Here is a 144179-nt window from a genome sequence, read left to right as displayed (position 1 = left end):
TTGATAAAATTATTAGCCCTTAAACTTAGTACCTAGTATCAAAAGGATATTTTACGTGATAACTTAGTCTCAGAAGAAAATTTTACATTTTTTTGGCATTTTTTATACAATAGTTGCCGGACATATGACTATCACATAATTTTTTTCAGTAGTAATTTGGGACAAATCCGTCAAGGGTACTAAATGTGCTCAATAGTTGAAAATTGGATACTAGATTTGTTTTTGTCCAAAATTTGGGAATTAAAACTGCTCATGTGTTAAAGTTTGGGTACCAAAACTGCATTTTTCTCTTTATGCATAAACAGACTTCGTCCGGCAACGGTCTGCACAGTCATTCTACAAATGATCAATCATCCCTGCTCAAACCTTCGAGACTCAGAGAAGCAGAGCACGAATGCTTTATGAAGGCACTATGGGTTCACTTGTACAGAGCTTTCAACTTAGGATTCATTCAATGGGCATAAACACCATATAGCAAAAACACGAAAAATGGTACACACAAGTTCAGCTTTATATAAACAGCAAAACATGTCTTCGCTTTTACATATCCACAATTACTGGCCCAGTGGCATCACTCAATTGAGTTCAGGGAACATACATTACCTATTAATCTAACTCTTTAAGCTGACTCTAGATTACAATTTTTTTCCCGACTCGTTACAAATATTATTGTGCAGTATTTATGCTACAAATCACTAGAATAAAGCCTTCCTTTCTCCTTGTTTTCTTGAGATGTTAAGTATACTAGAATAGTTATTTCAACTATTTGTAGCATGCTTATTTTGGACACAATGCAGATTATGGCACTTGTTCACAACTCTCGACTGTGTGTGCTCTTTCTGGTCTAGTTGGTGAAGATTGGCAATACTTCATTTCAGTGGAAAAAAACCAGAGCGTTACGGTATGATGGTTGCTCTTCTTAGGGTCTGTTTGATAACATAAAAAAGTGGTGAATCTGAATTTTTTCAGACATTCAAATGTTTTGAGTGTTTGATAAATGAAAATCTATTTGCTGAACTTGTTAACAGTACTGAACCTGTGTGTATTTTTTTCAGCACAAGAATCCTAACTGAATGCTTAATTCTGATAACAATCAATAGAATTACTTCAACTATCTTATCTTATCTACCAAATCTACCCTTGTTTGTTAATTATGTTCAAAATTCTTATTTAATTAAACAACCTAATATTCTCTATCTAACGATTTTTAGTTTCTCTTTTCTCCCTTTTTAATGACTTTCACATCTTTTCCATACCCCTCATATAATATATTTCATCTTTTATATTAATTTGATTTAAAAATAAATATTGTTATTTTCATACCTTACAATTTTAAACTAATTAAATCATAGATTCTATTTCTTTTTTGAATGAAAGGATATAAGGGCAAAATTGTCAAATTAAACTTATTAAGCATTCAACTATAAATATTTATCAAACAGTATAAATAGGTTTAGCATTAAAATTCAGACATTCATATATTTTTTTCAATGTTTAAAATTCAGCAAATTAATTGTTTCAGTATTCAGATTTCAGAATTCAAACTTCAGAATTCAGATTCAGTTTTATCAAACGGAACCTTAGTCGTAGATCAGGCTTGCTGGTGAAAGAATATGAACTCGAGAAACAATTGCCCGTTAACCACCCAAAATATGCCTGGGAAATGTTACTCAAATCTTAGAGCTTCCTATGCTAATTCATTGAAGATGTTTAACCATATATGATTGGGGAAGGATACTATATTCTTTAAATTTATGTCTTGTACGTAAACTATAAATAAATGTACATGGTTATATTTCTTAGTTTGTGTTTAATGACAAATGTCATCCACTAAAAATGCATGACTTTTTGGAGGTTGACGTATAAATATAGATATCAATATTTAAAAAAAAAGCAGCCAATAATTATATGATTACCCTAATTTTTACAAAATATACGACATTACTCGCTCTTTTCATAATGTTATTATACACTAAATTACGTAATAAGTACAACGACCCTAGAGAACCGAATTAAAGTACAACCACACTGCCTCTGCCCAAGTTGTAGTTCTTTATTCCTAGTTGCCTTTAGGATACTCGAAGCCATGATAAAACTAATCCAATAGGAGATTATAATCTTATAATTAGATGAAGTAAGACACTGATTTAGATCCCGAAGGCCAAAATAAACCAAAAAAATAAAAAATAAAAAATAAAAAGCCACTATAAGATGTTAACGTATGACCATCACAGTGCGCATACTACAAAATTATCGGTTGCACCGATACAACTATAAAAGTTTTGCCAAACATGTTAGAACAACATATATTTTTCACTGTGTATTATGTCTGTGTGCGCGTAGGTTTGTGTGTACTAGAAAATTTTCATGGCTAGAAAATTTGTTGACGAATTTTAAAAGAGTCAAAACTCATCTGGTGCATGAGATTTTACCCCTTGGGGTTAAAAGGCAACTTCCTATTGAAAATAGAAATGAAGAAGAAATATATTCCTTTTAGTACTTAGTAGTGGAAAGTATACGAGAAGGAAGGAAATGATACTAGTTGAGTAGATGAAAGTAATTTCCTTTCATCTTGTCTAGATATAACAGCAAATAGGAAAGTAAAAGGTAAATGTAAAAGTTCTCTACATTTATAGAACTTTTACGTGTATTTTGTAGAGAACTTTTACATTTAAAATACCAAAAAAAAAAAAAACACTACGTGTATTACTAACTCTTGTTTTTGAGGGTTGTCAATTGCCTCGCTTGTGCATTAATTTTCATCCTCATGAGAAATCCTGTCTGGCCAGATGACGAGAACAATTTGTACCAATCAGCTTCGGAATTTTCTTGATCCTCTTCAATGTATGGTCTGCTCTAAATCTCGTTGCCATTTGCTAGCTGGCAATCGATAAAATATGTGAGTCCTGACGAAATATATCTCCTGAGGAAATTCATCCCCAACAGGACTTGGAAAATGGCGAAGTGCAAGATGCTGGTTCTTAAGGAGTAGCAACTTTTTGGTGAGGATGATTAAGCTTTGCTGCTGGCCTTATAGAGCAATAATTATGTGACATATATGTGGGAGAAATAACACAACCTGCATGCTTCATGCTTCAGTTTGACTTGAGGCTTCCTTTTTGAATTCTATGGTAGTATTTGTTCACGCAACAGGTTATTGATAGGGTGTTAATTGTTGGTATTTTTATTATTAATTTTCCCTTCTATCCCTGACAAATATTGTGTTAATTGCTGATATTTACTCATATTTGGTATTTGGAATCAATTTCAGGAATGAAGCAGAAAACTACCAAAAAGGAGGGACTTTGTGAAAAATATGGAGACTTCTAAGGGTTTCAATCCTTGGGCCCTTGAATTGGTGGGGGACCACAAGCTAGTGAAAGGCATTTGGTCATTTGGGCTTCAAAGAAAGCAACGTAGAGAGACTTGGAACAAGAAGTACTTGGGAGGCTTTGTCCACATGTGTGGGGACCACCTAGATAGCTTTTAGTCATCTTTCTTTTGTTGCTTTAAAAGGGGACAACGTACAGAAGCAAAAGATATCTAGGGCTTTAGTTTTAGTTTTTTAGTTTAGTTCTAGTTTTCTTTCTTTGGACTGGCCTCTGACACACGCCAGGTATTCGACAATATTCCCCAACGGGGAGATTTTCTCATGAGGCGTGGTTAAGCTTTTCTAGTCAAGGGGACAACTGACGATTTGGTTCGACAATTACTGTGAGATCGAATCTGTTTTAATTATTTTCTTCATTTATTGGTATTTATATGTTCCTTGATTTTAATTGCTATGGCCTTGTGTATGATTGATTAGTGCGCAATAATTAATTATTCATATAGGCTATTTTTGCTAAATATGGGTAATTGAATCCGTAATTGTTCGTTATCTCTACCTCAGTAGCAACTGGCGTAATTGGGTTTATGTCAGGGGAGCATATGATCTAATTTAAACAAACCCTCGTAGCGTGTTTGTTGGTTAGGATTGGGCCTTTCTAATTATTAATGCAATCTAGAAATTAAATCCTACGGTCGTACCTAGGGTTATTTTTGGGTTAGAGAAATAGCTAACGGTCGTACCTTAGCTATCGAGAAATTAAGGAAGGGTTGGTTGTTTATCGCGTGCATGACAACTATAACTAATCTATTGCTGAATGTTGGAATTATTTCTGCATCAATGATCAGTGCATGAACCATTTCTGATGTGTACCCTTGGCTAGAGTTTCCCCAATCATTTCTTTTAATTAATTATTTTCTACAGTTAATTTATTTAGTTAGCATTTAATCCAAAACCCCCCATACTTTGGACTCTAGAAGAAACAAATTATCTCCAGTCCCTGTGGATTCGACCCTACTCACCGCTATATATAAAATCTGTATTTTTCTCGAGTAGGTATTTATTATTGTACAGGTTCGGCACCTGTCAATTTTTGGCGCCGTTGCCGGGGACTGGTGCCAGATTAATTTGTTTCTTTTTGAGTTTATTTTGTTTTCATTTTTTTTTATGGCTGCTATCATTCCATATTTTGATGATAGACTGGACTTTGTTCCAGAATGGGGTTATGAGACTCATGTTTTTCCTAATGATCAATGGGCTGTTGCAAATTGTGGGACTTATTTTGACTCAGGTTATTCAACTGACACATGCCCCGTATTTCAAGATAATCTAAGTTCTCCACTTGATACTTTTGGAGATTTTTCACCCCAATATCAAACGCAGTATGACCCTTATTCAAACGGGTATGATCAAGAATGGTGGGATAATTCCAATTTTGATTATGCAACCGGGCCAATGGATTTTCAACAGCAAGAGTCTCAGCAATCATCCTCCGTGTCAGGTATGTCTCTTGAAGAAATGATGGAATTACTAATTGCTAATACAAATCGATATCATCAGGAGACACAAGCGAGCCTAGATCGATCTCATCAGGAGACACAAGCGAGCCTTCGCGACCTGGCAGATCAACTATGTCTATTGACATCCAGAATAAATCGATTGGCTCCTCAAATGGAAGAATTGCCCGCACAAACCAATATCAATCTTGAGGAAGATGAGAGTGCAATTATCCGGCCAAATGACATGGAACTGCAAGAGTTTCAAGAAAACGGATTTAAAGATGCAGTTGAAAAGGAAGCAGAAGTGCAAGAAATGAGACTCCAAGATCAACTCGTTCAAGTGAATGAATCCAGTGAACAATCTCCAAATGCGGTGACATCTTCTCCACTCCTTAATCAATATTTTCCTGACTCCTATTCTTCAACTCCTGTTACTGAAATTGATTTTATTATACCAGAAAATTTAAAATTTCATGACAGGAATAAGTTGAGAGTGGAGATGGCAAAATATCTTGAACCAATGAATGCAAGTGAGGGAGGAGTGAATGGAGAATGTAAATTATCATCGACTCGTTTGGCGCCATTCACTAGTCCATGGAAGCCCGTAGCTCGTATGCTCAAGGATTATTCTATTTACGAGGGTTATCAGGACTATATAGAGGATGAAGCAGTAAGACGAGCCACAAGATTTTATCCTCCATGAGCAAAACATGATAATGTCTAGCCAAAGACATTAAAGAAAGGCGCTCCTTGGGAGGCAACCCAATTGTTCCTTTTAATTGTTTGTTCATTTTCGTTTAGATGTATTCTCCTTGAATTCGACTGATTTTGGGTTTCAATTTTCGTTTTTGCTGATTTATAGGTGCCCTTCAGTCATGACACGCCCGCGTGGTGATGTGCAGGAAGCTCACGATCAGAAACTTCTGGGAGCTCTCTTGCCCTCATGACGTGCCCGCGTGGTGATGTGCAGGAAGCTCACGATCAGAAACATCATAAACTTCTGGGAGCTCTCTTGCTCTCATGACGCGCCCGCGTCACGTTCGCGGGAAAGGTAAAGATTCAAAAAAAAAAAAGAAAAAAAATAGAATAAACATTTCTTATCACCGTAGCTTTAGTTTCCAAAGTTCAAAAGAAAAAAAGAGAAAAAAAAAAGAGAAAAAAAAAGAAGAAAAAAATTTTATTTAAAAAGTCGAAATCAATTTTTCGAAAAAAAAAAAGAAAAAAAGAAGGGAAATTATTTCTGTGGCTCAAAGAGCCTCATAATTGGAAGAAAAGAAAAGAAACATTTTTGCCAAAAAAAAAAAAAAAACAGCAATTTCTCTCTTTTTCTTTTTCTTCTTTTCTTTTCTTTCTTTTCTTTCTTTCTTTCTTCTTCTTTCTTTCTCTTTTCTTTCTTTCTTCTCCTCTGCTTCCCTCTGCGCACGCCGCCTCCCATTCCAGCTCTTCCTCGCGCGACCGCTGCTCCCCTGCTCCCTGCGCGCGCCACAGCCGAATCCACTTACCGCCACACACGGACGCCGCCCTCTCTCTCAGCAAACCACTCGCGTAGCCGCGGATCTCCAAGCGCCGCCTCTGCCCACCTGTGCGTCGTAAGCTGCCAAGTCCCTTGCCGCACCTTCGCTCCATGTAGGCGTCAAGGTGGAGGCACAGGTTCACAACGTAGATGAGCGAATGACGAACATCACCCACCAAGTGGCAAGGATGTCTCAGAACTCGGCTTCCCTCCACTATTCCCTCCTATCCCTTAGCTGTTCAACAGGGAAGTTTCATTGTTCTCTTCGCTTTCATTACTTTATTACCTCCATTGAGGACAATGTAGGATTTAGGTGTGGGGGGAGCAGTTATGGTGCTAGTGTCTTTCGTTCATTTTCATTTTCTTTTTTTTTTTAGTGATTAGCTCGTATGGGATGCCAAGGTTTGATGTTGGATTATTGCCTCTATTTCTACTTTTGCCAAGTTTTAATAATAAAAGGGTACCAAGTTAATGTGGTCGAATCCAAAAACATCTCTTTGGTGAATATCAATGATTGTTTTACTCTTATAATTTTTGGTTAACTTTCCTAGGCATAGGGAATGATTATTGGCATTTTCATGTGAATTGGTCCGGTTATTAACTTTAGTTCTCCATGTTTGAAAATGAGGCTAGCTGATGCAAGTTTTCTTTTGGTTCTTGTGTTATATTGAGTTTTTGTGATTTTTAGCTATGAATAAACTTGACTGTACTCCGCTATTAGTTACTACTGAGTAACCGGGAATCTGCACCTAAAAGTGTTGATTTTCGCGTCAAAAAGTAGTAATTCATATGAGTACGTGGTCACGTGGCGATAGAAGCTGAGTAACCGGGCTCCTTCATCTGGCCAATGTTGGAGTTCGCGTCAAAAGACTCTAATGGATAGCGACTAAGTCTTTTGTTACTATTGAAAAAAAAAAGAATAAAAAAAAAAGAAAATAAAAAAAAAGAGAGAAAAGTAGAAAAAAAATGTGAAAAAAGTGAAGGTTGTGTTAGTGTGTAATAAAAGTCAGCTTGCCGAATTATGGATTTAATGTTGAGATTTTGGTTAATAGTTGGACCATTTGCTGATAAATGTTGTGTGTCATTCCTTTTTCTTAGATTAGTTAACCTGGAATTAGAGGAGTTTGTGGTTTAGAAGCTAACCGGAGTGATGTTTCTTGGACTTGACCATTGATGCTTGAATATTATTTTTCTTGGTATCTTGGCAATTTGTTGGATAGAGCAATAGCCACTATCAAATATTGGTGTTTGTTTCTTGTTCTCATGCTTGAGGACAAGCATGGTTTAGGTGTGGGGGGAATTGAAAGGGTGTTAATTGTTGGTATTTTTATTATTAATTTTCCCTTCTATCCCTGACAAATATTGTGTTAATTACTGATATTTACTCATATTTGGTATTTGGAATCAATTTCAGGAATGAAGCAGAAAACTACCAAAAAGGAGGGACTTTGTGAAAAATATGGAGACTTCTAAGGGTTTCAATCCTTGGGCCCTTGAATTGGTGGGGGACCACAAGCTAGTGAAAGGCATTTGGTCATTTGGGCTTCAAAGAAAGCAACGTAGAGAGACTTGGAACAAAAGTACTTGGGAGGCTTTGTCCACATGTGTGGGGACCACCTAGATAGCTTTTAGTCATCTTTCTTTTGTTGCTTTAGAAGGGGATAACGTACAGAAGCAAAAGATATCTAGGGCTTTAGTTTTAGTTTTTTAGTTTAGTTCTAGTTTTCTTTCTTTGGACTGGCCTCTGACACACGCCAGGTATTCGACAATATTCCCCAACGGGGAGATTTTCTCATGAGGCGTGGTTAAACTTTTCTAGTCAAGGGGACAACTGACGATTTGGTTCGACAATTACTGTGAGATCGAATCTGTTTTAATTATTTTCTTCATTTATTGGTATTTATATGTTCCTTGATTTTAATTGCTATGGCCTTGTGTATGATTGATTAGTGCGCAATAATTAATTATTCATATAGGCTATTTTTGCTAAATAGGGGTAATTGAATCCGTAATTGTTCGTTATCTCTACCTCAGTAGCAACTGGCGTAATTGGGTTTATGTCAGGGGAGCATATGATCTAATTTAAACAAACCCTCGTAGCGTGTTTGTTGGTTAGGATTGGGCCTTTCTAATTATTAATGCAATCTAGAAATTAAATCCTACGGTCGTACCTAGGGTTATTTTTGGGTTAGAGAAATAGCTAACGGTCGTACCTTAGCTATCGAGAAATTAAGGAAGGGTTGGTTGTTTATCGCGTGCATGACAACTATAACTAATCTATTGCTGAATGTTGGAATTATTTCTGCATCAATGATCAGTGCATGAACCATTTCTGATGTGTACCCTTGGCTAGAGTTTCCCCAATCATTTCTTTTAATTAATTATTTTCTGCAGTTAATTTATTTAGTTAGCATTTAATCCAAAACCCCCCATACTTTGGACTCTAGAAGAAACAAATTATCACCAGTCCCTGTGGATTCGACCCTACTCACCGCTATATACAAAATCTGTATTTTTCTCGAGTAGGTATTTATTATTGTACAGGTTCGGCACCTGTCAGTTATCACACGGGATCCTCAGTGCCACTTTTTCAGTGGCAATTCAGTGCCACTTCTATATTTATGCCAAGTGTTCTATTTATTTAATTTGTCATATGTTGTTTATTTAAATTTCTTCTACCATCACGTGATTAGTGGGATTGGCACTAGATTTACCACCGAATAGTGGCACAGAGAATCCCAACTGACATGTTATACCACAATTTACTCTTAAAAGTATTTCCAGTGCCACGGCTTAAGTTGATAACTTTGATATGGTATAAAATGAAAGGAAATGGCTCAGTGAAATAAAGCTAGCTGAGTGGATTAACAGAGCATCTATTTTATATTTTTCCATTTCTTTATCTATTTGTTTTGTTGTCATTGTTACTATTATTATAGTGGTGCAATTTGGTGAAAGTTTCTAGCCCATCCACCAGTGCCACAAATTTTACAGGGTAATTGCATTTTCACTTCAAAAAGGTCAAATATTCATCTGCATATATGGCTCTTTCTGCCCTGGTTTTCTGTGTTGAACTTGCATATTTATGCTTTGGCAATAATCAAAAGTACCTATACTCAAAGCACACAGCAAATAGGCTTCAAAAGGAACAGAGCTATTACTTTCCGCTGGATAATTTTTTTCAAAAAGAGAGCTAATACTTTCCAAACGTTGTATAGTAGACAGGGACTGAATCCACGAGTCATCTTCCAAACCAAATCTTTGAACAACTTTCGGCCATCTCTTTTCAAATCCATGACTATGAGTCATTTGCTCATCTGTCATTGACTTGAAGATGCACTCATTGAACTTGGTAACAAAATCTTCACACTGTCTTGTCATGTTGCTGAGCTTTTCTTGAATCTTACCCACTACATGCCACAAACAAAAACAGTGGCAAGAGTCTTTAAAGACGATACAGCTTCTTTCAACATCACATCTTGGTCAGTCAAAACAACTTTGGGAGCTTTTCCATGCATTGCTCGAAGCCACGCTCGCATCAGCCACACATAAGTAGATTTGCTTTCATCTCCAATCAATGCGCAGCCAACTCAAAGATAGAATTTGGAAGTGATGATTTACATCAATAAAAGGCAGAAACCACATCGTTGAAACTTTCATAGTCAAGCCTACCTTTGGCATCAACCCAAAATACATTTCTCAAGCACTGTTCTTGGTTCAAATCAAGTGCATAGAAGAAATTAATTAGGATTCTCATCTTGCATACACAGGAAATGTTCAAGCATTGCTTGTGCATCTCTGTCCTCTAACGCCAAACGTTGACCACTATAATCCTTGCTTCCATCATTTTTATTCTCAGGTTTTTTCCTATTACTAGATTGTCGGGACATTGCTACATACGTCAATTTTGTCCTGGCATGAACAGCATGCAACATATCAAGTTGCTGCTAGCCAGATGTATGTTTCTATAATCTAGAAAGTAGTATGCCTGGTTTGGAAATATCTCATGGTTATGTTCTTTTATGAAACTCTGAATAATCCAACGTCCATCTTGCCTTCTCTTCACATGCATGCATGCCTTGCAATCCGATTTTGTCGAGGGCCTATTTATTCTGCCTCTTTTTTCTCTTCACTGGAACGTTAAACATGCTATCTGCATTTGCAAGAGGTTCTGCAGTTTCTAATGTACTACATTCCCGCTTGTCGCCATATCTGGTACACACAAATTTTGCATCAACAAATTACCCGGATATTCTAGATTGTCGGCTAGCTGCAAATTCAATAGATTTTGCATATTGTTTATAACATGAAAAAGCTTCCTAGACTCAAACTTCCATGCCTTCATGAAGATCAAACTCTTTTGCACACTCATAGCCATCCCATCTGCATCAAACAGATGGTCTTTAATATTTGCTCTACCATTCAAATCAGAACCTGCACTTTCTTTGTTATGCCCCCATATTTACTACACATGCCAACAACAATATTATATCGTTTGTGCTTACGCGTGTATCTGGCCTATTCTCTCCCTTATCTGCGTCTTGTTTTCCAGACGGCTGCTCGAGGTCAAGTTCCCTTGAGGGATGGCTCTTCTTGCATTTTAACCTAATTATTTACTTTGACCTGTCAACCATAAATACAGCATGCAGTCATAACAGACAACCGAACACGTAAGAAAGTGCAGGAGAACAAACTATTACTCAAAAAGTCATAAAAAAATAATCAGATTCTACTATAATTATAGTTGGAAATTCATGCTACATGTTACTGCATTCAATAGATAATGAGGCCAAAGAATTTCAGAAACTTAGTTGTCTACCCCCCCCCCCCCCCCCCAAAAAAAAAGAAGGATAGACACGAAGAGTTTATGGATGAAGGAACCAACGCAACAGCTGGGATTTGAGGAGATGAAGTGAGCCACTCTCTCACACACACACACAGTCAATAAACTGGTGTATTAAGTTCTTTAGAAAACCACCAGCCTTGGGCTGGTGGCGTGAAAGGTCAAGATTTCAAATATTGCCTCCCATCAATTGCCACAACAAGTGGCTCTTCTAAAAAAATCCAGACGGGTGTGTAGAGCACCCATCTGGTCAGGAATGACAAAAAAAAAAAAAAAAAAAAAAAAAGTTCTTTAGAACTGCCATGTAACAGTTCTAGCAGGATTCATGCTGCATGTAAAAGATACTAAGAGGAAAAAGGAAAATTCACCACATGAAGCTGTAATAACCATCAAAGGCACAAATGAAACACTAAATGGAACAATTTTTGAGCAACCGAAATTGAGAAACTACAATTGGATTGCTTTAGATTAAAGAGTAATACTTTCTGAAAGAAGTAAGTGCACAATAATCACTTCTCAAAAGCCAATAATGAAAAAGTACCACACTAAGTAATCCGATGAAGCATTAAAAACAATGTTCTTCAAAAGCAATTTTGCATGTGAAAACTCAGTATTCTCGCTACTGCTAATGAATTCAGAAATTATGCAGCAACTTTTAGCAGAGAGTTCAGAAATTATGCAGCAACTTGTAGCAGAGAGCTAATAACACTTCTCTTGATACAAATAGGACATTTTACACGAGTAAAACACTGTAATGAAACACAAACAGTCCAGCGCGTTCAATATGACATGAGAAACAAATTTACATATAAACAAGTAATGTGATAAATAATTCTGAAACTTTTCCCCAGAAAGTGCTTCCACCTCCATAGTTCAAATACATTTACATTGGAAAACCATTCTCTTGTTATTACAAATAAGTTTTCCAGCATCCATGTTCAAAATCATCAAACACTCTTATTCTTTGTGGCAAACAGCAATACTAGAATCACTTCTTACCTTCCTATTCACTTATTTCACACATTTGTTGCTGCTCTTTCATAGGATGTGGCCTTACACAACTCTCCCACTTGTGAATTATCTGGCAACTAAGATTGCCCTGTTTTCTTCCCATTTTCTTACCCTTAATACCCCTTTTTCTTTAACCTCTTTATACTAGCATTCACTTTAGATGGTGAACCAAAAAAAGAAAAAGAAAAATATATAAGCTTTTTTTTCTTCTTCATTACAAACTCTTTTGAGCTATTCCTACCATAAAAATATTGTTGATTAGGATTCAAACAAATTCTTCTTCTTTGTAGTCATTTACAATTTGTCCCCTCTTTTATATTCTAGTGATCATATCAAATTATGAACCACAATTACAACAAAAAGTGACCTCATATTCAGAAGAGATAAGTTGGTACCTACATCTTATTGTAATTATTTTTTGCAATTGATTGAATTAATATGTCTTTTTTTTTTGTGCGGATGGAGCTTTGCATTGTGACAAGTTCCACGGAGAGCATTAAAAGCTAATCTTTTTGAGGAAAAGAAAAAAGAAAAAAAAAACTTTGTTTCCTATACTATTCAAAACTTCCCCTAGACTAAATCTAAAAAAATAAATAAATAAAATAAATTCCCCAAGACTAAAGAGTGCATCACTTTTGCTTTCTAAATTGTCTTTTTTCTTTCCCCACTTCATTGTGTCTCCACCTTGCAAAATTAATAAGCTAGCAAAAATTAATCCATTTGTCACATTTTCAAAAGCTTTGCAGTTTGCATATACACCTCTAAATCATTTTCTTACTACTTATCAGTGGACTAACAACAGCAACATATCGTCAAAATAAGAAAAGCCGAAGAAAAATTTTGCTTTTCTAATATTTACAGAAAAGAGAAAACTAGTAAAATATGAGAGGATACTCGTAGCCAGCCCTTAATTTGTTATGCAAATCTACTTAAGGGTACTTTTTGCCAAATCAATGGGATAAATCATAAATAACAATCTCGGTTCACAAAAATCAGTATCTTTTTCCTTACCAACCAAAATTCTTAAAAACAAAAGAAAAGAATATTTTTTTGCTGCACCCACCCGTTTTTGTTCTATTTACTATATGCATTGAAATTGAGCAAGTCCCAAAACGATATGCTACATGATAAACTGTGTAGTAGACAATCTACCACTTAAAAGATTGAAATGAAAGCATGATGTTTAATTAAGCCTTCAAAAAATTAGTTTAACTATGGAGATTAGAGTAAGAAAATAATGTTCAATTCTTCATCTATACATGCATTTTCAGCACACCAACTTACTTAACCATATAAAAACAATTAGAAGACTACTGGAGAAAATCCATTTAAACTAGTTATACTTGTTAGTTACAACTTCAAGAAGGGATATAAGTAGTGGCTCTCTAAGTACGCAAAATGGATGAGTCTAACTTGTATAATGTGGTACAACTAATTTAGCCACTCTCTTGATAGAATGGCAATTGTAAAATAATAAATAATTTATGTTAGTCCTAATATTTCGTAATTAATCCGTATTTTAGGCTCATAAAGTAGTAAACAACATTTAAAAAAAAAAAAAAGACCTTGTGAATGCACCATACCTATGTTTCCTAATGAGTAACCATCACTCTTCCACGCAACAATTGCATTGCAGTTTAGTTGTTGTCATGTTTGTATTATTCCTATACCTATGCCTAACATTCAGTTGTCAAGCTCCATAAACAAAGACTACTTGGTTCATGAATCTTCTAACATCGTGAACAGAAGTTTATTTATTAAGCTTTGGATTAGTGGTAATTTAATTATACCTATGCCCTAAGCTTCTGCATGCCTCAAGCACCACCCAGCCGGCCTAATGTGCCTGGTTTTCCCAACTTAATCATACCTCTTTGTTGCTCGATGTCTCAAATTTTGTAGCCTTCCTCATCATGATACACACAATTCGTACCTTAGTGAAGTTTATTAGTAATTCTCTAACCTTGTGACATATATTGGGTCAATAACACTTTGCCTTCTTGTACTAGGGGAGTAATTGCACTTTGCTTCCACCCCTCCCCCGGCCCTTCAACCAAAATAATATACATTTGAAAGAAAATTCTTTTACTGTTCTGAGAGTTGAGGCTCTAAAAACATATATAGCTTTCTTTAGGTTGGAAGGACAAAATGTATATTATTTTAGTTGATGGGACAAAGTGTTACTAATCCTAGATCTTACTTGGAAGTAAGAACCCACTATGCACGATAACAAATATCGACTAAAATATTGAAAAGAATTAAACAATATGAACACTATTATCCTCAATCGGTTCATCAACATTTTGATCACAGTGGAAGATGTTAAAAGTCGAGAGAATGGTAATAAAACTTGTAAGTTCTAACTCATGTAAATAATTAAAATCCCACTCGATGATATAAAATCACCTCAAAATCTAGTCCAGAAATTGTAGTACAATTGCAATTTGTTTGTTCATAGGACCATTCTCAGCATCTATCTACCCATCTATTTGTCAAGCCCGTGGGACACAAGAAATATGAGGTTCATGGCTTTTATGTTTGTCATTTTATCAGTTTGTCTACATCTTTTGAATCATGAAATTGATGAAACTGGTTCTTGGAGTCGAACCAAATTTGTTGCATCTCTATCGACAAAACAAGAGACATTAATGCATCTCTGTTGGCTGAATTAATTCCTCCCTATGGTGAGGGGTACATCATACATGCATGAAAATGAATGATTGTGCCAAGTGTTTGTTGGAGGAATTGTCCGCCCGGCCGTTTTGGCGCTTACCTGCTTTTTCACAAGTCAATAGACCGAGTGCCATGAACCTAGTAGGAGTGACAAAGATCTAATATCTTTACGATTAAAGCAGTTATTCTATTGTAAAAATTGACGTAAGCTCTTTGGGTTTCGAAAGAAAGCAGTTATTCTATGAACCTAATGTGCATTTGGAGATGGACGGGGTCAATAATATAATGGTTTTTGTTTTTCACCAGAATTTGATTCTTAATCTTTCTTCCAAGATATAGGTAATCCGAGTGTTCAGGTTCATTTTCAACTTGTTTAGATGACGAATCGAAGTTAAACAAGCTGTTGTTGAACTGAATTTGGTTTGAATTTTGAGTAGTTTAATTTGTTTTGCAATCCCTACTAATAATAGCAACAAAGTATCATAGAGACGAAGTATTCCAAATACGAATCTAAACATTCGTGAATATCATTATGTATTTTAAATTTTTTTTCTCTTTCAATCTTTCCGACACTCTTCATCTCTTTTCATCCCAGGTGTTCGATGCAAGATTCAAACTCTAAATCTGACAACGAAAAAGTTTCTAAAAACCCTCTCCTGACTACTGCACCACCTTCTACGCATATCTAAAGACGAGAGGAATACAAGATAAGTCCGAAACAGTAATTAAAAGTACTCTAATCTGACAACCAGAGGAATCCTAAGAGATTAAAGATATAATATATGATCTTATCTCCATAAGTAATGACAATTAGTAGTAAATTTCTATTGTAATGGTATCTTAATTTGGATAGCTTTCAATTTAATTCAGATGACCAGCGCGTAGAGATTATACCTATTTATACTGGAGGCATGTTCAAATCTCCAAATTCGTTCAGGACTTGCCTAAAATATTCAGAGCCGCACATCGGAGAAGAATACAAGGCACATGACCCCCTAGACAAAGTGTTAAAACTTTCACCCAATTTCAAATTTGGTCAATGCAGATTCCTATGCATCACATAATAAAAAAAGGGAAGACACGAGCAGCTTCAATTCTTGACAAACAGGCCTGTTCTGCTGTAACATCTCAAATTAGTGTAATCTGGCAATTAATCATTAAAGTAAAGCCATAAGCTATTTCTATCTTATATATTTTCATATAGAATAATTCTTGAATTTTTTTTCCCCAAAGGAAGAGCATATTTGGAAAAAGCAGTTAATTTTTTTTGGTGATTTAAAAAATTTTACTGTAACACCGTTAAAACTAAATGTGGTTGTGAAATATTTAGCTAGTTGAGATACATGCTTAAAATTTTTTAATGGCATGTTGTGAAAAAGTTGGCCATTGAAACGTAAAATTTAAGCAGTCAAAATAAGAAGAATATGTTTTACGATAATGCTAAAACATAAAAAAGAATTTTTTTTTTTTTTTAAAGAAGTGAACAAACGATAAGAAATGAAAGAACCTCGAACATAAGAAGAAGGAGGGGGGCTTAAGCAATATAAATATAATTGCTCCTGTAAACTGAAAAGAGTTTAATTTTGTTATTCCAATTAATTCCTTTTTCATTTGAAACTGAGAACACGGGAGAGGACTTAGTACGATTGTATTTTGTGGGATTTCGTCCAGTTTTCATACATATTTAAATTTTTGGTGTACAAATACATCATATATTCATAATATTGTACTAAATATATGTCAAATATTTTATTCATATATATCACTTTTACCTTGAATACAATAATATAATGTAATTGTACATCAAATAATGTAAATAGTATAACAATCGGGCAGAATCGTACCAGACCCCAACTGTACTGGCCCTTGTCTCCAAACGGTCTAAATCTTAACCTCTAGAAGATAATAATACTACATAAGACTTTAGGTTGCATAGGTTTATAATCATCAAACTTATACTAGGGGACATTGCGACTGTTTGTAACCTTAATTAAACACGAAACTAGATACGAGTGACTGCAAATATGCACACAATCTGCTCGAAAACAATTAAGCAGGATAGGAATACAACCAACTTGCTACTGTATTTTTAAAGTTTCACTTCTGCATAACCTTGGAATAAAACATTTAAACTGCTTCGAGGTTTTGGAGAGGGGAAAATTGGAGACTGGCAAGGGGATGGAAAGTTTATGGTGAAATTGCAATTTATAGATGACTGCTAATGAAATATGAATCCATTTTGCAATGTAGTTGATTAATTTCGAAGAGAATATGAATCACAAAAATATAAGTTTGAGTCGAAATTCATAAAATTGAGCTCCCATGTTTGAAATTTGACCCAAAAAAATGTTTGGCTTGTCGAAAATCCCTATTGCTTAGACTAATTTTTTTTTTAATTTATGAAGAAATTAATGGTAAACCTAAACATTATCAGCATAATCAGTATCGTTGTAGGATCTGTATCAATGAAAAATAATTAAGAAAGTAAAGTCGATGGATTAGTATTTGATAAATATAAGAAATTAAATGAGAAAATTTAATCAAGAAAAATAAGTACAATCCGAAACAAATTTGCAATCCCTTCTGTGCTATTCCCTCGCACGTTGTGGCACATGAGCAAATTGTATTTTATCGTTCAGAGCTTTACGATCTTCTTAATATACAATGGTCTGAGTTTGACCAAGAAGCACAAGAACAAAAATACCAACATAGATTGCTCCAAATTCATTGCATAGTAGCAGAAATGACTGAATAAGATTCCCATGGAAAAATGTGTATCTAAGACTAACAACTTGGAGAGATGCACAAAAACTAGAAATAAAAAGAAAAAAAGGCCAGTTCAATTGCAAATTTCCATGAAGAAACAGTCCCCAATGTAATGAGTATAAATGTAAGAGGATTATTTAAACTTTTTATTTTTGGATGTAAAGATAAAATGAGAAATTTCAACAGCTAGTTGTTATATAAGTTCAAAGAATGTACAGGACTGAAAATTGTTTTTTTTCTTTTTTCTGTTATACGACCCAAATTAAAATTTTGAAGCTCTTTAAAATGTCTAGATAATTATATTGGATACGAGAAAAAAATGGAAATGAGTGCATGACAATCTTGCATACAGAAGGAACTGTTTTCAAATAGGTATTCTTAGCATTTTTTTTAAAGTTATTCTTAGCATTTTTTTTAAAGTTATTCTTAGCAAAATTTTATAGGCTTATTAACTTAAACCCTACAGGCTACATCTAAGAATAAATAAATAAATAATGACGTGCCTACAACTATATGACTAATGTGTAAAAAGATAAGACAAGATAATGGTTTTACTTCTTATTCTCCTATATTTCTTTCAGCATTAATATATCAAAAAATCACCCCACCCACCCCCCGAACAAAAAAAAAACCCTCCTATCCCTCTCAATTTGTAGTAAAGAAATGTATTCTCTCCGTCCCAATCATTTTATCATGTTTTGATAATCTAACTTTTTAAAAACAGTGGTCTAATTGTGATAGTTGAGCTTCTCTTTTAAAAATTTGAATTTAAATAATAATATGCATATGATTACAGGGAAGAACTATATTGGAAGGAGAAACTAAAAAATGTTTTGACTTTCTCAATATGACAAATATTTTAAAATATTTCAAAATGAAAAATATAGCATTTTCATTGAGACGGAGAAAGTAGTAAATTTCACTTGGGATGCTTAGCAATTCTAGCCTCTAAAATCCTACAAGGTAACACCTTGGAAAATGTATTTTAGTACTTTCCTTTATAAAGGTGCTTTGAACCAAACTTTACTTTGTTTGACTTTAAACAACTTGCACCGTCCTCAAATCCTTGTTAAACTAGAACTTTTCTTCTGATGAAACCTTTCTTCTTTTTTATCCTAAGTCTCAATTTTCATACAAGTCTATTTAAAAAAAAAAAACAAGTCGAGGAAATGGTAACGGATTTATGGTGAACATATATATTTTTTTAATACAGGGAGTATTATAATTTTATCAGACTAATCTCTTTATACCTGTGCACCCCGCCTCTCAAAGATACACAAACGATAAAGAGGTCATTCAAACACATGACTTCCCGCCCTTCAAGTATACACAAACGATAAAGAGGTCATTCAAATACATGATTTCGGGATCTAATTAGACTATTTCGATACCATCCGAACCAATCCCAAGGCTACGGTGAACAATATGTTGCTACTGGTTTTTTTTTCCTTTTCTTTTCTTGAAATTTGTCGGATAACACAATTAATATTTGTCTGAAAATGCTACGCGGATTTGTCAGAATCACAGACATTTGTCAAAGTTTTATGGACCCACTCCGACTCACATCCCCAAAAATCAACGTCAGCATATCTAATTTAATCCATCACTTAAAAAACTTTTTCTTAACGGAAAAAGCTCAATTAAGATGACGAAATTTGTCAGTCATTACAGAAATCAATCATAAGCAGTCTGATTAGAAAGCTAAAGTATGAAGATCTTAGATCAATGGAATATTGACCAACTTTTATTGAGCATCTTTCTTGCTAAAGTAATGAGAAATAATTTAACTGTAATCCATTTGTCTAGTTGTAATTGTCATTTTTTTTTTACTTTTCAGTTCAAATGAATATCTTTAAATTCATGCCTTACTATAATTTATTTAGTGGTCCATAAAGTTTTTTTTTTTTGGAAATATTAGTGGTCCATAAAGATAAGCAGGTGCAAAATTAATTTCAAAGAAGAAGTTACAATATGATAACTTCATATTAATCAAATCAAGGTCATGTTTGGATTGCATTTTTTTGGATTTTTGTAGAAAAATTACTGTAACGATTTGATATATGTGAGATAAAAAGGTGATTGAAAAATGTATTCAGGGAAACGTAGAAAAATTACTTTCCAAACAAGGCCTGCGTATGAAAACAAGGGACCATGGTCAATTTTCCTTCAATAGGTTCAGGATTCGTACCTAAACATGTCCTTTTCAATTTAATCAAGATATCAATACAAGATGACAATTAACCTAAGATTTAGAATAAATACAGACAATTATACAAGAAAAAAATAGTACAATTAATCTACACAAATATTAAGAACAATAACTTACGTGTATACTGAGAGAAATTTTAGACAAATACACTACTCTACCTACTGAATCCAACAATCCCTAATCTATACTCATACAGGGAACTAGAAAATTTTATCAAGAGGGGACGAGTTTGAACATATCTAAAGTTATGCATATACCATATAGTATTTTCGAATTTTTATAGGGGCAAAATTTTAAATTTTTAAAGAATCCATTTAAAAAAAAATCTTAAATTTTTAAAGAAGGAAAATCTAATTTTTAAGAACTTTGGGGCGGTGGCCTTTCCTTGTCCCTCGCTATTTCCGTCCCTGACCATACCTATCAAGGTTGGCAGCAAGTGTAATTTAAAGGTCACACCCTTGATTAGTTTGGTTAACCAAACTTGTGATAATTGAAGGACTTTTTTAACATTAGATTCTCAAAAAAAATACACAAAATGACAGATAATTTCTGGATTATTGGATTTTAAGTTTCAAAGTTGTAAACGTTAATATGCACTCTATTCTCTTAAAAATTTTATGAAAAATACATCAAACCTATATAATATTTTATCAATAAATATAACGCATCCTGAATACACGTTACAGATAAAAATAACAGGCACAACAAAATTTATAAGTAACTTCTCGACTTTCAAAAAAAAAAAAAAAAAAGAAGGCATAAAATTCACTGCATAACCTATCAATCATAATTAACCAAGACAAAGACATGATTCCGTTAGGCTGCATGGAAATTGGAGGTCAACAGTCTCAATCAAGTGGGACTCCAATGTTTGTTGTCTTTGAAGAAGACGAGGAGTAGCTAATTCAATAGACACAGTACACTGTACAGTAGGAGACCGGAGATTGAGAATAGCCTGAGGCCGTCACGTGATGGACAGAAGCTGGATGTACAGCATTTGTAGCACAAATTAAAGCACATGGAGAGGCCAAATGATCAATTTTGTGTGTCCTTGTCGTTCCAATGTTCAGGTTAAATTGACATGAAGCATTTGCGAAAAAAAAAAAATCCAACTAGAACGATGGTAACCAACGTAACAAACTAATAAAGACTTTGAATGTGCTCACGAAAAAAATATAAATTTAAATGAAAAGTGTTTCAAATCAAAATTTAGAAAAATCGATATATCAATCGTGCCTCGGAGTTTGTGTTTATTTTTTTTTGTTCCTTATATTTAAAATGAATCTTTTTGGTCTCTCAAAATTTTTTTTTTTTAAAAAGATACTTTTTTAATTTCTCAATAATATTTTGAGCTACATTTTGGCTGGAACAAGCCATTGATGCGCCACACGTTTGAAATAATAAGGGCAAAATAGACAACTCAACTGACTTTTAGCAAATTTCGCACTGGCTTTTCACATTAATAAAATCATCTATTGAGTTAGAAGTGTACAACGAATCCGATTGAACCCAATTAAGAAAATTAGGGCTCATATCGATTTAGATTGAGTTTAAGAAAGATTAACTAAAAGTTTTTTTTTCCAATCGCCATAGCCAACTGTCTTACGGATCACTGCTGCAAATACAATGGTGAAGACTTTCAAATTCTATAATTGCTCCTGCTATGAGATAGATTTTATTGGAAATGAAGTGCATTCATGTTAAATGTAGTGAATTCAAGTGCAAATGGGTAAAAAGTAGGTGAATTACCCTTTTTGCCCTTACTACTTCGGGCACGTGACACTTTGATTTTATTTTTATTTTTGCTAAAATGTGGTTACAAATAAATCGCAGATCCAAAATAGCGCGTTTTTCATTTGTAAGGAACCAAAATGCTGCATTATAAATGTATGGAACCATAAAACTACAAATGCAAAATGTAAGAGACTATTGATATCATTTTTCCTAAGATTTATCTTGCAACTTTTAAGGTTTAAAGGCAAGTTTCAAATTACTCCCAAGTATTACTCCATCAATCCACTTTTTCGAAGGATCATAATAAGGTTTATAAGTCATTTTCAGATGTAATTGAACGCAGAGAAGGAAAATTTATTCTAGTAGCTAGATGCTAGAAGAATCCCTAGATGCATATATCCTTGGTTGGGGCCGAAGAAGTAACGTCACTCGATTTTTTTATTTTTTATTTTTAAAGGAGCAAGTAGACTTCCGTGATTGAGTATGCACCTTTATCAAGGACTATATCGTAGTTTTATAATGTTGGGAATTGGCAATATAATAGTGAGTGATAATACACCCCAAAAAAAAAAAAAGTGAGAACCTATTGGTTTTCTTTCTCGTTCTTCTAAACCGCGTTTTAGACAATCAACTGCCAGCACATGATGCCAATGAAATCCAAACTACGGAATATGAATTCTGAATTATTCATTGCTCCATAATGGTATGTTAATAATATCTTAATTCGGTCCCCAAAAGCTGAAATGCTCTTCTGGGTAAGGCTATATTTGGTTCTCGAATCTCGATGGATTTAACTTTAGGAGTTTATCGAATTAATATTTTTTTAAATAAAAAGCAAATTTCATTAGTGAATTATTGAAAATCGTTCCACATGATTTGATTTATATCACCCTATTAATGACAGGTTAAATATATTCTTAATCACCTAAAATTTACTAATTGATTAATTACAATATGTAGTTCATGCATCTTATAGATCCTTTTTTGACAAGCCCTGCTTCTCTCTTTCATAATATACACATATGAGTTTTTAAATTAGCACTTTATGTTAGGTAAAAATTATAAATGTTAATGATTGAGAAAATAAATAATTCTCAGCCAAAAAAATTACTAGTATATTATAATATTTCAACGGAACCTTTTTCTGGGGGCCCTGGCTTCACTTTAATCTGAAACATTTTATGAATTTTTAATTTCACCGGCAGTTATGCAAACAGACGAAGTAGGTCTAGATCATAGTCAAGGAGCCGATTGACCAACTTCAGCGGCACTATTTTATTGCCCTTAAATTACTGACTCCGTCCTATTTTTTATTGCTTCCACCTACTATTAAATTGAATCCACAGAAATTATTTGCATCAGATTAGATGTCAACTGAGAAGAACTGAATACGCTTTTATTTTTTTAATTCGAAAAGTCAGAGAGAAACTGAATGCGAAAATAGATAGGAGATTATTTGGAATAATATTTTGAAGAAACACTGTAACAGTTATTTTTTATGTGACGTATGTAAAATAAAAAGATGATTAAAAAGATAAAAACGTTGCTGAAAAACGTGTTTGTGATGTAAAATCAAATAAAATTTGACAAATAAACTACTATCGAAACACACTCGAAATTTCCCTTCTAAAATCAATTCAGGATCCATTTAGAAATCATTTGCTAATGGAGCTTTATTCCCAATAAGTCTTTTGATGGCGAAATAGGTCTAGTGAATAAGTGTAGTTATTGTATAAATATTTTTTTTGACAACTTTTACTAGAAAGTCTTTAGTGTATAATTACTTATCCAATGTATTCTTTGAACTTTTAGTATCTAAACCTATCCTACAAAATAGATGAGTCTGCAACAAAATCTTTTGATGCATGCCTAAGACTAAAGTCTTCTTTATCTACATGTAACCCCTAATTTCATCTTTTGCTTTTTGAATTTCTAACGTGGAAAGCTCTTATTCCCACTATTGCCATTGAAGAGTTTCCTTTTCTCTTTTCTATCTTAATAAGTAGTGGAATATACAACTATTTCTTTTGGGATTATCTATGCAGCTTTCAATCCTCACCGCCCTATATATATTCAAAGATGGATCCTATTCTCTTCACTCCCCAGCTCCCACCTGTTCACATCTTTAGCTAAACCTCTTTTTCAATCTCCCACAACCCTCTCCACGGCTCCAAGGCTCCATCCCAACAAACATATTGGTCCATACATCTTCATTAAGCTCAAAAAAAGGAAAGATTGAGAGGAAAAAAGCAAAGCAAATGGTAGAGATGGCAATATGGTCAAAAATCACTTCAATTTCTTCAACCAACACCACAACTTGTTCTTCTTCATCAGCCTCAGATCATAATCCATCATCAAACTGCTGTGGTTTGTCAAGGCTGATGAGGAAGCTCAAGAAACAAAGGAAAATGCTTTGTTCTACAAGTAGACAATCATCCTTCCAATGCCGGTACGATCCCATGAGCTATTCCTTGAACTTTGACACAACTGGCTCAGGAAGCATTGTAGATGAAGATTATTACAAGTTCTATGCTTTTTCTTCAAGGTTCGTTGCAACCACTCCAAGAAATGATTGCCAAAGACTGGTGTCAACTTCCCACTAGTAAAAAAAAGTCGTATAATGCAGTTTGGGTTTTTTTACCAAAGCCCTATATATGTCAATCATGCCTTTAGATGGCAATTTGCTGTATACAGTTTTGGAAATCAAGATCATCCCTAGATTTTGAAATGAATTTACTTTTCCTTCTTTCTTTCTTTCTTCCTCGGATTCTTTTTCTTATTCTTATTTTTTAATTGCACGAGACAACAGGGATTAAAGCTCAAAACCTCAGTGACACTAGAAACTTGCACGATCAAATTATACCATGTCAATAATAACTATGAAAATTCATTATATTTAAGACAATCTTCCATAAAGGGAAATATCAAAAACTCAAGTGTTACATCCGAAATACTAACAGAAAGAAGTGGGAGAAAATTCGAGTTGTGGACTTCTTGTGTAAGCACTTATTACTTGCAGCAGAATAATGTGAATGAGCCGACAAAGGGCAATTGGAGATGGAAAAAGATTACTAGTCCTTTTTCCTACTTCTTTTTCTTATTTTTGGGGCTCTTTTTTGGGGCACATCGATCTTCATTGTTCTGCTATACGAGTTGGTGGTGCATTGGGTGATCGAGCGAGGGTGTCAATTTCAAAACATGGGGTGTTCTGAAAATGTGCGACGGATTGTCAGTTTGTGGTAGGTCAGGGTGAAAAAGGAGTGGAAGAGTAAGAGAGGTATAAGATAATGTTTGGCATTGGGATGCATGTGCCATGTGCTAAGGTAACACCTTCAAGGTATCAAAGTTGATGCATTCGTACTAGTTTTTTTTGTCAAAAAAAAAAAGGACCTGGTTCCACTTCAGGCCCCAACCCTTATTTGGGTTGTTGGATTATTCCTCATTTTTGTTACAAGGGTCGAACTTATATATAACCATACTCATATATATAAGTTGGTGCGACAAATTAAGGGTAAGAAACAAACCAAAAAGAAAAAAAAGTTTAAGAGAAAGAGTAAAAGAAAAAATAGCAATTCACCTTTTATTCTTGGAGGAATCAAAATTTTGAAAATTAAAGATTAATGAAAAGTCCAGAATATTTCTTGATGTCATTGCTCTTGCTCTAGGTTATATTTGTTTGAAAAACTCGTGGTAGTTTTCAACGCTCAGAAACTGTGTAATTTAGGCTTAAAACCAAATTTCATGTCAAATTTCAGAGATTTGAATAAATCTACACATGCTTCTGTGCAAAACTGATCAGAAAACAAATGGGAAGATCTCAAAGAAACTATAATGAGATAAAGCATGTTGTGTTTAGGACTAGCTGCAACTAAATTGGAAAAGGAAATGCCTAATCTCAAATGAAGTATCAAAAAATCACTAGCTAGGTTAATGCACTAAGCTAGGTTGTGACTGCATAATTGTGTTGGCAATCAAATGTATAACTAACCTCTTACCCTACTCCAATATGTTAATGTGTTCAAGTGAAGATCATAATCATCTTAAAATTAATAGATTCAGGCTATGTGATTTGAAAAAAAATTATCTACCAAGTATAGGTAAGTATGAAATCAAGGGTCTGTCTAAGATATAGTTCTTCAGCTATCATGTTTTCCGAAATGTAACATTAATTAGAAAACATAAATAAATACAAGATACGGTAGGTAAGATTAAATAGGGAAAGTATATAAATATAAGGAAAGGTAATAAATTTTAGTATATGTATTAGGTGAATTTTAGATATGTTATCGAGTGCTCACTCAGTTTTATGGTTAGAAAAATCATAAAATCAAAACAACGTTGTCTTAAAAAAAAATTAAAATTATCCCACAAGTGGATTACATTGCAGAATAATTCTGGACCAAGAGGCTGTTTTCAATTGATTTTGTTTCATGTTTGTGGCCATGGCTAGTTGGATTTTACCCTATTATCTAACTATGTAATGTTAAAATTATTCACATGCAATTGGATACGAATCCCATATCACAAGTGGCATGGCATTTGCCTCTCAGTGTACTTTCTTACATGCTCAGTTGGCTTAGGGCTGGACGGGGGAGTTAGGTCACGGGCTTGGGGTCACTTCGGACAACTGCTAAGTCCACAAGTTCGGTCACGGGCTTGGGTTCAATTGTCTCGCGAATATACTTTAGGAGAGTACGATAAAACACAATTAGTGCCATCCTTATTAAAAGTAAACTTTTTATACACCACCTGAGAGTGTATATAATTTTATTATTATTTGATACATGATAATTAATCTTATTTTTTATACATTGATAATGTATATATTATTATCATTTGATAGATAATAATTGACCCGAATTTAAATTATAAACTGAAATTTTGATTATTTTTAATATACCCAACAGTGGCGTTGTATTTATTGTTAGTGCATATAAGGTTAGCTTTTGTTATTATCTTATATAAAGATATACTTTCTTTTTAAAAAAATCATTTATGCTAAATGACAATGGAGAAATATCCATATTTTTCTCTATTATGTTTTTCTTTGCATGTTCTGAGCACATTAATTTGTAGTAAAATATGCTAGGAGATATGATACAACATACATATATAAATTAATCCAAGAAATAAAGTTCCCAAAGTATAAAATCAGTTTTCTAAGATATAATTCATACTATCTATTGCTTTCTAATCATCCATTTTTTTTGTTGGGAGGGGTTGTTTTATCTAAACTCTACAAATTTTGATTCACTAGTTAAGAGTAAGGTTCCGTTTGATAAAACTGAATCTGAATTCTGAAGTCTGAATTCTGAAATCTGAATACTGAAACAATTAATTTGCTGAATTTTAAGTACTGAAAAAAATATATGAATGTCTGAATTTTAATGCTAAACCTATTTATACTGTTTGATAAATATTTATAACTGAATGCTTAATAAGTTTAATTTGACAATTTTGCCCTTATATCATTTCATTCAAAAAAGAAATAGAATCTATGATTTAATTAGTTTAAAATTGTTAGGTATGAAAATGATAATATTTATTTTTAAATCAAATTAATATAAAATATGAAATATATTATATGAGAAGTATGGAGAAGATGTGAACGTCATTAAAAAGGGAGAAAAGAGAAACTAAAAATTGTTAGATAGAGAATATTATGTTGTTTAATTATATAAGAATTTTGAATATAATTAACAAACAAGGGTAAATTTGGTAGATAAGATAAGGTAGCTGATGTAATTATATTAATTCTTATCAGAATTAAGCATTCAGTTAGGATTCTTGTGCTGAAAAAAATACACACAGGTTCAGCACTGCTTAACAAGTTCAGCAAATAGATTTTCACTTATCAAACACTCAAAACATCTGAATGTCTGAAAAAATTCAGATTCAGCACTTTTTTATATTATCAAACAGACCCTAAGTCTTTATAAGTTTTCAAGGTTAAAAGATAATTGTTCCTCAATCACTCAATCTAAGTGTAATAATTAAAGTCTTCATTCAATATCAAATAGTTGTACATAATTGCCATAAAACACCTCATTTGCTGAAGTGCAATGTGAGTGCATACAACGCATATGTTTCAAACTTTTTCACTATTTAGTGTATGGATAATCATGATGAATGCGAACATCAATTGAAACCCTCTAAATATTGAAATTCACCCAATTTCCTACATCTCTAGAGAATCTTTAATCTCAATTCTTCGTATTATCAAACCTCTAAATGTTTAACAAAATCACCGCATTAGCATAAAACTAAATTAATTTTAAATATCCTGATAATGTATATACATTAACATTTTTGACGCACGTTACATGTGTCAAAATAAAGATCAAATTCAAATGTAAATAACATACATCCAAATGTATTAACGTATACATAGTCAATAAATACAAGATTAATCCTAAAATCATTGTAGGAAGATTGTGGATGAGCAATGAGACACACAAAGTGAGAATCAAAAGTTTTCTGAGGGTGCATATAGTAATTAGCTCAAACGGAAACAGAATGGATCCAAGCCCCAAATTGACCAATAAAAATGATCAACATTCTCCGCTTGTTGCCTCCAAACTTTCCAATAATTAGAGAATCACCCATAATTATCTTGCCAATATTCCATTTAAACCCAATTGTAACGCTGGTCTAAAACCAATGCTACTGTCTTGTTTTACAAAACCCTAGTCTCCCCTTCCTATCCCCCCAAACCCCCCAAACAACTACGAAAAACCCTCGAGAACAAAAGTTTCAGCTCCGGGGGTTTCCGCCATAACCCAGCAACAATGTCGATGTCGAAGAGCTCCAAGATGCTTCAGTACATCAACTACCGGATGCGGGTCCACATCCAAGACGGCCGTCAATTAGTCGGAAAATTTATGGCTTTCGACCGTCACATGAACCTCGTCCTCGGCGACTGCGAGGAGTTCCGGAAATTGCCCCCTACGAAAGGCTCCAAAACTAAGGAAGAACGAGAGGATCGCCGCACTCTCGGCCTCGTCCTCCTCAGGGGCGAAGAAGTAATTTCCATGACTGTCGAAGGCCCTCCTCCTCCCGACGAGTCTCGTGCTAAAGCTGCCTCAGCTGCTTCGGCAATTCCTGGCCCGGGTATTGGTCGGGCTGCGGGCCGTGGTGTTCCCAGCGGGCCGCTTGTTCAGGCACAGCCCGGTCTTGCTGGCCCGGTTAGAGGAGTTGGTGGGCCTTCTCCGGGGATGATGCAGCCGCAGATTTCTAGGCCGGCGATTCCTCAGGTGTCGGCTCCTCCGATTTCGTACCCGCAGCAGCCGCCTCAGGTGGTGAGGCCTGGAGGGCAAATGCCACCGCCGCCTATGCCACCTATGGGGAGAGGGCCGGTGCCTATGGCGCCACCGCCCCAGTTTAGGCCTGGGGGCCCGCCTCCGCCTGGGCAGTTCCCGCCTCAGTTCGGACAGAGGCCTATGGTTCCTCCACCACCTCAGTTTAGGCCAGGGGGCCCACCTCCGCCTGGACCACCTCGACCTGGGATGCCTGGAGCTCCTCCACCTCAGTCTCAGCCTCCTCGTCCCGGTATGCCCCCGCCTCCACCTGGTGGTGTGTTTGGACCACCTCGTCCAGGAATGCCGCCTCCACCTAATGCTCCACCGCAGAACCAGCAGTAGTTGAGAATATGATTTATCAGGTACATTGTGGATTAGGTTTTTATAATCTTATTTGAAGTTTGGTGAAATTCAGTCTTTTGACGACAGAAGTTGGGGTACCCCTTATTGCATTATAAGAAAATTTGGTGAATCACATTTTGAAAATTTGATGCAAATGTTTGCTGGTGTCTACGCAATACAGGAATTTTTTGGCTAGTGCTTGTTGGTTTATGTGTTATTACATTTCAAATTGGTATATTGTATTTTTTGTTTATTGTTGTTCCTCTGGATAATTTCTTGGTCAATGTAAAAACCCAATATTTGGGGGATATTAAGATCTTTAAACAGCTTATTATGCGGATATTTAGTGAAGAATGTTTTCGTCAGTTATATAATTTTGGGCGGTAAATGAACATTCATATGGTCTTCTCTTTAGTTTTATTTCCGGTGCTAGTTGTGGTGTTGGGACTCTTTGTCCTTGCCACTGTGCATCTTCTGTCAAATGCTCATGTGCATGTTAAAGATCCTTAGAAGCATATTACAAAATTTGATGAAAACGATTATTAGTTTAAATGTTCCCTTGTGGGCACTTCGTAGGTGGTTGCGATGCATTTTAGAGTCTTCATATTAAATCTGTATGGACCATAAAACAATTTAGTTGGTCCCATTTGATGGTTGTAAATTTTGTTTTAATTTGGAGTTATCCACATTTAGTGTTAACCTGCAAAACGGATCATTGAAGTGGTCACAAGGTCAAGGGATGGCGAATTTAGGTGCAGAATTTCTTTTATCTACAATTGTTTCCTCCTTTTGTAGGATTTTGATTTAGACAACGTATCTGTTTACCTTCAAAGCTTGCGTGTCTTTTTCAACTTGGACATTCATGTTCTCTTCTTCCTAATTTTGCCAAAGAAGAGAGAAGATCCAATACTATGAGCTGCACAAGAAGGGGCCTTTTCCAGTATAGTAACATGTTGTCTGTAAAGTCAAGCATTGAGTGCTTGTTTTTCTTTAAGATTTTGTTCCAAGTGTTAGATTTTTGGGACCTACATCAAAGAAAGCAAGCAATAAAATTTGCAAGTCAAATAACCATATGCTTTCACAAGGAATTTACTTCTTGAACTTTTTTCAAGTTAAAATTTGACGAATTGCTATTCGCGCTATTAATTCTTGAGAGCAAGTTTTGGGAACTGACAAGCGAGTCAATTCTGTATCATGTTAGTTTAACTCTGATACTTTGACACTGATCTCTTCCTTTTTTTTTTTTTCAAAATATCCAAATTTAGCGGTTGAGTGAGCAGTGCCTATTGTTTTGCATTATTGGGCTACAAAGTGGGAGGGATTCATGGTTTTGGTCAGCATTTTATTTTCACCGGCTAAGTTGGTTTTTTTTGACTAGGAAAAACTATAAATTCCTTTTTTCCTTTTGTAATTTGGTTTGCTGGATGGCTTTATGTTCTTGCACGAGTCCAACTTTGAATTTTGGATGAGCCTGATATTATGCATGTAGAGTGAAAGCAAATCATATTCACTAATATTCCATTTACTGTCCTGTTAGTGCTTTTGTTGGATGATGAAGTTAAATAGTTCCTTTCTGATGTAAAAACCATGATTCTGCTTCATTTGGTGCAGGAATTTTATAGATCGCCATTGAAGTCAGATATTCAACTGAGAGGATGTAGTTGGTTGGCTGCCTTTGATAATCTATGTTAGCATTTACCAATGATTTGTACTTGTGAGATGTTTTCTCCTTAATGAGGCTTCCTTTTGTGATGTTACTTTTGCACATTGTGACCATTGCCAGAATTGTCCCCTCAACTGATTAGAATTTTTGATGTACGTTCCATGGCTTTTTAGTACATATGATGCTGACTGATATTAGAATCTCTTTCCCTCCCCTTCTCTCTCTTTCTGTGGAGTTAGTGATACTGGAAATGAGAAAAAGCTCCAAGTATGTGGAGGTATTATCCTTGTTCATTTTCTCTATCCGTCCATCTCTTCTTCTTTCTCATTTTACTCTTTGCTAATGTTGGAAAAAGTTGGCATAGAAATTGGAAATTGCCCAAGTGAGTTGGAGCAATGTGAATTGTCCTTGTCTGGATGCAACTTGATTTGTATATCTTTATATATCGCACTGCTAATGGGCATGTGCCAAATGGACCTTATTGAATCTTGACTTGTCAGTGAATTGCAGGTTAGAATGTCTTTCTGGCAGGAGAGAGGTTCTATTGTTCGATATAGTTTTTGGATTTCATCTTGTACTTGGCATGTATGTTTAAGGGCCACAGAAAAATTTTTATCACTGGCCATTTAATCAAATTTCTATTCATGTGTTCGAAAAGCTGAATCTGCAATGCGGTGGTGAATATTTAGTGCAATAAATGGTCTCAAGCTGCAAGCCTTGTCACCTCGTATTTAAAAGGATAGGAGGAAACTTTACATACTAACCTTGTCTGGAAGTTCCTTAGAAACTCGCAAATTGGTGCATCTGTTGCGAATTTAATTGACTAAGAAGCAGGTGGCTAGAGCTGGCTTTTCTCATGTATTCAACTTGTACGGTCGTGCTTCTGAAATCACAAGTCAGTTTATAAGGCGTCTTATCATGCCATTTGTTCTTTTTCCACCTTCTATCAGTGGTTGAATTAGTGGGTTTTCTGATATGCATGTTACTAATTGGATCATGTTCATCTTTCCCCATCTAAGCTTGTGCAAGGCAAGCAGAGGCTTCCAATATGGGAGGGTGAACATTTGTGAGGATAATGGGATTTGATCGGACTGGACTAGGGTAGGGTTGGCAACATCCACGGTTGGTCCATTTGCCGGCACCTGTTTAACCAATATATTGACAAATAAACTGATCTAGAAACGAGTGAAAGGAATAGAGAACATGATGCGTGATTGGTTTTACCTAAGGAATACTCCGTATAATGAGATTAGCAAATGTTCAAAAACTCCTATCCAAAAACCCAAATAATTAATTAGATTTTTCACCTAAAGTTTACTGGTAGACGTACGTCCCAAACAGGCCACTGTTCTTTTTAACAATTTGGGAGTTGAAGGGATTGACGAAAATGGGGAAGGTGTGAGATTCCAACTTAAAGCAGTTCCAATGCATGGCCCAAATCCGCCCAAAAAAAAAAATGCAACACAATACAGCTATTTACATAAAAGCACCCCTTCTCAATAAAAGTCAAACGAACAGCTTATCAACAGAGTCAACGAGAAGCCAAGGAAGGTACAAAAGAAGGCAGCCTTTTGAAACCTTCTTCCTAAGAGCTTCAGTAGATGGGGTGGCATCGCAGACTGACAGGCCCCAGCTGACAAGAACCTGTAAGCACCAAACAAATGCCATTTCTGATGTCATTGCCCAAATACAAGCACAATTAACTTTTGGGAATAGTAAGGGCAGAGCTCGCTCGTATAGAGAGTATCTATCCAAAAGCACGGACTTTAAGCTGGACAACAACTAGTTGCTCTTGCCCATTCAAAATGCCAGTGTTTTGGAAATCTTACAAGTACATCTGTAGAAAGTGAATTCTTATTAAAAGAAACAATATCTAGGTAATCAATCCCCTTTCCCTCACCTGCCATTGCCTTCCAGAACCGGGGGAATTGTTAAAAGCAAATTGAAACTAGAGAGCTTAAATAGTTACATGCGACATATTCATATTAAAGCATTTCTCACCATCCATTAGTAGAATCCAAACAACTCTTCAAGGTCAGAGTCCTCGGGATCCCAACGAGTATAGTCATCATAATCAAGATAAAATTCATCATCATCAGAGAAAAAATCAAGATCGGAAAATCCAGATGGGTAGCCATCAAATGAGTCATCATCATATATTGTTGAATCCCATCCATAACCTTCAGTGGAGTCATAGGGGCGCTTCAGAACTTTAATTTGTTGAGCACATCTTTTTCCTAATTCCCCACTAAGGTAAACATTAAAACACTGCCGAACATCTAGTGATTCCAAGTGGGGGCAACCATCTAGAATAGCTTGCAGACCTTCGTTTGTCATCTCATTTCCAAAAAGCGAAAGATGGCGCAACCCAGACATGGTTTTGGCAATGGCAAAAGCCTCCTCATCACACTCACGTGGATGTCTACGCCCAGTGCGGTTCAATGTGAATGATTTCAACAAAGGGCAAGAGCGACCGACTATTTCAATACTCGACAGTTCTGTAAAGATAAGGTGCAGCTCTTCTAACAAAGGAAATCTTTTAACAGCTTCAATCAGACCTTCGTAACACATACCATAACAACACGCAATTTTAAGGCGTCTGAGTTGACCTGATCTGAAAAATAATGCGAAAACACTCAGGATGGAAAGAACCAGCAACAAAAGAAAAAGATACAATTCATCCATGCAAAAAGGACGATATTAGGACAATTCAACTGGTTTAGTGCATAAGGGTTGAGCCAAATAACCTAGAAGATTATACCTTTGTTAATAGTTGATATAGCTTTCAATGACAATAAAAAGGAAGACATGCACACGACACATAGTCTGTCTCTCTAAACATCAATCGCAAGGAAAATGAAAATTTATACAAAAAGCAATTGTGGCAGAGATGCGAGTATGAGCTCCAGCAAACATCTTTGAAGCCTAAAACTAAGACTGAAAGTAAATCAAACACATTAACATAAGAACATAGAGGACCTTTTTTTTCAACAAAAAAGGAAAAATTTAGCAGGAGAGGCTAAGATTTTTAAGAAGTGTGGAGGGAGGAGGGATCTGAAACCAGGACGTCTAATCCTTGGGACCTTAACCTTAACCACTAGACTAAGGCCTCATTGGCAAAAATATTTTTTCTAACAGTAATATCCTACTCTTACACTATAGAGGAACACGGAGACCTTTCATCATGCTATGAAATGCAAAATATCAGAGTATCACTTCCAGTTACTTGACAACATTATCAAGTCAAAATCAACACTCAATTCTAAAGTATTTTTAAAGAACTCATTATAGACAAGAAATGATCATACAAATTCAGTTCAAAATAAGTCTATCCTAAGCTCCCAAAAATATTCACCCATCAAGACCAGTGGAGGAATCGTGTAACACCATTCTATCGGGGACTAAAAGTTCAATGATAGTATAAACAGGGTCTCATAGATAACCATCCAAATCATCTATTATCATCACCTGTGCTGGAAAGGTACAACCCCTGAAACAAATCAACTAACCAGCCTACATGGGATCTAATTTGTCAATAAGTTATATCGGCGCAGAATCTTCAACAATTACTACCCTACGACCATGTTACATGTAGAGCTTGAAGCAGACACCATTTGTTAAATGTTCAAAGATTATTTATACACCAAACAGTTCATTGGTTGTACGTTAATTGTGTGACAGCTTGTCAATTTGATGTACAAGTGGATACATAGTACAAAGATGACTCTGTTCTGAACATTATTTAGGCCCTTCAATCCTAGGTAAAGGTAACATTTCGACATAAACTACATTTGTCAAGTTTGTTCATACGCCTACATTAGTAGCATTATAAGCAAATGAGTTCACACACCACAAACACATAATCGGAAAAATAAAATCCCCCGATTCAAACTTAAAAGTAGAAAAACGAAAGCAAGTGGGCTGAATCAGACAAAATATACCTTTCAGCAATATATTCAAGCAATTCATCAGTACCAAAATACTCAATATTTATAGCAACCAACTGGCCCTGGCTCCGGTCAACAGCGTGGCGGCACATGGTTTCCAAGTTATAAGGCATAGAACCAAGATCCCCCAAATTATACATGTCAATCTCTCGCCACATGGCAGGATCCTTGCACACATTTCGCCAAGTTGTACACACTTTCTGGGCAGTCTCCAGCATTTCAATTGCACCCAGCCGGTGCAATATATTCGCCGTTATATCCCGCGGCAAGTCCGCCCACGGCGGCGGCGGCGGCGATGACGTGGATGCTGCCGATGAGTCTTTTCTTCGCCATACTTGTTTGATCTTCGGGCGGGGTTTCTTCTTCTTTCCCTTTCCACCCATTTCCTCTTCTGAAAATTTTGAGGGTTTGATGAAGTTTGGGTTTCGGTGGTCAGTAAAGGTGGAGTCTTATTGTTTTAGTTTTTTTTTTTTTTTTGAACAGTCTTGACTGATCGATATTTTAGAATATTCTAACATTTCGATTTGGTTTAAGGATCTTTTATTCTTTTTTTTTTCTAAAGCTTTTAATGTTGTTTGAGAGAATAAATCATAAATGTACATGACATTGACTAATTTTACTGGGGCAAAAGTAGTTAATCTAATTATATATATATGATTAATTTTCCTACGTTGACAATAGATACACTATCAGTATTTAATAAATAATAACTATGTAAAATTTGAATTTGAAATTCAGCTTTTACACACATATTATGAATCAAACGATAACAACGGTGCTGTATATAAACTGTCGCTGTATATAAGATTTACTATATATATATGTGTGTATATGTGTATGTATATGTATATATAACAACGGTCTAGCCTAGAAATATGTTATGGGTAAGGTGAAGTGAGGTGGGAGAACATAGGCGAAGGATTAGAACCTGACCTTGCACTTAAAAAATACTTCAGTCCATCCCGATAGCTATTGGACCAAAGTCTTTTTGGTATCAAACTAATTGATATATCAAAGACATTTAAGCTTTTGTGTCATGTACTTGTCCAGCACTTTGGCTATCTAAATTTAGTTGATAGACGATGAATCCCTCAACCCTAGTTGTATAGAGCAAGGGTTTGAATTTTTATTTAAAAATGATTATAAATTTACTTGCGATGCTATTCTTGGATGAATGATAAGTAATGTAACTTAAAAATAATGAGCTTTGTACTAATTAGTGAATAGTGAAGATACACAATGCAAAAGTATAATTCTAATTACCACGACACATTTTTCCTTATAATGACAAATTTACCCTTTATAGGATCAATATAAGTTTTGACTTGCAAAGGTTGTAATTGTTATTTTATAAGAAATTTCATATGGAATTAATGTTGGTGCACTAGGAATATCATTTGTCTTTGTTAGATGGTCAGACTTTGGGGAAAAACGTGTACGTTTTAGAACGAATACAAATCCCCTTTAGAAGATCAAAATCACATCCTGCTTTGAAATGTTATTCAGAATAATTATTGTAACGTTTTTTGTGATGTGACATATGTGAAATAAAAAGGTGATTAAAAATATCAAAAGGTGAATTGAAAAAAGTGTGTATGATGCAAGCGAAAAAAATTATTTAGAATAACGAGTTATCCAAAATTAACATGTTAAATACCCTGAGAAAAGTAAAGTATCTAATACTTTAATCTGCTTTTTTTTTCCTGCAACAATAACATTCTTATAACCTAATCTATCATGTTTTACAAAGAGAAAGAGTCTAAAAAAATTGTGTGAGGGGCTAGCAGGTATACAAACTTGACTAGACCCCTTAACAAATACAAATCCACTTTAAAAGACCAAAATCACATCCACTTTAGAAACCAAATTAACATGTTAAATATCCGGGGAAGTAAAGTATTTGATATTTTATCTGCTTTTTTTCCTGCAGCGATAACATTTTTATAACCTAATTTATCCTATTCTACAAAGAGAAGACTAAAGAGACTATATGAGGAACTAACAAGTGTACAAATCTGACTAGACCAAAAGAGTGTTCTTGCACTTCTTTTGAACTTTTTTCACTGCAAATGAACTTTGAACCCCCAACCTACAATCCAAAGAAAAACTTAAATCCTTTTCGATGGTAACTGTTCTTTAATCTGCTTTTCATTCAAAGCATTCCTAGAGCAGCTCCCAAACCACCCCAAAAAATGGGATTTCTCTTAACTGTGCAGCGCTATGCTGCTAGAAATCTAAAACTGCACTGAGCCACCAAAACCCAGTGAAGGTTTGGTTATAGAACAGTTACTATTCCCTCAAGTACGAGGCAGCTGGTTATTTTCCCTGTACTTGAAACAAGCATTTCCATTACCAGAAAGGAATGTTAACAAAACTCTCTACGCTATGAATAGGCAAACAACCCCAAAAGCCAAACGACTAAGTTTAGTCTCGAAGATAAAGTCAGCTGGATTCAATTCATCATAGCAGAAAGTTATAATCAGGGACAGGAATAAATAACTGCCACAGAAACGTAACAGGTGGAGGGTAAGAGGGTTTTTTCCTTCTTTTCTGGGTTCAGGTGCTGGTGGGCAGCTCTGGGCAAAGGAGTGCAGGTGAAGGGCTGGTAAAGAAAAGGAATCATAAACAGGCAAATGTATCAAGTTTAGCATCCTATATTTAAACCTTACCCATATAAGCTATACACGATGGTGAAAAACATCCTAAAAGCTCAAGACTAAAACCTTCGTGGCTACAAAAATTTTTGACAAATACTACAGGTTTATAATTTTAGTTACATGGAGTAGATGTCCAGATCCCAATTGACTGACATTCTCCAGATACAGTCTATGATTCCTGATCACTTGCACGGTGATCTGAGACAGTTCCCTCAGATGACATTTCACATCCATCAGGCTGCCTAGCTCGAGCAGGATCAGACTGAGTTTTGCTGGAATCGTGACTTTCAGATTGATCTTGTTTACCCTGACCCCACATGTTCTCATTCACCTTCTCGGCTGACTGTTCATCCTGGCCATCCAAGTGTTTTCCTTGGTCGGCAAAAGTTGAAGTTGCCATTCCTGATGGACCTGGTGCAGTGCATGACGCAACCAACTGAAGCACTGCAGGAGAAGGTGACAACTGGGTAGCCATTTTCTTCTCACCAGCTGTATTTGTTGATGAAGATAATTGATTCATCATGTCGAGGCTCAAAGGTGGAGTTCTGCTGTGGGGTTCAACAAAAGGATGTCCTGTAGTAGAAGCTACTGATACTGGAACCTGAGGAAATGGCAACTCTTGCAAAGCAGAAGTTGAAGCAACATTCTCACACAGGAAGCTGCTCTGGACATCATCGAGGGTTCCTGCAACATCCTGCTTGCATTGTTTCACTTTACGAGATCTTTGTTTCTTCTTTCTCTTTAAGCTTCGCCACGGATCCTTTGGTCGGGATGGAGGTGGGCCTGGGACAATAAATGGAGGAATCGCAGAGTTCTTGTCCCCATATAACAGGCGAACTGATTGTGCTACGGCAGAGACAGTTGGCGGTAGGTCATGCTCAGTGGATTTTGCTGGAGCATTCACTGCTTCTCGAAGCCAGTGAGGCAGACTACTCCTTGAAGAATTGTATTCCTCAACCACTTCTTTACCCTTTGAATCGCAAGTGCTCTGAACTTTGTTAAAATCAGAGCACAACTTTGACCCAGAAGATTCACCCGGTCCTATGTTATGCAAATCAGGCAGAATGTTTAATGGTTTCTCCATAAAGCTTGGCAATTTCCCAGATCTATCAGCACCAACTTCATGCTCCGTTCCTTCCAAATCAAGGTTGCTAGAGCTATTCAAACCAAAAGGACCCAAGCTGCTAGAGCTTTTCAAACCAAGAGGAGCCAAGCCGCTCGCTCCATATGCATTCATCAGGAATGATGAGTCTCTAGGAATACTTGATGAAGACATCAATCCATCACAGGGGCCACTCATCAAGTCTCTAGAAAAGTTGGCCCATGATTTGTCCATATTCCAAGGCGGAAGAGGTGGAATATGATCACCAGGAAGACCTAGATTACGAGAAGGTTCTACATGTTGCAAGCTGGAAGGTAGATCACTCAATCCCAACTTCATGTCTGTGATATGACTCTGAAATTTCGATGGCCCACTTAACTTGCTTCCGTGCAGAGCTCGTGTCATCATCCCATCAGATATGCCTGGAAGTAAGGAAGATTTTGCAACTTTTGAAGGCTTCGATGCCTTTGGGAATGGAAATCCTTGGCCATCCAAGAGCTTGAGCTGTTCCTCCTCCCATCTTGCTGACAAATCTTCTGCAGTTTTATATTTGGAAAATCTTAACTTTGGATCTTGTAGCATGGCATCCCAATTCCCTCGTCCATGTCTTCGAACACCAATCCACAGATAATCTAGTTCATCTTCAGACCAGATATCCATTTTCGCCTTCTTTTTGAGCAGGTTGCTTGATCCAGATCCTGTTCTCAGCATAATGTTCTCAAGCACCTTTCTGTGATTTCCAGGAAAAGATGGAAATGAAGGTGGCATTGGACCCAATCCCAATGTTGGAGGTTTCTGTTGTTCTTGCTGACTATACCTGGATATATCTTGTGGGGGAAATTTGAGATTTGGCAACAATGGCATAGTTGGTAGTTCAGGACGATAGTTAGCATCCATAACTTTTGATCGCAGTGACAAACTGGGAAACATATCATGGGGTGCATGCGCAAGGTTCTTGGTTGGATATGGATACCTTGGCAGCAGACTCTCATCCAGAGGGAATTTGGGTAGCAACAATTTTTCTCGAAAGCTAGAAAAGGAGGCACCAGAATTATCAAAATCATCCACCCGACCTTTTCCTTTAAGATCAAGTGCAGGTTGCTGCAAATTCAGTAGGAATGGTGAGCAAACAAAGCTAACTAAGTTGTAGAGAGAGATACAGAGAGAGAGAGAGAGGGGTTACCAGATTGGACGGGAGAAAACTATTTGGGATATTGGGCTTTGAATGTTTTTCTGAACCATCACATGAAAGATCTGGCAACTGGTATCCACCTAAGATGGTCTCAGGTCCTTTAACACCCATAGCATTCATGCACCCAGAGGAAGGAACTGCAGGAAATGGGAAATCAGGTCCAAAGTCTGGCCTCCTCTGTCTGCAGTGGGATCTAGAGAAATTCCTCTGTGATGACTCCATTTGACTTGCATTAGGAGCATACAGTCCCAAAACTGGCAACAAATTGTTGCTGGGTGCTGAGCTCATAAAACTCGTCCCTTGTAATTGATGACTGAATGGCGATCCAAAAGGGAACTGTTGCACACTAGGTTTGACTGGAAGATCTAGTAGAACATCTGATTTTGGCTTTTGTACTTTCCCCAGATTTTCGATCTTGTTTGTTCTCTCAGGCATTTGAACTGATCTCTTATCTACAAAATCTATTGCAGAACCACTATCTTCAACAAGCAGAAATGATGCAGTCTTTTGGTGTCCATCCTGGGCATTGGGTGCAGTGAGTGGAGGAAGCGTCTCTGGCCTGGATAGTCCCCCAAAACCACATGCCTTATCAGTTTTTGCCTTAGCTAGACGTGCTTTCTGTCTAGCACTAAGCCTTGCACTGCAAAGGAACAAGCAAATTTAATATCGAAACCTTGAACACAAAGTAAATCTACAGCATCAAAACACCAGTGTGCTAACTATATTATCTGACTAGGCAAATTAATCACAGAGATTGCAACTTAATATTGTTTAACAATATTTGCTGCACAGTTTACTGCCATGTATGTTCAGAAAGCAATTGACCTCTACATTTAAAGCATAAAAATCGGCCAAAAGTAAAACATTTGAAATACTAAACAATGATAAACTCACTATTTTTCTTTCCAAGCACGTCCTGCTGCAGTGTACACCCGTACTGGTTCTGGTTCTGGCTCTGGCTCATCTTCTGCCCCATTCTGTAAGGTCATGAAATAAAGAACCACTAAGATAAAGCTCAAAGCAATTACACAATTCCCTTTGTTAACAAACGAAACAAGATTGTCTGTCTGCAACAGCAATGCAATTCCCTTCAAGATTTCAATTATGAATCAGGTATAAGATGGCTTGTTTTAGCCACATTATTGATGTGCTTCTGAAATAGCCGATAGACAAGACAACAACCTCCAGATATGTGCACACAAACATAATCTTCCAACAACCAGTGACCATGGGACCTTGTGAGTAGGCTTTCCTTGTTGGTGGTTGTCACCCACCTCCTCCCCCCCCGGGGGCAGGGCGTTGAATTGGAGAAAAAATAAAATAGGTTAGCTTTCATTTCAACAGTATTTTCATGGTGCTTCCCGATGACAAAGATGAAAGAAACCAATGACAGTAAGAATAAACTGCCAAACACTAGCAAAGGTTAGCATCTAAAAGAAACCAAAAGATGCACCAGAAATTTAAAACTAATCAGTGAAACAAGCAACACCACCAAAAGCTAGTCCAGCTTACAGAGAGTGCAGCTTCCTAAATGACGGTCCATTGTAGATCCCAAGGCATGATGAATAACTTGGTAATTGAACTCCACAAGTTCAAGAAAGCAAGAGTTCTCTCTCTGCCACCACCACCACCACCCCCCCCCCCCCCAGCAAAAAAAAAAAAAGAGAGCCCAAAAAAATGTAGTATTACCTTCGTAAAAAGATATTTCAACAGTCCATTAGATGTTGAAATGCTTGTCAGGCAGAAAGCCCATCAAATATGACCAAGTTACACTTTGTGCTACCACTTTTCTTTACTCAACATTACAAGAAATAAATGGAAACAAAATACATATATTAACAAGTAATTAGATCCGAATAGCTCCAAGAATAAAAGATTCAAAACTAGCATCGGCATATGGTCAAACGACAGGTGCAACTGGTCTGACTATGGCTTGAATTGTGCATCTCTAAGCAATATAAATTTTCACAATAGAAACTTCTATGTAACTTAAAAGTATGAAAACCACAGAGGAGAAGTTAAGAAGAACAAGATTTACCTCACTCAATGTTTCACTAGGGTGGGGAGCATATGCTTCTCTATAAGAAACAGCTTTCCTTTGGCGTTTCCCTCGACCGAGAGCTGCTTCCTCCTCACTTTGGTACTTCTCCCACCTATAAATTCCAGACAGCATATGGAACCAGGATATGAGATTCCTCCCAAGAAATCAACAGTTTACAGGTAATGCATTTATATAAGAAATCACATAATTTATGCTACTATAATAACTCATAAATATATACCTATTAAATTATAGTAAACAGAATATGCCTCAACTTATCATGGAAAGATATCTATTCTTTAATAATAAAAGCAAGATCCTTCTCTGGAGCCACTACTCTATCTAATAGGTCAAGTACTCGAAAAAGAAAGAGCAATTTAATATAACTATATGCTGAAGTGCTGTTTCATAGGCCAAACAGTTTTGTTTCATTTCAGCCAAGCACATGGACATACTATTACGGACTTGAACAAGATTTTATTGGACAGCTTGCTAGCTATTGAATAAAACCAAATTGAGCTATATTCTCATTCAAAAGTATAAGCAGTATCACCACAATACCCTTAGTCCTACTACAACATTTACCTTTGATCTTTAATTTGCATTGGTCAATCTTTTTGATTTGAAGAAAGAAAAACAGAAACAGAAAGAAGAATAGAGTTGTATTTGGTTTAATGTTCTTTGTGAAGCCTGCATGCTAGAGTATAATCCCTGTTCAAGAAGGTCCAGATAACAATCTGTTCTATAGGTATGACTCCATCTCATCAATCATCGTTAGGACCTTAGGATTCTTCCTCTGTTACCATCTTGATAGCAGTTTTGTTTAGATGCTTGCAGCAACAAAAGTTGCAACCAATTACTGTAATCACATATTTGATAAATATCAGGTCCTCATTATACTTTTGCCTCCCTTAAAATTTATTATTTCAAGTACATCTATGAGGGACACTAATACTAACATCAACTGAAACTTCTAGCCTCAACCATCTATAAAAATTGAGAAGCCAAATTGCTGCAGAAATGGTGCCAGACTCTTTTAGGACTGAAGTAGATTTCTATGCTGCTTAAACATTGGCTGATGATCATTGATTTTGAGTTTCCAAATTAAGTCTGATTCATTAGTTGTCAATTAAGATGCACTTTAGCATTACTGCACTAGTGCTATTAGACAAACCCAAAAAGAGATTCAAAGGACAGTGTCTGTAATTCATTCTTCTTACATTGGTTGAAACTTTGGACATTGTTCAACATCAAAACTTTGAGCCCAGAAAGTGACATTACATAAAATGAACCATAGAACTACACTATACCATGCAAGGAACACAGAGGTGGAATGACAAGACGAATGGACCCCTACCTCACTCGAAGAAGCCTGTCCCATTCATTCTCTTCAGCAATACCCACTAAATTATCCACTTTCTTGTCAGAGTTCTCTATGCATGTATCATCAGTCACCATGGGAACAGGTGCTGTTATAGCTTGTTCTTCTGTTGGCTCATCATTCCACTGAGTGATAATTCAGAAAAATCAGAGAGATCAGATCAATAGAAAGGTATTAATTTTGCCTCAATATGTTTACAATTTTATAGCTACACAGTGAAACATTTAAACATCCAAAAATGCTAAGCAGGTGTAATAAGCACAAGACATTGAGGAAACATATATACATAAAATGTGAACATTTTCAAGTTTTCTTGAAAGACTTTAATAAGAAGAAAGTAATATAGGCAAGGAAGAGGAGCTCTGTGAAATTAACAGAGATGGTTTGTGGAGCAGAAAGATCACTAAAACATGAATTCATATTACTATACAAGAAAAGTTACAATGAGCTAATTCTTTACATTCAAACCTAATATGGTTCACAATGTCAGAGTTGGGTTCTGGGTATAGATTTTGCTATCAAATGGTGAGACTGTAATGTAATTCATAATTAACTTGACTCTTAAAGCATATAAGCATAAGCTCTAGTCATTTTTTGAAAAAGAAGGGCAGAAGGAGAAGAAAAAAGGTAATTTAATCACTTCCAGTTATAATTGACATATGTACCCTAATTGTGAAAAAAAAAAAAAAAAAAGAAGACACACTGCCAAGACCACTCGGCTTCCATATTTGGGTGTCAAAGGGAGATATTAGACATGCATAATTAAATGGTATATAAGTTAAGAGAGACAAGAATAGCCCATGAAGGGAGAAAGAGAGGGAGAACCATATGCTTCAAGAGTTATCTATAACCTTAAGGGCTTAACTAATGCCAGCAGCTAACAATTAAATCATCTAAAAAACAAAATGAAGGACGATAAAGTTGATATAGTGGTTCAGTGTTGCGGTGATTCCATGATCCAAAAACATGATTTCGCAATTCATAAGGTGACCCTAAGCCAAACATTCAATAATTTTTAGAGATAGTAGCAATCCACACGCAAAACTTGAAGTGTAAAATATAATGACAACATGAGGACAAGAGTATTAGCTCATACATTTACTGAACCAAGCATGTCATTCTCCAATTCCATTTCAGCATTATCAGGTGAACTTGACTGGAGATTTGAACGATCAAGCAACTTTTGAATAGCATTTTCATCCCACAGAATCTTGGTGCTTATATCTGTACATCTATCTTTATACACATCACCAAGGCTACCAGTCTTCCTTTTATGCTTGTGTTCTGTTTCGCCAATTGCTTCATCTTTGCTGCAATTGTTTTCACCTGCATCTTTTCCATTCACGCTTAAAGAATCTCCAAAAAGTTCTTCTGTTCCCCATCTCAAAATATCTTCCACCTCCTTTGGTGAGTCAAATTTATTGACAAAAAGGTGATCAAGCATTAATTTCTTCTTGGCAAGTTGCAAGATCCGTTCTTCAACACTAGCACGTACAACAAGCCTGTACACCAAAAGTCTATTTGACTGGCCAATACGATGAGCCCGATTCATTGCTTGAATATCTGCATGCGGGTTAAAATCAGAATCATAAATGATGACAGTATCAGCAGTTGCCAAGTTGATCCCAAGGCCACAAGAGCGTGTTGATAGGAGGAATACAAAGCGACTTTTGTCTTGGTTAAAACGTGCAATTGCTGCTTGACGATCAACGACACACACAGATCCATCAACTCTCTCAAATGTCTTCGGTCCAAATTCAATGGTCAAATAATCCTCAAGGATATCAAGAAGCTTCGTCATCTGGGAGAATATAAGGACCCTATGGCCTTCTTTATATAACAACTTGAGCATTGAATGCAGCAGAGTCAACTTTGATGAAGCCTTTATTCGCATTTCGTGAAGGAACTCAGCAGATCCAGATTCAGGCTCGGTGCCCGGCATGAGATAAGGATGGTTGCAAACCTTTCTTAACTGCATCACTATATTTTGCATTGACTGCAGCGGAGCTCCCTTTCCTATGTTGCGCAAAATCTGATAGTTCTTTGTAAGCATTGCCCTGTAGTATTCTGCTTGAATAGATGACAACTCAACTGGAACAATTCGTTCAGTCTTGGGGGGAATATTCTGCATGGCATCTTTTTTAAGCCTTCGAAGCATATGCGGGGCAACAAGTTTCTTCAATTCCTCCACCTTTTCCGCAGTTGTGAGATCATTAAACTTCTCTTCAAATGAGGATAGAGAAGGAAATGAAGCAGGTTGCAAAAAATTTAGTAAGTTATACATCTCACTTAAGTTATTCTGAAGAGGAGTACCAGTAAGCAACACCCGATGTTGGAAAGAAAATGTATTGAGCAAGCCAAATAGTTTACTGCTCGAATTTTTCAGGCGGTGTCCCTCATCAACCACAAGGACTTCCCAAGGAACTCCACGAAGATGAGAGGAATCAGCAAGAACCATTTCATATGTAGTTAAGAGGACATCGAACTTATAAGAAGCTAATTTCTTACTCTGCAAGCTTTGACTTTCACTGGGATGCCACTCATAGTCTCGGATTATGGTTCGAGCTTTGGAAGACCCATGATATTCCACAACATTAACATTAGGGGACCACAGTGCAAACTCTGACATCCAGTTAGGCATTGTAGAAAGAGGAACCAAAACTAAACAAGGCAGCGAAGCATTGAACTCATAGTATAACGATGATAGGAAGGCACAGGCCGACACTGTTTTCCCGAGCCCCATTTCATCAGCAAGTATCACATTCTTGGACTTATGCCAGCATTTGCGCAACCAATTCAATGCTTCTAGCTGATGCGGAAACAATGAACCTCCTTTCAACTCTTCAGGCTGCTCTGTGATTGTAACTATCTCACTTTGTTGCAAATCACTCTTTCTCCTCCGTATGTCATCCTTGAAAACACTTTTCTCCAAAGCTCGATTTTCAAACTGATAATATTTATCAATGAGAAAGGATGATTTAGATATCACCGGTTCATCCATTCTTTCCCATGTGCATTCATCATAAGGGAGGCCCATCCATTTTACATAAACATCAGATGAACCATCTTGGGAAGACCGAATAGCAATTATTCGTTGAGGCTGTTTCCACCGTTCCTCACAAAGATTTATTGTTGCTAACCCATATTTTGCCTTGTAATTGTCCAGTTTTCTTTTTGACAGTATTTTCAGCTCAGTTTCAGGGATCCAAGTGTTGTGGATGTTAGATTTTCCTACCCATTTTACCAGAAATTCGTAGGTGTCTCTAACTTGGTTGGAGGACGCAGTTACAATTGACTCCTTCACAATCATGTTAGAAGCAAAATTTGCGCTAGCATCTTTAACTTCCTCCTTTGAACCTTCAACCTCATGAGAAGGATGTATTTCAGAGTTCTTCAAGATGCTGTTCTCACCATCAGCTTCTAAACTAACATCAGCATTCTCCCTTGGAGACCTTCTCATTGTCCCTAACAGCCCTCCAACATTTCCAAAGGAGTCATCAGGATTCCTAGTATTCACTGCTTTCAAACCAGAGGACTCAGAATCTTTATTCACTGAAACCATGCCACTTGCCTCTTTAACTTTTTTAGTCACTGATCTTCTATAGACTTGCAGATTATCCTTTCTAGAATTGCTATTCTTTTCTACACCAGAAAGGTTGTCAATGTCCAGAGAGACATTTGCAAAGTCATCTGCATTGGTCCCATTTGTAGGTAGAATACCAGCAGTTTCCTCAGGCTGTTTACTTGGATCTTCCAAAACATGTGAACCCTCCAGAGACAGGGAATCTAAATCCATCATGGGAACGTTTCCAGCTGAAACTGTCTTATCCAATTTAATACCTAACATAGCAGGAGTTTCCTCAGGCTGTTTATTTGGATCTTCTGGAACATGTGAATCCTCCAGAGACAGGGAATCTGAATCCATCACAGGAAGGTTTCCAGAAGAAACTGTCTTATCCACTTTAATACGACAACCTAAAACCCGATGAACCTGCAAAACCCGACAAAGAAATCATAGAATTAGGTCAATAGCACCCAAATAAGTTCTATCTCTGTGTGGTCAGAGAGTCTGGAACTGCACAAACAGCATACCTGATGGTAATTCCGTAAACCAGTAAATCTAAATGTTCCTTTATAAAGTACGTACCTGCTGAAAGTCGGGAACAGTAACAGCATTTGTAAATGGACCGACAGCAATTTTACCTCCTGAAGGCAATGCATTTGATGGATGGGCTGGATGCTCAGAAACCATCTGCATCAGGAAGTAATAACACAATGACAGAAGTTGAAAAAGGATGGTATAAATGTAAAACAGAGAACAGCAAGTATACGAAGGTTGCTCCTATAGAACATTTTACCAAAATAGTGGTTTTAAGATTGAAAGCATCATTCAATGGAAGATAAAGAATTTCACAGAGTAATAAACTGCCAAGACAAGGTGTCTTATGCATTAACTTATGGTGATTATGGACATTTAATACATGGAGTAAAACTTTTGAAAATCCTTTCCATCTTTATTTTGTAGAGTGGGTGGAGATACAATCAAGTTGCAAGAATGAGTCCTCAATTAAATGCAAGGATACACACCAATTCTGGTACTTTTAACACCCAGAAAACTCTAATCTTTGTTGCTGATAAACTAGCTAATTTAGTTCAAAGTGCAAGATATAGTAATATGTGTTTCACCATTCGTGGATTACTTGTTCTTTTATTACATTTCTAAGATGGATTGACACTTCAAACTGTTGCATAAGGATATTACGCTTCACCCCCACATAAACAAAGCTAGAATAAGCTTTCAACCAGTAGACACTGAAGTGAAGTTGACCAATCTCATACTCCCTCCCCTCAAATATCCACCAAATCCAACCCCAGGAAAACAGAGAGGTATGAGGAAGGTCTTCTAATGTGCCCAGGATGCTTACCAAAAAGTTATAAAGAATGGGTGAAGCTCCTTTCTTTGTGTGCCTCAAACTTGATCAAAAAGTCAATGTGAAGCTGAATTTGGGCCTAAGGAGTCTTAAACATGATAAATCGACAATAAAAATGTTGGTGGATAAAAACCAGTGGCATACATGAACACGAATAACATTTTGACTCATAACAAGTAACTAAAGAGAAAATAAATGTACCATGACATTTTCCTTTTGGGGGAAGGGGGGGGGGGGGGGGGAGGGGGGAAGGTGCATCAAGTACTGTAGGAATAAAGCATCTGCTGGAATCTAGTAGTGCTCATGGTTCAATGAGACACTAAATATCACTTAACACACCAAATACTCAAAAATGGCATACACTTATCGGAAATGCTTGAGACCTTTAAAAACAGAGAGAAACCGTAAACTAATTCAAAATAATACATAGTACCTTTGCCCTGTTTTAGGCTAAAAGAAAAGGAGGGAGAAGACGTAGGAAAGCCAGATAAAAAGGATTTCTGCATGCAAGGTGCTTAACGTCTGAAGCACATACAGTAAAGTAAATTCAATATGAAATGACGTCTCCCAAAAAGTTTGCCATGTTCAAGTAGACAGCCAAACCAAGATTATGAAAAACAAATGTCAGCAGAGGCAATCAAAAGCTAAAACTAGACGACGACTTGATCATGATTACCATTCTCTTAACAGCAGGAAAAAGGCATCGTCAATGTGCAAAACTTTAAGATAGGAATAAGTATCAAGATGAACAACAGAGAATCAGGGATCCAGTACCTCATCTTTCAGGTCAAGATTAACTACATCTGTTTCAATACCCTCCTCAGACAGAGATACAGAAGCCTCATGATCCAATGTCCTGTGTTTCACTTTCAATTTACTAGTTCCAGGACATGCAGAGGCTGCTTGGAATCTACGTTTTTTAGAAGAATCTGCAACACAACTGTCCTTGTCAGTCCTCCGCTTTTTACTAGTGCTAATAATTTTCAACTTAAGATTTCTTTTTCTGGATTTTTGATTAGCAGCTTCCAGCGCAAGGACAGAAGAGAATTCATGCTTTTTTCCTGAAGCCCCTTTCTTTATCTTTGAACTCAAAATCTTGAATGAAGATAAAGCTTTCTTAGCAGAAGAATTAGGTGTAGTCTCTGCTGGTGCTTTTGCAAGAGAAACCTCCGGCTTTTTGTCATTGTCTACACTCCCATTTGATGAAGTACCCTCAGTGGAACCATCCCGAGATGGATGACTTGGCTTGGAACTACGTGATAAATCATTAGAGCACTCCAACTTCTTTTCAACCCCCTGATGAGATGAGGGAAATTTCTCCTTGCTTGGTGATCTCTTCTTTCCAAGAATGGAGCTTCCTAAAATCTGGGACTTCTTGTTATTGTCAGATGACTTTTTAGCAGCTTTAGATTTTCCGATGGTAACTTTTGTCCTTGCACGTTTTGAGATAGGATCTTGATGGACAATTGGCTCTGTAGGCTCACTTTCTTGACGGCAGTTTGGACATTCCCACTTCCCACTTGGAATTCTCTTAAAGAAACAGAATCGAAAAAAAAAAAATGTGAAGTTATGTGCCATACAAAACTAAAAAGGAAGAAAAATTAATCAGAGTAAAAACATTACCCTGAATCAACTAAACATACCTTTAGAGGAGGATTTAGACATCGGAGATGAAAGGTCCCTGGACAACTATCGCAACAAATCAAAGTTCCACCAAGTTCACAGATCTCACATACATAATAGTGCTGGATGACAGAATAAAATCCAAAATAAATATCAACAAGCAGTTCATAAAATCTACTATAATTTCTTCAGCATTAAACTTCTAAAAAGCAATATCCATCGAGTACAGCTCAGTAGACAGAAAAGCACAAGGTGAAAGTAAACATCCTAAAAGTTGCCAGAAGTAATACAGGAAAGGTATTGAGTATGCTATAGAGAGAGGTTACAGAAAGACCAATTGAAATACAATTTCTCATCTTGCAAGTTCTCCTTGCAAATCAGTAATGTGTTCTCTCAAAAGAATCTTTTGCTCTAAAACATCATTCCTTTTCTCTGAGCACAAGGAGATGGTGGAAATCAGTAATGTAAAACAGGAACTAACCCCATCATTCCCTTTTATCTTGCTAGATAAGTGATCAGAAGTATTTTCATTTTTTAGCCTTTGCTGTGATGAAGTACTTGATGGAGATTCCAAGGTTTTCGACTTGCTTTCCTTGCCACTGAATTTATCAACTGAACTTGGATGCTTTCCACGTTTGCGCTTTGAGACCCAGTTCCCATTAAGCATCTTATGTGTCATTGACCCATTCTCCTTCATTGTTCAGCAGTATTAACAAGAGAGCTGTTATAAGTCAACCAATCCTTCAAGCATTGAATTCCACATTCTTTCCCTGCAAAAGTTGTTAAGGCGCATTAGACCAATTTCATGTAGAATAGCTGTAATAAAAACCCTTAGTCGGGGGGCAGGGCCGCCCCCCCGGGGGGGGGGTAGTTTGCTGAGATGTGCAAGCACATAGAACTTTGAGAGCTTATATCTCTAGAAATGGCAATTGTATTCAAATGGACGCCTAAATTAGTGCAATAGACATCAAGTTTCATAGAAAGTTGCACCAGAATCTCTATCATTGATTCTTTCTTCAGGAGTCTCAACCTAAAGCAGGAACTCAATTATGGAAATAAAAGAAAATAGAGTTTCAAAAAGGTTTACAATGTGGCTTGGATTAACTCGATAATGAAATTACTCAATAAGCTACATCAACCAAATAATAAAAGGGCGCTGCATCCCTTCCATAAAAAGCACAATATCCACTGGATATGAACTGAATGAGATACACAACATGAAAAGCAGGCGCATTTAAGTAAATATAGTGAGTATTGGAAGGATATACAACTCGCTAGACAAATGAGGCATCATAAACCAAATATCTTCTAGGCAATGGAAACTTGCATTTCACTTAAAATTCCAGCAGAATTCCAACACCTCATGAACATTTAGCGAAAATGTACTGTTTCTAAAAATCCAATCAACTTCCAAATGTGCAAAGCTAATTTATGATAGCTAAAGTTTCCAAATCAATGAACAACACAAATGGAAATTTGATTTGCCTGAGCAAAATGTCCAAATGCACAAGTTTTGAATCTACGAGACCATCTAAAAATCCATACAAAGGTGAAAACCAAGTAAAACTTTTTGATACAGAAAAACAATTTAACGGACAAAAAATCACAGCATGCAAAACTGAATTAAAGCATAAAAATCATGACTTTACTAACACGGTACATTCCAAACCAGTTCAAAACCCCCAAAACCCCTCATTCCACTTATACCTCAGGAGCAACATAAAGATCAAAACTTGAGAACAAACTCACAAGCTCAAACTGAAAAGCATTATTAACTAATCAAAAACAACAGAACCCACATCAAATTTAACACTAAAACACCTGAAAATCAGCTCAAATTAAAATTTAAGTAACAAAACAGTAGCAAAAACAGAAATTAACACATACCCATGTATCAAATGGACCAAAATAGCACAAATTTGGTCAGAAATCCCAATCTCGCTAATGCTAATCGATAGACCACAATAGAGAATGAACGGCAAAAGGGGGGCAAAGGAGCTTCTTAGGTTAATGAGAAAAACGAGAACGATGAGAGAGAAAGAGGAAGAGGCAACGACTTTAAATAAATAGACAGAGATAGAAAGGGGGATATAGAGAGAGAGAGAGAGAGAAAGAAAGTGAGGTTTAGAGAGAGAGAGAAAAGGAAAGTGTAATGCTACAAATACGGATTCGACGGAGGGGTCATAGGTCATCACATACACACACACACACACACACACAACGCACACTGACTGACAACATACATGGGTTGTTGTGGAGGGAAGAGCCAGGACCTTCAGACCAATCAGGTTCCACCACGTGGCACCCCTGGACGCCTGTCTCCGTCCCCTCTCTTCTACCTTCTTCTCTTTTTTATCTCTCCTCATGCTTTTCTCATTGGGATTTCTCCCAGCCCATTTTCCTCATTCCCCTCGAGAGCAGGGAGGGAATCATGGCCTGGCCCTCCTTCGTCACATTTTTGGAAGAGGTGGCCTTTGTTCTCGTTTTCATATTGAAGGACAATTGGTTTGGATGTGTTGTTTCTTGGCATATATGCATATGTATTGAATGAATGCTTTCGTGGGTTACTTTTGTTTCTTTCCTTTCTTTTTTGCTTGGAGGCTGTAGGATCATAATAGCCGCCATTGATTACTGGGAGTGGGAAGGCTACGTTTGAGTGGCTCTTGCATTTGTTGCAGCCTTTGGTTTTGTAGTAGTACAACTGTCGTTTGCTCTCTCTTCTTTTCTCTATTTTTTTTATTGTCTCCTTCACTTCGTTGGAAGAAATCGACAAAAACCCACAACAGAAGAAGAGGTTTTTGAATGGACAGAACATCCGTTTGACCATACAGATGATGGTTAGGTAATAATTGGTCATTTGTGAAGTGAATGAAACTTGGCAAGTTTTCAATGGTAAAGTAACTTTAAATAACTTTTGTAAACTGGGAACTAATCAACATAATTTCCAGGGCAAGCTAATTTGGGTAAAAAGGGGTAGAAAGATTTTGTGATACTGTTAACATGGGGCCTATTAGGAAGGTTAGGGACTTGAAAGTGACCAGAAAGATACTGCTGCTATCCTCTTTCACAAAATAAGGCCATCATGACTTTGTATGTGCTAAACTTGCATTTTTGGCATGATGAAACACATATGTGATTTTACACGAATGCCCTCACAAATACACTAGATTACATATATTCATCAGCACAAAATTTGTCTTGTTTGGATTGCTTTTATTTTTCAAAAAATGTTTACATTTTTTGTGAACATATTTTTTAATTATTTTTTTATTTCACGTATATCAAATTACTACAGTATAATGTTTTACAAAAGTTTCATAAAATAGCAACCCAAACGAGCTCCTAGCTTTCCAATAATAAAAAGTTTTGTATATCACTACTAGTAAAACAAAGAAATTACTTGTACTTTTAAGTTTTTAAATTCTTGTAGACCAAGAAAAAAAGAATTTACTTGGTTTGAAGTTATGTTAAGGAAAAGAATTAAATGTTAAAAAATAATTTTGCTTCTTCTTAGGCTGGGAAATAAATTAGTAGTAGTATTTTAACTAAAAGAAGAAAAAAGAAAAAGAAACTCTAGGTAATAAATTCAACCAACCTGTTAAAATGACTAACTTTAAACAAAATAGAAAAAGAAAGACTAACTTTTATTTATAGCTCTTGGACAAGAATGCGCAAATGCAAAGTAGATGAATGCAATTGATGTACACATAAATATCCACCAAACAAAGAAATTTCTATCCATATATATGTATAAAAAAAGTCTATATCTTTTTTTGTAAGCAGTAGTTCAGAAAGATAGGTAAAAGAAAATACCAATGCCTTTAGAATTTCTATAATAATATTATCTATTACACAAACATATTTATTAAATTGAAAAATGTTGAGTGTTGAAATGATGTCAACCTAGTACACTGTAAATCATATTGTATAAATCAACTACTCCAAATGACACATAAGAAGTTAAAAAAAGGATTAGGTTTTCATTTTAGGATTCATTACTTCATCTTGTATTGGATGCCATGAGTCTAGATAATAAAGATATTTTCCTAAAATAATATCCTATTATCCTATTTATTGCATTCAATAAACATTTGTACCTTTTTTTCTTTGAATAAGTATAGTACTCCATCTAATATTCTTGAGTACAATGTTTGTAAGTAAATAAATAAAGCAACTGATTTATGATGAATAGATAAATTGAATAAAATTTTAGTATCAAATTTTAAAACCAAATGACAATACATGAAATACTAACTACAAAATATTGCATTTTAGAATAACATGAACCACATAAAAGAGATTTGGATTACTTAGTTGAATTGGAAGAAAATCTACATTCAAAGTAAATCTAAGTTCTTGTATGTATTAAGCAACAATTTTAAAAATCGAGTAGAAACATATAGAAATTCATACAAGATTTGATAAGCAAAGTATTATACATTGGTAAGATTTAACAACTACATTAGAGATCTTGACATGGATTCAATATGCAATTTATGAAATTAATAAATCTTGAACTCTCAAATCGTATTGTAATTGAAGCGGACCTCTAAATTAATGTCTTTCAAGATTGTGTTACGTGTTGAACAAATTCTCTAGGAAAAATAATTTGTTTAAGGCTTTGGTTCACCCTTTAGTGAAAAAAAATAGAAAATTTATGCTACATCCTATTGATCATTATAGCAACTTTTGTCAACTTTAGTATTCAAAACTTTCTCATATTAGTTTTTCCTTTTCTTCCACCATTAAAATACCAAAAGAGCAAGATAAAGAATAATATGAGCATGTGTGCACCCTATGTTGGTATTCTTATTTGATTACTTTACCTAAGTTTAAATTCTAATTTGGATAAATCAAATTTTATACATTCTTGTGCACTATTATGCCTAAATTCATATTTTTAAATAGGAGAAAAATTTTGACGATCTATCAAAAGGTAAATTTTGTTGATTCTAATTAGTTATTTTTTTGTACAATTTATAGCAACAAGAGAAGTTCCATAATATGTATCTACATTAGATATACATGTATACTTTTTATTTAGTTATTCTTGAATTAATTTCATTTTTCCAAAGATAAAAAATTTACTAGTTTGACATCTTTCATGAAAGTCAAATGATAATTGCACTTCACAATTATCCTCTTCTGCTTTACTGTCTCTTATTAACTTTTTGAAGAATATGTTTCACTGTCATTGTGCCCTAACCTTTCCCATCTCACAAAATTCACAAGTCAATTATAGTTATTTTCTTTCCCCCAATAACTTTCCATTATCATCCTTGAGAAGCACAGAAGGAGACATGCACAAATTTTTACTATAGGTATATTATCAACAATTACAACTCTTGCAAATTTTAATGTAATAAGCATGAGAAATTAGAAATAGTTAATTCACAATAGAGGTATAATTTTAAAAAAATTAAAATTATTCTAACAATTAACTTTTCTCCATTCAATCACAAGTTCTAAAAATGATACAAACTATCAATTTTGCTAAGATTGACAATGAAATTAGGAATTGCTTCATTTTGGTAAGAAAAATAAAAAATATAAGAAAAGAGTTAACTAATTAGATTTGGCGCAAAAGGAAACAAATGATAAGAGGAGAGAAGTGTAGAATTTATGTAGATAAATTTGTCAATTGGGTTATTTCAAGAATATTTTATTTTTAGTTTTTGATAAAGGTACGAGGGAGAGTAAAGTGATAGAAGTGTATTGGCATAGAATCTTAGGATAATACTAAGAATTTTAGATTAAGGAAAAGGTCGGATAATGGAGGATATTTATAGGAAAGTCAATATATTTGTCCTATATAGGAAAGTCAACATAGTTGTCTTTTAATAGATGATAGATTCTAGAGTGCTAAAAGGTAAAACTGTGATGAATTGTAAATTTGCAGTGTAAGAGGACAACTTCGGTATGTGAACATCAGTTATCATCATGAAATTTCTTATTTTTACATCTTCTATCTTGTAAGCCACTATAAAGAGTTGCTACATCTCTTATTAATAATTTCAAGCTAATATTTGGTTTCATTATATTTTGTTATCTTCATGTTTTCTTGTTAATAAATCTTATATTGTTTTATACATCTTTGCTTTGAACTTTTGCGTTTATTTAACAATCACTCATTAAAATTTTTTAGCAAACATATGAAAAATGTACTACAAAATTCAATAAATTACTTTTAAGGGATAAAGTTTCGATTTTCATAATTGAGATATTTTTAAGAAAACTATAATTTAAATAAAAAGCATATATTAAAACACTATATATACTCTATTTACTGAATAAAAACTTATAAAACTTTTTTCCTATATGTATGAAGGAATCATTACAACTTATAAGTAGCAAATTTCAAAAAAAAAATTGAACAATGATATACATATAAATCGTGTCTGCCTAACTGATGCTCATTATGCATTCGTTAAGATATATTTTAGGTGTCATATTTATAGAAATGTAAGATAAATTAGGAAAAGTAAATAAATACAAGAGAAAATAGGTAAGATTAAATAGGAAAAGTAAACTCCATATATATATATATATATATATATATATATATATATATATATATATATATATATATATACATGGCATGATAAGTGAATTTTAAGTTGGCACTCATTAGTAAACTCCATATAAATATAGTAAAACAATGTTCAATTTCGATTTGATAAGTTGGTGGGTTAGTTATTCCCATATTTTGCCCAGTGGACATTTTATTCTCATACCATGTGGCAAATTAAATTAGAAGAAAAAAGTGTGTCCATTTATAGATTTGTGGATTTTTTGTAACAATTAATTATATAGTATTTTTTGCAGTTTCTTATTTATAGTCAATTTTACCCAATCTATTAATGACTTATCCTATATAAATTTGTATTGATTGTACCTTATTTATTTTTTTGTCAATCAACTCATATCTTTCATTTTAATCCTCTTTAATTACGTTTTCTATTCATGTTATTGGCTTATTTATTTATTATCATTACTAAAATTTGGACAAAGCATGCTATATTGATGCTTACATACGAAGTTTTTTTTTTCCTTTGATAGGTTACTAAGTTGGTTATTCCAAAAAAAAAATAGTTATCCCGAGCTTTTAAGAGGAAGAAGTTTTATTATTTTGCTATGTAGGAAAAATTTGTGTTTGCTTATACTTCTTGGTGGATTTTTTTTATAACAATTAATGATAGTCCTTTATTACTTTATTGGTTATAGTAAATTTCAAACAATCGATTAATTACCTACTTTGCATACATTTGTATAATTTATGCCTTGTCTTATTTTTTGTTAATAGCTTTCCTTTTTTAATTCCGTACAATCACATTCTCCATTTCTATTATTGAATTGATCATTTATTATCATTACTAAAATTTGGACAAACTTTTTTTTTAATCATTCTAATACTTCCTTATTTATAGCAAATTTAAATCTATTAATTCCCTACATTATATATGTTTACATTGATAGTTATGCTTTTCTTTTTTTTAAATCAATCAACATTATTTTTTAAAATTTTCTTCATTTACATTGATTATATTTCTATCATTTGACTTGATTATTCATTTGCAATTCTAAACGTTTGACAATTTTCATTTTTCAATGAATTTATATTCCTCAATTTTAGTATATTACTCATACAAGTCCACTTAGATTGTATAAATAATCATTCTATTCCTAAAATTCTTTTATTTTTGTACTCTCTTTCTAGTGGAATTCAATGTAGGCTAAAATGGTATCTATATAAACATTGGATTATAAATGTTCTACTAAATTACTTGTTTTGTTAGTTTTTAATAATTTGATAAATAATAAGTTTATGATTTAAAGTTTGCTTTTTAAAATATTTTTAATAGTAAAAGAATCAAATATTAAGTGCATTTATTTCCTAATATATATTCTTTACTCATATGTTGACATACCATCATTAATTAGATTAAACATAATTGAATCATGGGATAAGATTCGATTCAAACGAATTATTAAGTTATCATAAATTAACTATTTTTAATCTATTTAATTTAAATGTTTGTGTTACAATTAGTATATTAAATTTTATAAAATAGTATTTTGAGCTATTTTATATCAATTTTTGTTCGAAAAAATAAAAAAAAAACTTTAGAGCATAAAAAGTGCTCCTGCAAATACACAGGTGAATTACTAGTAATATATTGTTTTTAAGGATAATATACCTAAATTTCACACAACCTACCATATATATACACGTACTAACAATTATTATCTTTCCTTACATTTATATACTTTCCATGATTAATCTTGCCTCTTCAAAATCATAACACCTAAAGTACATCTTAATGGGTGCCGATGCCATTAGATAGATCCTTGTTTTAATTAAGTTAAATTCAAATCAAAATCAAAATTTATTCAATATAATATTTTATTAAATCATAAAAGTTAAAAATGAAAACAATACTATAACTAAATAAGTTATAAAGTAAGGATTAATCTTTTCTACAATGATGGTTATACACTATTAGTATTGAATGAATGACAAATATGCAAAATTTGAATTTAAAATTCAACTTTTGTACATATATCATAAATCCAGCGGTGATAGTGTATACAATATCAGTATATATAAGATTTACTCTATAAGTAATGCCTTACTTCAAATTACAAGTTAGATATGGAATCTTTCCCTTATTTAACAATGTATAAATCAAAATATAACAAAATGTGTTATTCCCATTAATATTTGTAGCATACCATGTATTCTTCTTATGCTACTTTGCATGCGTAAAATTTTTCATTAAGTATTTACTTATTACATGATAATTTTTCTTTGTCTTTATTAAAATGTTACATATGCTAATTTCACTTACACATTTAACTGCATAATTTATTTTTAGTTACTTACTTATCAACAATAAATATTATAAACATGTTAAAATGTAAAAACCAAATATTATTGCCATGTAGACATATAGAATAGATAAAAATAGAAGTGAGGAGAGGTAACGACCTCTATTGATCGTTTATTTCTCTCCAACCAATTAGACTAGTACACAAACGGTTAAAATATTGAGGTCATGGCCCTTATTTTTCTCTCTTCCACTTCCTCGGTCCCATACCATTTAGATCTATAGAGGAAAAGAAGAGATTCGCTAAATTAAATATGTTCTATGAATTCCTTCCCAATTCTTTCTTGATTTAATTTGTTAAACTTTCTTTCAACTAATGTGCTACAATGTACAAAAGAACATTAACGATGAATTGGGATGGCTTGGGAGAAGATGATGATGATGATGATCAATTCTTCGAATCCCATGATAGGATATCATCAGTTGTTCCTCTAGATTTGGTGTCCTCAGGATCAGATAATGATGAAAAATTTGAAGACAGCCGTCTTTCTTTTGCTTCTTGCATTTCATCAAAGTCCTATGTTCCCATCAATAATTTTCGTGATTTTGAAGTGGCAACGAATTCTGCTCCCGTGTTGGAAGATTATGGCATGTGGATGGCTGAGCCAGGAGATATCAAGGAGCGCCGTAAGCGCCTTTTTCACGGAATGGGGTTGTCAAGCAACAAGAATCTTCTCAAAATTGCTAGTGCTAAGATTGTCCAAACAACTTCCAGAAAAACTGATACTGGTCAGGTTTCTACAAGAAAGTTTGAATTTTCTTCTCCTTTGAAAGATAAAACAAAGCAAGAAACTCCAGATTCAACTCCAATTCTGTTGGTGAGATCAAGATCAGATGGGGATATTGAAGCATTTTCTGCAAATACTAAGAAAAGAAAAGAAGAATTAATTGGTCCAGTCTCTAAACAACGCCTCACTAGAACATTATCCGTACTAATAACAGCCCATTCAGGTTTATATCCTTATGCACATCCTGTCAGAGTATCTTCTACAAAAATGGTATGTAAATCTTCTAATAGTGGGCTACTATCATCCATATTTCTCGATAGTGGCTTTGGCTCATTCTTTTTGATAAAAAATTTGGACACGGGAAAGGAATTTATTGTTAAAGAGTCCAATGAACAAGGGATGTGGAATAAGCTCAGTGATGTTCAAACTGGAAAGCAGCTTACCATGGAGGAATTTGAGAAATCCGTGGGATATTCTCCTGTTGTGAAAGAGTTGATGCGCCGGGAAAATTTCTCAAAAAATATAGATGATGAGAGCAAAAGAATTTCAGCAAATTCATATATTAGTAAAAGCTTCAGATATAGCAAAAGAAGGGGCGCTGCTCTTTTAAAGAACATTAAAGGAGTAGCAAATTCTATGAGTGGATTAAAGGTTGATAAAGAAAGAGAGTGTCCTTCAATTGTGGACCAGAAAACTAGCAAAAATTCCTCCCAATGGGTTAAAGTGCATCAGACTGGAAAATCATACAAGGAATATACAGCTTTGCATCTATGTCAAGAAATTCAAGCACATGAGGGATCTATATGGACCATGAAGTTTAGCACAGATTCACGTTACCTTGCGAGTGCAGGAGAAGATAGAGTAATCCATGTATGGGAAGTACAAGAATGTGAAGTTATGTCGACGAAACCACTTGATGATGTGAAATCTATCAATAGCACACCTGTTCATCCAATGTTTTCAAATGTTACAGATAGGCCTCCTCTAGCTGAAATTACTCCCATGCCATCAGAAAAGAGAAAAAAGGGAAAAAGTATAAATAAAAAAAAGAGTAACTCCATCCCTGATTATGCTCACGTACCAGAAACCGTGTTTGCGCTTTCAGAGAAACCAACATGCACTTTCAGTGGTCACCTAGATGATGTTTTAGATCTTTCTTGGTCAAGATATCAGGTTTGTTTGGTTAGAATGATATTTTTAAAACTTAAATTTCTTTTTCTAGTTCAAAAAATTTATTTAAAATTAGAGTGAAGTTATGTAGCCATGTTTTAATCACAAGACGAAGAAAATTAGTCTAGTATTAAAGTAAAAAACCATAGCCATTACTTATAGAATAGGTTTAAGGAATTGTTTAAGAAAGAAGTATTGTAGAAAATTTTATTTTTCATATGGTTCCAATATATAATTCTTAATATATATGATTGTGTTTTCCTTGTAGCAATTGCTTTCATCATCAATGGACAAGACTGTAAGACTTTGGGACATGGAAACAAAAAGTTGTTTAAAAATGTTTGCACACAATGATTATGGTAAGGTGTCAAGAAAGCCATGCTTTTGATCATTCTGACATTTTGCAAAGATCAATGGCACTTGTTTCTAAAAATTGTAAGTAGAACCTTGTTTGACTCTCTTTTCTTTTGATGAATAAATTGTGTGTAGTTACATGCATAGACTTCAATCCAGTAGATGATGATTATTTCATCAGTGGTTCCCTAGATGCAAAGGTTCGTATATGGAATATATCTGACCGTCAAGTGGTGGACTGGATTGATATTCATGAAATGGTCACCGCTGCTTGCTATACTCCTGATGGCCAGGTAATAATCCTTTGAATACATGTCTCATAATTATGCATGATTCTCTAGTTCTTTTTTACTTTTGTATAACTAAAGAACCAAGCATACAAACTTACTACTGAACTTTTTATTTTGAATTCAAAAGGGTGCCATAATTGGTTCTCATAAGGGAAGCTGTCGATCCTACAATATTACCGGTACGAATGATCAATCTAATTCTATTTTTAATCTTATCAATTAGTTAATGTAGTTCTACATATATAGTAATAATGTTAGTTTAGTTTTTTGTTTGACAAGATTACAAATTAGAGCAGAATGGTCAAATTCAACTCCAGAACAAGAAAAAATCTCAATTTAAAAAGGTCACTGGTCTCCAGGTACTTTTTTTTTTTTATTGTACTAAATTCTATTATATTCTAGTACTCCCTCCGTCCCACTTTGATAGTCCTATTTTCCTTTTTCGTTTGTCCCAAATTGTAGTCCACTTTCCAATTGAAAAATGTAGTTGTATTTTAATTTTCCTAAAATACCCTTATTCAATGTAAGTTGTTGTTACTATAAACCTACCATATTTAATGAGAGTTAATTCTTTTTTTACCATCAATTCAAGTTCCCATAAAGTTGTACTCTAATTAATGTGAGGGCATTTTAGGAAAATAGTTACCTAAATTGATTGTTCCAACAAAATTAACTATTTTTTCTTAAACTGTGTGAAAAAAGAATTAGAACTATCAAAGTGGGACGGAGGGAGTACAATTTATTCAATTTCTACAACCCTTGCCCTCAATAAACAGCTGCAAACAATGTAACCGATCTATTCTATTTACAGTTTGCTCCGTGGAATCCAACTGAATTATTGGTTAGTTCTGCTGATTCTCGGATTCAGATCTTAGATGGATTAGCTGTCACTCATAAATTCAAAGGTAGCCTCTCATATACTTTAAATAGTTAAAATATAAAAAGTTTATGAACTGATGACAATAATTTTTCTTTGATACAGGTTTCCGAAACACTAATAGTCAAATTCCAGCTGCATACAGTCCTGATGGAAAGTACATAATAAGTGCAAGCGAAGATAGTCAAGTCTATATTTGGAAGCGCCAAGATCTAAAAGGCAAGAGTAAGGTTACCATCCAATCTCATGAGCATTTTCAATGTAGAGATGTCTCGGTTGCAATCCCATGGTCAGGCACCATAAAGCAGGAGCCACCATTGGTTGAAATACATTCAAAAAGGCATTCGAAACGCAGTACTCTACCTCCAAAATCTCCTGCACGCTCTCCTACCAAAGAAGAAAGTAGTAAGAGGCATTTGCCACCTCTTCCCAAGAAAAGAGATGATGACAACACTAACAACAACAACAACATGCTAGAAAGATCCACTAGCTGCGGAGATGATAATTTTTCTAATTCCTCTCGTATAGATTCAGGAATTGGTATTAGTGAATCATTTACATCAGCTTGTCCATCAATTAAATATGGTGATTCGCCTTCCATTTCAGCTTCTAGCTCTTCAAATTCTCAATATTGGTCCTCCTCGTGGTCTCCCTTTGATTTGGGAAACAGTAATGGAAGTCATACTGTTCAAGCCACTGCTTGGGGTGCAGTCATTGTGGCAGCAACTCTTGGAGGTGAAATTAGAGTCTACCAAAATTTTGGGTTGCCTGTTAAGGTTGGTCGTCAGACTAATCTCTTTAGAGACCTCACATAAGATTTTACATAAGTTGTAATGAGCTATTGACATTTTATTTTTTTTTTCTTTTTGGGGCATATGGATAGCCTCATTCATTGTAATGCCTTATATCTTAGGGATAATTAGGCTTGAATGTAGTGAAAAGGCACCATAATTCCTTACTTGCATCAACACTATTAAGGCCAATATTTCTTGAGGTAGTTTTTTAAAGATGAGTGCATTTCAATCAATTTTGAGAAATTTTTGTAAGGTTTGGTTTATCCTTACAAGCAGAGATAAATTGATTACATTCTTGTTATATTTTAAAGCAATTATAATTATAAACCAAAAAATCATATCAAACATATTCTGTGGTCTACCGTAACATTTAGATAATGCAATTAAACTACATATCAGCTATATATTATTGGTGCCTGGTGCTTACTTCACTTCTATATTTATGGAACAATCCAAAAAAATCAAGATACAAATGTAATTGCAAAAAGCATCAAATAACTATCAAAGAAATAAATTCTACGTAATTTAAAAATTGCCGTACGTATATATGAATCTTCAATTGAATTGCACGTAATATAACATCGAAAAGTACATGAATTAGAGATCTCAAGTGGTATAGAATATCAAGAAAATAGATGTTATGTGTAACATACAACTAAATAATGCCAACAGACAGATGATTAATGTAAAATACCCCATATTTTATCTAGATAGCATCCTATAAGATAGTAAATATGTAGTTTGCAAGGAATTTTATACTAACGTTTGAAATACAAAGGCTGAATGACATATTACTTCTCTGTAATAAGGGGTCGGTAACAAATCACTCATAAATTCAAAAAATATGCAAATTGTTCCATGACTAAATGTCAAATGCATGTACAAAGCACAAAAAAAAAAAAAATCATGCCTTGGTTAGAGAAAATTTATCACATGACCTTTTATTTTTTTATTATTCTTTTTTTCCTTATAATCTTTGATTTTTTTTCCTATATTCCATTCCAATTACATGTATGATGATAGCAAGAATGGTGACATTGGAGACGTTGGTGACCAAGTGTCAAGTGATTTAAACAATGTGAGTAATGATCAAGTTCTTTATTCCTGTTAGACTGTTTACTAGAGCTTGCACCCAGAAGTTTAAAGATCAACTTAACACATTCGTTCGTGTTGTTCGTGAATCAATTGAAGGTTCTAAAAAGGTTGCAAATTTTAATCAAGAGGAACGTTCAATTGTTACTTTGATTCAAGTGGTCCAACAAGCAAGTCATAAAAGTTGTTTACTTTAGTCATTTGATTAAGTGGTATATGTAATAAATTTCAAACAGTTTTGCACATAGTTAAAGTCCGAATTAATTAGTAGGTGTTTTGTGTTATTTCATTAACAACTAGAATTTTACCCATGCCTTAACATGGTCTTTTTTTATTTATTGTGAATTTATACAAATATGAATAATTTAAATACAAAAATTAACAACAATGCTACATGTTCATTCATATTAACTTTAAAAATTAATGTATTCATAATGTTCAATTATTTACTAATTTTTAAAAATTTGTTTACATACTTTTACTATAATATAATAATATACGTCAAATAATGTATTTTATATCAAAAACTTGATACACATTTTTTTTTAAATATTTTTTTAGATAATTTAAATTTTTATAATGACCATAAACCTAGAAGTATATATTCACATTTAATTAAGTAGTAAAGATCCAGCAATCCATTTTTTTCATCAATAAATCAACAACATTGGTAAATCTGTCAGTGTAATAGTTAATTCTTTTTTTGTGCACTAAGTTAATTCACAATTAAGGGAGGAGATGATGAACAATTTGAATAATAATCAACAATATAATGGTAAAAGGAAGTAATTTATAGAATATGTAAGATTTTAATAATTGTGACTTGAAAAAGGTTTTACTATAGTTCTATGTAATAATTTGATAGAAAGCATATATCATTAACATAAGATTAGTTATTTTTAAAGTTATTTTAGGGATAATTTTTAAATATATAATATAATATTGAATATGGGTAAAACCCAAATGACCCATGTGACAGCCCCAACTTCCCCTAAGGCGAACCAAAGGGGGTTAGCGGACTGCCTGCCCAACTCTCGTCAGGACTAACGGTTCAGTTTAGAGCGATCTAATACGTTCCGGAACATACAAACGCGCGTAAACAAGTCAAAATCATAAAATAAAAAAAACGAAAATCGGAGCCGGTCATGGACAGTAACTGCCACGTCAGAATCCGGCCGCAAAAAAAAAATTGTTTCACCGTTTGAAATCCGAATATGTCCGAATTCTCACCCAACATCAATCAAACATTTATACGTTGAAATTAAGCATATACAATCCAAAGTGGCATACAAAAGTTATTCAAAAGTTTATACATGTACGGTTTACCAAATCAAAAGAGAAAACGGATCCAAAAGTACATTTAGGGTTTCAATCAATAAGCTATACAAAAGATATGTCCATCTAGCGCAATTCGGCAACTAACTATCAAATCCAGTCCAAAAGTATTTATTTTTCTGTAAGGAAAACAAAAGGGACAGAGTGAGCTTACGCCCAGTGGTATACTATCACTCAAGCAACCAAGTCAAATAGGCATAAAGCGGTCAAGAAAGAAATAAACCAAGATCACACATTAACAAGATGGGTAAAAGGATACGGACGGCTCTCAAGAGCCCCTTTCCTCGCTCGTATACTTGATCGGACTTCATTGACCCTCCGTCAATGTTTACAAAGTAACCATCCGTAGCTCCACTTTACTTCCATTCCTTCCACCCAACATACCCCTATCAACATACCCCTATCGGGTCCGAACTCCAAACAGTAGAAATTTGGTAATACTCGAGTATACCGGAATCAAGAGTCTCACTACTACAAGATTCCATATAACAGTCCCCATGGCTCGTCAATTTTCACGACCAAGCCCTCGCCGGCTCGATCCAATCGACTACCAATGGGGTTGAACTCAATAGTATCAGTAATAGTCTTTGGATACTCGTCCAAGCGACACCAAATTCATGAACCAAATTCAGTATTTCATGTATCATTCAATCATTACAGTGAAACAGTAGACAGTCATATGAGATACCAAATGGGTAAGGGCGATCAAGTACACCCTCACTTAATCAATTTCAACGGAGCAAATAAGCCTTCAAGGCATCAAGTTCACATATAACAAAGCCACATTGTAAACAACAAGTGAGTAGTACACTCACCAAGCAAGCAAGTGAAATTTCATCAACTTCCGCTCAAAGAGCGTCTTGGACCACCGTCACGTTCTAGAACATTCAAATAAGCATAATAAGACTCAATTACAAGTCATAACCAAATCCACATATCACCAAAATAAGGTTCCACTAGAATGTATAAGTACTAGAGTAAACCAGGGAAATCCGGAAATGGAATTAAGCTCTAATCCAAAAAAAACAGTTTTTGACATCATTTTGCGATTTTGGCACCATTGGCACTAAGATTATCGGATGAAGGTGCAAGATACACCGTTTCGAAGCTAACAGATAGGGCTACAATGTTGCAGAAGGTCACTCAGCCCAGTTCATAGTGAAACTAGGCCAAAAATGCAGGATACTAAAAAACCGCAAAAACAGGTGAACAAACAGCATTCTGGTTAATAAACTGTAAGTCAGGTTACCTAAGTCCAAATCAAGTGATTCCAAAGCCATTTGAAAGCTAAGACATCAGGCTACATTTATTCAGAAGACCTCAACAACCAATTCCGAAGTATTCCCAACCAAAATAACCCATTACAGAAGCAATTTTCAAGTTCGGGTGAAAACAGGGCAGCAGGGGTATTTCGATCTTTTTACAAGTTACGCTACTCCGATTGGCCTGAAATTTTGCAGGTAACTCTAAAATATCATTCCCTACAACTTTCATGTTTTAACCCAAGACTAATTCGGTCTCTAACTATGATGAACAGTGCCGGGCAGAATGAGGGGAAATGAAACCCTAACTTTCAAAATTTCTTTCCAAAGCAAAAATTTTTGCAATTAACCACACTTTACACCTTCTAACTTCCTTCAATATCATTTCCAACCATCATACATGGCCACACAATATTAATCATATGAAAACAGAAAAATCATCAATAATTATAAAACTTCACCAAATTCAACCAAAATCAAGATATAATCCACAAAAGTCCCTCTTAGGCTACCACAAATCATGAATTAAATATCATTAGATGGAGGAGAGGGGTTCCTTCACTACTCACCTTAGTAATACAAGAGATGGAGCAACTAATCCCCTTAGCCTTCCAAACAACTCCACTAAACACCTCACAATCACTCACTTAAGGGTTTCTATGGAACAAAAGCAAGATTAAATGGTTGATTTATTGGATTTGAGCAAGAGTAGAGCTAGGAATTTGGAGAGTTTTCCTTTCTTTCTTCCTTGGAGAGAGCCGGCTTCAAGGTGCTCGAAATGGAGATGATTTTGGTAATTTTTTGGTTTATTTGGTCAATTGGTAAAAAGGTGAATAGTAGTCAAAATGTAAGATTTAATCATATGGTGACACTTGTCACCCTATTTAATGCATGCATATCACTTTGTTTCCTCTCACACCAATCCATTTGGTAACATCTAATTATCTCTTAACACCCGATAATTTAAACCAATATCCAAAACTTAACCTAGTTGGCCGAATTTTTCCGAACTTTCCGCACTAGCAGGTCCCACGTCCGGTGTACGCTCTTAATTTCTCAAAAATTAACCGATATTAGAAAAATCACCTAAAACCTATTTTTACTCATAAAAATTATCGGAAAAATTTTCCTAATAAAGAAAATGCAGAAAACATGCCAGTAAAGAGAATAAACCCTAGAAAATGAGAAAATTACGGGTTCTCACAACCCATAACCGGTTAATTTTCTTGAATTAGACATGCCACATAGGAGTGAGAGATAACTCTAATTAAAATATCTACTTATATATATATATATTCTTAGGGACATTAGGATTTTAAGTGTCGGCCAGCTTTAAAAAGACATAAGGCCGAGAATTGTCATTAGTTTTCCTAGTTTGATTAGATTTTGTGTCTTGTAAAAGCCTATAAAAAGCCTATAAAAAGGTTTAAACATTTTTCATTAATAACAAGATGAATTTTTGTAAGGCCTAGTGCAACCCAATGAGTACAAACAATTTCACAATGATGCACAAAGATATATCAAATTTAAGCACAATAAAGAAAACTTAATTAAAAAGAAAAGATAAGAAATGCAAACCAAATATCAATCCAATAGCCTCTTCAATAGATGGCGATGCTAACCAAGATGTACAAGTGAAGGCTCACTCCTTCCTCACCCCAAACACACTTTGGTTGAGCCAAGGAGTTTTACAACAATTCTAGTTAACCCTCAACAGCCTACACTTGAAAGATCACTCACCCAATTAAGAACTATTTTATACAAATGAGGCAACCTTCACCAAGGTTTTACTCCTCCTAGAGAATAACCTTCACTTGAGCAACCTCACAACCCAACTTCCCCAACCCCTTATACAACCAACAAAGAATCTTTCTACTCAAAAATCTCACTTGTAAGCTTGTATTTTGTGTTGGCAAAAGTCTCGTGTCTTCTTGTGCTTTGGGGTGTTTATAGAAGGTGAGAAATGGCTCCAAAAGGCTCTCCAACGGTCAAATATTAAATGCTGTCAAAACTAGCCGTTGGCCTGTCGGACGTCCGAACCACCTGTCGAACGTCCGAACCCTGCGTCCAAACCACCTGTCGGACGTCCGAACCATGCGTCCGAACGTCGTCAGAGAGTCATCAAATCTTTGCGAAATTTTTCGGACGTCCGATGCGATCGATGTGCGTCCGATGAGTGCGTCCGATCCTTCCGGACGTCCGATGCTTCCTCACGAGCGTCCGACAGAGTTTCCTTCTTGATGTTCTTCATCCTTTCGGACGTCCGATAGCTTCCTTTCGGACGTCCCACATGAGTGCCCTGTTTTTGCTTCTTCTTTTGTGCCACAAGAATCTGTTCTAACAAATTGCTCACATAAAAACATTAGCCCAAATCTACATTTTAGTTTGTTAATCATCAAAACCAAGGATTGATCGACCAAGGTCAACAATTTTCCAGCAAAATTAAGAGTTTCTCTCTTGGTTTTTCGTGAGGTCCTTTTGAATACTTTAGAGATTCTCTTAAGTGTTCATTCTTGGCTTATCAATCAAGAAATGTACTTGATTGTAGCGCCTTCTACCAAATGTTGGTTCACTAACTTTGTTAGGTTGTGGGTTGAGATAATATCAAAAAATTCGTACTTCGAGGGTTAGATTGGGTCATAGGTTTTCTACTATCAAACTTTAATATCACCATTACGATTCGGGCTAGTTAATCACGAGTTTCATAACATAACGAAAATTGTATTAGTTTCCCTTTTAGCTTTTCGTGAGTTCTTTTTGAATACTTTAGAGGTTCTCTCGAGTGTTCATTCTTGGTTTTATTAATCAAGAAACACATTTGATTGTGGCGCCTTCTACCAAACCTTGGTTTGCTAACTCATTAGACTGTGAATTGAGATAATATCAAGAAGTTTCGGAGGTTAATCACGAATTTCAGAGGTTGATCCGCTGTCAAAGTTGAATATCACTATCATGATCCGGGCTTGTTGATCACGAGTTTCGTCACATAACGGAGATCGTATCGTATTATATGAATTTGAACAATAACATGCTAATGAATTTCCATTCTTGAATTATAAATATATCTTTATTTTCTTGACAAATATTAATTATCATAAGAAGTTAGGAAGTGTATATTTAGCAAAATAGTTAATTTAAATTCTTTCATAATCAATAATTATTTATTATGCTATAATTAATTAATGGGATAATTTTGAAAACCTCCTTTAAGATTTTTCTTAATATCATTTAGCACTCCTGAGCTTTTTAAAAGCTCACTTACTTCTCCTAGTAGTTTGACAAGGCTAGATATCCATTTCAACAGTCACAAATTGATGACATTACCTTTGCATTCTTAATAATTATTTAACCAAAAATCCCAAATATAAAGAGAATTTTGAACTCAAAAAAATTAAAATGATAACCAAATGACTATATGATATTAGTCCATATTTCTCTATATCCAAATGTGGTGAGGTAGTAAAGGTATTGTTAACTTATATTTAGTAACACCAACCACTTAAAAAGATTTTGGTTAGTAATTTACACCTTACAAAATTTTGCGGGATGAATATAAGGAAATCAAGTAATGTTTTCAAGAATTTTTTTTAAGCCTAGGAAATATGTTTTAATACATAATATAATTCAGATCATACTCAAAATTAAAATAATCTTTTTTTATACTTATGGTTTGCATGTAAAGCCTACTTATAGACAAAATTTATAAATAAGCTAGCATTAAAAAGATTAATAAAAAATGCTCTCATGATCAAATATCAAAACATTGCCTATGTTGTTTTTTTTTTGTTGGGTAAAAACAACATAATCTCTAGATATTTTCAACTTTAATTTTTAGCCTTATTTTAATTCTTATTATTAATGTAAGTTTCATAAATAGGATAACATAAGGATAGTATTGAAAGTAAAATTTTATCTCACTTGCTTTTTCCCCTCAAGGGACTAAAATCTTACAAAAATGTCAATCTAAGAAAAATAAGTGAAATTTTATAAACCTTAGGGGTGCTAAGTGATATAAGTCAACTCCTCCTTCCAAGCCTCCAACTAATCAAGACCTCAAACTTTACATTAAGGTTGTGTAGTTCTATTTTAAGTTGTTATGATTGTAAACGTGTAACAAAATGGTGGTATGAAGGGTGGAATAGATATTGTCACATAGCATATTTTTTCGCAATAAGCAAGCACTAAGGATTGAATTACTAATTCTATGTCATCCCATATTTGGTTGATTTTTTTACATGAGATGATACATCTCACTTAATTGAATTAATTTCCCATATAAGGAATAAAATAATTCCATGGAGGAGATGGTATAACTTATCTTGGAATGTGAAAGAGGTAGGATAACACCAATTTGGATTTATTTATCCTTGCTAATTGAATAATACTTTATTCTAAAAATTATATAACTCTATTCTCTCGCTACAATATAATCTAATTTTTGGACTAATTTGCCCTATTAATGGCATAACAATTTTCGGACCAATTTGTCCTTACTTATAATAATTAAATCTTGGACTAATATGCTCATATTAATGAAATAACTTATTGTTGGACTTGGACTGATTTGTCCATACTATTAACAAAACTAATAGTTTTATTCATTTGTCCATATTAATGAAATAATTTTAAAAATATAAATGAAATAATTAAAATTTTGAACCAATTTGTCTCTACAAATAAAAAAATTATGTTTTGGACTAATTTGACCATGCTAATGAAATAACTAAATTTTAGACTAATTTGCCCCTTACTATTAATAAAATTAATATTTTGACTAATTTTCCCTTATTAAAAATCTTCAATTGATTTACCCCTACTAAAAGCAAAACCATATTTGCTTGGTTAGTTTTAGTTCATAAATGGTTAGATATGTCAATTCAAACTTGTGAGTTTGGGCCAAATTTGAACTAAGCTTGAAACTTCAACATATTTGTGACTCGAGTATGGTTTTATAGTGTTAATCCGAAATCAAAAATAAAAAATTTCTACTTTTTATAAGCCAAGTTTGGGTTTTGTCAAGCTCGATTAATACTCTAATTGTTGATTTGACAAAAGAGTAGTTTGATATATAATTACGTAATCACACTTCAACCTATCTCTAATCGAACACAAGATGATGTTATTTTTAGCATATCCCACCTAATATAAAACTAGCCAAACACTGGATATGCTAATAGGTATCTCTAATCCATGGATGACTCAATCCAGAATGAGTAGTTCGAAGATAAGTAATCAATCCCTTCTCATCCAATCCGTGAACCAAACTCACCCTAAAAAGATACATATGACATTTTACACACACTAGTGGGAAATAGGACTTGCCCATGCTAAATAGAAAACCTTAACAAGAAAAGGTTAGCAGCTTTTGAGAACTAAGATTGAAGAAAAGAAAGCATAGGTAGTAAACTATGGATGACAAATGAGGTTTAATCCATTCTTAAATACCTTGTCACTGATAGATATCGCTTCACTCTAATTTCTGTATCATTCCAATTTTATCAGAAGTCTTCAGAGGGACTCTTTGCTCAAATCTCAACTTCTCTTAATTTTTCAATCACTAAAGAAACAAGCTGATCATCAAGGTTCAAGTTGGCACAGTGGTCAAGGGATCATCAATGATCAAAAGAGAATTTTCTGAATGTTCCTATTATTGCAAGAATAGATTGGCAATACAAGAAACAAACCCATCTTGTTTATTCCACCATCGTCTCAGACATTAAAACATACTACATTACACTAGTACAAGCTCTACTTCCAATTTTGAATTTGGAAAATTTTATGTAGAAACTGACAACATGGTCACGGTTTAAAAGAAAATTTTACTTTGAGCTTTTCGGTAGTTTTTTTTTTTTTCAACTGCCATATTGTACGTCTAATTACCTAAGCTAAAATTATTGATAAAAAAAAAAGGTTAAAAAGCCGAGCAGAGCAAGTTGCAACTGGTGATGTTTTCCGACATCATCAATACGTGCAGTTATTGTCACGCTCCAAATCAGCAGCCTCAAGATGGGACCCATTAACAGTTTCCCGTTTGTATTGGCTCGTATATTACCTGATCCAATACCGCGCGTGGCTTTTGGTTTTGATTTTTAGAAGGAAAAATCTTTAAACTACCGACTTTTTCCATATAATTAGTAAAGAAATCATCATTAAACGAACCAAAAAGTCCCAATAACGAATCCGGAGTAGAAAACCACTACCCAGACAATAAAATCAACAGCGAATAATGTATTTACTAAATTACCCTCCATTCATTCTCCATTTGCAATCATGATTGCAGATAGCATTCGTAATTTAAAAGTAACATTGTGGTGAATTTGTCTTTTTATATCAGAGTGTGCAACCAGGGATGTCCATATCTATATGTTGATATAAATTTTTTGGTGTTTATTTTTGGAGTGAGAAAACAGACAGAAGGTATTCAACTTTCAAGAGTGATTAAATTCTCTAAATTATTAGACTTTTGAGTGAAGCATCAAAATCCCAGTTGGAAAGCTTATTATCACTTCAATTTTACGTTTACTTTTTCAGGTATTAATTTTCTTTGTTTTGTGAAAATTAACTTCAGCTGAATTTGACAAAATTCCGTCTTTCCATATTAATCTTTTTCTAGTTTTTTGGTTGATTAAATCTCTGGTTAAGTTGTAAATTTGGTTCATCATGGACGATTATGACATGGGTTTTGCTATCTGGATTTAGTTCTCTAAAATTCCGAGTTAAAGATTTAAACTTTATTAGTGTTTGTTAGTTTTTCTCTAGCAAGTTTGAAGTTTGATCTAGTGAAAATGGTCTAGGATAGCCTTTCGTTTTGACGGGTTCTTGATTGATTTTAAGTTCCTTTATTTGTTTATGCATGAAATTTAAATGTTAGATGCAAGTTTGATCACATTAATTTGCGAAGCATAGTTTCTTGATAACAGTTCTGAATCATTTCTCTAAAATTTTGTTGGTCTACCAAAGAATGGAGTTTTCTCGTCATTTCACTTGGTATGCGCTGATGTAGCTGTGATCTTGCTGATTCTTTAATTTGATTGGTTAGCAGGAAATTCTCTGAGGGTTGATAGTTTTGGGCAGTGCATAGAGCGGTAAGACGGAAAATGTGTGCAGAATCCTGTTATTCATGCTTATTGTTTAAATTATTTTGCAGTTTACTTTGCTGTTCGAGTTGTCAACTATTGCAGAACTGATTTAAACCTAAAGATAATGATTTGAAGGAAATGGTTTGTTACTATGTGCTTGTTAGAAAAGCTACGGATGGAGTGAAAATACTAGTATAATGAATAGCAAGTTTTCAGAGAAGGGGGAGAAATTGCTGAAAGGGAGTTCTTTTTTTTTTTTTTGCTTTTCATTGTTTTTGGTTGCGTTTAAAAATGTAGATACTGCGTCTGCCTGTCCTTTTCCCTTCTCCACAGTGACTGGAATTGGATCTAGATTCTAGATGAGCATAAATCATCTTGAGTTTAGTCCTATCTTATAAAATGTTTCGCTTACAATGATAACAATGCTTGCAGGTCCTTTGCCACACGATCTTCTTATAACTTATAGGTGTAGAAGCTTTGGAGGTTCTCAATCAGAGTTACTGAATATAAAGTAAGTGGTAGCTTATTTTATATTCTGATATTCTGATTGAGAACTGATGAGCTAGCAAGCATGGGCTTGGTTTGGTCATTGTCTTTCAGTTAGTTGGGAAGGGACTGAGATTAGGTTGAAGATCCATGTAAATGGAGAGAAATGTGGGAAAAGGTATGATGGGCCAGCCAAAAAACTATGAACAGGTCAGATACAGTTCTGTGGAAACCAGAGCTGAAGGAATTGGTTCTGCAAATCAAAGATTTTTCCAGGATCCTGCCAGTTCTATTAACACTAACATAAGACCACCTGAGTTTGGTATACCAGTTGTAGCTAGACCTGTTTTGAACTATTCCATTCAGACCGGCGAGGAGTTTGCTCTTGAATTTATGCGTGACAGGGTAAATCCAAGGCAGCAATTCATCCCGAATGCTTCTGGTGCCGAACACAGTGGTGCATCCTCTTATACAGATTTGAAGGGAATACTGGGAATAACTAGTACTGGTTCTGAGAGTGGGTCAGAAGTCTCCATGATTCCCTCAGCAGGAAAGAGTCAAGTTCAGGTTCATCAAAGAAACAATTCTATGGCAACTGAAGAAAAGGATTTCTATCAGCCAGTGCAGACGGTAATTCGAAGCTCATCTGGAAATAACATTAGTCATGGTGTTCATAATCGGGGTCAACCTCGATCTGTGGATACTTCAGCAGCAAAATTGAAGTTTCTCTGCAGCTTTGGTGGTAAAATCATGCCTCGTCCCAGTGATGGAAAGTTGAGATATGTGGGTGGTGAAACGCGTATAGTTCGGGTAAACAGAGATGTATCTTGGGAGGAGCTTTTGCAGAAAACCATGGCAATCTACAATCAAACTCGTGTGATTAAATACCAGCTTCCTGGAGAGGATCTCGATGCTTTGGTGTCAGTCTCCTGCAATGAGGACCTACGAAATATGATTGACGAATGTAATGTGCTTGAAGAAGGTGGCACCCAGAAACCTAGGATGTTTCTGTTTTCGCCCAGTGACTTGGATGATTCTCAGCTTAGCCTTGGAAGCATGGAAGGTGATTCTGAGTTTCAGTATGTTGTTGCTGTGAATGGCATGGACTTTGGCTCAAGAAGAAACTCTATCGGTCTGGCAAGCACATCAGGAAACAATTTGGATGAGTTGCTGGGTTTCAGTGTTGAAAGGGAGTCCAGTCGAGTTGCAGCAGACTTGACTGGTAGTAATACTGCACAACCAATGGATGAGATGTATGTTTCTAGTCAATCTTCTCAAACCATGGGGCAGAGTTTATCACATGCTTTTGAGTCTAATCCTCATAGTTACCACGGTAATAAAGTACTAGGAGAGGTTGAGATGCGTCTGTTACCCAATTTTCAACAGAGAGAGAGTCTCCCCAAGACAGATGGCCAAAGCTTTGTTCAGTCTTCTGCTACATTGCAGTATACTTATAATTCTCACGGATCCCACCAACCAGTCAATGTAGAAAACTTGGTTCCACATTCTAGCCAAGGGCATATTGTCCGACAGGGTGGTCTTACACAAGAGCAGCCATATGTCAGCTTGCTAATACACAAACCAGAACCATTAGCAACTGAGATGAAAATTAATAGGGATAACTCAATCAAGAAGAAATCTGAATCTTATACAGATCAATCTGTAGATAACGATGTACTTGTCAAGGAGACAAAGATGAGGAGAGAGAATTCAACTCAGAGAATTACTGAACCTGAGAAAATGCAGCCTTCAGGAGGCAAGAACATTGTTTCTTCAACACAGCATGACTTTTATGCTTCAGATTTGGCTTCTAAAGATGAAGCATCAGTCGCCCGTTCTGCAGAGCATCCAGGGCCTGCAGCAGTACATTTGAAAACTAGTGAAAAGGACCAGGAACCTTTACAGAACTCAGTGACTCCTGAAGCATTTGAGGAAGAGAAAGCAGATAAGTTCAATGAAGAGGGTCATCTTTATTTATCTGGTAAAGCATCTGCCGATGGCTGTGGTGATTTAGATACCCATCCAACTGATGCTAGCCATGAACCACAAGTGCTTGCTCAGCGGATTTTTCGTTCAGAAAGAATACCAAGAGAACAAGCAGGGTTAAATCGTCTATCCAAATCTGATGATTCCTCTGGTGCCCAGTTTCTGATAACACACACGCAATCTGATGTTGCCCAGCATTTCACTGAATCAGTTGATCGGTTGCATGAAAGGAATGCAGATGGCACAGAATCATCTGACAAGATGCAGGAAAGAAATGTAGCCTCACAGACTGAGAAATTTTTACCTTCTGGTAAACCTCAGCACCATCATTTGCCCGCCACTGGAAACAAACGGGAAGTTACGGAGAAGTCCATTGAGGCAGATAGTAAAGCCACTTTTCCAAATTCCGGTATTAGTCAAGAAGCTTCTGGGTCAAATCTTCAGAAGTCTGAGCAAAAAGCTCCTGTAATTCCTGAAAAGGAAATTTCTGGTTCAAGTTGTCTTGCTGCTAGCCAAGGGATTTCTGAGAAAGTTCATGATGAGTCTACTGCCAAGTTAATGGAGCTTCCCTTGGGTGAGATAGCTGCCATAAGAATGGACCCAAGTACCAAAAAGGTTCAAATATTGCCTACTGTTGGAAAAGAGCATCCAGTTGCAGCTAGTCCTGAAGAAAAGCCTTCTACTAGTGTCAGTGTCCAAGAGCAAGGGGACATCCTTATTGACATTAATGATCGATTTCATCCTCATTTCTTGTCTGATATGTTTTCAAAGGCTAAGATAGACGGCACAAGGGTTGCTCCACTGCCTAGTGATGGAAATGGGTTGAGCTTGAATATGGAGAATCATGAACCTAAGCGCTGGTCATTCTTCCAGAAGTTGGCCCAAGATGATTTTGTGAGAAGAGATGTCTCTCTTATCGATCAGGACCATGTTGGTTTCTCACCACGTACTAATGTTGAAGATGTCGTATCAGTGGACTATAGCTTTGCACCTTCTAGAGATGTTGGAGTTGCAGTGGGTCATATTGATTCTCAAATAAATTTTGGTTCTGATGTTCAGCAGCAATCTCGTGGTTTTGTTGAACCTAATACTATGAATGTGCCTACAGATTACAATCCTTCTCAGACCACTAGCCTACAGAGCATGCAGTTTGATGGTCCAATGAATTCAAGGATACCCGAGAGTGATTATCAGGTAATATTTTTTCCAAACCTTTCTATCTTTTGAGCTTTTAATAGTTTGTGGCTTCTAATCTTTGCTTTATTACTCAAAAGGATGAGAAGATAGAAGCTCAGCATGCAGGCTTTCCTCTTATTGACCTCTCCCTGGTAGACTTTGATCCTAGTAGCTTGCAGGTATCTTGCATCTTTTTGCCAACACTATTTTATGAATATTTGGTAGAAGAATGTCTATAGTGGCCGCTCAAAATAATATCATATAGCTATAAGGCATAAAATGATGGAACAATATGTGCACAACCATTTAAATAATTTCCTTTACAAAATTAATTCGACAGTTTTTGTACTATGAAATTGCTATAAAAGGAATGGAAAGTTCATACTGACATAACTGAGTTGATTGGGAAAAAAAATAAAGATTATTGTCTCTACAAATTTGGAGAGCATTTCCTTTTATCCTTGATCATTAACTTTATGGAAGTTTTTTTCCTACTCCCATCATCTCATTTGATGTCAAAGGATTTCCAGGATTTTTCTGTTTCTTGCGTGTTTTCATGTGGCTTGTGAGCTTCTCGTATTCTAGTTGAATTGCTTGTGTTGAAGCGCTAAACAAGCCCTTGAACAGTCATGTTATTTCAGTTAGAATCTAGAACTAATTTTCAACTTGATACATTTTTCTTAGTGAGTTGAGTGTTTAATAACTAACTTGTATGGGTTGCAATCTTAGATCATCATGAATGAAGATCTTGAAGAGTTAAGGGAATTGGGATCTGGAACATTTGGGACTGTGTACCATGGAAAATGGAGGGGAACAGATGTCGCCATTAAGAGGATAAAGAAGAGCTGTTTCACTGGTCGGTCATCAGAGCAGGAGAGATTGGTGATCTGTCCTTAACATAATCTTTTTATTTTATTTTATTTTTCCCCCTCCTTTGGTAGTTCTTTATCTTGTTCTTGGTCTTATTCAATAGACTAGAATGATTAGATTGAGGATAGTTTAATGATTTTGATAACAGCTGACAGTGAATTTGCCCCAACCCTTTTTATGACTAGTACTGCAAGCATTTCAAGGGCACTTTCGATTCATGTTACATAGTTCTTAACATTCTTAATAGTCGCTCAATTTTTTTTTTGGTCCACTATGTTCTCCTCGTTAACAGCAAATTTACTTGATTGCTTTTTTGTGACAATCTCATACAGACTGTAGAGTTCTGGCGTGAAGCTGAAATCCTCTCAAAGCTTCATCATCCAAATGTGGTGGCATTTTATGGTGTAGTGCAAGATGGTCCTGGTGGAACACTTGCAACAGTCACTGAGTTCATGGTGAATGGTTCCCTCAGACATGTCTTGCTCTCAAAGGACCGGTAGTACTACATGCATGATCCTTTCCTCTAAAAGATGGCTTAATTAAGAATGGGGTAGTCTTGTTTTAGTTTGTTCTTGTGGTATATTGATATCTCTCTCTCTCTCTCTCTCTCTCTCTCAATCTGTATATGACCAGGCATCTTGATCGTCGTAAGCGGCTGACAATTGCGATGGATGCAGCTTTTGGAATGGAATATTTGCACTCCAAGAATATTGTGCACTTTGATTTGAAATGTGATAACTTGCTTGTCAACTTGAAGGATCCTTCTCGCCCTATCTGCAAGGTGACTGAACAAATTAGCTGTTTTTTTTATTACTGTAGCTCAGCATGGTGAGTTGGATAATTTTTTCTCAAGTTGCATATGATGCTTTGATGAATGATTTGGTGCTATAGTACTCACGGTGTGGGCTTGTCAGTGCCTTAGTGCTTCCTCTTTACTTGGAAGAAATTATGACCCAGGAATTTACATGTAGAAGACGAGAAACTTAGTGGTGCATTTTATTAAGGAAATCTGGTTCTTAGAATTATGCTGATCCCATGCAGGTGGGTGACTTTGGGCTGTCAAAAATCAAAAGAAATACCTTGGTTACTGGTGGTGTTAGGGGAACGCTTCCATGGATGGCTCCAGAACTATTGAATGGCAGCAGTAGTAAGGTTTCTGAAAAGGTGAGTGCATGCATGTGTGTGTTCATTCTGTTTTATACATGATCCGGCATTTAGAAAAAAGCAAACTTAATGTAATAGTTTTAGACGGTGTATTTAGCACATACCTAGCATGTGCCAGAGAGTTCTTTTGGTAGTTTGTCTATTCCTGTCTTTTAAACATACTGTTCCCCTCTCTCATTGCTAACTCTTTAAGTTATGCTGGGTTTTGACTTTCCCATTTTCATATTTACATAGCTCAATGTCTTGAAAATTCCAGTGTTTATGTTCTTTAGTACACTTAGGCCTTGTTTGATAATCCAATTCAGCACTTAAACTTAATGGGTTTAGATATATTCAGCCGTGTTTGATAATCAAAAATAGAACATTTGAATTAATTAAGTGGCACTGATTTTTCTAGGCGAAATTTGCTCCCAAAAATAAGTGACAAGCTATTCACTTATCACTTGATGTGATATGCACTCAAATTTATCAAATTTAGTACTTAATAGTTTAGTAACTTAACAGATTCAAATTTCAGATATCAGATTTCAGGTTTCAAATTTCAGTTTTTAGACTTCAATTTTATCAATCGCACCGCACCCTAATAAAAAATTTGTTATGCCAGATGATAGTTGTGTCAAAGAAGGAAGAATTTGTCGCTATTTTAATAATTCAAAAATTCATTTAACAAAGTATTGTTGTTTAAGCAACAATTTTTTTTTGCAGGTTGATGTCTTCTCCTTTGGAATTGTACTTTGGGAGATTCTTACTGGTGAAGAACCTTATGCCAATATGCATTACGGAGCAATCATAGGTTTGTTCAACTTGCTTTAAGTATTCATTTTATATCTTCTCTAGCATGCTAGTTTTGTAATAGGAATTTCTTGACGCTGATCCCTTTGTGGAATTCTTGTATAATAATTATTATGTATAATAATCAACTCTTATACGAGAGATTGGCGACTATATTTTTAACCAATCATTTTTCATTGATAGCAGTCATTGTCATTCGGCACAGGATATTTAGGTTCTCCAAAGTATTTCCTAAGTGTACTGCATGTTCCAGTGTTACTGGCTGCTGTTAACTCCATTGTAGGAATGTTGGGGATATAATTTGTGACATAGGTCTCGTCTGTTGAGCCACTGTCAGTTAAGGTAGACATAGGCTGGTTCTGCATATGGGGTATCATTTTCTTACTTCTTGTTATAGTGCGCCTGTCAACCTGGATACCTGGACCCCGTTAATACATTAGGGTAATCCCTGTGTTCTTGAATGTCTTTTAAGTCCCCTATCTTCTTCTTCAATTTCTTACGGCTGCTTGCAAATCCATCTTACTTTATTTCAGATTCTGCAACTAAGAATTGTGACAACTCCAACTGTAATATTTATCTCATTTGGTGCTGCATCAAGCTTTGGTTTATTGAACAAGATTTGCTTATGTTGTCTTTCGGATTAAAGGCTCTATTATGATCTCAAGACATGCTCATAAATTTATTTCTTCAATCATGGTTGCAAACAAATTACTACAAGACAGTCTTGATCTTCTGAAAAGGTGTTGATACAAAATGCAAAATTAGCCAAAAAAACTATTTGCACTTGTGGAGAACAAAAATCTAAGGGATGCAGCTGATTCCATACACCGTAAATAGCTAATATTTATCTTCTTGGTTCATGTAATATTTACTGTAAAACAAAATGCTAACTGTAGATGATTACCTTTTTTATTCGAGAACTGGTTTATTTAATTAAATTGTTGACCATGTCATCTTTGAAGCAGAGATTTTTTTTTTTTTTCAAAAGGAAAAGCTGATTTGTCATGATTTTCCAATGTGACATCTTATTACCTTCTCTACAGGGGGTATAGTGAACAACACATTGAGGCCACCTGTGCCAAGCTACTGTGACCCTGATTGGACATTACTCATGGAACAGTGTTGGGCTCCAGATCCTGCTGCACGTCCATCATTCACTGAAATTGCCAGACGCTTACGCTTGATGTCTACAGCAGGTCCGACTAGAACACAAGGTTATACGAAACAAAACCAGTTATCCAAGTGATGACGTACTCTGTTTCTTTGTTGCCTTCTAAATTTCCTGTTAAGAGTTCCAGAGCATAAGTCTAAATTTGAGTATAGTATGAGTGGGAAACTTTGAGTTACCCAGGAGTTTCTATATATGGTGTGAAATAACAAAAGCCATTCAGACGAACTATGTATGAAGCATGTAGAGTTACATGCAAAACGTGAAAAGCAGTATATATTTTGTATAGTATTATTTGTATCTATGTGATATAGCAATTGAACTTTAGTTTTGTGATGGTCAAATGGTCTCAAATGATTTTAACGTTTTTGCTTTGCAACCTATTCAGTGGCTATAATTCAGACCAACTGCTAGATTTACGAAACAGAGTATCTGCCAACAGTTTGTTTGGCTTGAAATGATTCTGTTTTCATTTTCAAATTCACTCGTAGGATTATGGGACAAAGATTTGTTAGTTTCCTGAACACAAGCACATCTTAATTTTTTTTTTCCGAAACGATTCTAGTCTTGTATTGATCATAAAATGAGCTTTACAGTTTGGAGCAAAGGCCCCTCATCTCTATACAAAAAGTGCTTAATAGTACAGAGGATTGAGCCATTTCTCATCATGTAAAATGCCTAAAGCATAGTCACCAATTCTATTACTAACATGGTTAACATTCTTAGTCATAAAGCAAAAAGAGCACATGTGAAACAAAGCTTTCAAACTAAGTATATCCTCAACTAGAGTGTGCATTTTGATATTTGATGCACTTCTAGAGTGAATTTGCTGGAGCAGTTGCTTATTACAGCTCTGTATGATGATCTTCCTCCATCCCTTCACTGCTAGTTTACTCATGGCTAACTTGATTGCCTCAGCTTCATCCAATTGTGGACAACTGTAACTTCTTTCATGTATTGCCCAAGCTGCCACTATAACATCTCCTTCGATAATAGCAGTCACTCCTATCCCAACCTCATTACCGTTCGATCTCCTGTGCGTAGCAATATTCACTTTAACCGCCTCTGCATTCTCCACTTCTATCCTCTGAGTTTGGCTAGCAGCTGTTTCTTCTATACTCATCTTCTCTTGGTCTTTGTATGCTTCGCAAAACTCAATCCACTCCTCTTGAGCTTTCTGTATTGTTGCCATCGCATATCTTTGTTTGTTGTTGAATTCCCACTCATTTCTATTTTTCCACACTTGCCATAGGATGTTTACTATTAGACATAGATGTTCAGCATCAGATTGTCTAGATCTGGCACCTACAATTTCAATCCACCAAGCCTTGAAACATCCTTGTTTTTCCATAGCGCCGCGCCATCCCACTGTATAGGTGCTATCTGCCAGACCTGCTTGGCTTGCCTGCAGTTCAGCAATGCATGTACCAGAGTCTCTACTCCTTCTCCACATGCTTTACAGATAGGGTCTCCCTTCTTTGTCCTACTAAAGATTACTTTATTGACTGGAAGAGCATTGTTTATGCACTTCCACATGAAGATCTTCAGTTTATGCTTGATGTTTAGTTTCAATAAGCAAGACCACATCTGTTTGGCTGAACTATGTATACTTGTTCCACTTTCCTTGTATCCTGCCCCTTCCTGGGTTTCCTTCTCTTGCATCAGTACCTTGTATCCTGAGTTCACTGTGTAATGCCTCGTTGAGTTATGTAACCAGAAGTTGCTGTCCTCCTTTTCTGACAAGCTGATGGGAATGCTTAATATCCTTTCTGCATCAACATCTTAATTAACATAGTCTAATATTTGACAAGGAGAAGCAAATGTCTGACCTAGAAGATGGATTCCACATGTCACTTTTGTGTTTCGTTGCAAATATAGGCTCGTGGCAGGAATTCTGCATTCAGCCTAGTTGTAACTTTGAAGTTCGGTGGAGCTGCAATTCTCTTATCTGCTGCTAAAATGCGTTCCATCTTGCTCTTGCTCACTTTTCTTTTCATTTCACGCTTCTCCCTTCTATGTTATTTTGGGGATCGAGCAGCTGCCCCTGGGAGCAATTGTCTGGACTGTGAAGTTTAGTGGATCCCCCCTTCAGAGAGTTGATTTTCAAGCATTGTTGAAAAGATCAGCTGCCCCCTGGGACTGTAGCGAGGTTTTGATGGTAAGGAAAGGGGGATTAAACATTTAAACTCAGGACTTGAAGGATCTTCTTCGGTGGATCCCTCTTGTTCCTGTTTAGTCCCCTTCATTTCGGATCGGATCGACTTAGAAAATGGAAAGATTTGTACAAGTTATACATTTTCTTCATATCCATGCAATTGAGTCCTTAGGTTTCCGAAATAATGTAAAAAGAAGTGCTTCGAACCATTGTTATTTGACTCGGACCGTTTCTAAAAAAGTTGAGGTATCTCGAATTGTTTGTTAACACGGACAAACTCAGGGAAAACCTCTGAAATGCAATGGCTTCTGTTGTCCGTTCACTACAACACTTAAAAAGAGTTGTATTGTGCGATGTCTTATGCGGATCGCTTTGTTCAACTGACACATATTAATTAATAGCCTGGGGATTTTCTGCTGGCCACTTTTTTTCTGGTCTATTTATCCGAGTGCTAGACATGCAATGCAACTTGTCCTTTATGGGATTAATCGACTGGCTTCTTTGAACAATTATATATATATATATATATATCAACACATCAAGAACTCATGTAACACAGCCCTAGTCAGCAGGACAACATTTCCATGACATTACGTGAATGTAATTTCTTAGTTCTAGTTTGTCAGCTCTGCAGTTTGCTATTGAACTAGCTAGTATCGCTGATAAATACTAAGCATATTTGAGCTTGGTAGAATGAAGTCCAAGGCGTCCCTTGAAACTGCTCGTGGAACCGTCCTTTTTCTCTCCACCCGTTTCCTCTAAAGTTAGAAATGGCAAAACCAAAGATCCCGAAAACATGGAGGAAACAGAACAGGAGGATTCTGGGAGGCAGCAGAAGGGATTCAAAGCCTCTGGTTTTGTTTTCCGGGTGAAGAACATATTGACCACGCTAGCCAAGTAGAGGCCGTGGTAATTGAAGAAAGTCGACAATGGACTGTGACAGCATGTTTAAGGAATTTGGGAAGCAAAATCATCCCTTTGGAATAATGGATTTCAAGCATATGGAACATTTGCAGCCTCCTTTCTCATTTGGATCAAATCATTGAAATTGAGAACTGTTACTTGCCAGTTTTTCATGCAGATTAAGCGAGGTTCAGAAAACCGAAATGGAGTGGTGGACGCATGAGATTTTCTTCTTCCCTTCTAAGACAAAGCTATTGGAAGGGATTTGATCAAATACATGAAAAAAGCACATAATTTTTCTGTTGAGGAAAGGTTGGCTGTGGTGAATGATCTAAATTTTCAAGATGACATTGTATATAATACACTATATCCTGATGACTTTCGAGTGAATGACTGAATGAAAGCTGCAGTTTTATTTTGCAAGCCCCTTGTGAGATAATTGTGCTTTGCATGCTGAATTCTGTTAGCATAATGATGAGGGATTCTTCATCTGCATTTTGGATTTCAGCATTCACTCCCTGTGATGGCTGTTGATACTGTGGATGATCCAGATGACCATCATCCGCCTGACAGTTTGCAAGATGGGAAAAGCCTCCCAAAAAGAATGCATATGCATCTGTTATTGGCTCTGGAAATCATAGCCAAAATCGACAGCTGATGCAAATGCGAAAAATCTCCTTGGTGGCACTTGGAAATATGAAGCTAGAAAATTGGCTGATCGCTACTGGAAATCTTTAAAGCAATGAACAATCTGGTGTAAAAAAACTTGTACATAGTTGTTAAAAGTGAAATAAATTAAGAGCTGAAAATACCTTGTGTAATTCAAACATGCAGGAACAGCACAAAAAACAAACAAATAAACAAAAATAAGGTATAGGCTATTCATCTTCCATTTGCACAAGCATGAAGCAAACAGTGGTACAAGGAGCATGAAGCATTTTGTTCCCTGCTGTCATGGAATAATCCCTGATCCAAGACAATGGTACCATTTTTCAACTGCGAGACTTGATATGGAAATTTATTCAAGGGTGAAAAGGGATGATGAGACCGTGAAAACTAATGGGTCATTGCCAAACCCAAGTAATAGTTTTTTAGTAGCTTATGCTAACTGGAAACAAGACAGCCGTATGCCCCTTATTCTAGTAGTATGCATTATGCAAGAATCAAACAGGAATAAGCTAAACAAAGACCAAGAATTATATACATTTCTATGACCATTTTGATCAAAACAAAAATTCATACATAGAATATTTGTCCAACGTTCAGTAGGCTCTCATGAGGAACGTTAAATATAGCACTGTTTTCCCTGCATATCTTCCTGAGAAACGCATACACATAATCTATAGCAATTTTCTTATAGAACCTAGAATCCCTTCTTGCTCTAACGATCGTGTTCCCAAGTATGTGCACCACACCAGCTTCTCTACAACTATTCAAGAACTCCAACTCGTCTACTTCGGTTTGGCTGCTTTCTGGCCCTGATGACACGGTGGGAGTTGCATTCAATGGAGATTTGACGGGTACAATAGAGTCAACGGATGATATAGTGAGGTCAGCAACAGATGTAGATGTATTCAGATTATCCTTCAATAGAAAATCTCTCGACTGCTGAGTCTGCTGTCCATATAGGCTGTACTCGTCTGAGTCTGAGCATCCTTCCATCATCGACTCAAGCCGAACAAACAGAAAGAGGTTGTCAAATAGCTTTTTCTCAAAATCATCATCCTTCCTGTGAAGGTCCTTGTAACCATATCTAGCAACGCAGCGGAACATGTGAAAGCTCTTTGGTCCGATCCGTTTGACAAGAAAACGTTCATCTTCCGGTACTGTGTAGACTGGGAGGTACTTCACGCAGACAAACACAACTGCTGAATGTATAGCAGGTAAGTTTGTTATGAAGTGTGAAAATATGCGTGGAACTCCACTTGCCAGCTCAGTGTATACCAGTCCTATGCCAGGCACGCGGACCAGTCCTAGGCTGGGACCAAGGCCAAGAACCCATGCCATAGAGACCTTACTGTGCATCTCAAATTCATAACGTTTGACAGTACCGTAATGCCAGACAACCATGATGCCAAGAAAAGCTCCAGCAATCACCAGTGGAACCCAGCCACCTTGATCAACCTTCAAGAGTACAGCAGAGAAGTAGGTACCCTCAACCACCAGAGATAGGATGGTGAAAATTAGTGCAAGAATCCAGTGGCAGTGCCAAACTAACAGCATTATTAGCATCATCAGCAGTGTGGTTGTTAGCATGACTATCACAACAGCTGTCCCTGTTGTACATTGAGATAAAGGTTGTAACACTGCCAAAAAGACTTGCCGGTAACATATTAATTTGTGATGAATAAGATAAACTTCAAACAGACAACTTGTGCCACTGCTACACCAAAATGTCCCAAGATGAAAACAAAAAGTAAAGCAGAATATCTGTCAACTAAAGAAATATATGAAAAATTCAAGAGTAATTAAGTCAACTGTTGCAGGAGCCGAAGCAAGTGACAACAATCTAGCAGCAGAATTTGAAGATTATGGTCCATCTAAAGGTCAAGCATCGATTAAATTCCATGCCAAGATAAGATCTCTATATGTCTCATAATGTCTATAGTTCCTGCTGCAGGTTTTACCCCTGCCCAGCTCCCAGAAAACACTTTGGGAGAAAGATATCAATAATTAAATTATCAAACTGATTAGTGAAACCAAGTGACGAACATATAAAAAACTCAAAGCTGTCATCCACTGCGTCTAAATCATCTGATCAAAGAGCATAATGCTACACCAAATTACAGAGGATTCCTTTTGGAATTTGTCACCCTTGGGGTGCAAGGGTTGAAGGGGACGGGTGTCAATAATTTCTTCAACTAGGTTATAAATCTATTAAGCTAACTGTAGATGCAAGGAATTGAATAGCAGTAACTCAACTCCATGGTTACTGTTATCCAATTTTCAATCCCACTGAACTTGAGGTGCTATTTATAAATGAGGAATATCAAATAGTCTTTGAAATCTCCAAAGTTGTCAATTACACGTGGAATACCATAAAACTTGATGTTCTCTACTTATATAGCCATCTCTAATTCCAATATCATCAATTCCATACAATCTATGATATTTGGACTGTATGAGGTGTGACTGACGCTTGAAGAAAAAATTATGACCACCAATCACATGATTTATTTCCCTTGACCCAACATGAAAATTGGAAAAAAAAATGACAAGGGCACTGCTCCAGGTAATTCTAGTTCACACATACATCTTTTACAAATAGCAATCCAACCTAGGGAGGCGATGCCCCAATAATACCTTAAAGTCCCGAGAAAGACACAATAGAACTTATTACTGTTCTAGGTTAAAATTATCAGCAAAGAAATGAAAATCATCAAGATGATGGTTCCAAAAGGTCATGCAGGATAAACTCACCATAAGCATTGCCAATCTGGATTTGATTCTTGAATCCAACAGTCACAGCAATGCAAAGGATCATAAGGATCCAATTCATATCAGGAATGTATACCTGTCCAAGAAAGTTCTTTGATGTATGCACAACCTTTACTCTCGGGAAACATCCAAGAGCAACAGCCTGCTTGATTAAAGAAAATGATGCAGATATGGTGGCTTGACTAGCAACAACAGCAGCTAAAGTTGCAATGATAAATGTGGGCCAGTATATGCTCTCTGCATGATTTAGCAAAAACTTGTATGAGAAATAAATTAGATAATACTGCACAAAAAGGGCATCTCAATAATTATTTTCCAATACCCCTAACACACAGCTTTTATATTTCACACAATTTCATCCTCCAAGCGACCAAGTGAGTTCATTTTGTGTTCATAAGCTACAAGAAAATTTGAGAAAGTTTACTCCTAAAATCTTGACCATATACCCTGAAGCAATTGAAAAATTGTAATGGAAAAGCATAATCCCTTTTTTATGCAGAGTTTTCATCAGACAAGTTTTGGATCAAATGTTGATTCTAACTGCCGATGGAATTTACGGTTCTTCACTCTAACCCAACAACTCGCACTAACTGATAACAGTTTCCCATGACTTTCTAGATGAAAAACCGTGAATACTAAATCAATGGGTAGTTACTTTTTCAACCGTCGAGAGGAAGGCAATATCAGGGGATCCAGTTATGTCAACAGGAAAGACACTAGATGTATCATCGTCAAGCATTCGAATGTTCACACTAGTGAAAGCACAGCACTTAATTTTGATAGCAATTTTATAGAAGATAAAATGGTTCTTTTGACTGACTTGAAGTTCCTACAGAATACTTTACATGGAAACCTAATTTGAAGAACCATGTTTTAATTTTATTAATCCTATCAATATCTGCAGTGATCAGAATCAAGAATTTATGTTTTCCCTAATAAGGGCAACTTGAAAATAAGGTTGCCTATTGCAAAGTGATCTAATTCTTGGCATGCTTTTCGTAATTGTTACTACAGGCATCAAATTGAAAAAAGGAATCACGACAGATAATGTCATCGAATTCACACTAAATTTTCTTCAACTCAATGCATGAAGATGCAGGCCTAGATAGAAAAGACCAAGCTACTGAAACACCATTAGGCTTTGTAATGCTCTAATACTCGTACCAATGTTTTTTCAGACAAAACACTGAACAGACCACCAAAAACCTTTATCCAGTCGTACTACTTTAGGTTGTAAGTTTAGCTGCTTCTTCTTCTCTTTAAATTTCCTTTCAGTTTAGGTGAAGTAGTCTGTTTATTTTCAGAAATTTGTTCACTAAGGAATCAGATTCTTGGCAAACCTGGTATAGAGCGATAGAATACATCAACAACGTGATCTGTATTTTGCATGAGGTAGGCTGCTTGTCCAGAATAGGCTAAAAGAAGGCAAGGAAATACTACTACTGTAAAAGCGAGCTGTATAGCTGAAACTGGAAAATGGGCAAGATCAGCAAAAAGTGCTTCTGTGCCTGTAGCAAATGGTCAGCACTTGTCAGAAGCTGAACAGACTTGGCCTTCAAAATTATCCCAAGTTCTTGAGCAGTTCTAGGGAACATTTCTTGGGGACAAAGAAAAAGAGCAGGTATGAGAAAAACCTGTAATACTGAGCATAATTCCACCAAGTGAGCTCCATCCATCTCTTTTTTGCCTTCTAAAGTACCGATAGATGTGAACAGGTGAGAAGGCCCTCAAAACAGAACTATCATACTTCCATATGTTAAAGATGCCAATGCCTCCAATCAAGAGAAACCAGAGCAGCACAATTGGAGCAAATAGCCAGCCAACCTTATCTGTACCATAATGCTGCATACTGAATAAACCTACCAATATTACAACAGCGACCAGCACAACCATACCTGCAAGGAGAAAAGTACTATACTGAGAAATGAAAAAAAATAAAAGTAAACACCAGGGTCAGAGAGTGTAGAGGTACCATTTTCCATCTTCGGATTATTCACCTTGATTCCACCTGAAGCTGAAAGAACTGCAAAACATTTTCTGGTTAAAAATTTCATAGAAAGAATAAATGTCAAACTTCAAATGATGGCTTGATCCATGTAAAACTGATCTCAATAATTCTCATTCTATTACAAACTTTAAGAGTTAGTCATCAGGTAAAACAAGATTAAAGAATTGAGCTATTATATGTTCAAGCATGCTACTATGTATCCATCCTCCAATAATGTGGAGAAAGAAAAGAAAAAAAATACATCATGTACCTGATATAGCCGGAGTGAGAATACCATCCCCAATAACCATGCAAGTGCCGGCAAGCACTAGTAAGAGAAGGGCATTTTTTCTTAAGTCTTGTGCCTCCAACCATTTTTTTGTTTTTTCAGCAAATGAATTCTCATTAAATGTACTGCGGCTATAAGTCGTGAGCTCCTCATCAGTACGGTGCTGGTTGGGAATTGTTTTCACCTTTGCATGTCGGCAGAGCAATGAGTAAAGAGCAAAAGTTCCACCTAATCACAAAAGAGAAAAGGAAATTATAAGAATTTCATTAGCTTAACTTCCCAATGATGATGATTAGGCTGATGCAGTCAATATCATGGTAGGCTGTGGCCAAGAACAATGGTGGAGCTCAGAGGGTCAATCAATGATGTACAAGTACAACAGACAATTTGAACACGTTATGCTTTGTTACATAAATTACCTCCCTTGTTGTGGAAAAGAAATATTAAGTCAACTAAGTGAAAGTAAAATCATAAAGTTTGATTCACTAGTTTGAATCTCAAGAATTAAAAGCTCTGACAACATGCATGACAAGCTGAAGCAAAATGCATGAAATATATGGAGCTAAACAATCTTCTATGTGTGACCATTCCCTTTGACACTTATCTCACAAGTAGATAGGAGACAGTTAAAACTTTAGAAAGATGTTCACAGTGTCCCAGATCCTTCCAAAAGTTGGTCATCCCCTTATTGATCACTTTGAAGGGTCAATGAAGAGATGCAAACAACTCAAAACTCGAATTTCAGTAGTGGACATGACTTACAACTGGTGGCAAGGTTTTCTTGACCCCTGTTGTGTGACATCTTGGTCATCCCATATATGTCATAACCAAGAAGCACAATGCATCTGATGGATTTGCAATTGTCCAAGACTGTCTACAGGATTCGAGCCCCTAACTTAACAGTATAAAACAGGACAAGGTTTTGAAAATGCTGCAGCAATGAGCTTATAAAAATCTTATCACCGAGTCAAAGTTCCTTTCAGTTGAATAAGTAGGCCGTTTCTTTTGTAACTTGAATTGGATCAGAGCTGGTCCGAAATAAATTTCAGCAGCATTAAACAAGCTAAATATCTCCCATACATAATTTCTTTGACTTAGTTGCCGTAAGTGTTGTTACAGCAAAAAATAAATAAACAGCTGCACTAACAGTAAGGAAAATCCTCACTTCAAGCTAAATCATCTTTCCTTGAGAGAAGGCTGAAACTTAATGTGTTAATAATTTTAGTTTTGAAAATCAATAACACAGAACAACACATAAGTTCAGAGAAACATCATGAAACCAAATCTAAATCTTGGAAGCTTCATTTAAACTTAAAAGAACACAATATCCTTTTCACCATATCTGAATAAAAATTTGAATCGCGAACATTATCTTTTAAAAGCAAAGCATTGAAGAAAAGTATAAATCCTTATTGGGTGTACAAGACCTAGATTCCTGGGATATTTTGCTTATTCATGTTTATACGGAGAACTAATATAGCAATACTGGAACGTCAGAAGACTCTTGAACTGTGATTAAAGCAAGATAGTTGTTGAGTGATTTGTACCAATTATCTGCTTTGCATTACATGGTAACAGAGCCTTACAAATGTTTTCCCAAAAGAAATCATCTTGATCACCTTTTTTTCCTCTTCAACAAGAATGACATAGCAACTGCCAAAATTTTGACTACTGTATTTGGATTAAACTGCCCCCTGCCTCACAAGGCTGACCAGAATTGGAAAAGAAAACTTACTAGATTTGAAATTTATTTTTGATAGCTGCGTATATAAATGGATAAGAAAATTGATTATGCATCATCAAGAAACAGTCTGGTCAATTTTCCTGCTAAATTAGCTATCTTTACTTTGTTCAACATACCATAATGCACAAGCAACCACTATACAAGAGTCATACAGATTGATATATGGAGTTCTTCACAAGCTTGCAATAGGCATAGGCTGACAACCCCTTGCTCACATCAAGGAAATCAAATGTGTAAGACTACTGATTTTACCTTTTTTAAAAATGAAAGAAATGACTTTTTTCCCTTTTTTTAATTCCATGATCTTAAAAAATGGGGTTCGAGAAGAGGACGTGCCAAGTAACATGAAATCACAACAATGACTGAAAAGCTTGAAGCAACTAGCAATATACGAGCTGTTTAGTAGTGCTCAAGCAGGAAAAAAGGAGTTCTGGAATCTGGTTTAAGCTCGTTTCAACATGCATTTCAAAAGGAGGAGATCTCTGCAAAATTACAATGTCATATCATGTCTCTAAATGGGCTCACACCATCATTAAGAGAAAGAGAATCAGAATGGCTTAAAAGCAAATGACATGTGGAAAACATAACCCTTGACACAATGATCTTGAAACGACTAACTAGCATTAAGAGCCCAAATCGGGTTAGTGGAGTAACTGCACCAACACAAACAAGCACTTAAACAAATAAACTCATTTCTTTTTTATCAATCTTGCTGCCTAGAATAAATAACATAGGAAAATAATTATTTACAAACCTTACATTTTTCTAAAACCTTCCCATTCTTGAAAAAGCAAACTTGTTGTAAAACTTTAAGAAACTTTGATGTCACAAGGACTCCAAGTAGTTACCTAATATAATAAAAGACAAAAAAACTCAAACAAAAGAATTTCTGGAAATTTCCTACAAACAAGTAAAAAACCAAAATACCCATAAGACCCAAAATGCTAGAAACTACTAAAACTTAACGACACTTATTTAAAGTATTGTTGCTCCCAATTAAGCTGCTAATCTTCAAAAGGTGCCTAGTTGAAGCTTGAGGAAATCAAGAAACATTTGATTTTGAATCTCCTTGAATTCTTTGTGGGCTGCATCATCAATCTTATCAACATACTTCCTCCGTCCCATTTTTTCGTTGCTTTTTCACCAATGTGCACTTCATCAACAGTTGTTGTAAATTGAAACATTGTCTTGCTTCCCAATTATGTTCCCTCTTGATTGGTGTGAGTTTTAATACAACAAATACATCTCAAAATCAATACCTTATGTTGGGCACAACATCTTTACTCTTAACTTAAAGCTTCATAAAGACTTCTTGTGTGCCAACACACTTACAACAATTTAAGTCCACATGAGTTGGAAATTCTACCAAACATAAAAAAAGCAACATAAGGGCCCCAGAAATAGATGAAAACCATCTGTTGCAAACATAGATGAGTCACGTGCCTACTACTAGCATTCAAGACTAGAGGGCTGTCTCTTTTCTGTTGTGAAGAAGAAAAGGGAAGAAGCACGAGACGGATGCCGCCTCTCACGTGCTCATCATAGTGCATCTGAAGAGGACAAAAGTAGGAAGAAGGCAGATAGTGTCTTGTCTCTAAAACTTATTCTTTTAATGGGAAAACACAGGACTATTTTATTTTCAGTCTTTAAACTACATCTTCCAAGCTCATTCAGACTAAAGACAACAGATCAATCTTTTGTGTATAGTCTGATCATAATTTGAATGATCAATGAAGATTTACATTACTAAAACTCCAATTAGATGGGTTATCACAAACTGGATCATTGTTCAGCCATATAATTCTTTAAATCAGACAGTGGATCAGGAAATAAAGGTTTAATATATAAAACCTGCATATATGGATGTGTAGAATTATAAAGCCTGTAAGGTGGTGACTTTGTAGAACCAAAAGGAACCAGATAACAAGAAAACACGCATTTTACATAATCACATAAAGGCCAGTACAAGGGAAAGCCTGACAAAAAAGTAACTGGCCTTCTCCTTGTTTGACATCTACCTCTCTGACATATTATCTCCTTTTACACCCATCAACTAGTCAACATTTTGAAATTCAGATAAACCATTTGGTGCATCAGGATTATAAAGACTAACAATAAGCTAGCAAACAAACCACTTAGTACAAGAAAACTTTTCGGCCATAAAACAAACTTATATGTACAAGTTATCTGTCTGCTATTACTAACCACGGGAAACACACAAGCGAGGTTTTAAGTTACAAAGCTCAATACTCTCCTGCTCAAAAATGAATTTTATCACTACAGTTTTTTCCTCTGTCTGCAAAATCTTGAAATACCTTCTACTAGGTTCTCAAACACGATTTTATGAGTCCACCCATAAACAAACATCTAACTCAAGTCAACTATAAGGTTGGCCAAGCCACAAGTAGTCTGTAGTAATTTAGATTCCATATGGCCTTCAAGAACAACGATCTTTCTTATTTACGTGTTAAGAAAACCATAGGTGTCATATGGATATGTATTTTCTTTCCTTTGAAAAAGTGGAATATAGTAGATATATAGTGGCTATACAACAAGCTGCTAAAAAAATGTTTCGTATCAGGGATTGTCATCCAATCATTCACTTTGAATCCTAGTGTATCCATAATTGTTCACTGTACTAGTGTATCCACTGTGATTTCGCAACCACATTCTTGACACCACATTAGTACAGTACTTAACAACCAAATTTCTGGATTTCTCTTTAACGGAGCATGTTTGGTTTAAATCTGATTCATGAATGATAACCAATTCTTCATAAGAGGATCATTCTTTTATACCAAATTATCCTCACTTTATCAGCAGAGTTGAAACACTCAAAGGTAAAATGCATAGATAAAGAACAAAGAATAGCATGGATATCTTACCTTGACCATTGTCATTCGCTCTACAGACGATGAAAACGTATTTGAGGAGCGGGATAAGTGTGAGTGAATATATGATCAATGAAAGTGCGCCGATAACATCCTCAGGATCATCTATTTTCTTTGGAAAAGTGTTATAGAAAACATATAAGGGAGATGTTCCCAGGTCTCCATACACTACTCCCAAACTCTGAAATGCGAGCCGCAATAGCAGAATTGACGAGAATTTCTAATTCAACAAAAGTAAATCAGGAAAGAATGACCATAAATGCGTCAAATGTAACTAAAAAGTATTCTATTCAAACCTTCATGATCTGAAACATTTACTCCTTTTTTTAAAGGTAATATAGTACATTAGGCAGCATAGAATAAAAGTTGAAACATTTACTTGTTTATGAATAAATTAGTTTCTCACATTCTAGCACATCAGGTAAAGCATTCCAAGGAACTGACTGTTTTCACCTTCCCTTTATGTGCAATTGCTGTTTCAACTGCAAATCATGAGTTCTTCAACTACTAATACAAAAACTCTAACGCATCCTGATCCATTCACACCTTCCTAGATTACCCACAGAATCCTTACAGAGATGTAAATCTAAGCAGTTACATCATTTGAAAACTATTAATTTAGAAATAAGCTAGAAACTTGTTCTGCCGAATCAGCAAGTACTACGAGCAGCCAAACCAACAATATGTCAATACTCAAGGCAAAAAGCTGTACCAACAAAGCAATAAAGTCAAACCACAAAAAGTAAAACTATTCTCAGAACATAAAGGCACAAAATTGAACATCAAAACTATTCTCAGAACATAAAGGCACAAAATTGAACATCATACCATTACGCAAAACCTCAAAAAGAAAGCGCCATGTACATATTGCTAATTAAACTTCTGTCGATTTAAATATTGAATAAAAATCCGAAAGAAAATAGAAGTTAAAGAAATGAGATTATGTCACCTTCTCTCTATACATATTCCGCAATCTTCCAGCCTCCTCATCCATAGGCTGATCAAGTTTCTGGTCCAGAACCCACATGCTACCTTTAGTTTCATGTTCTTCATCAATTTCCATCCCAGAAGCCATTTTTCCTTACCTCAAGAAAACTGATACAACTCAATAAACTTCAATATCCAATTATGCTTACATAAAATCCAAAAATCCACTTAAAAAAAAAAACCAATATCCACAGCCTCAGCTTTTAACAGCTGAGAGGTACAGAGCAGTATATATGTACTCCTCTATCAGGCAGAAAGATTTGATTTTTACCAATATTATATCGAACTATGAGCTCTAAAGTGGGGACAGCCCACGACAAAAACCAATCAATAACAACCACAGGACCAAAAACCCAATTCAGAAAACGTCACCAGAAATCAGTTCAATAAACCCAATCAATCACAACCCAAAACCCCTTCTGCTTTTTTCTTTTCTCCTTCCCCCTTAATTTTCTAAACAGTGCTCTGGGTTCTGGTTAATAAAGAGAAGAGACAGAGAAATGAAGTGCTGCTGCTAAAAACTGGAGGGAAAAAAAAAGAAGGAAAGAAAGTATTTTCTCGAATATTTTTCATTCTTGATTGAAGATGGGACCCCTTTTTATTTCATTTTGTCTGTCTATTTCTCCTGCTTCTCCTTCTTCTACCCCCATATTGGAGAAGCATTTCCAGGTCAAGAGATAGACAAAATCTGTCCTGTCTCCTTCTTTCTCTCTCCCCTTTCTGTCTCCTTCTGCTGATGGTGGATGACGAGAGAAGGAGATGGCTGGGGGAGGAGAGGGGTCGCTGTCACTTGTAAATTTGTTGGTAATTATTTTGCTGCGACACGTATTGTGACAATGGGCGCCGATCTACACAAATAACAAAATTCAGTTGATGATCAACTTGTTGATTGGAATTCTGGAATATGCTTTGATAATTATTACTACCTATATGGTAGTATAATATTATTATTGTTTTGAGCTCCTTTTCCATTGTCACAAAAGCATGCCATATTTTTACAACATAACCATCCCATTAATTTAATTGCTGAGGTTTAATACATTTATTTAATAATTTGAATTTAACTAATTTATTGTGTTTGGATAGGAGATTATTTGAAAAAAATTTTGAAATGACGTTATTGTAACACTTTTTGTGATATAATAAATGTAAAATAAAAAAGTGATTAAGAAGATAAACAAAAAGTGACTAAAAACATATATTTATTACGTAAGTTGAAAAACTGTTTGCCAAAAATAGTTATCCATGTTTTTGCAAAAAAAAAAAAAAATCCTAACGATATTTTGAAATCTCCGAAAACATACCGGACAAAATGTATCTTCAAGCTGTCAATTTGAATCGAGAGTAGAAGTTGGCATAAGTGGTTGACACTGTATTTCGTATGAAAAATACAAAATTTTGAATTTGAATTCGAGTTCTTCGCTTTTAAAACCTGTCTTTTGTGAACAAATGAACAATCTGGAACAAAGATTTCCACTGCTGTCATTGCAGCAAATAGCAAATTTGTTCCAGGCCTTTTCCATAAAAAGAATATAAAATCATACACCATAACAAAATACTTCTCTTGATCTTTCCCTTTTATTTACGTTAACTTCCATGATGTATTTTACTAAATCACTTTCTATTAACGTCAATAAAAAGGATAGGTTATACTTGGCATTACGAGGAAAAAATGAAAAAGAGATCCAATAATCATGAATAGTATGGGAGTCTAATTAGTGCCAAGCAAACTAATTTGTCAATTTGACCTTATCCACGCCATTTTAGTCAACTTCTCTTGGATGATACTTATACTGCTGGATGATATTTATTCCATATACAAAGAGAGAGCAACGTGGTCAAGTGACGTAAACACATCGTATCACTTTTTAAAATTTCTAATCTATCTTTAATTATAAGGGCAAATTTATCCCAATATATTCTAGAAAATAAAAAAAAACTTCCCACAATCAATAAAGAATTATCTTTTTGAGACCAAAATACAACTCCCTCGCATTAACTCACTCACATCCCCAATTTTTTCTCCGTGATTTTTTAAATATAATATAATAACTTCCTCTAAAGCAGTACTAGATTTTTTTTTTAAATATATAAATGCATATATATCTACCATGATACGTAACTTAAAAATAAAAACATTAATCATACACTATGGTCAAATGAGCACACACCAAGGGTGTCCTTTAGTAATAAAAATAATTAGTAAGTGCTTTTCCACCAAATCTTGTGAACACGTTGATCCAAAGGGTTAGGCATTATTGGACGCATTCCCCACTTCATATTTATACTCATCAAAGAGTAGACTTATGGGGGAAAGAAAAACCGAAGAATTTAGGGTCCGTTTGTTTCGGGTGAAAATATTTTCCTAATTTTCCGTGTTTGGTTGCACAAAAGTTATTGAAAACATTTTCCTATGTAAAATATTTTCACCCATCTTATGGAAAACAACTTCCCTTCCAAACTTACTGAAGTTGTTTTCCGAAATGCATGCATCCCGCCTGTAGTATGTTCCAAACTTACTGAAAACATCTTGGAGTATGTTCTTTTTTTTTTTTTAGTGTAAACAGGAGGACTCGAACCCAAAACCTCTTCCTTACACTCTCTCCCCCGTACCACCCAACCCTCTCCCTAGTATATTCAAAATAAATAAAAAAAACCTCATCCTGCTCATCCTATGTTAGTAATTAATTATGTATAATAGGGACATTCTTTTCTAGAGAAACTTTCAGCAGTGAGGGTGCAAGATATATGTCATAATAAGCATTGCATGTGATTGATATTTGACACTAAATGACCAGCAATTTGTTTATTGCTTAAGGAGATATTTTTTATTCATGTATACATTTCTCCAAGATTTTTTAAAGTTAAACAATGAGATAAATTTTCTTATTTTGCATGGGAAGAAGTATGTAGTTATAATGTGTAGAAAGTAAAGATAGAGATAAAAGTGAAAATATTTCAAAAGTTAAACAAACACCAGGAAAATGAAGTAAGAAAATATTTTCAATAAACTAACCAAACACCTGAAAATGATGAAAGGGAAATGATTTTCATGGAAAATTACTTCCACGGAAAATATTTTCCCAAGAAAAACATTTTACTTCCAACCAAACAGACCCTTAAGAAAGAAAGAAAGGAAAAGAAAACCTACATAGTTTTCAAGAACATTTTTATATTATAATGCTTAAAATGGTATCTGAATAGATCTGTTAGTGGCTTTCCTGTTTGCCCTATTTTGTACCTATTCGTGTTTTTGTTTCTTTTCCATGAGCTTTTTAGCATTAAAATAATCGAAATTGATTGAGTGCTCTTTCAAGAGTTGTAAGGCCACGTACGAATTCGTGGGCTCCATTTGGATTAGCTGTTTTTAAAAATATTTTATTATAACAATATAAATAAAAAAAATTTACTGTAGATTAGGGTTATTTTTTAGGCTGTTTTTAGTGTTTTTGATTTTTTTTTTATGTTTTTGGTATTTTTGAGGTTGTTTCTAGTATTTTTGTAGTTGCTTTTGCTTGTATATTACTAAACTTTGTAAATGAAAATCTTATTTTTCAAAAAATGACCAATCCAAACGGAGTCTCAAAATCAAAGGTGAGACTAGAAAGGAAAATGGTCTTGCAGTTAAGCAATTGCATTGATCATCATAATGAATTCCCAATTTTCTATGCTTTTCAGGAGATTCCAATGTCCCAAAATCTAACAAATCCCAAAATTTCGTGAGCAATATTTCTTCTCCAAACACAATAATATTGTACTAGATATTCAAGTACAATGACCTGAAAAGAACAAATCTTAGAGGGATTTTCAAGCCATATCTTTAAACTAAATAAAAAATGAACTTCCTAGATTTCTCAAACTTGTCACTCTATTCATGCATGCAGACCACATGTACTATAGTTGAAATTTCTTTTTCAATACAAGTCATGTACAAATTTTAAATGTAAAAATGCTTCTCGAACTTCTAAAGAACTTCAGGACTGCGAGAATAAATTGAATTTTAAATGGAAAGGGAGGTTCTGATGATCGTGGAAGCAAAATCCAACAACGAGTAAAGACAAAGTTAGGCATGATCTACTCTGCTGCTTCAAAATTGTGGACGTGAGTTGAGAAAGTAAAATAGTATTCATGTTTGTATTTTGCTTATTTTGACATGGATTTGACTCTAGCGCTCAAGTAGAAAAGCCAAATTGAAACTCAATGCCATGCTATTTTCTATATATCTTTCAAATTAATTTTATATACATTATTGTCCGTGTACGTGAAACCCAAAAAATTCTATCAAAAAGATATAGAAATAATACTAACAATAATGCCAAAAAAAATGCTACATCACAATATATATGGGAGGCAATTCATACAGACACATATATGTATGTGAGAAGAGAAATAATACCAACAATAATATATTAATCACACACCATAAGAACAATGCGAATGCTTTCAAATTCAACGCTCTCAAATTTTCACTCTTCTTGACTAATAATAATAATAATAAGACTCCCCATTTAAAGATTAGATGATTTGGTAAATAAGTCTTACAATCACCAAAAACTCTCTAATAAAATATTAATTTCTAAATAATGAAACTATCATAACTTGACTCCAATAGTAGTATTACTAAAATCTTAATTTGATTAAAATAATAATGTTAAATAATTATATGAAAATTTCTATTTTTTTAGGACTGATTTAATATGCCAGCATTGCCTCCCTTAAATCAAGATTTCTCTCGGATTCAAGTTCACCACTATCACGATGAATAATCTCCCTTGCGAATTTTCCCAGTACAACCATTCAGCAACGTGGTCATTGGATTTAGATTCCCATGTTCCTCTTTTATTGGTTATTGGCATCTAGTGTAAGTATGTCAAACTATCCTTCTTTGTTTATGCACATATAGTTTAAGATGGATTTGTAGATATCAGGATCCTTTTCCCCTTCTAGAATATATGAAACTAAGATATGACCTCAACCACTATAGGGCAAATATATTGCTGGGACCTAGGGAAGGTTTTACATAATGCCCTTGATATTTATGTAATGCATTATTTTGCAATTTTTGTCCTGGTTAGGCAAGTGAGTGCCATAGAATATTCGATTGCCATGCGATTTTTATAATCCAGCTGATGGGACCATCCCACGTCTTCGTCCAAGTATGGTTTTCGTAGTGGGGATGATCCATTTCTTCGCAAAAAAGTTTCTCAATTTGGTTTATAACATATTACTTGTAAATTAAATTGATCTTTCAGAGCATTTATTTCTGCACGACTTTGATAACTGTACTGCCCAGTGATGCGTTCTACCTATTTTGCTATGACTCTGATAACTATAATATCCAGTGACGTGTTCTAACTACGGTCCATTTGGCAAGTGAGTTTTTTAGATGTTTGTCTAAAATTTTACTATAGTTGATGTAGAAGTTTATAAAAAAAATTTTGAAATGTGTAAATTTTTGAATATTTTAAAGTGTATAGTTTAAAATTTTTGAGAAATTTTTGAGGTTACTGATAGCTAAAGTTTTTAAAAAACTTGTAGCAGACAAACTTGGCAAAAAACTCAAATGACAAACAGGACCTATACATTGACAATATTTACACTATTACTACTGGATCTATGATACATGTACAAAAAATTCGATTTCAAATTTAAATTTTATATAATTATCATTCATCCGATATAAGAAAGAATTTAATCCTATTTAGTTTTAAATACAATAATTTCTCCTCTCTTCATAGTATTCACGAGAATAATAATGTTAACTTTAAAAATTTGTCACATTTGGTCCCATGACAGGAGTAATGATGTGTGTGACATGACAAATGATTGTACGAGTAAAATTTTTCCAAACCCTTCTCCCAAATTGATGGCTTTTATGTGATTGGACCCGATGTTCCATTGATTTTCTTTTCGAGGTAATTGCATCAACCAATTCTCCCATGGAGAAGCACATGAGTATGCTTTACTAATTGTTACATCAATAATGCGATTTTAGGGTACCAACTTAGATATTATGATGTTTGTGATGTACATACAATTTGTGAAGACATAAATTTTAGAACTTGTAATAAAAGAACATAATAGAGATGACAAATTCTCTAAATTGAATCCGTGAATGGGCATCCACCAGAGTTCGATCCTTACAACAAAAATGGAAAATAACCCAACAACCCAAATAAGGGTTGGGGTCTGAAGTGGGACCAGATCCTTTTGTTTGGAAAAAAAAAAGAAAAAAAAATCTGTGAATGGCACAATGGTGTAACACGTTTTACGAATTCATATGGTACATTTTCGCATCTCAATATTTCATGTATACCATATGCAACAAATCAATCAGGTGTTAGAATATATCTCTGGATTTGGCAGGCTTCTTTCATTAGTTTTTGATGAATGTTTTGATGATCTTTTGTATTCATCTTTTTGTAATAAATTCATCACCTTCATGCATACGTATGATGTTCCTGCGCGATGCGCGAATTTACAAATAATTCATTCTTGTGACCCACGTTTCAATTTTCATTCTTTTCTAGGAACTAATATGCCACCGTTGAATCGTCAAGTGTTCAATATAAAGTGATTGATTTATAGATGAATACAGTCCTGATTCTAAATTAGAGGTTCAAATTCTTGCACCTTATAGTTAAATCTTGTAAGTCAGAGTTAGTGACACACCTCCAAAATTTTGGCTTCACTAAGATCTAAAAATCCGTTATCTGTCAACAAGCAAATTAAAAATATAAACTGAAATTACAAACCAATTTGTACGTAGGCATATTCGAACTAAGATCAGATGTAGTTATACTAATTACTACAATAACATCTTTCTATAAATTATCAAAAAATTGGCACATAATATAAACTTTTAAGTTTAATTTTATGCAGTATTACCGTCGTTGATCAAGAGAAGGGGAAAAAAAAGAGAAATGCTACATTTTAAATTTAGACTTGAGAGCTAATTAATTATGAAACATAAGAACTATAGTCCAAATTCCTTCCAGAGCCTGTTGTATAATTTTTATGGATTCTGTCATTTCGCGAATTTTTACTAAATAGCGAATTAGTGAATCTCCCTCGTTTTGCCATTAAACCTTCCAATCAAATTCGCAGTAACACTCATAATGATCAACCTTACCAAGATCCCATTGTATTTCGGAAGCTTGTAGCATTGGTCATGATAAAACCCCAATTTAGTGTTTCTTCTCCGTGATAATGCCTACGTCTACAACTCATTCGAAAAAAATTAGGATTACATGTAATAAGTTTGATAATGAACATCAACAAGGAGGGAGAAAAGAGATCATTGGCATTTGGACTTTTTGCTTTCCTAAAGTAATAGATGCTGCCATAGAATTTGCAGATGATTAATAAAATAAATCAATATATGAAGAATAGATTAGAATTTATGTGGTTTTTCTAACTAATGGCCGGGTTATCCATTAACATACCTAACATTCACCTAACTTAACATGTATATACACATACTAACAATTATTATTCTCCCTTACATTTATATACTTTCCCTATTTAATCTTACCTACCATCTCTTGTATTTATTTACTTTCTCTAATTAATATTACATTTCAAATAATATGACATCTGAAATATATCTTAATGAGTACCCTATGGGCATAGGGCACCTGTTAAATATATCCTTGTCTATTTATCTATTATTTGGAAAGAATGATTATAGGTACTTCTAAAAATTAATGACAACCTAGAAAATGGTAAAACCACATCTAGGCAACAATTTTCCCAAGGAAACTTTTGAAGTTTGAGGCTTGAACTACAGCTATCAAATTAAAAAAAAAAGGGGGGGAAACTATTCAAAGTTGGTTTATGTTACCAAAAGTTCAACTTATGAAAAAGATCAAACATGATGGCAAGAGAAATCTTCTAAAATACTAACTTGTGAAAATAAACCATACTTTATTTGCTAAAACTAAGTTCACAAAATCTTGTTAAATCGCAACATGGTCCATCTCGTAAAATGGCAATGAATTAATTTCAACTTTTGTTCTACATACACTAAACATGTAAAGAAGGACTTAATCATAGGTTAAAGCTTATAATACACGAAAGCATAATTTTCTATTTTTTTTATTGGATTAATCTTTTGTACACTAATATATTTTTTTTAGATATGTTCAAACACGTTTGACAATAAAAAATAAAACATTTGCATTAATTAAGTAAAATTGAATTTTCTAGAGAAAACTTGTTCCAAAAATAAGTGATAAGCTAATCACTTGTCACTTAATGTAATATACATTGAATGAATTCAGACTTCAAATTTCAAATTTGCAATTTTAGTTTTATCAAATGCACCCTAAAAGTTAATTTAAAAAAAAAAGAAATGAAATTAAAGAAGTGTTTAAATGTAATAGAGATAATAAAGTTGAGCTATAAACTTAAATGATACATTATCTTTAATATAAGTGCACTAACCAATGTTTTAGGCATCAAATTAAATCAAATTTTGAATGGCAAACTACTTTTAGGCCCTCGAACTTTAACAATCTATATTTTTTATCCCCCAATCGTTGTTGACATCCTTTTTGTCCCTGAACTCTAATAAATTTATACTTACAGCTCTTCTGTCAATTTGAGCCATTAACCTAACGAAAAGAGCATTACGTATTAACATACAAGTGCAAATTCAGAGTTTTTCTCCTGGAATAGTAAACTGCCCAAACTCATGATTTTTGAATTCCATACAACTTTAGACCAAATAAGTCACCAAACCTGGTTGAAAGAATATAAAAGTCAAAATTAGATCGTTCTAAGATAGATTTTTTAAGATTAACGGTTCAAATTGATAAAAGAGTCGTATGCGTACGCTTTGAAGTGTACGCTTCAAATTGACGAAAGAGCCGTATGCGTACGCTTTTGCCTATTTTGAAATGTGCAATGCAGATAACAAGTAACAAGACCGGCCATCGATTACGCGTTACAAAATTCCAATCCAACTTCTGCCACACAAAAAAGGATTATCTTTCCGTGTGTACTTCTCTCACCTAAGATCGGAAAGGCAAGTTTTTGCATCTGTAGATTATATTTGATTCCGAACATGTGCTCAATATTTTACACACTGACGACCATATTATTTACGTGGTACCACTTCCTCAATCTTCGCACAAAGTATGGACCAGTAGCCGGAGTTGGACCACATGATTGGTTATGACATATGACAGATCACCGTACCAGTCAGAGGTCGTGTCTGAGACCACAACACGTCCTTACGAAATTCAGATCTGGCGTTTTACCTCCCAATTTCCGGAATCCATGCACCATGTGGCATGTGCATTCAGATCGGAAGTTCATTGTTGCCTCCTCTATTATGGAATGTTGCCATAACGTTTGCTCTCTAGGCCCTGTACATTGCGTGCCCACTTTTATATAGAGGTGGAAATGAGTTGAGTGGAATCGAATTTTGGCTTTAATCGAATCAAGTTTCGACTCAATTTTATTAAGTTTCATTTCTATCTCGAACTCAACGAGCTGTCATTATAAAGTTTAAATTCAAATTCGACCTTAGATTCGAATCAAGTCGAACTCAATCTCGAGTCTACTCGAACTTAAAACATAAAAAATAATTATTTTATTTCAAAAAATGAATAATATAGTAACTTTTTCTTAACAAATAATAAAATGTTAGAAATACATATCTAATTTCATCACTAACACATATATACATACACACATAAACGTAAATATTAATGTATGTGAGATAAAAAATTGATTAAAAATATGTTCACGAAAAACGTAAATTTTTTTTTGGAGAAAAATTACATTCCAAACAGATTTACAGCAATATATCCATGTATTTCTTATACTAGAAATATTAATTTTTTATTTGCTAGTATAGTGGGGAGCTCAACTTGTAACTTGCTCAGCTATACGTATGATTTTTTGTTTGACTTTCAAAGCCTAAAAGTCAACGAATTCTTCATTTATGATTTTCCCTCGTGGGATGGCAATTTTTTTTTTGGACGTTAGTGCAGTTTCATAAAAGCACGTATGCATTGAACATGGAAGCATCCAAATTTGTTAAAAAAAAGCCTAATAAATTATCTCACCGGCTTTTGTCCTTTTTCAAGATTTAAAAAAAAATTTGTTCTAAGTATTATATTATTCTCACAATTTTGTATAACTTCTTTTTGAATTTCATACAATATATGGAATTCCCTTTTTTTTTTTTTTTAACAATTGTGCAAGCTAGCAATCTATATATGTTAGTTAAAGTCTCTTTTCATTATCAAACAAACAACTGTAATCCACAATAAGGTTATCCAACATAGTGCCAAACTGTCACCATCCATCTTTGCTAATTCTTGAAAAAAACAGAATTTTTTTTTTAAAAAAAAAAGAAAACAAAAGAATTGGAATTCTCTGGTCAGATTTGGGTGGTGGACAAGTGGAATATTCATGAATTTATTCCGTTTCATCGAAATTAATTTTGTCCCCTGGTGATGTTGACAAAAATATTACGGCTGATATTAGGTTTAGAAGTTCAACTTGATTTCTCTTCTTCTTCTTCCTCAAATGTGCCTAAATGCATTGGATCGTTGAAGACGGAACGGAAGCATGTTGTCCGTTGGCTGCCAAGGAAAAAAATATGGCATTGAAATGACTCGACAGTGGCAGCAGACGAATTTTCTATAGTACGATTACGTTATTTATTCTTTTCTCATTAATAGGAGTACATGACTGGAGTCGTCCAATGGTTTTGTTGGTGTACTTTTAATGAAGCCATTACATTAATCCTCTTTTTTTCTTTTCTTTTTTTGTCTTTTTTAACAATTTGCTTTTTTCTTTTATCGTTCTTGTCAATTTTTGTTTGATTATTTTTCTTGGCTGGCTTGTTCCATCCTAGTTGGATAACCTTTTCTCGTATAATTTACGTGATGTAAATGGTAACTAAACTATTCAAGATTCCTGTTCTGATCACAACATTTTTTTGATTGATGGAAAAGATCATTTCATTCAAATAAATCTGCATTAATGACAGAAAATATATCAAACAAACATGACACAGATACATATAAATTTGAAATCAATAGATATAACAGATCTAAGAAAATAATACAAATAAAGATAACATTTTTTTTTATCACAACATTTTGTATCTTTAGAAGTAGAAGTAGATTTTTGGATCGAAAATTGTCACATCAGTTAAGTGACCGTTTTATTTAAGGGGAAAAAATGTTTAGTAGCTAGAACAGGATGTAAAGACCATTCGTGCCATGCACTCTATCCTTTGAACATTTTTAAATCCTAAGACGATGCTTTTCCTTTTTCTGAAGAGAGAGAGAGAGAGAGAGAGAGGAGGGATTTTGTTGGGGTTCTTGGAGGAATTTTTGTGGCAGATCTAATTTCAAGCTAATAAATCTGATTTAAGCATCTTTTTCAACCATTATAAGTTGGCATCTATAAGATGCAAGTTTGGTTGTAGATCGGGGATTCAAATTTCTGTACCTGTATTAAAATTCAAAAGTGTACAATAGTGCACTTATTTAGTTTAGAGGTAGGATCCTCTCCCTCTAACTCCTCTTAATTCAGTTGGATTATTTTCTAACCTACCTTAAAATAGGAGTAAATACTATAGATTAGAGTAGGAGTACAGTTAAAAAAAAAATGGTGTAGTTAAATTAACGGTTTTGGTTGACTTCAATATGCAGGAAATCGTACCAATTGACAGAGGAGCATCCTTTTGTGTGTGTGTGTGAAAGAAGGGGCATCCTAGAAAAGTATAAATGAGAAACTGCAATTGCTGTCTTACTGATGAATCATGATTGCACTTAACTGCAGTGAGTTCAGATAATCTTTTAGTACAAACTTAGGGAAAACGTGGTACAAATGAGGATGCTTAAATGGAAAAGTAGCTGTAGTCCTTGAAGGGCTGCTTGTTTCAATGCTGATGATTGGACGTTTGACATTTCCTTTTTTTTTTTTTCTTTCAGATGGTAAACTCGACATGTTGGCTGTCGAGTTGGCAGTCCCTATCCTTCCATTCTTCAACGTCCTCATTGACGTCAGATGTAGACCAGCGAAAGGATTTCTTAAATACCGATGAGATTAATGTGGATAATCTCAAATACTGAGACTAAATTACCCTTTGATGAAATAAAGACATTTATTCACTCAACACAAATTCGAACTCTTCTCCAACCTTCTACTGGTCCCACGATTAGTTTTTTTTTCTTTTGGTAAAATAATGAAATGCATTAAATTAAACAAAGTTAGTTACAATCATCCGAGAAAAGCAAACTCCTCTAGTATATCCCTCGATGAGATGATGACTATTTATAAAATGTTTGTTACATTATATTAGTAGAGATTTTTGCAATCATTTTGAAGAAACTTGCGTGTTCATGTTATGATCCATAACTAATTTTGATTGAGACGAGTCGAGTTTCTTTTACAGAAAATTGATACGCTTTTAAAAGAGTGTCATTGATTTTTTGTGTTAGTTTTTAATCTTTTACTCTTTTGTGAGTCCAAAGCCAATTTAATGGACAACAACAGGCAGTGATTGAAGCCCATGTGGAGCTGTAACTAGGTAGATTGGGAGATTCTGTACAAAATAAAAAATTGATTTTGCTTTGGAATAATACCTCTCTTGTTTTTTTGATTGGCACAAAGAAGAAAATTTTTATTATGAAACTCAGTGGAAATCGTCCAAGTCCAACACAACTTGCTTGACAAAATTAAGAGGTGAGTTCTATAGGGTCTTAACCAGATTGCTAGCCTTGGCATGAAACGCCAGAGGATATACCTAATATCGTTTGGTTAGTTCAGCACCCATCTTATAGAGACATTATTCATGCTAGTGATGAGTAATTTAGGAACAATCACTTTTTATACGGAAGAATTTAGTGTAAAACTTTTCATAAGCAAAAATTTTTTTTTTTTGATCTTTTAAAAGGTTTTTGAATAAAATTTTAATTAACCTGGCAGTTACAATGTTTGTGAGTCGTTATGAGTGACAATTAGTTGTGATTACATTGATTGATAATATGGACAACATGTCATTAGATGATAAATGTATAATTTCGTGATTGTGAGGATAAAGTTGAAAATCTAAAAAGTGACAAAAAAAAGTTTGTACCAAACCCAATGCTCGCCCTTTATGTATAATATAGTTTACTCAAGATAACCATTACATCATCAACATTCAGACCTATAACTAAAGTAACAAAAGATGCATCGCCTTCAATGGACAACAAATTGGATAACTGGTTTTACTTTTTATTTATAAGTCTAATTTGTTCTCCAATAAGTTAATTTGTGATTGGACCCTTCCTGAGGCCTGATTTCTGTGGAGAGTGGGACTATCTTGATATGAAGTTTCAACTAAGCAATCTTCAGAAAGGCGTAAACCATCAGGTTTGGTTTGTTTTGGCAAATTCCTGAGATAGGAAACAAATTAAGCTGCTTTTCTTGGAGCTCTTCATTTTGTACTAGAGTAGCTGTGCGTTCAGGACTCCCAGAGCCCAGGTCCAGGGTAGCATAGATCCAAAATAAGGAGAATGGAAGTAACTGTTCTGGTAATATGAATTAGAATGGAGTAGCATCTCAAACAAGAAATTGCATCCTGCAGTAGTTTATTCATGAAATACAAAGACAAGCAGTAGAATAACATCTCCAAGAAAGCCATGTAACTTTGCTTGCAATCAGAAAGAACCAAAGGAAACAGGATTGTTCAACTACAAATCATGATCAAGAATATTCTTCTGATGCGCACAAGTGACTAGACAGAAGAATATTAATGTCTTACAACATACATGTTCATCATTCCGAATATGTCCACATGGCAATGTTGCAGAAGAAAAACTAGGTACAAATCATCACATGAGAGCACAAGCAAGTTTTTCATTGAATTGTCAGTAAAGAGAAACAGCTAATTTCAAGAATATAAAAGAGTGGAATAATGCACAAAATCCTGCCAGGCAAATTGGAATATATCAAGCTATTCCGATTTAGCCAATAAGATATCGTATCTCTGAGGCGAGCAGTTCTCCAGAGTTTTAAGAAACAAACTGGCAAATTATACATGATGTTGTGAACAGGAGCATGAAAACAGAAACCCATCACACAAAAGGAAGCATCACGAGTCACTTGTGAAAAGTTCTTAAGCAACAGACTGCGTAATACAAGTGCAGTTACTAGTTAAATAGAGAAAACTTTTTCCTTTCTGCTGCGCGTGTAGAGACCCCTGATTCATGAGTAACGATCAGGCTGTAAAAGTTGTTATACAGAAGTGATAGTCATAAAAATACCAAAGTAACTTGCCAGGCAATTGTCCATACCTGCTCTATGTTGATATCAACAATTCCTAATAACAAAGCACACTAGCAAACTGGACCAAGACCGTGAATAGAGTTGCATTCATCAATGATCTTCAGTTAACTTCTCTAGTTTCAATGAGACATGCTTTTGAGTTGTCTTATGGATGTAAGAAAAGTTCGTAGCAAAACTATTAACAGCACCTTGCACAACTAAATGTCGCTTTGACAGATAGCGTAATGGGCTAATAGCTCAAACACATGGGAAAGAGCATATAGACCGCTAAGATTATTCATCATCGTAAAGCCCCTTACAAAGGGCACACTACCATACTTCCCTAGAAAAGGTTTATGAACAATAATAAAGGAAAAATGGAGTTCCAAAAAAACATAAAAAAGCAGAACAGCAAGAATCCCGAGGGCAGATGAACTATAAGTTAAATGGTGCTATTTTCATGAAAAGAAAACACAAGAAGCATTTGGCTATGAAGTTAAAGGGAAAAGAACTAAGATGTCTCGAAGAAACCACAGTGTGCTTAAGTTGCCTGAAAATAGTGGCGTACCATAGACTTGTATTTACTAGAAGTTGCATTTATATGTCATGTGCCTCAATGACAAGTAGCTAGAAAATTTGGGGAAATCCTTTCAGCTAAAAAACAAAAAAGAAAGATAACATTAACTAATATGAAACAAATACATCACTGAAAACAAGTCATAGATCTGCACTCTTCAAATTGATCAGGGACCAAAATTCCTAATGCTATAAACATAGAACCAGGGCATGCGTAGTACTAAATATGACTTGGATTAATACGTCTGAACTAGGCTATTTAACTGCATGTATTTAGTTTCCAGGGAAAGAGTCTAGTTTGATACTTCTGTGTAGTAGAGAAGGGATTTCTTGTTTGATACAGTTTCAACGTAGTTAAAAGTGGTACACTTAAACAAGAAGCAAGAAGCCAGTACACATCTCCCTGCAAGAGGTACAGCAAGAAGTGGTATACTTAAAGGACGACTACAACAGGTTCTGATACATCTCCCTGCACTCAAGCTTGCGTGCCAGTACACATGGATAAAATATGGTATTTTGACTGCATGCACATATTTGCAAAAGTTTTACTCTGTAGTATAGTACCAGACATAAACCTGGTATACAAGTTCATGCCCAACATAAACTTCTTCTGAGGTCCATGACTAGTGTGTCCCTATATGTAGACATGCATGATCAATCATCCCTATGATCATGAGCACAATTTCAGCAAGGAGACAAATAGTTCCAATAAATTGTACCTGATATGAATGTCATTTATAAAGCAGGTCGAGGAAGAATTCGAAAACAAAATGATCCAATTACCATGGAGCATCACTACAGGATTGATGTGTTTTTGGCAACGGTTGATTCTCAAATACTTGAAATGAAGAATAGGTTTAAGGAAGATGTAATAGAGTTGCTTATTCTTAGTTCAGCATTGCACCCCAAAGATAATTTTCAGGCTTTCAATATTGAACAAATTTGTCAACTTGCAAACAAGTTTTATTCAGCTGACTTCACAGATCAAGAGAAGTTACACTTAAGAACTCAATTAGAGCTTTTCCAGATTGAGTTTTCCTGTAATTCTCAGCTTCAAAATTTGTCATCACTTCAGGAGTTGTGCCAAGTGTTAGCGAAGACAAAAAAGTCAATGTGCTATACTCTTATTGATAGATTGATTCGTCTTATTTTGACTCTTCCTGTTTCAACAGCTACAACAGAGCGTGCATTTTCTGCTATGAAAATCATCAAGACTTGTTTGCGTTCTAGGATGGAGGAAGATTTTCTTGCCAACTCTATGATAATGTATATTGAGAAAGAAATTGCTAGAACTTTTGATGTAAATTCAATCATTGATGACTTTGATAAAATTAAAAGTCGTCGTGCACAATTTCATATGTCCCACACAGTCAAATAGATTTGTAAATATGATGATATTTTTATTTATGTGAAGCGTATAAGTAATTTTCATTCTATATAAGGTTGTTTCTAATATTGTGGTATATATGTTCACATTATTTTTTTTTTGTAAATATATTTTACTTTCATTGCTATAGACTCGCCCCCCAAAGTTAATTCCTAGCTCCGCCACTGGAAATGGAGGTCTTCTATTGGAGAAACAATTATCTGCTGCAGATGGTGCTATTGAAAAAACTAGAATTTTCATTTCTAGGGAATTGGAGGCGGCCACTGATGGATTCAGCGAAAGTCGAATAGTTGGTCAAGGTGGCCAAGGTACAGTATATAAAGGGATCCTAGCCGATGGAAGAATTGTGGCAATCAAGAAGTCGAAGGTCGACAAAAGCCTACTGGAGCAGTTCATCAACGAGCTCGTCATTGTTTCGCAAGTTAATCACAGGAATGTGGTAAAACTTCTGGGTTGTTGCTTGGAGACAGAAGTTCCTCTGCTTGTCTATGAATTTATCCCTAATGGAACCCTATTTAACCTCATTCAAAACGACAATGAGGCTGAATCCTTCCCTTTTACTTGGAGCTTGAGATTAAAAGTAGCCACAGACGTAGCAGGAGCATTGGCATACCTACACTCGGGGCTTACAATTCCAGTCTTTCACGGGGATATCAAGTCCACCAACATATTGTTGGATGAAAAATACACAGCTAAAGTATCAAACTTTGGAGCTTCATTGTCCATTGCAGTTGACAAAACCCACATGACCACTCGAGTCCAAGGGACTTTCGGCTACATCGATCCAGAATATTTCCTGTCGAGCCAAATTACTGACAAAAGTGACGTTTATAGCTTTGGGGTGGTTCTTCTTGAGCTCCTAACAAGACAAAAGCCCATACCTTCCAGAGGAGAAGGAGAAGATGTCTATTTAGGATTGGCACAGAGGTTTCTGACATCCATGGAAGAGAATTCTCTTCCAACGATTCTTGATCCTCAAATTATAGATCAAACAAATGAAGGGGAGGTCATTGCTGTTGCTAAACTAGCACAGCGATGCATAGACTGGGATGGAAGGAGGAGACCAACTATGAAGGAAGTTTCCATCCAGTTGGAAAACATCAAAATGTCCAGAGGGGGTTTAACTATTCAAGAAAATTATCAAAGTCCAAGTTGTACCGACGAAGAAGCTGTTGTGATGAGTGATGTTTACGACGCATGGACTATTGGAAGTGAGAACGTTAAGTCAACTTCAGATGCCTACGCGGTATTGAACAATACAATCAAATTCAGCGCTGGCGGGAAAATGACAGGGCTGGAAAGCGCAACGGATCTTCTGTCCCACACCCTATCCCACTCACTGTCCCACTTTTTATTATATTGCTATTTCTGGTACAGATCATACATGGATGAGTGGAACTGAGACCGTTAGGTCAGATTCAAGTGTCAAACCCTTAGATGTCTAGTACAGTCGAATTCAGAACTCATAATCGTTGACTATGAGCATATAACCTGTTATGGAGTGGCATCTTGTATCAATGGTATCAATGGCAGAGATTGTGGCAGAGGTTATGGGAAAGATTGTGGCAGATATTATGGGAAAGATTATGGCAGATTATATGGCAGAGGTTATGGGAAAGATTATGGCAGATTATGACAGACATTATGGCTAAAATCTGTATATATTTCTACCTAGAATAGAAAATCAGTTACAATAGCTGTATATTAGGTCAATCAATCAAGTATATATAGGGGTTTATCAAGAATAGATTGTACAGGAATTCTTATTTAATAGAAAGGACCAGGAAGAGGAAAGGGATCCGATTCCAGTCAATTTACTCAAATTTTGTCATGGTATCAGAGCCTACCTTTTGAATCTATAAGATATTTTGAGTATTTTTTTTCTATAGCTTTTTTGGGTTGATTTCTAATCAACATTCTGGTTTTGATATTTCTTAGTTTATCAATCTATGATTTCGGATTTGCATTTGAGTTTTGTTAAAGATGGCTGCTGAGAATTCTTTTGGAAGACAATCTGCAGAGACTTTGGGTATCAGACTTACAGGGAAGAATTATGCAACATGGGAATTTCAATTCAGAATGTTTCTGAAAGGGAAGGAGCTTTGGGGTCACATTGATGGGTCTTCTACTGCTTCTGGAACTGAGAAAGAAATAAGTCAATGGGAATCAAATGATTCACGAATTATTTCATGGATTTTAGCATCCATTGAACCTCATATGGTGAACAGCTTACGTTCATTTAATACTGCAAAGGAGATATGGAATTTTCTAAAACGCATATATCATCAACACAACACTGCAAGACGATTTCAGCTTGAACTTGATATCAGTAAGTTCAGTCAAGGTAATCTCTCTATTGAGCAATATTATTCTGCATTTCTAAATCTGTGGGGTGAATATTCTGATATCATCTACTTTGAGATACCTAAGGAGGCCTTAGCAAGCTTTCAAAAAGTTCATCAAGTTAGCATGCGTGATCAGTTTTTGATGAAACTGAGGCCAGAATTTGAGACTGCTCGGGGTGGATTGCTGAATCGAAATCCAGTTCCTTCTTTGGATGTGTGTGTTGGTGAATTGTTACGGGAAGAACAAAGATTGGCTACACAGTCAATTCTAAGTGCAGATGGTGGGACATCAGAGGTTGTCAATGTTGCTTATGCTGCACAAGGAAGGAATAGAGGAAAGGGACAAATGCAGTGCTACAGCTGCAAGGAGTTTGGCCATATTGCTCGCAATTGTGGTAAGAAATTCTGCAGTTACTGTAAGCAAAGTGGACATATTCTCAAGGAATGTCCTACACGTCCGGAAAACAGGCGAGCCCAAGCTTTTCAAGCTACTGTTCCAGATGCTCCTGTTATTGGTCCTACATCTACAACCAGCCAGACTGTTATGACCCCAGAAATGGTCCAGCAGATGATTCTTACTGCATTTTCTGCCCTTGGACTTCACGGTCAAGGTAAGCCAGCTTCATCTACTTGGTTTATCGACTCAGGAGCGACCAATCATATGACTGGTTCATCTGATTTTTTACAAAATTTGCGGCCCTATACTGGTTGCCAAAATATTCAGATTGCTAATGGTAGTAATCTTCCAATTACAGCTATTGGTGATATTGGACATTCTTTTCGCCATGTATTTGTTGCTCCTAAGTTGTCTAATAATTTAATCTCTGTTGGACAGCTAATGGAGAATCATTGTGATGTACATTTCTCTCGTGGTGGTTGTCTTGTGCAGGACCAGATGTCGGGGAAGGTAATCGCGAAGGGGCCTAGAGTGGGAAGATTATTTCCATTGCAAATTACTGTTCCTAGAACTTTATCTTTAGCCTCTATGATTGTTGACAATAAGGCTGAAATTTGGCATAGACGATTGGGTCATCCAAATAATGTCATTTTATCTGATTTAATAAAGCGTGATTTTCTTGGTGCTAAAGATCAAGGTTTTGCTCATGCATCATCTCTTGATTGTTCTGTGTGTAAATTGGGGAAGAGTAAGATGTTACCTTTTCCTACTTCTGTTGGTTGTGCTAGTGCATGCTTTGAGATAATACATAGTGATGTTTGGGGTATTACTCCTGTCATTTCACATGCGCAGTATAAATACTTTGTGACATTCATTGATGACTATAGTCGGTTCACATGGATATATTTCCTGCGCACTAAAGCTGAGGTGTTTACTGTTTTTCAAACCTTTGTGGCTTACATTGAGACACAATTTTCCACTTGTATTAAGATCTTACGGTCTGATAATGGTGGGGAATATGTGTCACATGACTTCCAAGCCTACTTGCAACGCAAAGGGATTGTATCTCAGAGATCATGTCCTTATACCCCTCAACAAAATGGGGTGGCTGAACGCAAAAACCGCCATTTGTTGGATATGGTTCGAACATTACTCTTGCAATCTTCTGTACCCCTAGATTTTGGGTTGAAGCTTTGTCAACTGCTGTGTATTTGATTAATCGATTGCCTTCTCAACAATTGGGTTTTGATTCTCCTTATTATCGTCTTTTTGGTGTACATCCTAATTATCACATGCTATACACATTTGGTTGTGTTTGTTTTGTTCACCTACCACCTCATGAGCGCCACAAGCTTGCAGCTCAGTCAGTTCGGTATGCCTTTATGGGATATAGCACCACTCAAAAAGGATTCTTATGTTATGATGCTGTTACTAATCGTTTGCGTGTCTCTCGACATGTCATTTTCTTTGAGCATGAGTACTATTTTCAGCAGCACACTTTTCCTTCCCACAATGTTGTTCTTCCTAGCTTTGATGATATCTCTCCACCAATTCAACGATTTAGACCTGGCATTGTCTATCAACGTCGACGACCTCCATCAGTAGAAATCCTTCCCGATCCTGCTCCACTGCCTACCACTTCTGATGATTCTGTGACTCTGCGACGATCTTCCCGTATCAGCAAACCTCCTGATAGGTATGGTTTCTCTGCCGCTTTAGTTGACACTGCAGTACCTTCCTCTTATTCTCAAGCAACTAAACATGCATGTTGGGTAAAAGCTATGGACGAAGAACTTCAAGCTCTTTTGGAGAATCATACTTGGGACATCGTACCTTGTCCTACTGGTGTCAAATTCATTGGCTGTAAATGGGTCTATTCCATTAAACTACGGTCCGATGGAACGCTTGATAGACATAGAGCGAGATTGGTGGCCCTTGGTAATCGATAGGAATATGGAATCAATTATGAGGAGACATTTGCTCCTGTAGCAAAGATGACTACGGTACGACTTGTTCTTGCTATTGCTGCTTCTAAGGGATGGTCACTGCGACAGATGGACGTTAAGAATGCCTTTTTACATGGAGATCTGAAAGAAGACATTTATATGACTCCACCACCAGGGTTATTCTCCACACCTTCAGGTGATGTTTGTAAGTTGAAACGATCACTCTATGGTTTGAAACAAGTTCCACGTGCTTGGTTTGATAAATTTCGTTCCACACTTCTTGGTTTCTCCTTTGTCCAAAGCCAGTATGATTCCTCTTTGTTTCTTTGCAAGACATCTAAAGGCATTGTCATACTTCTTGTATATGTTGATGATATTGTTATTACCGGGACTGATTATGCATTGATTTCTCAACTTCAAGACCATCTTCAACGTTGTTTCCATATGAAGGACCTGGGTTCTTTACAGTATTTTTTAGGTCTTGAGGTATATTCTAGTTCCACCGGTATTTTCTTAACCCAGCACAAATACATTCGGGAGTTAATTGCTTTGGCTGGTCTTCAAGATGGTCGATCCGTTGATATCTCTTTGGAAGTGAATGTTAAGTATCGTCATGATGAAGGTGATCTTATCTCTGATCCGTCTTTATATCGACAGCTGGTGGGTAGTCTAAACTACCTGACTATTACTCGCCCTGATATCTCTTTTGTTGTTCAACAAGTTAGTCAGTTTATGCAAGCACCTCGGCACCTTCATTTGGCAGCTGTTCGCCGCATTGTTCACTATTTGAAAGGCACTTCTTCTCGTGGTCTTTTCTTTCCAGCAAACTCTCCTATTCGCCTGATTGCATATAGTGATGCTGATTGGGCTGGTTGTTTTGATACTAGACGTTCAGTTACTGGTTGGTGCATGTTCCTTGGTACTTCTCTCGTTTCCTGGAAAAACAAGAAGCAAGACAGGGTGTCTAAGTCTTCTACGGAGTCTGAGTATCGTGCTATGTCTTCTGCATGCTCTGAAATTGTTTGGCTCCGTGGATTGTTAGGTGAGCTTGGGTTTCCTCAAAAAGGGTCTACACCGCTTCATGCCGACAACACTAGTGCAATTCAAATTGCGGCTAATCCAGTATTTCACGAGCGTACCAAACACATTGAAGTGGATTGTCACTCTATTCGTGAATCATATGATGCTCAGGTCATCTCTCTTCCGCATATCCCCACTGATCTTCAGATTGCGGATGTGTTTACTAAAGCTCTCTCCAAAAATCGTCATCACTTTCTTGTTGACAAATTGATGCTTGTTGATCAGCCAGCATCAATTTGAGGGGGGATATCAATGGTATCAATGGCAGAGATTGTGGCAGAGGTTATGGGAAAGATTGTGACAGATATTATGGGAAAGATTATGGCAGATTATATGGCAGAGGTTATGGGAAAGATTATGGCAGATTATGACAGACATTATGGCTAAAATCTGTATATATTTCTTACCTAGAATAGAAAATCAGTTACAATAGCTGTATATTAGGTCAATCAATCAAGTATATATAGGGGTTTACCAAGAATAGATTGTACATGAATTCTTATTTAATAGAAAGGACCAGGAAGAGGAAAGGGATCCGATTCCAGTCAATTTACTCAAATTTTGTCATCTTGGTTAAGCAATTTGGATGAGTGATCTGTCAGCAATGAAAGAACCATTTGAACCTCAGGATTTGAGCAAAACCAAAATTTGTAGCCATCACTAGCTTGGCCTTAGTTTTCAATATTTAGCAAAATGATACTGATAGTATTTGGATACCCAAATTATCTCAAATAATATTTCGCTTGCATCATAAACACATTTCCCAACCTACCTTTTTTTATTTCCAATCACCTTATTATCTCACATACATCACATCATAAAAAGTGCTACAGTAATTATTCCAAATAATATTTCAAATAATACACTATCCAAACAAACCCACTATTTCTAAACCGATGAGCTAAAGTACATACTTTTCCATAAGTTGTATAGTAAGATAATACATCATCCTCTTTCAAGTGTTCCATCAATACTTTTATTCAAAAGAAGAAACTTCATTTCGAACAAAGAACATACCAGAAGAACCATCATCAGCCAGTAGAGCTAGTCTTACTGGACTTTCAGCACCTTCTTCAACAGTTAAATGACCAGTATTGAAGTTTCCATCTGTTTTTACAAAACCAGGACAAACACAATTTATACGAAACTTTGGGTGCTTTTTAGCAAGAACCCTAGTATATGCATTCATAGCAGCCTTTGAAACTGTATATGCTGACGTATATGGAGGCCAACCTTTTGCTTTAAGTGAACCCTCTTTAAAATCCTTGAGAAATTCATTCACCACCTCATCCACTCTCTCCTCTGTAAGGTTTCCAAAATCATTTAGTACTCCTTTAGCCCATTCACTGGGTATGTGCTGAAACATGATCAAATGAGTCAAAAACATCTTTCCATTGACCATAAGACATGAAAAATGAAAATATGAAACAGAAAGAGATTATCTTTAAAGACACAGCACGTTTGGCCAAGGTACAACTTTGGCATTGTCTCAACAAACTTAGGCAAGTATGACATTTTAGTTTGCCAGGTCTAGTCAACGCATCTGTATCCTGTTTCCAACTAAGCTTGGTATAAAACAGCACTCATTTGGAGTCCTAAATTTCGTATGAAAGAACACAATCTGAGATTTTAGTACCTTTAACTTTCCCATTGATGAAGAAACATTTACGATCCTTGGTGAATCAGATAAGTAAAGGAGAGGAAGAAATGCTTCAATCATTCTTTTTGCACCATAGTAGTTTGTCTGCAGACATTCTACTGCCAAGTCATATGTCTCAGTCGAGATGCCATTCCAATCTATATGTGATCCATCAGGCTGCATGATTGAAGGTAATCAGCACTTCAACAACTACCTAAAGTGAAGGGCAATTATTCAACTACTTGCTATGTATTTGCACAATTCAACTTATTCAGAAGGGAGGGATTCCTGCAAAGTTACTGTTTTTTTGTTTTCCAGAAGATAGCATTGCCAACACATGGCTAGTGTAAACAGAAAAACTTGGGAGAAGAAAATAAGATAACTGAAATGGTGATAAAACATTACTCTGCAAATAAGGTTGAATGATTATGAATGTTACACACATCATCAAACTTATTAGTTAAAAAAATGCATCACAATGTGTAACCATAGTACGTGCACATATAAGTACATCAAAACACAAAAGAGAAATCAGTTTCACAGTTTGGGTTGTGGCAATTAAAGATGACCTTTGCAGGTCAAAAGGCTTCAAACTTGATCTTTTCCTAGAAGATATTAGGTACGCAGAGCTCTGATTTGCAAATCATAATTGATTATTGCAAAGTTAGAACTAATGAATTCATCTCTTATCAAACAAGATGTAACTTTGGCCAAAGAAAATGTTGCTCGCAACTGGACCATTGTAATGCTATTACTATCCAGAGGAAGCAATTACAGACAATATTGGAAACAGAATACTTTAAATTAATAAAGAATTCTGAAAGCATTTACACTTTCGGCCTTCATTTTTCAGCAACAAGTATGAAACAATCATTAACTCCAAAACTAGGGTACTATAACCTTGTTATTATTCTACAGAAGCTCTAACATACAGCTGTAAACATAAGTAGCTTCCCATGGATGCTAAGAATCATGAACAAGTATGAATAGTCCTTGCCTGATGCAGATGATGTAAATCAACATAAATCAATAGCTGTAAATTTCAAGCATCCATTCCAAGGGCTGAAGTCCTCATTTAGCTACAATTTCAACATGCATAGTCTATCATGAACTTAGCAGCAAAAAATGCCAATTAGAAGCTAACAGTCAGAAATGACTCACTCCACCAGATCCATATCCAGAAGCTCTTAAAGCATCAACATCCATATCAACTCCAAGAATCCCTGCATTATTCACCTGGAAAACAAAAGCTTATATATGAGTATCCTGTTAATGTTCTAAGTCACAATTCTCGAACTGTAAAAAAGTGAAAAAGTAGTTTTTTAGTGCACTGCATTATATATGAGTATCCTGTTAATGTTAAGTCACAATTCTCGAACTATAAAAAATTGAAAAAGTAGTTTTTTAGTGCACAGATCTCAGTTCCCAACTTCCTGTAAACCCCACCATTTTCTTGCTTCCCAAGAGGAAGGAACTTTCATACACAAGATCACCCCCAAAAACAACAGCAGTCAAAAAGACCATTTTTAGTTTTTAACCTGGGAGAACGCTGAAAGAAGTCAAGTTACAAGACTGCAGAGTTGTTACAAAAAGTTAATAAAACATTAAGGTTCTCAACCATGTAGAAGCTAAGTAGACCTCCAAAGAGAGAAAAAGATTAAAAAAGAATATGAAGCCAATGTATTTCAAAAGTGCATCCTGCTTTAGTTCACCAAGATGCCACTACACCAACTTGACTATGCAATTTCATCCTCTTCCCAATAATAACTGCAATTTTATGTCTTCCCACGTAGAGCAATTCATTACAACGATTGCAAAAAATTCTCCATTTAAGAGTTCATATCTGCTCATATACACATGAAATGAACCAAGTATACGCTTTCAGTGGCAAAGGATTTTAAGAAATTTGGATGCAGACACTAATTTCAAAACCAAGGCATCCAATCCAAAACCTTTTAGAGAATGACTGGGATTATATAAGGACTTGCGCACCCAAAAAAGGCCTAAATAAGGCCCAGGAATGCAAGAATGATAAATATCAAGCTCTTTGATTCAGATTTTGTTAGGTGATTCACCAAGATATTTTTCTTGCACGAAAGCCTGGATTTTTTTTCCTTCATCTAGCAAGCAGAGAAAGCATTTTCAGTCGGAAACTACAGTTTTCAGAATTGGAGCAATTTAATTATTACCAGAATATCAAGTCTTCCATAATGTATTCTGATGAATTCAGCAAGAGATGCAATACTTGAAGGATCAACCACATCAAGCTGATGAAAAACTATATTGTCAAAGAAATCAAGCCCTTTAAAACTCTCAACAGCTTCAAGTCCCCCCTTCACATTTCTAGCTGTCAATACCACTGTGATTCCATTAGAAGCTAACTGCCTGCAAATTCCATAGCCAATCCCTTTATTTGCCCCTGTCACAACTGCATATCTGCAAGAAAAAGATTAATAACAAATCACAAAAGAACCAAAAGTTGGTTCTTGATTAAGAATGAACTTGGAGACAGCCCAATTCTTATACGAATTCATAGGACGTTTACCTTTTTGAAGAACTAATTGCTTCTGCCATGGCCTGATAAGTTGGAAGAGTGGGCACTGGACAGGGGGAATCAGAATGACCTTTCCTTCATTTTTCCAGGAATTTGATGGATAAGGAATAGTCACGTTTCTCGTTGACTTTTCTTGCAAAAAAAAATGCACGCTTTAATCAGTAAGAGGAGTTGGCGTAAATTTGGGCTGGTGTTTCTGTCACGCCTTTACGAGCAAGTAACAAGCATCTGAAGTCGTGAGTTTTCTATTGCTACAGATATCAGTGAAGCACAAAGGCGTGAAAAGGTTTGCCTGGCGTTTGTCCCCGGGTTTATAGCGTGGGGGCTAAGGTGTTGTATGTGTAATTGTTTCGAGGATCCAAATTTTTTTTTTTTTTTTTTTATCGAAAATCAATTTGATTGCATTAACTTGATATCACAATGTTTGATACAACATCTCTACTTCCTTTGTAATCATTTTGTGCACTCTCCTAAAGCCACATGAAAAAATTTCCTTCTCATTCAGCATTCCTAACTAGTTGAACAACCAACTTTGCTAACCAATATGCACACTTGTTTCGAATATTCAAATTGAACCCCTTTGATTGGTAAGCATCCAAAAAAGTTGTTTATGCTTGGATCTTTGTATGTAAACACGTCTTGACTAATGGTAATTGTCAAAATTTTTGAAAGTTTAATTTTACAATCATTATGGTTTTATCACCGGACGTCTCTTTTGTTTGTCGTCCATATTTGCATTAAAAGAGCCAAAGTTTTCGAGGTTCAAAACTTAAGAGATATATATATGTGTGGGAGAAGAGAAATAATACCAAAAATAATATATTAATCACACACCATAAAAACAATGCTAATGCTTTCAAATTCAACGCTCTCAAATTTTCACTCTTCTTGACTAATAATAATATTAAGACTCCCCATTTAAAGATTAGATGATTTGGTAAACAAGTCTTACAATCACCAAAAACTTTCTAATAAAATATTAATTTCTAAATAATGAAATTACCATAACTTGACTCCAATAGTAGTATTACTAAAATCTTAATTTGATTAAAATAATGTTAAATAATTATATGAAAATTTCTATTTTTTTAGGACTGATTTAATATGCCAGCATTGCCTCCTTTAAATCAAGATTTCGTGGTTTTACATGATGCCCTTGATATTTATGTAACGCATTATTTTGCAATTTTTGTCCTGGTTAGGCAAGTGAGTGCCATGGAATATTCGATTGCCATACGATTTTTAACTAAAAAGAAACCGGTTTATCCAGCTGATGGGACCATCCCACGTCTTCGTCCAAGTATGGTTTTCGTGGTGGGGAATGATCCATTTCTCCGCAAAAAAGTTTCTCAATTTGGTTTGTAACATATTACTTGTAAATTAAATTGATCTTTCAGAGCATTTATTTCTGCATGACTTTGATAACTGTACTGTCCAGTGATGTGTTTTACCTGTATTACTATGACTCTGATAACTAGGTGTTCTAACTATGGCCCGTTTGTCTAAGTAAATTTTTTAAGTGTTTATCTAAAATTTTACTGTAATTTACTATAAAAGTTTTTTAAAAATTTTTTGAAATAGGTAAACTTTTGAATATTTTGAAGTGCATAGTTTGAAAATTTTGAGAAATTTTTTTAGGTTACTGTAGCTAAAAGTTTCAAAAAACTTGTAGCAGACAAACTTGGTAAAAAACTCAAGTACCAAACAGGACCATACATTGACAATATTCACACTATTACTGCTGGATCCGTGATACATGTATAAAAGTTCGATTTTAAATTTAAATCTTACATAATTATAATTCATCCGATGTAGGAAAGATTTTAATCCTATTTAATTTTAAATACAATAAGTTCTCCTCTCTTCATCAGTATTCACAAGAATAATAATAATGTTAACTTTAAAAATTTGTCACATTTGGTCCCATGGCAGGAGTAATGATGTGTGTGACATGACATATGATTGTACGAGTAAAATTTTTCCAAACCCTGGATACCTTTATGGTGGGAACATGCCTATGGTAGGAAGGCTGGCAGAGAGTGACACGTGTTGACGTTATATACAGTCCAAACAGAGACGTTTAATTGTTGCACAACGCGTGAAGAGGAAATATACGAGAATCGTCTGCGGATGCAACCATAAAGCACTGGCTTCCGTACGAGTTGGGCCAGAAAGTGTTATTGCATGTTAAAATCAGAGGCATTTATGTATTTGCAAATATACCTATTACCAATGGAAAAATGTTGCAAATGCCTTGGACAAAAAATGTGCGTAAAGAAGGTACCGAAATTTTAAGAAATAATAAATGATTATCGGACACACGTGGAGGATAATAATTTGGAAGAAGGAAAAGTGGAGGTAAACGAAAGGATTCAAGCCTTCATTATATTTATATACATATATAAATTTAGTACCCAAGTGTTCAGCTTAAGCATCCGAGAAAATGGTCCCATAACTATCGATATGGTAAACAACACAGTTTTAGACATGATATAATAGGTTCTAAAAATTTTAGTGACCATTTGATTATCCGTTAGACCTATCCACTTGAATAGGATTACGGGTAAAAATAAGGGAGTAAATTTGTCATTCAAAATAGTAAATTAATGTAATAAATTAGTAACTTTTGCAGTCGAAAAGGTAAATTGTAATTAATATGAAACATATTTTTTAAACAGATAAATTATAATAGTATATCCCAAATATACTTTTGAGGGAGTAAGTTTATTTGAAGTAAAAATATGTTTTTATACATAAATAGTGAGTTTTAGTTATAACATAGTAAATTTGATTAATGACAAAAACATGCTAATTTATGGCCATAATATTGTATTATGCTTAAAAAACTTATACGTAGCCCATATTTTAGAGTTATTTAAAATAACATAAAAATGTATTATTAATGATTAAAACTGAGTACGTTACTTAGTCAGTACAGTTATTATACTTGTATACATACTTGATGGTATGTGTATAAATAAGCATTTTTGAGATTTATGGGGAAAATTTGATTTTTTCTTTTGCAGTTTAAAAAAAAAGGTAAGAGAAAATCTTTTTTCTTAGAGCACAAAAATCCACAAGTCAAAATTGTTGGTCTAAAGGGGAAAGAAACATTCTGAATATCATTGTTTATAGTACTAAATAAATTAGATGTAAAATGCTCGTTAAAAGTTGGTGCGTTGACATATAATAAAGAAAAGACATAAAGAGCGGGCCATTTACAGAAAAAGTTGTCATTCATAAAAATAGCAACGCTTTACGATTTTTTTATCAGTCTTGCAACGTATGAGCAAAATGGCAATAATTAAAATAGTATTTAATTCGAATTATACATATTTCATTAATTTTTTCCATTTAAAAAATGAATGAGAATCTTTTATGAGAAAGCACATAAGTCAAAGAAATGGTGTAAAAGGGAAAAGAATAGCATATACGTACAGTACCTATAGTTTATGTTCGAAGAACTGTAGTGCTATTTTTGAAAAATATCCCAAAAAATATGTAATTGAAATGGAACCGATTCTTCACTATTTAAAATATCAAATCTGTGATTGTGTTGTAACTGTTATCCATTGGTATCGTAAAGTATCATTTTCCCGTCAAATTTCACCTCTTTAACACCAATTTTCTCATAAACCAATTCATTTATCGGATAAAATACATGAAAATTCAGTTTTGAATAAAACAGTAGCTGTTTATGACTTTCCTCTATTATATGAACAGAGTACCCATTTTTGCATAAACAAATTTATTTATCGGATGAAATAAAAATAAATTCATTGTTCAATAAAACACTAATTCTTTATGCCTTTCCTCTAATATAAAAACAGAGCACCCATTTCAGCCCCTCTACAAAAATTCCACCTCTTTAACACCAATTTTCCCATAAATCAATTTATTTGTCGGATAAAATACATGAAAATTCAATTTTTCAATAAAACACTAGCTCTTTATGGCTTTCCGCCATTATAAGAACAGAGTACCCATTTTTGCATAAACAAATCTATTTATCGGATGAAATTAAAATAAATCCATTGTTCAATAAAACACTAACTCTTTATGGCTTTTCTCCATTATAAAAACTGAGTATCCATTTTAGCCTCTTTAGAAAAAAAATCTTGAGTTTTATCCTTAGTGAAAAATGTATGATACGTAATTTTTTCACTGTATTGAATTTATATGATGGTCAATTAAATGGGTCAATTGGATTAGTGTGCAGCAGTTTTGTGAATGATTCTGAGAGTAAACTATATTATGGCAATAAAATACATTGAATTGTGAAAATTATTATTTCTGCATGCTTCTAAATTTTGGATATGTGACTTTCGCTATTGCGAATATCTTAAATTAACAGTTAGTTATTACTATGAGTAATGTGGTAAGTGTGAGTTGTGAATGTCAGTAATAACTGTTAGTTAATACTATCAGTAAAGTCAGCAGTAAATGTGAGATGTTAATTGGAATTTGCAGATATTAATTTGACATGGTTGGTTATTATCTGTTAGTTAAATTTCGGGAGTTTTAATTTTATTAGTTAGTGGGGAAAATGTGAGGGAAATATGGGAAAAACATGAGCATGATTATAGGATTTGTACGAGCAATTAAAGGATTAGTTGTGAGATAAACATTTCTTAATTTTAAAAATGTAAAAATGTAATAAAATAGTATTCGAACTTTTGACAATTTGAAAAGCTCCTTATCTAAAATTCTCTCTGCAATACATATAGATAGATATAGATGTCTTTTTTTTTTGGTGGTTGAATGTCATATTCGCGAACTATCTGCAGAAAAAAATAAATTTGTAGACTAAACTAATTTTGTTATACCAACTCTGTTATTCTTATTATTGTATTAATTGTTATGCTATTTCTCTCATTTTGTTAGGTCTACATTAATGCAAGTTTAATTCCTATTATGTCTTATGTCCCAGAAAATACATATTATCCTATTTAGGTGGATACGTCCAACTAATAATCAAATTGATGCTAAAAATTTAGAATGAATAAGTTGCTTTTGCATAATGGTTGGAAAGTTTTCTTGAGACTTTATGAATGAGGTGTCTTGCAGTTGCCAAAAGAATTTGTAGCATATTTTTGTATTGGAAATGGAGTAAAAACTTGCTATGGGTTACTTTTCTGTATTTCAATTTCATCGTAAAGGGTAATTTATTGTTCAACCTAATTTCATTCTGATTTTATCTAACTAATAAATTAACGTATGAAAATAGATAATTTATGGAGGAAAGCCATAAGTAGCTGGTGCTTTATTGAAATATTGATTTATTTTTATTTTATCCAATAAATAAATTTGTTTATGAAAAATGGGTACTCTATTCTCATAATGGAGGAAAGCCATAAAGCTAGTGTTTTATTGGAAAACAGATTTAATTTTATTTTATCCGATAAATAAAATTTTTATATGCAAAAATGGGTACTGTGTTTTTATAACGGAGGAACGTGATAAAGAGATAGTATTTTATTGAAAAATGGGTTTATTTTTAGTTTAGCCGATAAATAAATTTTTTAATGACAAAATGGGTACTTTGTTCTTATAATGGAGAAAAGTTATAAAGAACTAGTGTTTTATTGGAAAACGGATTTCATTTTAGTTTAGTCGATAAATAAATTTTGTTTATGTAAAAATCGGTACTGTATTCTTATAATGGAGGAAAGTGCTAAAGAGTTAGTATTTTATTAAAAAATGGGTTTATTTTAAGTTTAGGCGATAAATAAATTTTTGTGAGAAAATGGGTACTTTATTCTTATAATGGAGAAATGTCATAAAGAACTAGTGTTTTATGAGAAAACGGGTTTATTTTTATTTTATCCGATAAATAAAATTTTTGATGAGGAAAATGGGTACTGTGCTCTTATAATGGAGAAAATTCATAAAGAGCTAGTGTTTTAACCTAAAATCGGTTTTATTTTATTTTATTTTATCCATTAATTTTTCTTGGGAAAAATGAGTACTCTGTTCTTATAATGGAGGAAAGGCATAAAGAGCTAGTATTTTATTGCATAAAAGGTTTATTTTTTTCATCCAATAAATAATTTTTTTAAGGGAAAACGGGTGTTAAAGAGGTGGTATTGGATGAAAAAATGATACTTTAGAATACCAATAGATAACAGTTAAAACACAATCACAGATTTGGTATTTTAAATAATGAAGAATCGGTTCCGTTTGCATTGCATATTTTTCGGGGTATTGTCAAAAACATCACTGTAGTCCTTCGAACGTGAAATACAAGTACTGTACATATCTGCTATTCCTTTCCCTTTTAGACCAATCATTTTGACTTATGTGCTTTCTGATAAAAATTTTCAATTATTTTTTTTATTTGCAAAAAATAAATTAATTCTGTATAAATCGAAAAGATTACTATTTCAATTATTGGCACTTTGCTCATGCTTTGGAGGACTGGTAAGAAAGCCGTGAAGAGCTGGAATTTTTATTAATGAAAACTTTTTCCATAAATGGCCTGATTTTTATGACTTTCCTTTATTATATGTCAAACTACCAATTTTTAACCTGCATTTTACATCTATTTATTTGGTACTTTAAACAATGTTATTCAGCTGTATCTTTCCTTTTCAGACAAACTATTTTCACTTGTGAATTTTGGTGCTCTGCGAAAAAAAAATTTTCGCTTACTTTTTTTTTTTTAAACTGCAACAGAAAAAATTTAATTATGTATAAATTTCAAAAATACTAAATTTTTCACATACGATCAAGTATTTATACAAGTATATTAACATTACTTACTAAGTAAGGTACTCAGTTTTAATCATTAATAAAACATTTTAGTGTTATTTTAAATAATAAAATATGGGCTTGGCATAAGTTTTTTAAGCATAATAGAGAATTTTTGCCATAAATTAGCATGTTTTTGTCATTAATCAAATTTACTATAGTATAAGTAAAAATGATTATTTATGTATAAAAACATACTATTACTTCAAATAAACTTACTCCCTCAAAAGTATATTGAGGATAAAAATTGTAATTTATCTCTTTAAAAAGTATGTTTCGTAATACTTTCAATTCACGTTTTGGGCTGCAAAATTACTAGTTTATTACGTTAACTTACTATTTTAGATGACAAACTTACGTCCTTATTTTTACGCATAATCCTATTCAAGTGGATAAGTCCAACAGGTAATCAAATGGTTGCTAAATTTATTATAATCTATTATAATAAGTTTTTTTACCATAACGATAGTCATGGGACCATTTTCCCGGATGCTTAAGCTGAACACTTGGTCACTAAATTTATATATGTATATAAATATCACTAAATTTATATATGTATATAAATATAATAAAGGTTTGAATCCTTTGGTTTACCTCCACTTTTTCTTCTTCCAAATTATTATCCCCCACGCGTGTGCGATAATCATTTATTATTTCTTAAAATTTCGGTACCTTCTTTATGCACATTTTTTGTCCAAGGTATTTGCAATATATTTCCAATCGTAATGGGTACATTTACAAATACATAAATGCCTCTGGTTTTAACATGCAAAAACACTTCCTGTTTCAACTTGTACGGAAGTCAGTGTGCTTTTTGGCATTTGCAGACGGTTCTGGTATATTTCCTCTCCACGTGCTGTACAATAATTTAACGTCTCCGTCTTCCTACTATAGGCAGGTTCCCACCATAAAGGTATCCCTTCTCTTTCTCCCAAATTGATGGGTTTGATGTGATTGGACCCGATGTTCCATTGATTTTCTTTTCGAGGTAATTGCATCAACCAAGTCTCGCATGGAGAAGCACATGAGTATGCTTTACCAATTGTTACATCAATAATGAGATTTTAGGGTACCAACTTAGATATTTGTAGTAAATATTATTATGATGTTTGTGATGTACATACAATTTGTGAAGACATAAATTTTAGAACTTGTAATAAAAGAACATAAAAGAGATGACAAATTCTCTAAATTGAATCCGTGAATGGCACAATGGTGTAACACGTTTTACGAATTCATATGGTACATTTTCACATCTCAATATTTCATGTATACCATATGCAACAAATCAATCAGGTGTTAGAATATATATCTGGATTTGGCAGGCTTCTTTCATTAGTTTTTGATGAATGTTTTGATGATCTTTTTGTATTCATCTTTTTGTAATAAATTCATCACCTTCATGCTACGTATGATGCTCCTGCGCGATGTGCGAATTTACAAATAATTCATTCTTGTGACCCACGTTTCAATTTTCATTCTTTTCTAGGAACTAATATGCCATCGTTGAATCGTCAAGTGTTCAATATAAAGTGATTGATCTATAGATGAATACAGTCCTGATTCTAAATTTGAGGTTCAAATTCTTGCACCTTATAGTTAAATCTTGTAAGTCAGAGTTAGTGATACACCTCCAAAATTTTGGCTTCACTGAGATCTAAAATCCGTTATCTGTCAACAAGCAAATTAAAAATATAAACTGAAATTACAAACCAATTTGTATGTAGGCATATTCGAACTAAGATCAGATGTAGTTATACTAATTACTACAGTAACATCTTTCTATAAATTATCAAAAAATTGGCACATAATATAAACTTTTAAGTTTAATTTTATGCAGTATTACCGTCGTTGATCAAGAGAAGGGGGAAAAAAAGAGAAATGCTACATTTTAAATTTAGACTTGAGAGCTAATTAATTATGAAACATAAGAACTATAGTCCAAATTCCTTCCAGAGTCTGTTGTATAATTTTTATGGATTTTGTCATTTCGTGAATTTTTACTAAATAGCGAATTAGTGAATCTCCCTCGTTTTGCCATTAAACCTTCCAATCAAATTCGCAGTAACACTCATAATGATCAACCTTACCAAGATCCCATTGTATTTCGGAAGCTTGTAGCATTGGTCATGATAAAACCCCAATTTAGTGTTTCTTCTCCGTGATAATGCCTACGTCTACAACTCATTCGAAAAAAATTAGGATTACATGTAATAAGTTTGATAATGAACATCAACAAGGAGGGAGAAAAGAGATCATTGGCATTTGGACTTTTTGCTTTCCTAAAGTAATAGATGCTGCCATAGAATTTGCGGATGATTAATAAAAATAAATCAATATATGAAGAATAGATTAGAATTTAAGGGGTTTTTCTAACTAATGGGTTATCCATTAACATACCTAACATTCACCTAACTTAACATATATATACACATACTAACAATTATTATTCTCCCTTACATTTGTATACTTTCTCTATTTAATCTTACCTACCATCTCTTGTATTTATTTACTTTCTCTAATTAATATTACATTTCAAATAATATGACATCTGAAATATATCTTAATGAGTATCCTATGGGCATAGGGCACCTGTTAAATATATCCTTGTCTATTTATCTATTATTTGGAAAGAATGATTATAGGTACTTCTAAAAATTAATGACAACCTAGAAAATGGTAAAACCACATCTAGGCAACAGTTTTCCCAAGGAAACTTTTGAAGTTTGAGGCTTGAACTACAGCTATCAAATTAAAAAAAAGGGGGGGGGGACTATTCAAAGTTGGTTTATGTTACCAAAAAGTTCAACTTATGAAAAAGATCAAACAAGATGGCAAGAGAAATCTTCTAAAATACTAACTTGTGAAAATAAACCATACTTTATTGCTAAATCTAAGTTCACAAAATCTTGTTAAATCGCAACATGGTCCATCTCGTAAAATGGCAACGAATTAATTTCAACTTTTCTTCTACATACACTAAACATGTAAAGAAGGACTTAATCATAGGTTAAAGCTTATAATACAAGAAAGCATAATTTTCTATTTTTTTTATTGGATTAATCTTCTATACACTAACATATTTTTTTTAGATATGTTCAAACACGTTTGATAATAAAAAATAGAACATTTGAATCAATTAATTAGCATTGAATTTTTCAGACAAAACTTGTTCCAAAAATAAGCGATAAGCTAGTCACTTGTCACTTAATGTAATATACATTGAATGAACTCAGATTTCAAATTTCAAATTTGCAATATCAGTTTTATCAAATACACCCTAAGAGTTAATTTAAAAAAAAGAAATGAAATTAAAAAAGCGTTTAAATGTAATAGAGATAATAAAGTTGAGCTATAAACTTAAATGATACATTATATTTAATATAAGTGCACTAACCAATGTTTTAGCCATCAAAATCAAATTTTGAATGGCAAACTACTTTTAGGCCCTTGAGCTTTAACAATCTATATTTTTTTTATCCTCCAATAGTTGTTGACATCCTTTTTGTCCCTGAACTCTATTAAATGTATACTTACAACTCTTTCGTCAATTTGAGCCATTAACCTAACGAAAAGAGCATTACATACAATGTACAAGTGAAAATTTAGTATATAAAAATATATTTTATATAAAATAAAATATTTATAATATGTATAAATAAATATATTTAAATTAATATAATATATATATCCTATACATAATTGAAATATACAAATTGAAATAAACATATTAAATATGTATTTGGAGTTGTTTATGATATATTGTTTGGATATGAGTTTTTCTCCTGGAATAGTACTGTTTGGATTGCCATTTTCTGCCAGAAAATTGCGTCGTTTTCCGTGATCACATTTTTTTATTACCTTTTCCCCTCACATACATCAAATCGCTACAGTATTTTTTTCATAGAAAATGACGGAAAATGCAATCCAAACGGGACAGGTACCCAAACTCATGATTTTGAATTCGATACAAATTGAGTTGAGTGGAATCGAATTTTGACTTAATTTTATCAAGTTTGATGTCGATCTCAAACTCAACGAGTTGTCATTATAAAGTTCGAGTTCGAATTTAACCTTAGATTCAAACCGAGTCGAACTCAATCTTGAGTTTACTCGAGCTTAAAACATAAAAAAATAATTATTTTATTTTAAAAAATGAATAATATACTAGTATAGTATTTTTTTGTTAACAAATAATAAAATGTTAGGAATACATATCTAATTTCATCACTAACATATATATATATATATATGTATATATAAAATAAAGCGACTCGCAAGCTAACGAGTTTTTTTTGCTCGAACTCAAGTTAATTAGCTTGAATTTGGGTCGAGTTCAATCAAGTTTTGACCGAGCCAATTCATGAGTGCAGGTGAATAGTTTAATTCATTTGTAACTCTACTTTTATCCCATTTTAGTATCTCGTTACTTTATATATATATATATATATATATATTTACTTTTATTTCCCCAGTACACCCTTCCCTTCTATAGCTATCAAGTATAAGATTCGAAACCTAATCGCAACGAAGGCTCCAAGAGCCATCCTGTAAGTCTTCTGTCCAGTGAACGATCGGTTGTTAATATCCCATTACATAATGCGGTCTTTACCTTTATGGTTGGTTTGGTTTCTAGATTGGGTTGCTGCTTTCGACTTTTCTGAAAAAATTTACGTCATAAATCCAAGATAAATCTTCCTCCATAAAACAAACTTCATTGTCTTTTGCATCAACAAGCAAATATGAAACCAAAAAATAGTAGGAAAGTAGAAAATTGGTTGTACTACTTTAGGGCTTTAGTTTGCATGTCTAATTGAGGAAAACCTTTTGATCAACCAATCAAACGCAGGAATCGAGTTGTTTTTCCTCAACTTTTTCATAACCATTTTTTACTCTACTAAAATGATTTATTTTCTTTTTAAAAGTTTAAGTCATTTTAATTGAATAGGAGTTATGAACACTACTATCCACCATATAATAATTCCTAAATTTGTTATCAATGCAGCCTTTGCTATGCAAAGCAAAATAAAATAAATTTGTGCAATGAAAATAATAAGAGTCCAATTTTCGCGTATTATCTTAAAAGAGTGAAGCAAATTGCTTGAACCAATCATTGCTCTCATCAATATGTAATCTGTACTTGGTAAACTATAACGAGTAACTGCATCTTGGTAATTATCTTAATTCATCCACTAATAAATAAAATTTTTTGGTCAAATTAAATGATGTGATCTTGTATAACAACTTATTTGTTTAAATTCAAAATTTTTTATATGACTAACTTATGCACTTCTCTTGAATGCGATCACACGAGATACAACATCTTTCAAAACACTAATCTTTTTCATGCGACTTGAAACTTTCTCTCTTCGCTATTGTCAATTTTAAGCCTTCTTCTACAAATGAAAAGTACCGTTTCAATTGCTATTTTTTGAAATTTTTGTAGAAAAAGATACTGTAGTAATTTAATGTATGTGAGATAAAAAATTGATTGAAAATATGTTCACGAAAAGGGTAAAAAAAATTTTTGGAGAAAAATTACATTCCAAACAGATTCACTGCAACATAATGAACTAGAAATATATCCATGTATTTCTTATACTAGAAATATTAATTTTTTATTTGCTAGTATAGTGGGGAGCTTCCTTAGCTATACGTATGATTTTTTTGGTTTGACTTTCAATGCCTAAAAGTGAACGAATTCTTCATTTATGATTTTCCCTCGTGGGATGGCATTATTTTTTTAGACGTTAGTGATCAGTTTCATAAAGCACGTATGCATTGAACATGGAAGCATCCAAATTTGTCGAAAAACAAGCTAATAGATTACCTCACCGGCTTTTGTCCTTTTTCAAGATTAAAAAAAAAATTTGTTCTAAGTATTATATTATTCTCACAATTTTGTATAACTTCTTTTCGAATTTTATACAATATATGGAATTCTTTTTTCTTTTTTTTTTTTACAATTGTGCTAGCTAGCAATCTGTATATGTTAGTTACAGTCTCTTTTCATTATCAAACAAACATCTTGTCATACTGTCATCATCCATCTTTGCTAATTCCTGAAAAAAAAACAGAAAAATTTAAAAAAAGAAAAGAAAACAAAAGAATTGGAATTCTCTGGTCAGATTTGGGTGCTACATGTGACAGCCCCACCTTCCCCTAAGGCGAACCAAAGGGGTTAGCGGACTGCCTGCCCAGCTCTCGCCAGGACTAACGAGTAGTAACACGCGATTTAAAACGTTTCGGGAAAGTAAAGTGCGCTCGGACAAGCCACAAGTATCAAAATAAAAAAAAATAAAAAAAACGAAAATGATGAATAGTGCCTGGAACAGTGGAATCCGGCCGGAATCTGGCCGGATTACAGGCCGGATTCTTGGCCGGATACTGTCCAGTAGCTAAACTCCCGGATTCAAAATTTTCCCCAGGCAATCCGGCCAGAAACTGGCCGGATTCTTGGCCGGATTCAGACCTGTGCCTTTCCGTCAAAAATTTTTCTTTTGCCGTTTGAAAGCCGAACCTGTCCGCAACCCTACCAAACATCATAAATACATATACAACGCAACATTTAGCGTTTACAAGTCAAATGGCATATGAAAGTCACTCAAAAGTTAATACATGTACGATTGCCAATTGAAAAGTGAAAACGGCCTCAAAGGCACATTTAAGGTTCCATTCAAAAACTATACATGTCAAAACTATAGTAATCTAGTTCATTCGGCAACCAATTCAAAAGTCATTCCAAAAACAGACAGATTCCTGTAAGGAAAACAAAAGGAACGGGGTGAGCTAATTGCCCAGTGAGAATACAACTCAAACAACCAAGTTCATAGATGCATCCAGCTTAACAGTCCAATTTACCAAAGTTAAGTAAAGCCACACATCGATAATGAGGATAAAAGGATACGGGTGGCTCTCAAGAGCCCTTTCCCTCGTTCGCATTTCTTGATCGAACACCATTGACTCTCCGTCAATTTTCAACAATAACCAACCGTAGACTCCACTTTACCTCCATTCCATTCCACCTAACATTCCCCAACCGGGCCCGCAATCCAAACACATGCATTGTGGTATTACTCGAGTAAACCGGAATCGAGAGTCTATCATACTACAAGATTCCATAACATTGCCCCAAGGCACATTAATTGACACGACCAAGCCCTCGCCGGCTCGATTCAATCAATTACCAATGGGGTTGAGTTCATTGATAACATTTGTAGTCGTTGGAGACTCGTCCAAACGATACCAAGTCATGTATTTCTTTTCATATAACATTTCATATAACATTCCAATAACTTTCCAATAACATGCAAAACAACAAGTGAAAGTGATAAAGTACACTCTCACTTCAATCAATTAACATTCAACATCTCAAGTTCAAGTATCAAAGTCATATAATAACACATAAGTGAGTAGTATACTCACCACGTTAGCAAATGCGGTTTCATGCACTTCCGTCAAAAGAACGTTGTGCACCACCGTCACGCCCTAAAAACATGCAAACAAATACAATGAGACTCGATAACGAGTCCTAAACCAAGGCCAAACATGACCCCAATAGAGTTCCATAAGCATATACAAACAATCAAGGAAACCAGAAATTTCAGAAATGTAACTAACTTGGCCCTGAAAAAAACAGTTTTTGTTCTCATTTTGCGGTAATGGCACAAATTGCACTACGCTTATCGGATGAGGGTACAAGACCCACCATCTCGAAGCTAAAAGACAGGGCTACAACATCACAGGAGGTCACTCAACCCAGTTTTGAGTGCAAACAGGTCAAAAATGCAAGATACTTCATCAACAACATAAAACAGATTCACCAAAACGCATTCTAGTGGAAACATCATAACTCAGGCTCTACAAGTCCAAATCCAGAAATTCTAAAACCAGATGAAAGCTAAGAAATAGGGCTAAATTTCATCAGAAGGCCTCAACATCCAATTCGGAATAAATTCCAGCCAAAACAACTAATTACAGGCACAGTTCTCACTTTCGGGTAAAACCAGAACAGCAATAGTAATTTCGACTTATCTCATTCTACACTACTCCGATTGACCTGAAATTTTGTAGACACCTCTAAAATGTCATTCCCTACAACTTTCATGTTTTGAGCTAAGGCCAATTCGGCCTCTATCTAGGACCTAAAAATTCGGACAGAATGCTCCCTTAAGAACCCTAGTTTTTTCAATTTTCATCCAAAACAGAAATTGGTTGCAATTAATCACCTTTCTCACCTCCTTAAGTCATTATAAACCATTTCCAATCATCATAGATAGCCACATAATCATGCTTATAATAAAACAGAAAAATCCCCAATAAATGGAAAACTTCACCACTTCATCCAAAATCAAGAAATAAACCACAAAATTCAACATTTTAACTACCACTAAGCACAAATTAAGCTTCATTAGGTGAAGGAGAAGGTTCAATCACTACTCACCTAGTAAAACAAGAGAGGGAGAGTTGCTTGTCACCTTAGCTTCCCCAAACACTTCACCAAACAACTTACTAACACCTAATGAAGAAGTTTTATGGAGTAGAAACAAGCTTAAGTGATTGTTTTGGAGGATTTGAGCTAGATGGAAGCCAAACTTTGAAGAGTTTTCTTTCTTCCTTTGCTAGAGAAGGCCGGCCAAGATGGAGAAGAAAAGAGTGAATTTTTGGTAATTTTTGAGATATTTTAGTCAAATAGCAAAAAGGTGAATAGTTGTGGACAACTCAATCCAATCACATGGTGACACTTGTCATCTCATTTAATGACTTGCCTAACTTTTTTTGTCTCTCATACACCTATCCACTTGGTACCTCTAAATATCTCACAACACCCGATAAAATAATTCCAGTATCCAAAACACCCGATTAACTTTTCGCACTAGCGGGTCCCACGTCCGATATATATCCTTAATTTTTCAAAAACTATCCAATACTAGAAAAATCATCTAAAAATTATATCTGCTCCTTAAAATTACCTAGAAAATTTTCTAATCACGAAAATGCAGAAAACAAGCCATGAAAAATTCTAAAACCTAGAAAATGAAATTTACGGGTTCTCACACTACACAAGTGGAATATTCATGAATTTATTCCGTTTCATCGAAATTAATTTTGTCCACTGGTGATGTTGACAAAAATATTACGGCTGATATTAGGCTTAGAAGTTCAACTTGATTTCTCTTCTTCTTCCTCAAATGTGCCTAAATGCATTGGATCATTGAAGACGGAATGGAAGGATGTTGTCTGCTGGCTGCCAAGGGAAAAAAAAATGGCATTGAAATGACTCGACAATGGCGGCAGACGAATTTTCTATAGTACGATTACGATTTATTCTTTTCTCATTAATAGGAGTACATGACTGGAGTGGAGCCGTCCAATGGCTATGTTGGTGTATTTTTAATGAAGCCATTACATTAATCCTCCTTTTTTTTTGTCTTTTTTAACAATTTGCTTTTTTTTTTAACAAGGGAAAAAGATCATTTCGTTCAAATAAATCTGCACTAATGACAGAAAATATATCAAACAAAACATGAGACAGATATATATAAATTTGAAATCAATAGATACAACACATCTAAAAAACTAATACAAATAAAGATGACATTTTGTATCTTTAGAAGTAGAAGTAGATTTTTTGATCGAAAATTGTCACATCAATTAAGTGACCGTTTTATTTAAGGGGAAAAAATATTTAGTATAGCTAGAACAGGATGTAATGACCATTCACTCTATCCTTTGAACATTTTTAAATCCTAAGATGATGCTTTTCCTTTTTCTGAAGAGAGAGAGAGAGAGAGAGAGGAGGGATTTTGTTGGGGTTCTTGGAGGAAGTTGTGGCAGATCTAATTTCAAGCTAATAAATCACCCTGATTCAAGCATCTTTTTCAACCATTATAAGTTGGCATCTATAAGATGCAAGTTTGGTCGTAGATCGAGGATTCAAATTTTTGTGCCTGTATTAAAATTTGAAATTCGAAAGTGTACAATAGTGCACTCATTTAGTTTAGAGATAGGATCATCTACCTCTGACCCCTCTTAATTCAGTTGGATCATTTTCTAACATACGTTAAATTAGGAGTAAATCTATCTTACTATATATTAGAGTATCAGTAAGAATGATGGCTGTACAGTTGAAAAAAATGGTGTAGTTAAATTAACGATTTTGGTTGACTTCAATATGCAGGAAATCGTACCAATTGATAGAGGAGCATCCTTTTGTGTGTGTGTGTGTGAAAGAAGGGGCATCCTAGAAAAGTATAAATGAGAAACTGCAATTGCTGTCTTACTGCTGAATCATGATTGCACTTAACTGCAATGAGTTCAGACAATCTTTTAGTACAAACTTAGGGAAAATGTGGTACAAATGAGGATTCTTAAATGGAAAAGTAGCTGTATTCCTTGAAGGGCTGCTTGTTCAATGCTGATGATTGGAAGTTTGACATCTTTTTTTTGTTTTTTCAGATGGTAAACTCAACCGGGCTGCTTAGCAGTTGGCTGTCGGTGACTGACATGTTGGCTGTCCCCGTTCTTCAACGGCCTCATTGACGTCAAACGTAGACCGGCGAAAGGAGTTCTTAAATACCGATGAGATTAATGCGGATAATCTCAAAACACTTAGACTAAATTACCCTTTGATGAAATAAAGACATTTATTTACTGAACTCAAATTCGAGCTCTTCTCCAACCTTCTACTGGTCCCACGATTAGATTTTTTTCTTTTGGTAAAATAATGAAGTGTGAAGAAGCGCTGAACTTCCCCGAGCCGAGCTGACCTGATGAGTTCGGCGTGCTGATGATGAGAACGTATCCCAACCCTGCAAAACAAACAAGAAGTAATCTCTAGGGTGACCAACTGGGGAGCCCCGAGGTGGTCCCCGAGGGCACTCCGACGGTCAAGTTAGTCTTCCGGTGGGAGGGATTCACTGGGGGTAAAACTACTAGGAGTGTTTTGCCAATAGTGAGCGTACCTTGTACAGTTGGTGTGCGATACCATTTATACCTGCTTGTGAGTCCGACCTCCGTATGTTTCGGGACCTGCCCGGGATAACCTCAATCCCGCGCTGAGGGGGATTCTCCCCGCCCTCTGCGGGATTGTTTTCCGGAGCCTCTTGGAGCCCTAGTGGTGATGTACCCCAGGACGGTTGTCAGGGCCCAGCTCCGACCTTCCTGGGCTGCCACATGTCTAGGCCCAGGACGGGGCCTCTGCACTAGCCCCCTGGATTAGGTAGGGCTTCCAGGCAGACCTAATCTATACCCCTGCCACGTGGGAGACCAGCACTGCGCACTGCTTTAACAGGGTCACCTCTGGTACAGTGCTGTCCCTGAAAAGCCGCGCCCACGTCCTTTCAGTTGTCGCGTCTATTCGGTCTCCGTACCGCTCTTAAATGCATTCACATGGGACGGTTCAAATTCGAGCAAACCGTTTTCCCCCCATTTCATCCCCTATAAATAGGGGTTGCCAGATTTCATCCGACTCTATTTGCCATTTTCTTTTCTTCGTACATTTTTGCATTCTCTGAAATTCCAGCGGCAAGACTTCCGGCTCTCCGTGCCCAGATTCCGGCGATTCCTTCATTTTTTCCATTCCGTTCATCAGTAAGTCCTTTTCCTTCACCCTTTGTTCCCTTTACCATCTTTTACTTTTTATGTCAGATCAGTCCGGCGTGACTTCCCCCACATTTCGTAGAACCCTTAGAATCCTCATTTCCTCCTCGTCTTCATCCTCATCTTCATCTTCTCCCCCTCCTCTTTCTTCTTCCTATGCTTCCAATTCCAGCTTCCAAATCCCTGACTTGCTAGAGCCCATAGTCATCATGTGCTCTCCCTCTACCTATTCTCCTTCTGCCCGAATGCTGGAGGAGGTGGCCGAGCTTGATGCCCTCATCGAGCAGCAGGCCACATCCGTACCCCTCCCCCCGATCCCCCCATGACTCTCCTGGCGGAACCCAGGAAGGGGCTGGTGGGGACAGGCACTCCTCCGAGGGGATCCATGCCTCCGAGTAGGGGGATGATCCTGAATTCGACTACGGTCACCCCGACCAGTAAGAGATCACCCTCTCCCCCGAGGAGGTGGCCGAGCTGGCCGGATCTTTTTCCATTCCTCCGGCCTTTGAGCCGAGGGCTGCCGGACCTCCCCCTGGCTTTGTAGCCATCTATAGGGAGCAACTGGTCGCGGGGCTCCGGCTCCCCATTCCCTCAGTCCTGGCCGAGATCTTAAACTATTGGGGGCTCAGGATCACCCAGGTCCACCCCAACTGGATCAGGATCATCATTGGATTCCTGATCTACTGCCAGATCTGCTCCATCCCCTATTTTCTCTCCCTCTTCTGAGCCTCTTACACTCTCAAACTCTCCCTTTCTGGGTGGTACTATTTCTCCCGCCGAACTGCTAACAAAGGTCGAGGTGGGAAGGGCACCCAGGATCTTCTCTTCGGGGTCCTCTCTTCCATAAAGAACTGGAAGGGGGACTTCTTCTTTGTTAAATCAACGCATTTTCCCCCTAATGTGTGGAAGGTTGGGGAGGTCGTCTCCGACCCTTTTCCAGAGGACTTGGATTCTGAAACCCTCAGTCAGCTGGTGACCTCCAAGGTGAAGCTCTACGCGGCCAGATTCTCCACCGAGCAGATATCTGCGGCCGGACTGATGGGGACGATGTCCAGGTCCCCTGGAGAAGTGGTGCCTTCCCCCTCAACTACGACGACTGTAATGCCACCTCTGTGCTCCCGTTGCCTGTTGTTTTTTTTTTCTTTTTTTTACCAACCTATTTTTGCTAATCTGGTGGTGTTTGCTGCAGTGAGGAGGTTTTCCAAATTGTTGGGCACGCCCTCCAAGCCGGTTGCCCCGACTCCGCAGCCGGAGACCGCTAAGAAGGCCTCTGAGGCCGCTCCGACTCCCGGGGGCAGCTCAGGCCCCCAGAAGGAGGCATCTCACTCCTCCCCCTCCAAGCAGGTCGCCAGTAAGAAGAAAGCGGCTGGGCAGAAGAGGGGCCGAGGGGACGAAGCCCCGCAGCCCGAGAAGAGGCTTGCGCCCACCTCTGCACAGCCCCCTTTCCTGCTGACGTCGGGGGGCGTCCCCCATGCGGGTCCGGTCCACTTGGGAGTCGGCTCCGCGGAGGAGCACACGCGGGAGATCGCCCCCTTGAAGCCGGGCCAGGCCCCCTCCATGCATGACTCCCGCCGCTTCTGTCCCTCCTGGGGGCTGTCCATCAACGACCGAACTCAGTTCCCCGAGGTGGCTCGGGAGTTGGTAACGGGCTCGTTCCTTCCGCGCGACAGGAGGTGGATGGAGCTTGCCAACCCGTCCGAGCTCCAGGATATGTACTTCACCGCCCAAACTCAAGTAAGTTCCTTACCCCTTTGGCCAGTTGTACCTCCACTCTTCGGCTAAATCACGATGTGCTAACCTCTTTTTCCTTCACCTCAGGCCAATGCTGCCGGTGCTGCCTTGGTGACCCGCTTCTCCGAGCTGTCTCCCGACTTGGAGAAACTGCAGAAGCTGAATCGGGAGACAGAGCAAAGGCTCGCCCAAGCTCTTAAGGAGACGGACTCCCTTAAGGCCAAGTTGGGCCAGGCCGAGAAAGAGCTAGAGACGGCTCAGGTCCAGCTCATCTCCGCCAGGTCAGAGCTAGACCAGGAGAAGGCCGGCGTGGAGAAATTGAGGGCGGACCACGCCATCGAGCTCTTCGACACCGTCAGCCGGGAGCGCAAGAAGGCCGTTCGGGAGTTCATCTCTTCCGAGCGATTTGCCGAGGATGTGGCCCTCCTCAACCAGCCCATCCTCCAGGTCGGTTTCACGAGGGCCCTGGACCAGGTGAAGGGTCTCAACCTGCCTGGCTTCAACTTGGTGGATTTTAAAGACTACAACCCCGCCGCTGAGGAGAAGTTGGACTGGCTCTTCGATGGGTATTGCAAGGGGCATGCCCTGAAGGATCTGGTGGGCAGAGATGATGTAGGAGCCGATCTGGCGGAGGTTCCCTTGGAGGAGGACGAGGCTTCCGGCAGAGCTTCCGGGAAGGAGCCGGTGGCTTAAGGGTGTTGAGGGGGACGAGCTGTACATAGCCAGGCTTTCATATCTGGGGTAGAGAGAAAGCTTATTTTTTCCCAGTGTGAAGGGTGCGGATATCTAGCATCACCAACTCTCCTAGTATGTAAAACCTGCTGCCGTGTTTTCCTCATGTCAGCAGTCACCTGCAAGAGGTTTGTCCGCCTAAGGGTAGCGACCACTTCAGAAACCCCTTCTATTTTCCTTTTATAGCTCGGTAGACTTTGTAATAGATATGTTTCGAATGTATATATGAAATAGCATTCAATGAAAACTGCCTAATTCTGACTTTCAATTTTTGCTTGCGTCGAGCCTTGATAATCGTAGTGGTCTGCCGACCTCCTGGGTCGAGCATCGAACTGATCCACCAAGACGATGTGCCGGCCTCTCGGGTCGAGCATCTATCAAGCTTTAAGCTAACAACTGAATTGTCAAGGACAACATACTAAGGTATCAACAAACGACATCAGACTAATTAGCGACGTGCCGACCTCTTGGGCCGAGCACCAAGTTTTAAAGGTAGCCATGCCGACCTCCTGGGTCGAGCGTCAGAATTTTAAAGACACTCATGCCGGCCTCTTGGATCGATCACCAAACTTTAAAGGCAGCCCTGCTGACCTCCTGGGTCTAGCGTCGAGATTTTAAAGATAGTCCTGCCGACCTCCTGGGCCGAGCATTGTGCAAAACCAACTCGCGATGAGCCGACCCCCCGGGCCGAGCACCACACTTCCAGAGCAGTCATGCCGACCTCTTGGGTTGAACGTCGAACTCCCGGATTTCAACAAACTACATCAAAATAGTTTATGACATGCCGGCCTCTGGGGCCGAACACCAGACTTTACAGCTTTAAAGGCAGCCATGCCGACCTCCTGGGTCGAGCATCCACTCTCAAATTTTAAGGCATTCCATCCGTTACCATTCATCCCCAACCCCCCACTAGGACACTTAGCATTATCTGAGTGTGCTAGTGTAGGACCTAAACTTTAAAACTAAACGGCGTTGGTAAAAGGAAAGTTAAAAGTCTGACATTTATTCAATGACGAACGTTTACAAGAATTCTGAAGAATAGACTACCCTGGCCCAATCTAACCTACGAATAATCGCAAGTTCGAGAAATGCTAAGTGCGGGGTATTTCCACTGCATCTAATTTCGCAAGCTTGCAGTAGCCGGCTCGGCTTGTTTTCAGGACTTTGTACGGCCCCTCCCAATTAGGGTCGAGCTTGTTGGAACTATGGGCTCGGCTGATGGAGTTCTTTCTTAAGACGAGGTCTCCTGGCTGATACTGCGTGTTCCTTACTTTTGCGTTATGATAGCGGGCGAGCTGGTTTTTGTACTTAGCCATCCGTATCGCCGCTTCCTCGCGCTTGGCCTCCAGCATGTCCAAGTTACACCTCAACTCTTCTTCGTTGGCTGACGCAACGAAGTTCTGTGTCCGAGGCGAGGGGAGCCGATCTCCGCGGGCACCACTGCTTCTGCCTCGTAAGTCAGGGAAAAAGGGATCTCATGGGTAGCTGTCCTCGGCGTGGTGCGGT

The 144179-nt window shown here is 35.5% G+C and overlaps 9 protein-coding genes and 1 long non-coding RNA gene across 18 annotated transcripts; 6 read left to right on the top strand and 4 right to left on the bottom strand.

Moving 5' to 3' along the window:
* Positions 1 to 23642: 23642 nt before the first annotated feature.
* Positions 23643 to 24331, top strand: LOC113709541 (uncharacterized). The gene has a single exon (XM_027232329.2). The coding sequence runs from the start codon at positions 23832 to 23834 to the stop codon at positions 24174 to 24176; it is 345 nt and encodes a 114-aa protein (XP_027088130.1). The 5' UTR covers positions 23643 to 23831; the 3' UTR covers positions 24177 to 24331.
* A 3902-nt stretch (positions 24332 to 28233) lies between these two features.
* On the top strand, positions 28234 to 31169 carry LOC140014508 (uncharacterized). Of its 2 annotated transcripts, none has more exons than XM_072065430.1 (2): positions 28234 to 29233; positions 30836 to 31169. In XM_072065430.1, exon 1 carries the CDS (start codon positions 28362 to 28364, stop codon positions 29211 to 29213), a length of 852 nt encoding a protein of 283 aa, XP_071921531.1. In that variant the 5' UTR covers positions 28234 to 28361; the 3' UTR covers positions 29214 to 29233; positions 30836 to 31169. The 2 variants fall into 2 exon arrangements, with proteins under 2 accessions (XP_071921531.1, XP_071921532.1); XM_072065431.1 differs by having other exon boundaries at positions 28238 to 29233; positions 30825 to 31169.
* Positions 31170 to 32254: 1085 nt separating this feature from the next.
* Positions 32255 to 35309, bottom strand: LOC140014507 (F-box protein SKIP19-like). 2 transcript variants are annotated; one of them, XM_072065429.1, is made up of 3 exons: positions 34818 to 35306; positions 32878 to 33490; positions 32255 to 32520 (listed from the first exon to the last, which is right to left on the bottom strand). In XM_072065429.1, exons 1-2 carry the CDS (start codon positions 35204 to 35206, stop codon positions 32884 to 32886), a joined length of 996 nt encoding a protein of 331 aa, XP_071921530.1. In that variant the 5' UTR covers positions 35207 to 35306; the 3' UTR covers positions 32255 to 32520; positions 32878 to 32883. The 2 variants fall into 2 exon arrangements, with proteins under 2 accessions (XP_071921530.1, XP_071921529.1); XM_072065428.1 differs by lacking the exon at positions 32255 to 32520 and having other exon boundaries at positions 32581 to 33490; positions 34818 to 35309.
* Positions 35310 to 37457: 2148 nt separating this feature from the next.
* On the bottom strand, positions 37458 to 52428 carry LOC140014765 (protein CHROMATIN REMODELING 4-like). 2 transcript variants are annotated; one of them, XM_072066126.1, is made up of 11 exons: positions 51638 to 52428; positions 50232 to 50520; positions 49771 to 49872; positions 48902 to 49657; positions 47344 to 47448; positions 44293 to 47187; positions 43173 to 43321; positions 41813 to 41927; positions 40669 to 40751; positions 39766 to 40414; positions 37458 to 39683 (listed from the first exon to the last, which is right to left on the bottom strand). In XM_072066126.1, the coding sequence occupies exons 2-11, from the start codon at positions 50445 to 50447 to the stop codon at positions 37650 to 37652; spliced, it is 7104 nt and encodes a 2367-aa protein (XP_071922227.1). In that variant the 5' UTR covers positions 50448 to 50520; positions 51638 to 52428; the 3' UTR covers positions 37458 to 37649. The 2 variants fall into 2 exon arrangements, with proteins under 2 accessions (XP_071922227.1, XP_071922228.1); XM_072066127.1 differs by having other exon boundaries at positions 51994 to 52247.
* A 6536-nt stretch (positions 52429 to 58964) lies between these two features.
* LOC113709787 (uncharacterized) lies at positions 58965 to 62872 on the top strand. Its single transcript, XM_027232644.2, has 7 exons — positions 58965 to 60539; positions 60805 to 60895; positions 61026 to 61183; positions 61308 to 61359; positions 61460 to 61539; positions 61992 to 62085; positions 62163 to 62872. Exons 1-7 carry the CDS (start codon positions 58965 to 58967, stop codon positions 62870 to 62872), a joined length of 2760 nt encoding a protein of 919 aa, XP_027088445.2.
* Positions 62873 to 72696: 9824 nt separating this feature from the next.
* On the top strand, positions 72697 to 81588 carry LOC113710306 (uncharacterized). Of its 3 annotated transcripts, none has more exons than XM_027233235.2 (10): positions 72697 to 73071; positions 73583 to 73625; positions 74052 to 77285; positions 77366 to 77446; positions 77997 to 78149; positions 78470 to 78633; positions 78771 to 78918; positions 79179 to 79301; positions 80007 to 80094; positions 81137 to 81588. In XM_027233235.2, exons 3-10 carry the CDS (start codon positions 74262 to 74264, stop codon positions 81337 to 81339), a joined length of 3984 nt encoding a protein of 1327 aa, XP_027089036.2. In that variant the 5' UTR covers positions 72697 to 73071; positions 73583 to 73625; positions 74052 to 74261; the 3' UTR covers positions 81340 to 81588. The 3 variants fall into 3 exon arrangements, with proteins under 3 accessions (XP_027089036.2, XP_027089037.2, XP_071922044.1); XM_072065943.1 differs by having other exon boundaries at positions 72930 to 73071; positions 73580 to 73625; XM_027233236.2 differs by lacking the exon at positions 73583 to 73625 and having other exon boundaries at positions 72905 to 73071.
* Positions 81589 to 85493: 3905 nt separating this feature from the next.
* Positions 85494 to 96484, bottom strand: LOC113709405 (potassium transporter 11). 3 transcript variants are annotated; one of them, XM_027232160.2, is made up of 8 exons: positions 95618 to 96484; positions 94663 to 94888; positions 90016 to 90261; positions 89730 to 89780; positions 89392 to 89652; positions 89098 to 89265; positions 87740 to 87994; positions 85494 to 86595 (listed from the first exon to the last, which is right to left on the bottom strand). In XM_027232160.2, the coding sequence occupies exons 1-8, from the start codon at positions 95741 to 95743 to the stop codon at positions 85556 to 85558; spliced, it is 2373 nt and encodes a 790-aa protein (XP_027087961.2). In that variant the 5' UTR covers positions 95744 to 96484; the 3' UTR covers positions 85494 to 85555. The 3 variants fall into 3 exon arrangements, with proteins under 3 accessions (XP_027087961.2, XP_071921681.1, XP_027087962.2); XM_072065580.1 differs by lacking the exon at positions 89098 to 89265 and having other exon boundaries at positions 95618 to 95887; XM_027232161.2 differs by lacking the exons at positions 94663 to 94888; positions 95618 to 96484 and adding an exon at positions 90796 to 94367.
* Positions 96485 to 111295: 14811 nt separating this feature from the next.
* LOC113709788 (putative wall-associated receptor kinase-like 16) lies at positions 111296 to 113300 on the top strand. The gene is made up of 2 exons (XM_027232645.2): positions 111296 to 111811; positions 112029 to 113300. The coding sequence occupies exons 1-2, from the start codon at positions 111296 to 111298 to the stop codon at positions 113298 to 113300; spliced, it is 1788 nt and encodes a 595-aa protein (XP_027088446.1).
* A 677-nt stretch (positions 113301 to 113977) lies between these two features.
* Positions 113978 to 114708, top strand: LOC140014746 (uncharacterized). Its single transcript, XR_011821381.1, has 2 exons — positions 113978 to 114242; positions 114329 to 114708. It is a non-coding gene; the product is annotated as an uncharacterized lncRNA (long non-coding RNA).
* Positions 114709 to 118481: 3773 nt separating this feature from the next.
* On the bottom strand, positions 118482 to 122006 carry LOC113710335 ((+)-neomenthol dehydrogenase-like). 2 transcript variants are annotated; one of them, XM_027233284.2, is made up of 6 exons: positions 121851 to 122006; positions 121495 to 121741; positions 120467 to 120541; positions 119303 to 119482; positions 118900 to 119023; positions 118482 to 118773 (listed from the first exon to the last, which is right to left on the bottom strand). In XM_027233284.2, exons 1-6 carry the CDS (start codon positions 121877 to 121879, stop codon positions 118643 to 118645), a joined length of 786 nt encoding a protein of 261 aa, XP_027089085.1. In that variant the 5' UTR covers positions 121880 to 122006; the 3' UTR covers positions 118482 to 118642. The 2 variants fall into 2 exon arrangements, with proteins under 2 accessions (XP_027089085.1, XP_027089084.1); XM_027233283.2 differs by having other exon boundaries at positions 118482 to 119023.
* Between the last annotated feature and the right edge of the window lie 22173 nt (positions 122007 to 144179).

This window comes from Coffea arabica, chromosome 9e, assembly GCF_036785885.1.
Source record: "Coffea arabica cultivar ET-39 chromosome 9e, Coffea Arabica ET-39 HiFi, whole genome shotgun sequence".
NCBI classification, from domain to species: Eukaryota; Viridiplantae; Streptophyta; class Magnoliopsida; order Gentianales; family Rubiaceae; genus Coffea; species Coffea arabica.
The sequence above is the reverse complement of the archived record's forward strand: the minus strand, read 5'-3'. Positions and strand labels throughout refer to the sequence as shown.

Coding starts and splice junctions, on each gene's coding strand:
- LOC113709787 (XM_027232644.2), top strand. CDS start 58,965: ATGTACAAAAGAACATTAACGATGAATTGGGATGGCTTGGGAGAAGAT. Junction 60,896..61,025: donor GTTTGCACACAATGATTATG/GTAAGGTGTCAA, acceptor AATTGTGTGTAG/TTACATGCATAGACTTCAAT. Junction 61,184..61,307: donor GCTATACTCCTGATGGCCAG/GTAATAATCCTT, acceptor TGAATTCAAAAG/GGTGCCATAATTGGTTCTCA.
- LOC113710335 (XM_027233283.2), bottom strand. CDS start 121,879: ATGGCAGAAGCAATTAGTTCTTCAAAAAG. Junction 119,483..120,466: donor CTGGATATGGATCTGGTGGA/GTGAGTCATTTC, acceptor TCAATCATGCAG/CCTGATGGATCACATATAGA. Junction 119,024..119,302: donor CATCAATGGGAAAGTTAAAG/GTACTAAAATCT, acceptor ATCATGTTTCAG/CACATACCCAGTGAATGGGC.
- LOC113709405 (XM_027232160.2), bottom strand. CDS start 95,743: ATGGCTTCTGGGATGGAAATTGATGAAGAACATGAAACTAAAGGTAGC. Junction 94,889..95,617: donor GGAATATGTATAGAGAGAAG/GTGACATAATCT, acceptor TTGTTGAATTAG/AAATTCTCGTCAATTCTGCT. Junction 89,266..89,391: donor AATTATGCTCAGTATTACAG/GTTTTTCTCATA, acceptor CATTTGCTACAG/GCACAGAAGCACTTTTTGCT.
- LOC140014508 (XM_072065430.1), top strand. CDS start 28,362: ATGTCGATGTCGAAGAGCTCCAAGATGCTTCAGTACATCAACTACCGG.
- LOC113710306 (XM_027233235.2), top strand. CDS start 74,262: ATGGAGAGAAATGTGGGAAAAGGTATGATGGGCCAGCCAAAAAACTAT. Junction 77,286..77,365: donor TACCCGAGAGTGATTATCAG/GTAATATTTTTT, acceptor ATTACTCAAAAG/GATGAGAAGATAGAAGCTCA. Junction 79,302..80,006: donor GTAGTAAGGTTTCTGAAAAG/GTGAGTGCATGC, acceptor TTTTTTTTGCAG/GTTGATGTCTTCTCCTTTGG.
- LOC113709541 (XM_027232329.2), top strand. CDS start 23,832: ATGGTAGAGATGGCAATATGGTCAAAAATCACTTCAATTTCTTCAACC.
- LOC140014507 (XM_072065428.1), bottom strand. CDS start 35,206: ATGGGTGGAAAGGGAAAGAAGAAGAAACCCCGCCCGAAGATCAAACAA. Junction 33,491..34,817: donor CTTGAATATATTGCTGAAAG/GTATATTTTGTC, acceptor ATTATTTTTCAG/ATCAGGTCAACTCAGACGCC.
- LOC140014765 (XM_072066126.1), bottom strand. CDS start 50,447: ATGAAGGAGAATGGGTCAATGACACATAAGATGCTTAATGGGAACTGG. Junction 40,752..41,812: donor CTAGTGAAACATTGAGTGAG/GTAAATCTTGTT, acceptor ATGACCTTACAG/AATGGGGCAGAAGATGAGCC. Junction 40,415..40,668: donor CGTGCTTGGAAAGAAAAATA/GTGAGTTTATCA, acceptor GTTCCTTTGCAG/TGCAAGGCTTAGTGCTAGAC.
- LOC113709788 (XM_027232645.2), top strand. CDS start 111,296: ATGGAGCATCACTACAGGATTGATGTGTTTTTGGCAACGGTTGATTCT. Junction 111,812..112,028: donor AAATTGCTAGAACTTTTGAT/GTAAATTCAATC, acceptor TCATTGCTATAG/ACTCGCCCCCCAAAGTTAAT.